The sequence below is a fragment of the Myxine glutinosa genome, chromosome 12, assembly GCF_964187855.1.
Source record: "Myxine glutinosa chromosome 12, kmMyxGlut1.1, whole genome shotgun sequence".
Classification (NCBI taxonomy): Eukaryota; Metazoa; Chordata; class Myxini; order Myxiniformes; family Myxinidae; genus Myxine; species Myxine glutinosa.
In genome coordinates this window covers 14,739,955-14,884,133 of record NC_136272.1, presented here as the reverse complement: position 1 = coordinate 14,884,133, position 144,179 = coordinate 14,739,955, and the positions used below count along the sequence as shown (strand labels likewise).

Below are 144,179 nucleotides of genomic sequence, written 5' to 3'. Positions count from 1 at the left end.
AAGGGTGATTCTAAAGGGTGATTCTAAAGGGTGATGCTCAAGGGTAATTATAAAGGGTGATGCTGAAGGGTAATTCTAAAGGGTAATTCTAAAGGGTAATTCTAAAGGGTGATGCTGAAGGGTAATTCTAAAGGGTAATTCGAAAGGGTAATTCTAAAGGGTAATTCTAAAGGGTGATGCGAAAGGGTGATTCTAAAGGGTGATTCTAAAGGGTAATTCTAAAGGGTGATGCTGAAGGGTAATTGTAAAGGGTGATGCTAAAGGGTAATTCTAAAGGGTGATGCTAAAGGGTAATTCTAAAGGGTGATGAGTAGTGTATATATGTTGCTTCTGGGACACTCTCATTTTCCCATTGACTTACATGTTAATTTTTCCCCTCCCTCATTGCCCCTAAACACCTCTATTTCTCTCACCCTGTTCTTTACGAACCTTCTAACCTTTTGACATGTTATCCTTATTCATTAGACCACTTAAACAATGGTCCTTCTGTGTGAACCTGTGATCCTTCTGACCTTATGGACCTTTTAACCTTTTACTCTTAATATCATCTGGTGAATCATCTTTGACCCACTCAAACATCGATCCTACAAATATTTGTTTATGCGTGGGAAATAATTTAATTCTCTTGCCACTCTCTTCACCATCTAATATATTAACAAAAAATATGTTTGAGTTTGGTTCTTTATTAAGATATTTTAACTGAGCTAAGATAAAATGGTAAACCTCCCTCAATGTTCTTGTTTGAGTGCCTCTAGTGCCACACACTTTTTGGTAGGCTCTGTCCACCTTTTGTTAAGCTCCGTCCACTTTTTGGTAAGCCCCGCCCACTTTTTGCGAAGCCCCGCCCCCTTTTGTGAAGCCCCGTCCACTTTTTGCTAAGCCCCGCCCCCTTTTGCTAAGCCCCACCCACTTTATAAACTCTTTAGCATTGTATCATTTCCAGGTAATACATTACATCATTTTCAGGGAATTCCCATCACATCATTTCCAGTTAAGACACGCCCAGGGAATTTCCACAGGAAATGACACATCCAGTCCTTATAAAAGGCACCGACCACACAGGCTTTTTCAAACACGCTTTCTGCTTCACTTGAGAATGGACTACTATGCCGAAATGGAATGGGATAACTTTGCTATTCCTTGGAGTCCTACTACCTGTGTAGAACTCAACCTTCAGATTGATGAACTGGACTCGAACCACTTATCAATGGAGGTAAGTTTGTTTATTTATTTATTTATTTAATTAATTATTAATTTAATTATTTATTTTAATTTTTTTTTTTTTTAGATGAGACTCGTGTAAGAGTTAACAAAGTTTATTTTAATATTCATAGAGCTTGATTTATACAAATAAAAATATTGTATTAAATTAATACATTGTTATTTTCTTTCACAGGAAATTGTATCTGAGATACGAAATGAAAATTCTGCTTTTAACACAACTTGGGATGAAGTTATTTTTTTGTTTGAAGACATTTTGAACAACCAAGACCCCCAGAACGAGTTCTACCTTGATGACCCAGCCAAGGAGTTATACCTTGGAGATCCACAAAATCCTGAAAAAGAGTTTTACCATGATGATACTTGTTGTGAGTTATCAAAACAAAACCCACTGAACAAGTTCTACCTTGATGAGCCAGAATACAAGTCATACATTGGAGACCCACAAATTTCTGAAAATTGGGAAAGGGGAGTTCTCCCTGATGGTCCGCAGTTATACTATATGAGACACATCATAGAAACCCTAAAAAATTGTGAAATGGGAATTCTCCCTGATGGTCCGCAGTTATACTATGTGAGACACATCATAGAAACCCTAAAAAATTGGGCAAGGAGAGTTCTCCCTGATGGTCCGCAGTTATACTATGTGAGACACATCATAGAAACCCTAAAGAATTGGGCAAGGAGAGTTCTCCCTGATGGTCCGCAGTTATACTATGTGAGACACATCATAGAAACCCTAAAAAATTGGGAAAGGGAAGTTTTCCCTGATGGTCCGCAGTTATACTATGTGAGACTTATCACGGAAACCCCCAATATTTCTGAAAATTGTGGTTCTACCTTGGGGACTTGGAAAGATGGTTATATTTTTGGAGACTCGGAATGGGGGTTTTGTTTTGATGACTCGGATTGTGATACCTATCTTGGAGGCTCAACAGGAATGTGGTTATACCTTGGGAACTTGGAAAGTTGGTTTTATTTTGGAGACTCTACCTGTGGGGTTCCTCTTGGAGACTCTTTGGATTCTAAAGCAATGAACAATGTTCTTTATTTAATGACGCTTGATTTAAGCAATATCAAGAAAGTTCGAGGAAGAAAATGCTGGAAAATTCTTTCTTCCCATTTCTACTTCTTCAAACTTGAAAGCCTTGAAAGACAGAATTGGAGGAAGAGGAAAAAAAAGAAAAAGAAATACGTATTTTAAAAAAGAAGAAAAGAAAGATTATGTTAGGGTTTGGGTGGGATTTTGAATGTGAGGGTTAGGGATGGGGTTGGGTTAGGGTTGGGATTTTGAATGTGAGGGTTAGGGTTGGGGTTGGGTTAGGGATGGGGTTGGGTTAGGGATGGGGTTGGGTTAGGGATGGGTTGGGTTAGGGATGGGGTTGGGTTAGGGATGGGTTTGGGTTAGGGATGGGGTTGGGTTAGGGTTGGGATTTTGAATGTGAGGGTTAGGGTTGGGGTTGGGTTAGGGATGGGATTGGGTTGGGATTTTGAATGTGAGGGTTAGGGATGGGTTGGGTTAGGGATGGGGTTGGGTTAGGGATGGGGTTGGGTTAGGGTTGGGATTTTGAATGTGAGGGTTAGGGTTGGGGTTGGGTTAGGGATGGGGTTGGGTTAGGGATGGGGTTGGGTTAGGGATGGGGTTGGGTTAGGGATGGGTTGGGTTAGGGATGGGGTTGGGTTAGGGATGGGTTTGGGTTAGGGATGGGGTTGGGTTAGGGTTGGGGTTGGGTTAGGGTTTGTATATTTTATGACTCACTCACACATATACACACACACACAAAAGTTAAGCCCCAACTAAAAAGTTGTGGGATTCTGTGTTTGGGGTTCACAGATTTAAAAACGTATCCCCATTATACACACACAAAAGTTAAGCCCCAACTGGAAAGTTGAGGGATTCTGTGTTTGGGGTTCACAGATTTAAAAACGTATCCCCATTATACACACACAAAAGTTAAGCCCCAACTAAAAAGTTGTGGGATTCTGTGTTTGGGGTTCACAGATTTAAAAACGTATCCCCATTACATTTTATTTATTTATTTATTATTTTCAAGGGTATTATCTGCTTACTTGTGTTTTTTGTAATTCTTGCGAGTAAAATGAACCCAAGATTTCTCCTCCATTTAAATCATATAATTTGTAGGTCCAAGGGACTGTATCCATTACATCAATGATTTTAAATAATTCACGAGTCCATTTTTGTGTATAACCTTTCTCAAAATGACTTTTCCATTTGTATATTCTTACAATATCACCAACTTTAAACTTGGGCTTTCTCAAATTAATCTCCTTTTCATATTCTAATTTTGTAAATGTTTCCAATGGTTTTGATTTTGTTGATGAATGAACTGTATTATTGTAATTATCTACAATATCCTGAATTAAATACACCCATTTTTGAGAACCGAGTTGTGTGAATTTTTTATATAATTTCTCTTTTAAAGTACGATTAAAACGCTCAATAACAACTGCCTTTCCTTCATTAAAGGTGCTGTATAATTTAATACCCTTCCCCTTAAGAAATTTCATGAATATTTTGTTATAGAACTCTGTTCCCTCATCAGTCCATAACTTTTTTGGTTTCCTTTTATCCCTATAGTGGGGCGGCTTAGCCCAAATATTCAAAAGAATTGTGCATTTTGTGATACAAGCACCAAATTTGGCACAAATGTACATTAATATGTTGCGAACATTTTCAGATATTGGGCCACTTGAAATTCCGTAATTTTTTTTTTCAAATTTTTTCTAATTTCGTAATTTCAAATTTTTCGGGTGACACCGTCACAATTTCGGTCTTCGAGGCCGGCCGATAGGCAAAGTGTGATCGGAAGGGACGAGGTTCTCCTGACCACGTGGCCCTCGATCTGCGAAGCGAGAGGCGTTCCATTAGTGGACGCGCCCCTCACGCCCGACTTTTGGGCGGCCCCGGCAGGCCGTTTGTTTTGACGTTCCGTGACAGGCCCCGCACCCCCACCTCCGGGCCGACCGGAAGCTTGTGCTGAGTACATCATACCTGAACAACTCAGTGAGGCAGAACACAGCAGTGCACACCAGGGTGACCCCTTCAGTGCATAAACCAATTAACCTGTCCACTGCAGGGCATATAGAAATGAAGTTATTTTCTGCATATAATAATAATATAAGTTCAGTTCTATATAACAATTTCTGTTATCACCACTACCACTACAACTACCACTACTACAAGCTTTGTCTGGAATTTTGTGGACTAACAGACAAACAGACATACAGACAAGCTGGGATCAAAACATTACCTCCTTCCACCATTGAGTGTAGAGGTAAACATCATGGAAATTATATCATGCCCTAGATTTAATTCATGCTTACCCGTGTATTTGCTTCACTGGTTCACAAGGTCTTTTGCATACATGTAATTCAGACTCTCGTCTTCATTGCTGACCACACAATGTTCGCAACATATTAATGTACATTTGTGCCAAATTTGGTGCTTGTATCACAAAATGCACAATTCTTTTGAATATTTGGGCTAAGCCGCCCCACTATATCGGCCGGCCTCGAAGACCGAAATTGTGACGGTGTCACCCGAAAAATTTGAAATTACGAAATTTGAAAAAATTTGAAAAAAAAAATTACGGAATTTCAAGTGGCCCAATATCTGAAAATGTTCGCAACATATTAATGTACATTTGTGCCAAATTTGGTGCTTGTATCACAAAATGCACAACAGGTTTGCTATGCTGCTACACTACTATCAAATATTAGCTTAAAGGCTAACATTAAAGTATCACCCCTTTTATTTTTTAAAGGGACAACCCAGGCAAATCTACTCCTCAAATCAATAACGGTTAAAGCATACCTGTATCCCCTGTCATTATTCAATTCAATTAAATCAGCGGACCATATGTGGTCGGTGTATTTAGAATAAACCTTCCTTCTTTTAAACTTTGTGATTATAGGTTTGTGTAATTCTTCAGCCAAAAGCTCCTCAGTCTTGATGACATCATTAGAGCCTAATAGTTTTTTGAGGAATAACCAAGACCAAGTTTCAATTTAGCATTTATCAAATTTCTCACAATAAACCTATCAACTTTCTCTCTCAACGTTGGATTTTGTATCAAAGACAAATTATACAACATTTCGCTGTCGGCTTTATGTTTTTCAGTCAACGTAGTGGTTTTCCCATAAGCAATATCATGCTTCATACACACTTCGTCAACCATATTTGTAGGTTTAGACCAAGGTTTAGGATTGTCAGCCTCATCTAATCTTTTATCCAAGTTTGTTCCGGGACCACAGAAAGAATACCCTGGAAGGTGTAATTCCCCTGGAATTCCAGTTGTTGTAAATTTACTTCCTGACAAAAACTTTTGTATGTCTCCTCCTCTTTTAGGAGAGATGAATTGGCACTTTTTAGAGCCACACACTTGACATATTCCTTTTTGATAAACTCTATTATTTTTAGCTTTAACATAAGAGATATTTTTAGATTTAGTTTTCTTTTTACATTTGAGACAATAACTCATATTTATTTATCAGAAAAATTCCGACAGAGTATCAAAACCTTTTTGGTTTTCAACATATACATTTCAATCTTTATTTTTAAAACATAAAGAATCCTAAGGAATGCCTTCACTCTCTCCTCCATTTATTTACAAATAAAAACTAACTAAAGTCAATGACACCAACATCATCAATCACATAATCTTTTCCTTCTTCTTCTTCTTCTTCACCACTTTCTCGTTTAAATCTCCTCCCTGAAATTGAAGACATTGACGTTGTTATTTTTGAAACCATTATCTTCACAAGAGTTGTTAATTCTTTAATTTCCTCTTCGGTGCGTTGAGATTGATTTATTTGCTGTAATACACTCAATCTTTTACGAATCTCACTGATTTCCATCTTTTTATATTTTTCCTCCCTCTCTCTTTGCTCCCTTTCCTCCCTCTCCTCCTTCTCCTTTTTCTCCCTCTCCTCCTCCTTTTTCTCCCTTTCCTCCTTCTCGTTTTTCTCTCTTTCATCCTTCTCTTCTTTAACTCCTTCCTCATTTATCTTAGCAATTTTTGATATCAATATTTTCACAGCATTCATTCTTTCTTTATTTTCCTCTTCGGTGAGTTGAGATTGATCTTCTTGCTGTAATACATCCACTCTTTTTTGAATCGCTCTGATTTCCATCTCCCTCTCCTCCCTCTCTCTTTGTTCCCTCTCCTCCTTCTCTCTTTTCTCTCTTTTCTCCTTCTCTTCTTCAACTCCTTCCTCATCCCTTGCTATCCTTGAGTTTAAACCCCAAAGAATATTATACATATACTCATCTGGATTTTGAGATATTCTTGTATCTATAATTATTTTTCTCAGAATAGGATACCAACAAGATTTGTTGACGATTTCTAAAAGAGTTTTATATTTCATAACTTTGAGAAGTTCATTTTTATTTAATACTTTAAACAAGTCTCTATTTGTGGGTTTAACAATATCAGTATAAGGCCAGTTTTTTATGACAAAATTCCCATGTATATGCTCCAAATCATAAGGTATGTAATACCGAGCACCCTTTTCTTGTAGGTATCCTTGAATACAAAAATTATAATTCTCTTGTAGTCTTCTTCCTGCCATTTATGTATCAGAAATATATGTGAGATTAATATTATGACAGGTAATACCACCCCATCTTCCCACTACCAAATCGGTTTGTATTCCTCGGCTTTCTATCCTTATCTCATGACCTTCCTTCTTTGTCATGCTAACCATCGCTATACTATCATATATTTTTCCTTTTCTTAAAACCATGTATTTGTTGTTTATTAATTGTACTTCCACATAAATCCATATCCTCACCAAGTGGATAATATTCTTCTTTACGAGACTGATTCAAATCATGTAGGTCTTCTATGTTTATTGAAAAAGACCAATTATACCCTAAATCAGGCATATCGTACCCCCATTTATTAATTCGCATATTAACTATATGTCCTTCTTTATAAAATTCAATTGTAAGCAGGTAGTTAAATTCAATGAGGAAAGGTGTATGGGCAGTATAACCAGGTGTTGTGGTTGTAAATTTTACTTGTTTAACAAAACGTGCTGTTTTCTTTAAAAATATATATTGTGATAAATCACTAAATCTAATTAAGTCATTTGCATCTGTAGGGTTTGGATAATTGATTAATTTATAAGTACAGTGAACCCTCGTTTATCGCAGGGGTTACGTTCCAGAACCCCCCGCGATAAACGAAAATCCGCGAAGTAGCGACCATTTTTTTTTTTTTTTTAAATATATATTTTAAAGCATTATGAACTCCCCACACTCTTATTAACCTTTCCCATACTCTTATAAACACTTCCTATACTCTTAAACACTTTTTACACTCTTAAACATACGTAATTTTAACAACATATAAAATTCTAATGGGTACTCACCATTGAAGATACTGTAGCTACCCATGGGTTCCCCAAGCAAGACCAGCATCAGAATCTCCTTGCTCCAGCCGGTGACGTCACCGGCGGGGATTCCCGGCGCGAGAGTGGCTGGTCACGTGACCGCTAAAGCGTGCCGCGCTTTGCGGGTATAATCAGCTACACCTGTTGATCACGTGACCACCGATTCACCGAAGCACGCCACGCTTGAGAGGCGTGGCTTTCGGTTTCTGGTTGTGCTTTATAATGCAGCCCGATAAATGGGCTTTTCAGTGTTCCCGAGTTGGTTTTGAGAATAAATATCTTCTCGGACGAGTTTGTGTCTTGCCCGTCATTTCGTCCGTATCAAGCAAGAGCCCCGGCTCTTCAATACTACAACTTGCGTGATGAAGATGATGATGAATTAGCTGTGCAGTACTGATGACGATGAAGGTGATGACGATGATGAATGTACTGGCGTTTTCCATACGCACGACTCTTTGTCTACCCTTCTACTGTACACTATGTACAGTATTTTATTTCTTGTAATATGTTTTAAATACTGTATTTTTCTTATTTCTTTACGTTTTTTTATTTTTTAGGCTAGAAAATGCTTATTTTACCACAAAAATATTTAAAATAATAGTATATAAAAATACATTTATACCGCAAAATCCCGCGATATAGCGAAAAATCCGCGATATAATTTTACATATACTAGCGAGAAAAAACCGCGATGTACCGAATCCGCGAAAAGTGAACCGCGATATAGCGAGGGATGACTGTATTCTTCATATTAATATTTTTACTTACACTATATTTTTGTCGTTCAGCCTGTGCCTTTGTATAATATTTTGATAAATCAATATCCTGAGAGGATTTTCCAAAGATAGAACCATCTTTTCCAACATAAGTCATTTATATTAGATTAAAAATGATATCATAAAAATTTTCATTATTGTTGAGTTGAAATAATACATATAAACATAATTGACCACAACATTTAGAATTAATTTCTTGAACTTGAAATGTTTGATAAACACCATTCTGTAAGAATTGTATTACTTCAACAGGTGGTGGCATACCATAACTATCAAAATAATATTTATCCTGACTATTATGAATACAAACCCAATGAGAACCATTCTGTGTGTCTAAATTCATAATAATATTGTTACAGACGCGGTGGTGGATGTTAGTTTACCGAGCGGTTTGGTATGACCACGTCTGCACAGTTTACCCGATTATGCTCGAACGTTGACTAGTCGCGCTACGCTAGATCAATGAAGGAAAAGGACACAACTGCTGGATTCAAATGACACGACACCAAGGGTTCAGTTCTCAAGACCTCCGGAGGAGGTTATATTATGGCGGAAGGTTAGACTACAGAAATGAGAGGGACAGCATAGAAAGACAAGCACTTAGACACACTCTTATATTAACCCCAACAGACGACAGATAAACGGGACAAAAGGCTGACTCACACGGGGATTGATGGCAAGGAAAGGCAGGCAGTCGATGGCTCCAGGTGCACCTGGGCTCAGGGCAGAATCGACCCGGTTCGGTCCGGTCCAAAGATGCGGGGAGGTATCGTCGCGCTGGGGGTGGCGGTGGCTTCCTCTGCTCTCCGTAGTTCAGGCGCGTCTCACGTCACGTCCGGTGAGTCGCTTCGTATATCCGGCGGGGAGTGACACGCCCTCGGCTCGTTAGCTCCGCCCCAGATGGAATCGGTCCGCCCTTCTTATTGGGTGCGGGGGGGGGGGGGGGGGGTTACCAGGCTCCGCCCTTGACGAGGAGCTGACAGCCAGCCCCTTCGTGGTAACCCCGTCGGAGCGCATGGTCATGGCGGCTAACCGAGCCGGTGTGAGGACGCACACTTCCCGCGCCGTCGCCGCGCCGCCCCCCTCTGCTGTTGTAGTTGTTGTTGTTGTAGCTTCTTCATGGGGAAGAGATGCGGGGAGGTATGGGAAGGTCCTAAACTCACTACTGGTGCCATATAATCACATTCTGGTGCAACGAAGAGTCAGAATTAATGGAAACGAGTCCTTAACTGACATAGACTAAGAATAACTAGCAAGATGTCCGAAAGTTGTCTACGTGAGATGCGGTGGACCTGGGCACGACATTTAATGGGGGAAAAAGGGGAAGGTCGGTTCTACAGAGTGTTGTTTACAGACAATGGGACTAGGGAATGGGGGATTGGGGATAGTTGGGGAGTATTGGGGAAATAGGGGAATATTTACAAGCGGATATGGAGGCCGAATTCCATATTCGCAACATTGCACCCTTCTCTACCCTCGGGGCGTCCCGACCCGATAAATTTTTACCTATTTTAGTGTGGCACGCAGATGTAGTTCCCTCTACTATTAACTCTACCCTGAGTGCGACAGTTTTACAGATATTCACAAATGAGTAAATATGTCCCCCTGCGACGTTGCACCCTTCTCCTCACAGAAACACACCCACAGGATAACCGAATCCGGAAAGAATTCGCAAACTAAACATACAGCCGGTAGGGAGCATTATTTACACGACTACGCTGATATTTACACTGCGATCCAGGACCTGTTTCTGGAGGAACACATGCAGATGTTATGCATAGAGAGAGCACGCATGCCAGCATCGATACACCAACCCACGAGTGCTCTGTGGCCTACGGCCTTTAATAATGTGCAGAGCACCCCTTCCAAGCATCAAAAGCACCACCCCATCACACAGTGAGCACCATCCGGTGCACCAATAAAGTGTTTATAAATCACCGGTGGTGTCGCAGCCGGCCGATGTTCTGCCGCTGGTCTTGCCTTCGTGTGGTGCACTTGGCCTTCTTACTTCTTTCAAAAATAAAGAAAGGCGCCAACCGCGTCCATTTCTTTATTGTGGCCTTCAGGGGGCCAACTGTTAGTGGTTCACCTTGTATGGCATCGGTGCCACGTTGACCCATAGGTCCATCCACGGGTGGTGCTTGGCCGCAAAAGAACTGCGGTCCATTGTGGGTGGCCACAAACATTGCGGTCCATATGGTGTATCGATCCAAGCAGCAAGCAGCGAAAGTGCAGGCCCACAACTGCGTAGCCAGCACCTCTCTCTCCTCTCTCTCTACCCCAAAGCCAGATCCTCGGAGGTGGGAGACAAAAGAAGCAGACAAGTGAGTAAGGTGGTAAGGGCACAAAAGTGCACGCAATGTAAGGTAATGCACACTGGGGGCACATGGGAACCAGGTGAGACAGGTACGTTCCTACCGTACGCCCCCCCCCCCCACCAGGTAACCTACATGGCCCCTCCCTTACCCCTTACTGTATCCACAAAACACAACACTACCCATAAACATCTATTTTACAAATCAACAAACATCCCTACTGTCTTCCCCGTTCCTCCCATATACCAAATTCGTCTTCTCTCCCTCCTAACCAATCAAATTTGCCATTTTCAACTCAACATCATAATTTGCCATCTCCAACTCAACATCATAATTTGCCATTACCAATTCATCATCAGTCCCTCCTAGGGAGGGAGAGATGGAATCACCCCAATGTCTCATCCACGTCGTGATGCGTCTCACAAATCCAACAGCAGTCCTTATTTCCTGCACCAAAACAAAGAAAACACAGGTGTGGAGTCATCATCATCACCTCAGGTAAGGGGCTGCGTATGGTGCGACAGGTTCATCAATCCTAACTATTTCCTAAATGACTTTAACAACTTTACACTACCCGGGGTCTTTCTCCTGCCAACCCATTGGCCCTCTTACACTATGGGTTCTAAAAACCAATTCCCATTGGCCAAACTGTGGTGCTTTTCAATTTGGGGTCTCACTCCCCCGATTCATCTCCCGGTGCCCTCACACAATTTCTGGGCTGTGGCGTGTACCTCTCCCAGTGGGTCTACCCACCTGCACACCTCCACCACTGCAGTTGCCTCCGAGCTTACCTGCTCCTTACCCTAACCTAACTACCTGGGGAAGGCCCTCTGGCACTCTCCCCACTCGGTGCCCTCTCTGGCACTGGGCTACCCGATCCACACCCGGGATCCTCAGGCACCCACTCACAACTCTACCGGCTCCCAGAGCCCACCTGCGGCCTCACCTGGCCGACATCCTCACAGTGGTGGAGTGCCCAACCAACTACACACACTAACAGGCTACACGCCCAGCCATTTCCACAACACTAATGCACCCATTCACAACACCATTCTGCAACCGCACCACAAATGCCAATATCCAACCACAATTTACCTATACCCTCTACCTAACACTTACACTACCCACCCCGGGTACTCGTGAAAGGGGTCCACTCTTCCCCCATCCACACCTTCGCACCATGCACACCACTCCGTACCACTTACTCCAACTCTCTCCACACACCTGTACCTGCACACCTGTGCTCTCACACCTGGTGCCACCTGCACCCTTCTCTCCCCAAGCGCATTCGCGCTGATCCACAACACTCACTACTCATACACTGCTCCACACACCTGTCCAGTTGCACACCTGTGCAATCACACCTGTTCAATGCTCACACACACGGCATCATCTCAGCTAACTACTCCCTTCTGAAACTTGCGCTTCCCAGTCGTCCCTTTAAACTATTGCGCTCCCACGTCATTATTATCCACACTAAACTACCTGCGTCCCCACTACAGGTATCAGTCACTAACTAAACTTAACGTTACCTAATGTCATCTTCGCTAGATCCCTATCCATATCCTAACCCACCCGGGCTAGTTTTCACTGCCATACACCCCATAAACTACTGCTCCTTTGCCCCCACCATGGGAAGGGTGGCAGGGATGCCACCCTTACCCACCGGGCCTATCGCTCCTCAATTCCCCAGTCCTCTGGCACTAATAAGCCCCCCTTATTCAGAGGTACTGGGTCCCGCCTCGGCATCTAAAGCCGAGGCAATCCACGGGGGCGCCTGCTCGCCGGTGTAAGGTCTTATCCGGTCGGCGTGGACGATCCGAGGGAGGGCTCGTGGCCCCATTTTGATCTTAATGACCACGTCACAGATTTGCGACAGGACGACTCCTGGGCCTTGCCAGGGGGAGGTGAGTTTTGGGCACCTTCCCTTCCGCCTCCGGGGATTAAAGAACCAAATCTTCATCCCCGGAGCGTATTGACTCCCCTGGCTCCGGTCGTCGTACCTGCGCTTCATCTTTTCCCCCGCCAGATGGAGTTGGCGGCGGGCGAAGGCATGGACTAGCTCCATGCCTTCCTCTAGGTGACGTGCGTACCCCTCCCTCGGCGGGTTAACCACTGTGTCTGGCACGGGACCGCATAGCAAGTCGGCGGGAGCACGTAACTCCCGCCCATACATAAGCAACGCTGGACTGCATGCGGTGGCCCCGTGCTGGCTGGTTCGGTAGGCCATAAGCAGATAAGGGAGATGTTCGTCCCAGTCATCCTGACGGGTGGCGGTGAACAGTGCCAGTTGTTGTATCAATGTTCTGTTGAACCGTTCCACCATCCCGTCAGATTGTGGCCGCAAGGGCGTGGTTCTTGTTTTCCGAATTGACAGGAGACTGCACACATCTTTTAGCAATTTGCTCTCAAAATTTCGTCCCTGGTCGGTGTGCAACTCCTGTGGAATCCCATGCCGGCACACAAATCCTTCCACGAAGGCCTGCGCTACCACCCCTGCTTCTTGGTTGGGGAGGGCGTAGGCCTCCGGCCACTTGGTGAAATAGTCCATTACAACGAGGATATACTTATTACCTTGGCGGGTGCGGGGCAGCGGTCCTAGAATATCCATAGCCACCCGCTCAAGGGGGGCCCCCCACCTGATGTAATTGAAGGGGGGCCCTCATCCTCCGTGCTGGTCCCTTTTTGGCAGAACAGGCGTCGCATCTCCGACACCAGTCCTGTATGTCGCGCCCCATATTCACCCAATAGAACCTCCGGCGGACCCGAGATATTGTCTTTGTCCTGCCCAAATGGCCGCCGGAGCGGGTACCATGCACCTGTTGCAATATGACGTTCTTGAATTTGTCAGGGACTATCACCAGCCAGGAAGTTCTATCAGAGGGAACCTCCACCCACTTGCGATACAAGATGTTGCCTTTCAATTCCAGGGTCTGCCACTGAGCCCAATATGCCTTTGTTTGTGCTCCGAGGGGGGTGACCTCTTCCCCCTTTGGTCTGTGCCCCAATTTGACCCAATTGAACACTGGCCCCAGGACAGGATCCTCCTGCTGGGCCGTGCTCCATGCCAAAGTTCCGAATTCCTCATCTGCGGTTAGTGGCAAAATTGGCCCTCTCACCTGGGTTGCCCGGACAACGAGGGTCGGGTCCGAATCGCCCAATTGTTCCCTCTCCTCGTGTCTCGCACAAAATTTGCAGTTTTCCCCCAGACAAGGACGCCGAGAGAGTGCGTCCGCATTACCATGGGCCTTCCCGGCCCTATGGGCCACATCAAAATCGTACTGCTGCAACTTTTCCAACCACCTTGCAATTTGGCCCTCCGGTTCCTTGAACCGAAGGAGCCATTGCAAGGAGGAATGGTCAGTTCTAACCAAAAATTTCCGCCCGTACAAGTACGGGTGGAAATGGTTCATGGCAGCCAGCATAGCCAATAACTCTTTGCGAGTGACGCAATAATTTCTCTCGGGCCTACTTAAGGCCCGACTATAATAACCAATCACTCTCTCCACGCCCTCCTGTGTCTGAGACAAAACTGCGCCCAATCCTTCCTGGCTCGCATCCGTGTCCAGGGTAAATGCCCCGTCGCTAGTGGGGTAAGCTAGAAGGGGTGCGGATGTTAGACACCCCTTCAATTTTTGGAAGGCCTCGTGGCACTCCCGTGTCCAATTAAATCGCATCCCCTTCTCCGTAAGCCGGTGGAGGGGACGGGCCAACTCCGCAAATTTCGCCACAAAGCGCCGGTAGTAGGAGCAGAGTCCCAAAAATCCCCGCACCTCTTTGATGGTACGTGGTGCGGGCCACTCCTCTACCACTTTAATTTTGTCTGGGTCCGTTTTTACCCCCTCGCGGCCGATCACGTGACCTAGATAGGCCACCTCTCTTGCAAACAAAGTGCACTTACTCGGGTTCAGCTTCAACCCTGCCTGTCTGAGGCACCCGAACACCTGGTCCAAATTAGCTACTGCCTGGGGGAACGTTTGGGCATGTACCAGGACGTCATCCAGGTACACCAGGCATGATTGCCATGGCATGCCGCCCAGTACATGCTCCATCAATCTTTCAAAGGTGGCGGGGGCGTTACACAAACCAAACGGCATCACAGTAAACTGATACAGTCCCTTACCTGTGGAAAATGCCGTTTTCTCCTTCCCTGCCCTATCCATCTCCACCTGCCAATACCCACTCTTGAGGTCCAAAGTTGTGAACCAATTTGAGCCCGCAACGGCATCGAGGGTGTCATCAATCCTTGGCAGGGGATATGAGTCCTTGAGTGTCACGTTGTTTAGCTGGCGATAGTCCACGCAGAACCGCGTGGTCCCATCCTTCTTTTTGACCAGCACAACAGGTGACATCCAAGGACTTCCCGAGGGCTCGATCACGCCTGCGTCGAGCATTTTTTCAACCTGCTCGTCAGCTTCCGCCCTCTTGCTCCAAGGGAGCCGTCGGGCGGCCTGACGAATAGGCCGGGCCTCACCGGTGTGGATCTGATGTTTCACCAGGCCCGTACGTCCAATATCCTCGGTGGACAGGGAGAAGAGGTCCAAATGGGACCCAACCAGTTTGTGTAAGGCCTCCCTCTGGGTACCTCCCAACTCTACGCTACTACGATTTACCATCTCGCAAATGGGATCGGGCCAATTCCTACTTGTTATTGAAGGCTCCCCCCGGGGTCGGCTCGGCTGGACGTTCTCGCCCCTCACTGTCGCGACTTCCTCAACTGGGGTGCAGCCAGCTACCCTCGTGCCCCTTACTATAGTGCGTGGTTCTGTACTTATATTTATTACTCGGACGGCCACTACCGGTCCGTCCGCTTTTACAAGGGTGCGGCCCACGATTAAACCCGGTATGGACTGCGCTGCCACCGGTTCGACCAGGCCGCAGGACTCCTGCCACGTTGGGCGAGCTGCCCACCGGGCCGGCACTATCGCCTCGGCCCTTGGGGGGATGGTCACGGCCTCGGAAGCCTCCAGCTCCGCTCTCTCGGCCGTGCTCACTCCCCCTAACGGCAGCTCTTCTACTCCCACCTGCAGGATCCCCCGGCACAAATCGATTTTACAGCCGCTGGCAGTCAACAGGTCCAACCCTATTAAACATGGGTCGCACACCTCCGCCACCCAAACATCTATCTCCCTCCTTACCGACCCTAACTTGAGGGTCACAGAACCACGCCCTATGATCGGGGCCGTTACCCCGGTAGCAAGCTGCAAACTATAATTTTGCAGGCGCTGGATCTTATCCCAGCCACCTGCGCTCGAATCAAGGACCACAGGGCTGATGATCGTGGCGCTAGCTCCTGTGTCCACTACGGCGTCTACCCCCACGCCGGCAATTTTGCATCGAATTGTCAGGCTACCGGTTCCAATTTGGCCACAATAAATGACCTGTCGCGTCAATGAGGGCTCTCCTCCATCCTCTTCTGCCGAACACCGCCCTACGTGCCCGACACCTTCTAGTTTCCCGGGGTCTGGCGGGGGGGGTGTCTGGGGTCGGCTAACCCGCTCCCCCCTGGGCGGAGTTGAGGACCTCAACCGCCGGGGATCATCCCGGTGCGCGGCTCGACAGTGCCGCGCCAGGTGACCCAGACGGTTGCAGGTATAGCACCTCACCTGATAAGGTGCTTGCCTCCGGAATTCCAAATTTCCCCCCCTGTAGGTCCGAATTGGATTACCCGCTCGTGGTCCACCGCGGGCCACCTCCGGGGCCGCCTGCCATGGTCCAGGTCCCGCCAGGCGCTGGTCCACCAGCCTCCGGACCATGCCCGCCAGGTCAGGACCCACGTCGTGGGCGGGCCCCCTAAGGGGTCCGCCCTCCATGGGGGGTCCCACCTGGCGGACCGCCATTGCGAGACGCTCGCCCCCCCGGGCCAGGGGCCTCGCTGCTTCCCAACGGGCCGCAGCGTCAGCCGCCTGGCTCAGAGTCTGCGGGCGCCACATGGCGAGCTGTTGCCGGAGCTCAATGTCCGGGAGGGCCTGGATAAAATGGTCCAGCGCCAGGCTTTCCCGGGAATCCGCTGCCATGCTAGCATGTGCGATCCCCACTGCGCGGCGAATGTCGTGGGCAAGTTCCCCGATGGCTTCCTGGGGCTTGCGCTTTCGCAGCGCGAGCTGAGCTTTAACAAGCTCGCTCTGCTGTTCTATGCCGAATCGATTAATTAGGGCGTCGCGGAGGGCTGGCAGGGTGAGAGCACCCGCTGGTAATGCCGTCAGTACCTCCGCCGCCGCGCCGCGCAATGCGGCCACCAGGTGTACTCCACCTTCGTCCTCACCCCAACCGTTGCCCTTACACACACAGTCGAACTGCGCCAGGTATGCGCGTAGATCACTCTTGCCGTCATACGGCGCGAGTGGGACCTTGTGGGACCACCTCGCATGCGAGTCGTTGCCCGCCTGCCGGACCCCGTGCGTCGCCCCTTGCGGGGTCAGCGCGGGGCCGAACCGGCCGGGCCCCCACAGTACATTACCCCCAAGGGGCTCTCGTGCCTCCCCGGTCCCTCCAACAACTACCCCTGTTGGTGTCGATGCATGGGTCACCCCTCCGCAACCCGCTACCCATTCTATACCACCACAACCTTGCTCACCCACACCTCGCACCTCTCGTTCCATACCCTCCGGACCAGCCATACACCTCACTCTTGGCCTCTCACGAACATCCGGGTCTATCTCGACCCCCAAGCTTATTAAATCACCTGGTGCATCATACGCACGACCATATTGGTCACCACTTACACCGGGTCCTCTTTCTCTTCGCTTCTCCTCCATCACCTGCGAATCCCTCATCCGGTTAATGAGCACATCATCACGATCCGAACACAGACTTTGGACCAATTCTTTTACTTCCTCCTTTATCTCTTTCTTATCCTCTCTCCGTCGCTTCTTAATTTCGCTCACCCCTTCTTCCACTTCTTCTAATTTCTGCTTCACCTCCTTCATCTCTTCGTGCGCCCCTTTAAGTTCTTCCTCTAACTCCACTTTATTTTTTTCTATGTGCTCCCGCACCTCCCGCTCTTTAACCTCCATCACCTCTACCACCTTGTCCATTTTCCTCGTCAGGTCCTCATGTACCATCTGACACTCTTTTTTAATTACCCCTACGTCCTTTTTCATCTCCTTCTGTGTCGATTTTAAACCCTCTATTACCGCTGTGTTCTTCTTTACCTGGTCCCCCAACTCCTTTTGTCCCACTGTCAGTTGTTCTACTCCCAGCGTCAACTCCTCTATACCACCTTGCAATTTTACAGTCCCCTTTCTCACCTCCTTCTCCATGCGCTCCTTACAGTGCCTCACCTCCTCGCGCACTCCTCCGACCTCCTCACTCACTCCTCTTCTGATCTCCTCTCCCATCACTTGCATCTCCTGCCCAGATGCCACCCTCATCTGCTCCATTTCCTCCCTTTGAGCATCCAGTTTGGTTTCTACCCCCATTCTGACCCCCTCTATCTGCTGCCCCATTTGTTTAACTTCCCTTTCCGCTTGGTCCCTCATGTCCCTCAATTTGCCTTCCATGGTGTTTTCTAACCCCTCTAACCCTTTTTGCATCCCTTCCATTTGATTCTCTTGAGCGGCCATTCTGTTTTCTACCCCCATTAACCCCTCCTGTATTTCCCCTAATCTATTGTCTAATTTCCCAAATTTCTCGTCTAATCCCTTAAAATTATTGTCTAATCCCCTAAAATTATTGTCTAATCCCTCACCAGTACCCCTCGCTTCGTCCCTCATTACCCCCATTTGGCCCTCTAATCGCTCACCCTGAGCATCCATCCGGTTCCCCATTACCCCCATTTGGTTTCCCATTATCCCCATTTGGTTTCCCATTCGCTCACTCTGAGCCCTCATTTCCTCCCTCATTTCCTCGCTATTCTGGGCCATAAGGGCCTTCATTTGTATAAAAAAAAGGTTCAAATCCACCAGGGGCGCTGCCACGGTCGCGGGCGTGGACGCCGTGGCCATCTGCGAGGCGCCATTTTGCGCGCCCGCTACTTCGTGCGTGACGGCGCTACTTTGCGAACCTGCTACCCTCACTGCTTCGCTCGCCTCGCGTCCCTCAATTTGGTCCTGGACCGACCCTGCCTCACTCTCCACTACCGGACCCCAGCTGTCTTGGTCTGCCATAGCGCGACTTTCAAAATTCGGGTTTTTATTTTCGTATAACAAAATCAAATTTCGCCGTTATAATTTCGCGCGGGAAACGCGCTCCGAATCGATTCTACTACAAATTTGGGCCTAATAAATTTAGTCCCCGGGTTCGAATTCCACTCCTCGACACCAATTGTTACAGACGCGGTGGTGGATGTTAGTTTACCGAGCGGTTTGGTATGACCACGTCTGCACAGTTTACCCGATTATGCTCGAACGTTGACTAGTCGCGCTACGCTAGATCAATGAAGGAAAAGGACACAACTGCTGGATTCAAATGACACGACACCAAGGGTTCAGTTCTCAAGACCTCCGGAGGAGGTTATATTATGGCGGAAGGTTAGACTACAGAAATGAGAGGGACAGCATAGAAAGACAAGCACTTAGACACACTCTTATATTAACCCCAACAGACGACAGATAAACGGGACAAAAGGCTGACTCACACGGGGATTGATGGCAAGGAAAGGCAGGCAGTCGATGGCTCCAGGTGCACCTGGGCTCAGGGCAGAATCGACCCGGTTCGGTCCAGTCCAAAGATGCGGGGAGGTATCGTCGCGCTGGGGGTGGCGGTGGCTCGTCACGTCCGGTGAGTCGCTTCGTATATCCGGCGGGGAGTGACACGCCCTCGGCTCGTTAGCTCCGCCCCAGATGGAATCGGTCCGCCCTTCTTATTGGGTGCGGGGGGGGGGGGGGGGTTACCAGGCTCCGCCCTTGACGAGGAGCTGACAGCCAGCCCCTTCGTGGTAACCCCGTCGGAGCGCATGGTCATGGCGGCTAACCGAGCCGGTGTGAGGACGCACACTCCCCGCGCCGTCGCCGCGCCGCCCCCCTCTGCTGTTGTAGTTGTTGTTGTTGTAGCTTCTTCATGGGGAAGAGATGCGGGGAGGTATGGGAAGGTCCTAAACTCACTACTGGTGCCATATAATCACATTCTGGTGCAACGAAGAGTCAGAATTAATGGAAACGAGTCCTTAACTGACATAGACTAAGAATAACTAGCAAGATGTCCGAAAGTTGTCTACGTGAGATGCGGTGGACCTGGGCACGACATTTAATGGGGGAAAAAGGGGAAGGTCGGTTCTACAGAGTGTTGTTTACAGACAATGGGACTAGGGAATGGGGGATTGGGGATAGTTGGGGAGTATTGGGGAAATAGGGGAATATTTACAAGCGGATATGGAGGCCAAATTCCATATTCGCAACAATATTCTTTGTATTCTTATTTATATGTATTAATTCATCTCTCATACAAATAACCACATTATCAATTTTTAGTGTTTTACAATACTTAGTAAGTTCTATATTTGACGTTGTATTCTTTCCAAATTGTTTAAACCATTTATCCATTTATTTATGAGAAAGATACAATCCATTACCCCGTTTAGTTAGTTTAACACCCGCTTGAGCGATAGAGGAAAGCATATCTCTAACCAACAATCTAGCTTTATCAGGTAGACTTTCAAGTTTTTGAGCAAAATCTACAATTACACCACTTCCACTAATTTGTTTCTCCAACTCCTTGTTATGTCTTTCCAATTCTTTTTGAGCTTTTAGTTGTGCCTTCCTTTCGTTAGCAGTTTTTACCGCTGCTGAAATACCACCAGTCAATGCTCCCGCCGCACTTAAACCAGCAAATAAAGGAATTAGAAACGGGGGAAATCCTCCTCTTGACTCGTCTATTGAATATTTCTTTAACATAGGTTTCGTCATTTTAATTTTAAGAGATCCAACATCATTTAGTGTTTTTACTTGTGTGTGTGTGTGAGTAAAACATCAATTCTTACAGCTCCTTTTCTTTGAATTGTATTAACATTAATAAATACAAGGCTTTTGATTTTGAATACAAGATGTTAATTTATTAAGATTGATTTGATTAACATATACCCCAACCATTTATTTATGAGAAAAAACCTATGTGATATTAATCATAACACCATTATCTGTATTAATCTGTAATTCTGTTTCCTCCAAAAGCAAACAATATGTATTAACCTCTTCACTCTCCCCTCTTTCAATGTATAGAGAAGTATCCACTCGATTAGACTTTATAGTTTCCTTTTGAGAACTCAGGTCAATTGCGTAGATTGTATAAAGTTTTTGAAACGCAACCATATCCAAAATAGGATCATTATTACCGTTGCTTTCACACACCTTTTGGTAAGACTTGTAGGCTTCCGCATAATCATTTTTTTCCCAATCAATTTCCAATCTATCTCGCGGATAAAATGTGCCATCAAGAGAAACCCGAAGTTGTTTCACCTTAGCATTATCACTCAGCGCATTATTCTTATTAGTACCGTCCTCTCCATCTGGTTTTTTAAAAATGAGCCAGAGGTATCGTGGCTTTCCTTGAAGAACACCCAAATTCCAAGTGTAGGTAGTGTGTTCCAGTTTAACGTGTTGACATCTTCTTTTAAGGTATGATACATTTAGCGGTTTCTTTGAGTTAAGTCTTCTATTTAACATCTCTTCCGTTTTAAGATTAGGAGTATATTCACTGATATAGCAACACAAATCATTAATAACAAATTTTTTTTTTTCTCCAAAAGCATTTTCGACCCCAAAAAGCAATCTATTTACATTATCATTCCTTTGTAGTTGAAATCTAATTTTAAGCCCATACAAAACTTTATCATAATCACAAAATCCAAATATACCTTTCAGAGGTACTGCTACGGTAAAACTATTCTCACCTTTTGCGTCATCATTATACATTGACTTCCTTTGACTATAACCAGGGTCTGCGTTTGTACCCGTTGACATATCAGGAATAAAACCTTCAACAGCTCCCTTACCCATTCTATCACTAAACGAATATAGTGTAAATTTCATCATTTCAGATGTAGCAGAGATATAATCAACCGCTTCAACCTCTTGTGTTCCAATATACAGGCGGACACTGTCAAACATTTTCCAGAAGAAATCATTTACGAGTGTAGCATTAGTATTATTCGCAGCCTTAGTGAATTTAAATTTACACAGCAAGAAACTATCAGCTATATTCAAGTAAGTTTGTTGATTATTTATTTCAAAACTTTTTGTTCCGTTTGAATTCCAGTCTGTTCCTGTTATAGCATTTACCTTAAAATAGTCTTCCTTTTTAGTGGAGTTTGAAATGATAATCGTATCATCCAAATCATAGATACTATCAATCGCTTCCATACTTGTATTTATAGAGCATTAAAATTGTTGAAACCCTGACCCAAGTATTTTAATGATTTTTTGTCGTTCTTGTGAAGATAGTTGAGTTTTACCTTTTTTTATTTCTTTGATTGCTTGTAATTTATGAGACTCCTTTTGAGCATCTTTTATACTCTTTATAGCACCCGCAACTGAACCCACGGCAGAAGCAGTTGAACCAATTAGGTCTTTATGTTTAAGGATGGTTGAACCAATACCCATTAGAGTATCAATTATCCCATCTCCTTTATTTCGAAATTGATGACCTACACCTCGTTGTCTCTTAGGTTTATAGTATCCTCTACCCACATACCTTGTATAGTATGGTGAAAGGTACATGCCCTCCCCTGTAATTATTTTATATTTTCCCAACTCGTGTTTTCTCACAATAACCATTATTTATTTATTGAAAAACTTCACGTAGGTGAATTCTGATGGATATAATTTCATCATTAAAGGATATCATACGATTATCTTGGTCGGTTATCCTAAAATTTACTCTGTATATGGTTTTTCCTGGAGGTAAATAGACAAGATTTTTGGGTTCCATATTAAATTTATAACCAATCGGGGTTGAGTATGCACTGAATGAAAATATTGTATTTGTTCTTATTCCATCGTTATAAGCACCATCAATCAAATCACAATGAATTAATACTGAATTTATACCGGAGGATATTTGGATAACATTATCACTGTAAAACGTCCCGTTATTTTCAATCTTTTTTGAAGAGAAACCCAATAGCTCTCTAAACGAATTTTCAATCGTGAAATCAACTTTATAATTATTTTTAAGTTTAATAGTTGATTTTGAAGTGTGTTTTTGAATATCTATTACAATATTTTTTGGTTCATCACCTTTTTCTTTCATAAGGCGAGAGACTTCTGAAGATATTTGAGAAATCTCGTAAGCTCCAGGTGAAACGGTTATAGTTTTATATCCACTTCCTGGATTATAACTAAACTTGTTGTTTTTCTCTGTGATATTAAACAAGGTATTATAAGTTTCCATCGACAATAAAGATGCCTCATATGAGGTAAGGGGGTCAAGTTGTAGTGGGTAAGGGAATGAAGCTGTGTAATCGCTCGTTGTGAAATTAAAACTAAGAATTGTGCTTCTCATCTTATTTAATATCTAATAAAATATCTTTGTATTGACATTTATTAATTATTTTCATATTCATCAACTGATCTAAAATGGCTGAGGATTCATTAAAACAATTGTTGTTTCCAGCCTTCTTACTACCTAACAACAATAATAGCCTATTAACTAATTGTGATGGGTCATTTGGAAGAAAACTAACACCCGAACCAAGCTTACTTAAAGCATCAATAATATGTTTCTCCTTCTCATTCTTCTTACTTTTACCAGCAACAGAAACTCCATAATCAAGTGCATTTAGCAACTCAATATATACCCTATCTTCCTCTCTTTCCATATCAAGTGGTTCCTCAAAATATTTTGAACCGCTGAATCTGGGGTTTGTTAGAAGAAACATTAATCTTGGAGTTAATTTAACATTTGGTTGAGTAGAACTCAAGAACATCAATTCATCATTAAATATCAATACCTTTTCTTTCACAAGATGGAACACTGCTGGTTCTTCTGTTGGAATGAGACCTGCTCTGGTTTTTGAATCTGCCAAATATTCATTGTTTTGAAGAGCTTCCACTACATAATTAGGTGGTTGATTTACCTCCTCAAGTTTCTGAAATAATTCTTCATCATTATATTCTAATTTTCCAAGTTCTTGTTTTGTTATCTGACTAAAATCTTTGAGCATTTGAAGTTTTTTCGGAGTAAATTCTACAGTGGGAACTGTAGGGTGTTGAGTTTTTTAAAGCGGTTTAAAAAATTTCTCTTGTTTTCTTTCAAAGGCTTCTTCACCAGTTAGTTTCTGTCTCCGTTTCTTCTTTATCTCTTCCTGTTGCTTTACAACTTTTGAAACCAACTCTTGATGTTCTTTAAACTTTCTTACTCTTTCTTCGGTATTCATTTTCTGTATTTATTTATTGAAAAATATCATTTAATGAATTGTAAAGGTCAATGGGAAAATTTTCCTTTTCTTTGTCATTATAGTAAATGTGTTGAAATAAATCCTTTTCTTTAAATATTTCATCAAATTCTTTATTGGTATTAATACGAGTTGTTATTTCTTCTTCACTAATACTTGTATCTCTGCTTTTCATACGTTTGCGTTGAGTCTCCTCATCGATATCAAAACCGAATGATAAAATCTTAACTCCATCACCACACAATTGTTTAATAATTTGTCTCATTCCTTCAGGATTAGTTTCTAAAATCCCAAGACCATTAGATTTTACTTTATTTAACTCACTCTTACAATGTGAATATTTTGTAGAACCAAGAGAGACCTCCTCAAATATTTGACCTTCGTTCCTCAATCGCATATGTTCCTCCATTGAAATGTAGTAATAATCTTTCCCTTCTACTTCTCCTGGTCGCTTTGCTCTGGTTGTAGTACTCACAAAACGAATCATAGGGTGTTTTAAAAAAAAACTTACAATCTTTTCATTTTTACTATTCAAGAGTTTAGATTTATGAAAGTTCTTTCCTGAAGCAGATTTACCCACAAGATTAATAATAATAGTTATCATTTATATATGTAATTATGTTTAAAATAAAAATACATCCTTTAATATCTCATCTTGTTTCACAACAATATATTTCTATTTTTCAATCGTGTGTTTCATATAATTTTCAAATTCTTTTTTACTACATAACGTAGAGCAATTATCTCTCCAAAAATTATTTACATCTATTGAATTTAACTTAAATAAAATAAAAGTATTGGCATTGTTTCTTATTGAGCGTCGAGGGAGTTGAAAATATGATTGACTAAGATATATACAATTACAAGAAGAATGTCTCCCTCTTGTATAGTAGCTATCCATTACTGTTTGGTTTCTCTCATTAACACAATCATCAAAGATGACGAGGTTCTTTTTTGATTTATCTAAATCTTGAGGTGAAGGTATATCATCCGTATTATCACTGAGAATACAAGTTATGGGTTTTGGTTTCGATTTTGATTTCTGTGTATCACAAAATAATTGTATTATATCTTCAATATTATAATCATTTAGTTTGTTTTGAAGTTTAAATAAACCGATAATGTCTTCCTTTTTAAGACCTGCATTAAAACCCTGTGAGAGTAGTTGATACTCGGGTTGAAAACTAGACTTCGTAAAAATTATTAAATTATCATAATCTAAAAAATTAGGACCAAGGAGCATCTTTAAAAGTAAACAGGTTTTTCCACATCCGCTTGAACCAACTATTAGACATCTCAATGAATTTGGAATGTTTTTATGGTTATTAAATTTTATCTTATTTTCCCAAACGGGTAAAAAATCATTCATTTATATATTTGGAAAACAAGTCATCTAACTTTTTTTGAGCTATTTTAGAAACTCTATATTTTATCCTGAGTTCGGGTTTAATTTCAAAATAATTCATTATTTTATTTATATAGTATCTTGTATTAACATTTCCATTAAAATTATTTTGAATAATAAATATCATTAAACCCTTATACATTTCCTCAATACAAATAGTCTCTTCCCTTGAAAGAAATGGTGTATTATCATCACAATACATTCATCTCTCTTATTAATCTTGTAAAGTAATTCATTTTTGGTTCTAATTTAAAAGAGTTATATATATATTTTTATATCTTTTATTATCATTAATTAAAATTAAATCACAGAAAATACATTGTTTATATGAACCCTCATTATTAAGCCCTATTCTATCACAAGCCGGACAATTCTCTAATTTATCATATGGAGAGTCTGGAAATTCTAAATATCCTTCAGAACTTATCATATTTATATGGTAAATTTTTACTTAAACTAAACGCAAGTTTATTCATTAATAAATACAATGTTTCAAAGCACAAAAGACAAATTTCAATCAATCTCTACTTCGGTGAAAGATATAGAAAAATATGTCAAAGATGTTAAATTGAACAAAGATAAATATGGGAATTTTTGGGTAAAACCAGTTATGGAAAATAACATGAGCCCCTCTATTTCATTTAAAGGAAGAGCTCTAACTATACCTGGAAAGACATCCATTAAAGTAAATCTAACAAAAGTTTCTCCTCTACTCCTGGCAATTTATTCAAAGCTTGAAAAAGTGATTGACCACGATACTTTGAAAAAGAACGATAAGACCATCAACAATACTCGTGGAGAAATTTGTATTTACTTTAATAATCCAAAGGGTGTAGATCTAAGTAAAATGAATGATGTTAATATTTCTGGTGAAATGTCATTTCGTTCTATGATAGTTAGAGATTATTTAAAGATAACTTTTGATATTAAAAATGTAGAGATTGAATCCGTTAATGAAAGAAAGTATATTGGTATAGATGGAAAGGTTTTTTCTGCTAATTAAATATGAGTCATTACAGCAGTGAAGATTTTACTATTTCATTGAACTCGGACGATAGTGATGATAGTATTTCATTGAACTCGGACGATGGTGATGATAGTATTTCATTGAACACAGATGATAGTTATGATACTAATAGTTTGTGCTCAAATGATAGTTATGAGAGTAGCTTTATTGATGACTCTGAGTATGATTCTGAGTATTCATGTGATAGTTATGACTTCGATGATTCTGAGTGAAAAAGTGTTTTATTTTAAGCACAGCGATATATATAAAACGGAGCTGTAAAGCTCAAAAGTGTTTTATTTTAAGCACAGTGATATATATAAAACACCACGTTTTCTCACGCTATAAATATGGTTTATTGTGATACTTGCGAGAAGTAAGTAAAATATTATAAACAACATATTCTCACCGCAAAACATACATACAACATTCTTAACAAACTTTCCCCTCTTCCACCTAAAACAAAACATTGTAAGGTCTGTAAAACAACCATCCTCAAGAAGGGGTTTAAAGCCCATCTTAAAACTAACAAACACTTGTCAAAATTGTTTACTATTAAAAACTCTGATGGTGCATTCAAAGGCCATATTAAAATAAGAGTCTTTAACTTCAAACCTCCTGAACCAGAGTCTATAGTTGATGCTGTAGAAATAGTTAAACCTGCTGTTCAAACGTTGATTGAAAAAACACTAAAAGAAATGAAACCACTTAAATTTTATATGGGAGTAAAATTAGAAATGACAAAGGACGAAGGAGTTATAGATACACCATACATGAGAACTGAGCCACACTTTATATCTTCATATCAAGATTTTAAAACATCAGGAGTCTATGATGAACTTATTAAACAAGAGCAAGATGTCGATAATTCAATCGTAGGAAGTGGATTCAATATAGGAAAAATTATTTACATAGACATTCATATTCTTAAATCAGATCCTCTAAAAGCTTCTTCTTACATTGATTTACCCAGTGTTATCAAAAATAGAAAAGCAGTTATCAATATCAAAAATAAAGACAATAAATGTTTTCTCTGGTCTATTCTAGCACACTTACATCCTCCACATTTTCATGATGAAAGAGTATCTCATTATAAAAAATATGAGAATACATTAAATACGAAAGATCTAAAGTTTCCGATGACTTTAAATGATATTCCTAAATTTGAAAAGTTGAATAATTTATCAGTTAATGTTTATGGTCTAACAGAAACAAACAACATTCAGGTTTTAAAGCTTTCTGACAATTGTAAACAAACTCATATTAATCTTCTATATTTTAATTCAGACGAAAATTCACATTATACATACATCAAAGATATCACAAAATTAATAAAACCACAAGTATGTAAAAGAACAAATAAAATATATATTTGTATGCGTTGTCTTAACTTCTTCCAGACACAAGAAAGATTAGATAAACATTCAAATTATTGTGGTGAACATAAATCAACGGTAATCAACATGCCTAAAAAAGACTCAAAGATCACATTCAAAGATGAAAAGAAAACAATAAAACATCCATTTGTTATATATGCTGATTTTGAAAGTATTTTAGAAAAAATTGATACTGCTTCTCCAGATCCAAAAGAATCATACACAAATAAATATCAAAAACATACTCCTTGTGGTTTTTGTTATTATATCAAATCTTCCGTTGGTGATAAATATAACAAGTTAGAGATGTATAGAGGCTCAAATACCCCAGAGGAGTTTGTGAAACGACTAGAAAAAGACTGTGTTCGATTAACCAAGATAATGAGAGAAACCAATAAACCAATGTCCTTAACAAGTAAAGAAAAAAGGGAATTTATAAAAAACAATGTCTGTCATATTTGTGAGGAGAAAATTGGTAAAGGTCTAAAGGTTAGAGACCATTGTCATCTCACTGGTAAATATAGAGGTCCGGCTCATCAAAGTTGTAATATTAATTATCAACTCCCCTCTTTCATTCCTGTCTTTCTTCATAACAACGCTCATTATGATACACATCTATTTATCAAGGAACTCTCAAAGACTTCTGGAAGTATCTCAGCAATTCCAAACACGGATCAGAAATACATTTCATTCACAAAAACAATTCACACATCTCCTATTACTCATATCAGATTTCTTGATACATTTAAATTCATGGCAAGTCCATTGGCTAACTTGGTTCAAAATCTAAAAGAGTTTCCATGTCTTTCAGAGTCTTTTTTAGATAAAGATTTTCTAACACAAAAGGGAATTTACCCCTATGACTATATGGACTCATTTGAGAGATTCAATGAAACACAACTTCCTTTAAAAGAAAATTTCTATAACAAATTAAATAATAGTCATATATCTGATAAAGATTATGTACACGCACAAAATGTTTGGAAAAAATATAACATTAAGAATCTTGGTGAGTATCACGATTTGTACCTCAAAACTGATGTGCTTTTGTTGGCTCATGTGTTTGAGGCTTTCAGAACAATCTGTCATTCTGGATATGGATTGGATCCTGCTCACTATTACACTGCTCCTGGATTGGCTTGGAGCGCGATGTTAAAAATGACAAAACAAGCTTTGGATTTGATAACCGATGTTGATATGCTTTTGATGATTGAAAAGGCAAAGAGAGGAGGAATTTCACAAGTCTGTTCAAAGAGATATGCTAAAGCAAATAACAAGTACATTCCAAATTATGATCCATCGGTAGAGAGCTCCTACTTGATGTATTATGATGCGAACAACCTGTATGGCTGGGCAATGTCTCAGGCTCTTCCTTATGGAAAACTTAGATGGGTAAAGGAAAAAGATTACAAAAAGGTTTTACAAGATGTATGTATCTCTACACAAAAAGAATTGAATGATTCAAAGGTTGGTTATTATTTTGAGGTCGATTTGAAATATCCAGAGGAACTTCATAACCTACACAAAGATCTCCCATTTGCTTGTGAAAAGGAAAGTCCAAAGAAGGAGTGGTTAAGTGATTATCAACAATCATTTAATATAGGTGAATCAACTGAAAAATTACTTACTACATTATATAACAAGAAAAATTATGTTCTACACCAAAGAAATTTGCGACAATATTTATCAAAAGGTCTAAGAGTAGAGAAGATCCATAGGGTTCTAAAGTTCAATCAAAGTCATTGGTTGAAGGGGTACATTGATTTTAATACACAAAGAAGAACAGAGTCAAAAACAGATTTTGAGAAAGACTTTTATAAATTGATGAATAATGCGGTCTTTGGTAAGACCATGGAAAATGTGAGAAAAAGACAAAATATCAGACTATCAACATCTTGGAAACAAGCATCAAAATTAATTAATTGACCGAGTTTTACTAGAGCTGAGGTCTTTACTGAGAACTTTTGTGCGATCCATTTGATTAAAGAGAGTATTGAAATGAACAAACCTATTTATATTGGAACATCAATTCTTGATTTATCAAAGTCATTAATGTATGATTATTTTTATAATAACTTGAGGAAGAAATATCAAAATGATGTTCATCTACTTTATATGGATACAGATAGTTTTATTTTGCAAATTAATACTGATGATGTTTATTCAGACATGAAAAAGGACATTAATATCTATGACACTAGTAATTACAGTCCAGAGAGTGAGTTGTTCTCTTCTAAAAATAAAAAGGTGATTGGAAAGTTTAAGGATGAATTAGGAGGAAATGTCATGAGTGAATTTGTGGGATTGAGGTCTAAGGCTTATGCTTATAAATACATTGTGAATAACGTTGAAAAAACTTATAAGAAGTTAAAAGGCATAAAGAAAAATGTCATTAAAGAAACAATAAACTTTAAGGATTATTATAACTGTTTAACAACAAAGAAAGAAGAGTTTAGAAAGATTAATGGAATAAGAAGTTATAAACATAAATTATATTCAGAAGAGGTGAATAAGAAAGCATTGGGGGCTTTTGATGATAAGAGGTTTATTTTAGAAAATGGAATTGATAGTCTCCCTTATGGTTATATAAGTATATAAGTGATAAGTTAAAAAGGGGGGTTAGGGATTTTAACGGGCTACCGCCGCCTTTTTACAATTATATAAATGATAGAACCAAGTACCAACCAGACTAAAGAGTGGAGGTGTAATCAACCTTGGTATATAAATGGTAAACATAACGAATGTGAAAAATATCAAATAGGTATAATTGAAAAGACAACTGGTAAAAAAATTTACAAAACAAATAAGAGAATTAATTTAAATACCGGTGAATTGGGTAAAAAAGATGGAAATATTTTTGAGTGGACGGAAAACTTTGATGGTTGCCAGGAAAATATATACTTTAATTTAAAAATGGTATGTGGCACTGGAGGCGCTCAAACAAGAACATTGAGGGAGGTTTACCATTTTATCTTAGCTCAGTTAAAATATCTTAATAAAGAACCAAACTCAAACATCTTTTTTGTTAATATATTAGATGGTGAAGAGAGTGGCAAGAGAATTAAATTATTTCCCACGCATAAACAAATATTTGTAGGATCGATGTTTGAGTGGGTCAAAGATGATTCACCAGATGATATTAAGAGTAAAAGGTTAAAAGGTCCATAAGGTCAGAAGGATCACAGGTTCACACAGAAGGACCATTGTTAAAGTGGTCTAATGAATAAGGATAACATGTCAAAAGGTTAGAAGGTTCGTAAAGAACAGGGTGAGAGAAATAGAGGTGTTTAGGGGCAATGAGGGAGGGGAAAAATTAACATGTAAGTCAATGGGAAAATGAGAGTGTCCCAGAAGCAACATATATACACTACTGTGATGCTAATGGGTAATTCTAAAGGGTTATTCTAAAGGGTGATGCTAAAGGGTAATTCTCAAGGGTGATTCTAAAGGGTAATTCTAAAAGGTGATGCTAAAGGGTAATTCTCAAGGGTGATGCTAAAGGGTAATTCTAAAGGGTGATGCTAAAGGGTAATTCTAAAGGGTAATTATAAAGGGTGATGCTAAAGGGTAATTCTAAAGGGTAATTCTAAAAGGTGATGCTAAAGGGTAATTCTAAAGGGTGATTCTAAAGGGTGATGCTGAAGGGTAATTCTAAAGGGTAATTCCAAAGGGTAAAGGGCTGCCTTTGACACCATCGATCACACTATCCTCCTCACCCGACTTGAATCCACCTTTAACGTTACCGGCACTGCCCTCTCTTGGATTAAATCATACCTCTCTGACAGATGCCAGTTCATCTCCATCAATAACTGCAAATCCCCCACTGCTCCCCTCCCCCAAGGTGTCCCCCAAGGTTCAGTTCTTGGCCCCCTCCTCTTCATCCTTTACCTGTCCCCGCTCGGTCACTTAATCCGCCGTCATGGTCTCCAATTCCACTGCTTCGCCGATGACATCCAGCTTTTCATCTCCACCAAGTCCGTCTCCACCGACACCCACTCTATCCTGACAAACTGCATCACTGAAATAAAATCCTGGCTTCAAATCAACTTCCTCAAGCTTAACTGTGATAAATCTGAAATAATCATCATTGGCCCAAAAACGCTCACAAAATCCACCCATAACTTTGCCCTCAACATCGACGGTATCCCAGTATCCACCTCCCCTCACATCCGGAATCTTGGCGTCATCTTTGACCAAACCCTTTCCTTCGACAAATACACTAAACAGATCACAAAGTCAGCCTTCTTTCACCTGAAAAACATTGCCCGTCTCCGCTCATCCCTCTCCTCCACGGCTGCAGAAACCCTCATCCACGCCTTCATCACCTCCCGTCTGGACTACTGCAATAGCCTCCTCTATGGTTCACCCTCAAAAATCACCAATAAACTCCAATACATTCAGAACTCCGCTGCCCGTCTACTCACCCATTCCCGGACACGTGACCACATCACCCCCGTCCTTTACAAGCTTCACTGGCTCCCCATCCCCCAGAGAATCCAGTACAAAATTCTCCTCTTGACATACAAAGCCCTCCATAACCTGGCCCCATCCTACCTGGCTGACCTCCTCTCCAGACACACTCCCACCCGCAACCTCCGCTCTGCTGGTACCAACCTCCTGACCCCCTCCATCCGGACCAAATTCAGATCCTGGGGGGACAGGGCCTTCTCCATCGCTGCTCCCCCCCTCTGGAACTCACTACCTCACACCATCAGAGACTCCTCCTCACTCACCACATTCAAAACATCACTAAAGACCCACCTGTTCAACACTGCATTCAACATTCAACCCACAGCATTTAACCCCTGACTATCTCTTCTCCTTCTCCCTCCTTTTGCTTTGTTCTCCGGGGAGATTTCCGGAGGAGATTAGTGTTCGTTTGGAACGAAATGCAACACCTGTTTGTAAGTAAATCGAAGTCCCCCCGTAATAATTAGTGTTATATATCCACTATGTTATGGTGAACAAGATTGTAAAAGGTTGAGATTACATGATTGTAGATGTACTGACACACGAGACAGAGGATATTTTCGTAAAGGAATATTTTATTTCTTTAATGGTGCTGACTTTAATGTACCAAAAAGCACCGCCTGATACATGTACCAAAGAGGGTGGTCTTGACCTGAGGAATGTGTTTCCTTCCCTTGTTTCAAGACCACTACTACTTTAGTCTTACCTTTACCACAGTTTGATGGTGACTGTTTTTGTGAAGTTCTCATTAAAATTCCAAAGTTTCGATTTTGCGTCTCCACAGCAAAATTATTCCAGTTGGAGTAACCCTGAGTGAATTTGTGTGTCCGAGTTTACCGGGCAACATTTATATAGTACTCAGTATATTTTTGTAATCTCTATCGTACAATATAAGAGAGACGTTTGTCTGTCTGTCTGTCGCCATTTTTCTCAGAGATGGTCAATCAGATCTTCTTTAAACTTTCAAAGGCCCATCAATGGGAGTCGGGGAGTGTTGGGGGGTAAACGTTTTTGAAAATTTTGAAAAAAAATTAAAATTATATACTTTTTTGTTTAAAATCACTCTAAAGTGCCCAAGCCTTTGTAATTATGTGAAAGGTAATATTCAATTTTATTTTTTATTTTTTTTGTATACTGAATCGAGGCTCGTGAAAGAGCTAACATTTATTCCTCAAACAAATCAACCAGACAAACAAAACACACAAAAAGAGGGAGCGGAAGACAAGATGGGGAGAGGAGGGGAAGCACACAAACACAACACTTGAGAGTAGGGAGAAGCGCGGGAGGGAGAGGGCCCGGAGGGAGGAGGCGCGGGAAGGGGGGGGGGGGGGGGGGAGAGGTACAAAACACAAGGAGACCAAGGACTTCCAGGATAGAAGTTGGTATTTCAAAAAAGTGTAGGCTTTGGGGTGAAATTAGCGGGGGTAGAAAAGATCAAGGTTTTGGATGGGGGAAGATAAGAGATGGTGGTGAACAGCTGTTTTAAAGACCTGGAGGGTGGAGTGGGATTGAAGAGAGTGAGGGAGTTTGTTCCAGAGGCGGGAGAAAAGAGGAATGAAGGAGTGAAGGTGAGGAGAGAGTCTTGATTTTGGCAGTTTAACCATAAGAGGGTTGCAGGCAGATCTTGTGCGACCTGTAGGAATATTTGGGGGACAGAGCCCAGAGAGAGCTTGGGGGCGGGGGGGGGGGGGCAAGGCCAGAGAGGAGTCGGTAGAAGACGGAAAGACCACCAACCTGCCTGCGGTGAGTGAGTGAAAGGCCCTTGGAGTTGGCTTCATCGCGGGAGATTCCAATGATCCCAAACCCCATTATTTAGAGAGTGTAGGGAGATGTTTTCCCCCCCACACCCCCACAAAAAAATGAAGAAAAAAACAAATTTAATTTCTTCAATATGCAAACAGGATTAGAACACATGGGGCAACGACGACCCCTAATCGTGTTATATAAAACCCTCCATCTATGCATACGTAATATATGAACGAACATCGACGAAAATAAACAAATAACTATGCCACGTAAACATCCCAATCGGTACGGTACTAAAACCCAGAAAAAGCAACAGAAAAGGTGTGAAAGACGGCATGAGGGGGCGGGTTTGGGTGTGTCCCGTTCGTATAAAGTGGGTAGAGTAGCTGTACCTAGATTACGGCTGTCTTCACCACCTCACTCTCCTCACCTGTGCTGGTTCCGGGGTTTCACACAGCTCTTCAGCCTCGGTGGCCGGAATCATGGCGAATCTCGCGACGGGAGCGGCGTTGTATGCGCTTGTTTTGTTACTTACCTGCGCTGGAATCGACGGCAAGGAAGGTGAGAAGCACCTGCGGCCCGAACCTTCGTGAGTTGGTCGACAGCGCAAACCAACCGCGTCTCAAAAGAGGGGTCTTGAGAGGTCGTGACTCGATAAGCCACCTTATGTGGAATGATATCTTTGGGATCACATTATTCATTAGTACTTTACAAATGGCGAAAGAAGAAATGAATGAATCGACAATGACGTCATCAGAGTATGGTTATTCCTTTACTTGCCTTTTCCAGGTATTTCCATTTACTAAGTTTCTTGTAGAGCATTCAAGCAAGCACTCCATTGGAAACCGTTGGTAAGGAACGGCTGGCTTGGGAAGCGCTATCAAGCTGCTTGGTAACTGAACACATCCATGATGCGAAAGAACTTCCACCAACATCAGAGTACTTGTAGTTTTGGTAGGAATTTGTAATTTGTTCATGGTGCCGGTGTTAACTCGCCTACTCGTCGTGAAGGACACAAGATCCCACGGTGTCCTTCGCGAAGAGTATGCGAGCTGCGTCAAGCACCTTGAACTAGAGGGGGCGTTGCATCAGTAGCACAAATGGGCGTGGCGTCAGCGGCACAACCACGCCCTCAGGCAGCCTCGTGCTGTATACGAAAGAAGTAACAGCTGTTGTATTATCGGGAAATGTCCTTGAGCTCGAGTGTAGTTTCCTATTGAGGGAACGAAATGGGTAATGACGTCAACTTGGTGTCCAAAGTTAACCTGCGAATTGGAAAATGTAGGCTATTCCTTATTATCTTAGATAATAGGCTATTCTTATCATCCATGGGAATTGGTCGCACCAAGTGCAGCATTTTCAATAATCCAAACGACCTTTGAATTGTTTCTCCTTTTCTTCAGTCCTTATTATTGGGGATCACTATTATATTTACCTTGGGGTGTGGGAGGGGTTAAAATTATAAATGAAGACGAGGGGGGCAGGGAAAAAGTTGAGGTGTGTGTGTGTGTGTGTGTGTGTGTGTGTGTGTGTGTGTGTGTGTGTGTGTGTGTGTGTGTGTGTGTGTGTGTGTGTGTGTGTGTGTGTGTGTGTGTGTGTGTGTGTGTGTGTGTGTGTGTGTGTGTGTGTGTGTGTGTGTGTTTATGATTATGATTATGGAAGTCGTGGCGAGCACGAGAATGCGGATTCTGATTGATGCCGCTTGGTCCAGATTCTTTCTCCCCAAGCGGGCCTGGTGGATGCACTCACGTCTCACGTCCTCGAATTTTGTGATGCCTTTGTTGACGATCCTTCTCCACAACGAGCGATCTGTGGCCTGGTGTTGCCACTCGGCCGGGTCAATATCACAGCTTTTTAGTGCAGCATTTAGATTTTAGACGATCCTTGTAGCGCTTTCTAGGTTTCCCAATGCCACGTTTGACCACAGCCAGTTCCCTATAAAATAACTGTTTCGGGATTCTTAAATCGCTCATTCTTAAGAGGTGACCAGCACATTGCAGTTGTCGTTTTTTGATGATACTCTCCACCGATACACAGCCAGATTTACTGAGCACCTCTAGGTTGGAAACTCTTTTCTTCCACGTTATGTGCAGGATTTTCTGCAGACATCGTTGATGTAGGGCTTCTAGCTGGCAAATGTGGCGACTAAAGGTTGTCCAACACTCAGCACCATACAGCAATGTACTCAGAAGCACAACTCTATAGACTGATATTTTAGTATTCATTTTAATATCGTGACTGCACCAGACTCGGTGGTAAAGACGGCCAAAGGATGTACTAGCCGTTTGCTATCCGACTGGAGACTTCCCGATCCAGTTGACCATCATCACACCAAACACTCCAGAGATAGGTGTAAGCATCAGTGTTCTTCAGTTGTTGACCGTCCATAAAGATACACGGCTCAACACGCTCCAAACTAGGTGGGGGCTGATACGTAACCTCAGTCTTTGTGATGTTAACAGTGAGTCTGAAGTGTTTCACTGCAGTAGAAAAACTGTCCATGAGTGACTGAAGCTGCTCCTCGCTGTGGACAAATATCCCACAGTCATCGATGAACTGGAGGTCGCGGATTAGTTGTTGATGAACTTTGGTTTTTTGCACGAAGCCTCGAAATATTGAAAATACCGCAATCTGTTCTAAACTTAATGTAAATTCCATCGCCGCAATTATGCAAGGCCTCATTTGGCATCTACGCAAAGAACAAAATGAACAGAATTGGGGCAATTACACAGCCCTGCTTCATGCCAGTCGTTATGGGGAAGCGTTTGGAGAACTGTCCATCTGCACACACACACCTATGCATGCCATCGTGTAGCTGCTTCAGTACATCAACAAATTTGTCTGGGTGTAGAGATATACTGTTGTGGCCAAAAATATTGGCACCCTTGCACTTTTTTCAAATAACTCACAATTTTCTCGAAAAATAAGTTGAAATTGACAAAGGTATTTTGTCTCCACAATTCTTTATTTCACTGTTAATATTACAGAACCTTTGTTTTTGTTTCAGAACTTAATATATCCTTTTAAATCAGAAAATAAAAATAAATGGCATTGACAAAATTATTGACACCCTCGCCTTAATATTTGGTAGCACAGCCTTTGGACAAAATAACTGCAGTCAAGCGCTTCCTATAGTCATGAATGAGCTTCCTACACCTCTCTACTGGCAGTTTGTCCCACCATTCTTGTGCAAACTGCTCCAGTTCTCCCAGATTTGAAGGGTGCCTTCTCCCAACTGCTGTTTTCAGATCTCCCCACAGGTGTTAACTGGGATTTAGATCTGGACTCATTGCTGTCCACTTCAGAACAGTCCAGTATTTTGTCTTGAACCATTCCTTGGTGCTTCTTGAAGTGTGTTGGGGTCATTGTCCTGCTGCAAGACCTATGACCTTTGACGGAGACCCAGCTTTCTAACAATGGGTTGAACATTGCGCTCCAAAGTGCCTTGGTATTCTCCTGATTTCATGATGCCATGCACACATTCAAGGTACCCAGTGCCAGAGGCAGTACAGCAACATCACTGAACCTCCTCCATGTTTGTCTGTAGGGAAGGTGTTCTTTTCTTTGAAGGCTTCATTTTGTTTTCTGTAAACATAGAGTTGATGTGCTTTACCAAAAAGCTCTAATTTGGTCTTATCTGTCCACATGACATTCTCCCAGAAGGATTTTGGCTTGTTCAAGTGTGTTTTGGCAAACTCCAGTCAGGCTTTCGTACGTCTCTCTCAGCAGTGGGGTCCTCCTGGGTCTCCTACCATAGAACTCCCTCCTTTCATCGAGTTGGCGATGGATGGTGTGAGTTGAAACTGTCGTACCTTGTGTCTGGTCAGCTTGAATCTGTTTGGCAATTGATCGAGGTACTTTCTCACCATTCGAACAATCCTTCGCTGCAATCTTCGATCAAGTTTACTCTTGCGGCCATGTACAGGGAGGTTGACTACAGTGCCATGGGCCTTAAACTTCCTGATAGCATTGTGTACGGTGGACACAGGAACATCAAGGTCTCTGGAGATGGACTCTCCGGCCATAAAAACCCACGTCGTTAACCAACAACTACCGGCATAAATGGCGACAGGATCCAAACATTACGATCGGAAACTTGGCCCCGCCTCTAGAGAGAGCAGAACCATGAGACCACGCCCCGAGTTTCAGGATTGATCAGGGTGATGTCATCGAAAGACTTTGAGAATGGGGGAGGAAGAATCGCTCTCTCTCTCTCTCTCTCTCTCTCTCGTGCTGGCATCCTGGCGGGTGGACGCTTTTCTCTCTGGCTCTCGGCTGGCTCGTTTTCGCTTTTTGGGGAGGACGGTTCGGAACTCAGAGAACCTTTGCAACGTTGGAGGGGGTGTTGTTTATGGTGGTGCTCTTCGGAGCCTGAGCAGGTCACGATCAGACCGAAGGAGGTTCTCCTGTCTGCTTGCCTCACGCCGGCGGCTGGCTATGGGTGCGACTCTGCGCCATCTTGTGCGCTTCCCGGGGGGTGACTCTGGTTCGACGACCACAGAGTTCCTCAAAGTCCTCATTGTGCACAAAAGCTGAGTACCAGCTGACTTAAAACATTATTTTTTTCTTTAATCATTCCCCTGTCTGTTTTTGAGTCTGCATGTAGAGGTACCTCAATTGGGATATTAGATTTAACTCACCTTTCATTTTCATTCCGTGCTTAATTTTTTATCAAACCATTATTATTGTTGCATTTCATTTGACGTGTCTTGTTTGCATGGTGTTGGGTTTCGGATAAAACCCCGTGGCTTTCGTCCATGCAGGTTTGCACTTTGGTCCTGTCCCGCGCGCGCCAAAAAGTACCGCCAATTTACGGCTTGCTCGCCTCAGAGTAAAAACTGTTACGGCCTTCCGTCATCCGGTGGTGTTAATCACTGGTGACAGGACAATATATATATATATATATATATATATATATATATATATATATATATATATATATATATATATATATATATATACACACACACACTAGTATAAAAGCCTGTCAGAGTTTTATTTATCAGACATCCTACGGACGTAAATGAACACTCGTTTTACATAAAGTGCAGTGAATCTCACCTCTTGCCCTATATACTGTACAGGGTGTCCCAACACCTTAGCCCACCCCCCCCCCCCTGCCCAGCCCAACGTAGGAGAGGTAGGGAGAAACCACGAATAGGGGGAAAAAAGCTTTATTATTCGACATCTCATGTGCACAGTTTCAAAGCTTTGCTTCAATATTTGGTGTGCCCACCGCCCGCCGACCGAACTGCCTCCAAACGCGCGGGGTAGGATTCCAAGAGAGACACAAACAAGTCACGATCGAACTCCATTTTTCGAGGACGTTAGTCAAAGCAGTGAGAAGCTCTTCCCTGGTGTTCTGGAAGCGTTGTTCAACTCTGTCCTTGAGTATCGCCCCCAAATGTTCACAGGCGTTGAGGTCAGGCGATGCTCCCGGCCACTCATCGTTTCCGAAAAAATCGACCTCGTTCGCCTTCAGAAAATTCTGGGTCGCCAGTGCGCTCATGCACGGGGCTCGGTCGTGCAGAAACGTGGTCTCCTTGATGCTGAGGACATTTTCTGGGTTCCGTAAGAACGGAATAACATGGCGGGTCAGCACAACGTCTCGCAGGTATTTGCCGTCCCATGATTGTCCTTGCTCTTTGATAACCCACATCAGCCTTTTCGCTGTGAACATCAAGAAGACGCCAACGCACCGTGCTGTCTTCGATTTCTCTCGAATCTTGAGTTCTTGTGGAATGTCATCATTGTGAAGAGCCCAAATTCTGTCGTTCTGGAAGTTGGGACGTCCAGCCTCATAAATGAAAAATTCATCAGAAGGGGCCAGGAAAAGAAAATCATCAGAGGTCCACTCGCTCAAAAACTCACAAAACCACATTCGATCCTCGACGTTCTTCTCCGTCAGCTTCGGTGCTGGAATTTGGTGAAAAGCCTTTGCGCCAATGGACTGAAGGAACCTGTGGATACTTGATAAGCTCTTCTTCTTCCCTCGAACCTGTTCAATCTCCTTTTGGAGCCCTCGAATGCTTTTCTTCTCCTTGGCAAGCGACTCAATGATGATATCCCTGCTTTCCTGAGACAAACATTGTGCTGTCTGTTCGGGCCGGCTGTCCATCTCGCAATCGAAGGTTCAGGTACTTGGCATCACGGTTCCAATTGCGTTTGATGAAGTCCTCAGACCTGTTCAGGTACTTGGCAACCCAGGATCGGGATATGGTTCCCGGCGTCTGATCCCTGGCGACTCGGAACGCGATAGCCATGATGCGGCATATCCACCTTTTCTCCTCGGAATCACCCGACCACGACATCACTTCACAAAATCTGCAACAGCACAAGAAAGGCTCATTAGATCATTATGAAATTTGGTATTTGAGATGTCAAATGAATGATCCTTCCCGCTATATGCCTGCCATTGTACAGTGGCAACCCAGTAGAGCTGGGCAGGGGGGGGGGGGGGGGGGCAAGGTGTTGGGACACCCTGTACATTTATATATATTGTTTTTCAAAGTGATTCTGTACACCACCCTTGAGGTTCGGTTTTCAAGTCACCATCTACAATTTGAATATAAGAGATGCAATTGCTCTTCTTTTGGGACTTCCGAGTCATCGGGGTCTTATGGGTTGAAAACGGAGAATAGAAATGGTCTTTTGGCCATAGTGAAAACAGTCGTGTTAAAAGATTGGCCTATAAAACTCTACTCAAACTGTCCTTATGAAGGGGGATAGACATCATACATCTGTACAAGCACATACTGTTTTATATGGTAGATAAACATGAAAATCAATATTTCTTGCAAATACAGCATTTTCACATAGTTAATCCTGAGTTTATTGGCATACACCACCTGTTACACAAGATACTCAGAGATAATCAAGCCATGAAGATTGCAGCTGCCATTTTCTGTGGCTGGTCTGAGGGTCTGTTTAGCATTGAATGGAAATGTTGTCGTGATGTTTCTTTGGGAAGGTAATTTCATGCAGGAAACCGAGAAACATAAAACTTGGTATCCAGGACATTGGTGCTTCTAACTTCCTCATGGGGAGCAAGCAGGAGTGGTTAATGTGTGCAAAAAATTGATGAAGGGATTCTGGATATCGCAAGTGAAGTGCTACCTGAGTTTCAGACTATGGGACACATCGATTGCTTTATTCCCCCCTCTCCCCCCCCCCCCCCCACTTCCTCCTCCTTCAGGACTATGAGAGCACCTCACTCAAAAGGAGATGAGCAGGTTGACGAAACCCAATAGAACATCTATTGGTTGACAGAAATTGCATGTACTTAGGTAAACCACAAATGAGATGCGGCTGTTTGCACAGATGTAGTTATCTAGTTTCAACAAGTCATAATCGATGATCATCTGCTTCGTTTTGCTGATGTTGAGGGAGAGGCTGTTGTCCTGGCACCACTCTGCTAGGGCTCTTACCTCCTTCCTGTAGGCTGTCTCGTCAACATATGTGATCAGGCTTACAACGGTGGTGTCATCAGCAAACTTAATGATAGAGTTGGAGCTGTGCGTGGCCACGCAGTCATGGGTGTACAGGGAGTACAGGACAGGGCTCAGGACATCCCTGGGGAGGTCCCGTGTTCACGACCAGTGTAGAGATGTTACCTATACACAACACCTAGGGTCTACCCATCAGGAAGTCCAGGATCCAATTGCAGAGGGAGGTATTGAGCCCTAGGTCCTTGAGCTTGGTGGGAACAATGGTATTGAATGCTGAGCTATAGTCAATGAACAGCATCCTCGCATAGGTGTTCCTCTTATCCAGGTGTGATAAGGTGGTGAGCAGAGTAACGGAGATGGCGTCGTCTGTGGATCTGTTGGGGTGGTAGGAAAATTGGAGTGGGTCCAGTGTCTGGTAGAGTAAAGTTCATGTGGGGTTTTGAGCAGCCTCTCAAAGCACTTCGTGACGATAGACGTGAGTGCTATGGGCAATAATCATTTTGGCAGGTTACCTTTGATTTTTTTTTTTGGGGCAATGAAATGATTGAGGTCAACTTTAAGCAGGTAGGGATTATGACCTTTGACAGGGAGTGGTTAAATATGTCTGTAAATACGGCGGCCAGCTGGTCAGCACATGCTCTGAGGACACGCCTGGGGATGCTGTCTGGGCCGGATGCTTTGTGCGTGTTTAGTCTTAAACGTTTTACTCACATCAGTCACAGAGATTGAAATCACATTGTCATCTTGAACTGCAGGCACCCTTGTAGTGGATAAGGTGTCATTGGTCTCAAACCGTGCGTAGAAGGTGTTGAGCTTGTCTGGGAGAGAGGCATTGCTGGACGTGGCAAAGCTGCGTTTCCCTCTGTAGTCCGAAATCGATTGTAATCCTTTCTACATGCGTCGTGAGTCTGAGCCATGGTAGTGCGATTCCACTTTGTTCCTGTATTGGCTTTTTGCTACCTTGATGGATTTCCTGAGATCGTACCTTGATTTCTTATGCTCAACCAAATCCCCGGAGTTGTATGCGATGCACCGTGCTTTTAGCACAGATACCGCTATTTACCCATGGTTTCTGGTTGGGAATTGTACGTACAGTAATCCTGGGAATGCTGTCATCTATGCACTTTCTGATGAAACCTGTGACTGAGTCTGTGTATGTATTGATGTTATTGTCCGAGGCATCGCAGAACATATCCCAGTCAGTGGAATCAAAGCAGTCTTGTAGCATAGAATCCGATTGGTCAGACCAGCGTTGGTTCTCGTCACCGGGTTGGATGGTACTCGTCACCGGCTTTTCCCGTTTCAGTTCCAGCTTATAGGTGGGTAGTAACAGTAGGGAGGCATGATCTGATTTGCCGAAGGGAGGGCGGGGGTGGGCCTTGTATCCTTCCCGGAAGGGTGTGTAAACATGGCCCAACGTGCTATTGCCTCTTTTTGCGAACGAGATGTGTTGGTGGAGTTTCGGCATGACTTTCTTTAAGTTGCCTTTGTTGAAGTCGCCAGCCATGATGAATACAGCCTCTGGATGGAGAGTTTCGTGCCTGCTAATAGCCCCATACATCTCGTTTATTGCACAAGTGGTATCGGCCTGTGGTGGGATGCACACCGCTGTAATGGCCACATACGTAAACTCTCTCTGGAGGTAGAATGTTTGGCATTTGATCATCAAGTATTCGAGATCGCGTGTGCAAGACGATATAAGTGTCTCCGTGCCAGAGCCAGGGCACCAGGTGCTGTTGACCATGAAGCACGACCCTCCGCCTCTGCTCTTTCCCGAACCCTTTGTTCTATCCAGTCGGTGGGTGGAAAAGCCATTTTGACGGAAGGCCGAGTCTGGTATCGGTGGGTCGAGCCAGGTCTCCGTGAAAATCAGGACGTTGCAGTTCTTAAGGTCCCATTGGAAAATAAGCCTCCCTTTGAGCTCGTCCAGCTTATTGTACATTTGCCAGAAGAATGCTCAGGAAGCGGGGGGGGGGGGGGGTAAGGGGGGGCGATTTCCACGTCGACTCAGCCTCACCAATGCACCCGCTCATCTGCCTTTTTTCCGTTTGCGGTGCTTTACGATTCCAGGTATGAGGAGAGGTAAAGTAAGTGGTGGGTGGGTGCTGGTAACGGTAGATTCCAGGTTCGGAAAATCTGCGGTGAATGTTGTTCTAATGTCCAAAAGTGTTTGGCGGTCATAGCGGATAGTCGACGAAACTGTATGTGCCAGAGGAGTTAAAAATAACACTAAAAAACTCAGTAAAGTGCAAAGTTGAGAAGCTCACAACACAGCGACCATCCTCGGCACCATTGTTGTACAGAATTTACCCCACCCATCCAGTGCATACGCATTCTACCTCTTTTTCCTTCACCATTCCCAGCATGGTTGACTTCTCCAGACTTTCATTTTATGCATGCATGGTGTGTCCAAAGTATGACAGTTTCTGCTTTATCAGCAGTGCTTCTAATGTACAACATGGTTGTCTAATTGACTCACGAACTGATTTGTTTGTTCTTGCAATCCATGGAATTTTAACATTCGTCTCCGAAATAAAAAAAAAAAAAATTCTGAACTGTCAATCTCCTTCCTTCTTTTCTTTTTAACTGTTCACAACTCACATCTGTGATAGATCGAGACCGAGCGTGGTGAAGTAATAACCACGGGAAGAGCATGCACACAAATGACCACAAGCCAGTTACATTTGGCTGCCAGCGGAGGTGTCATGAGTACAATCTACCGGAAGAGGAAGTACCATAAGTCAGGAGTACAATAAACTTAACAAAAGCATAGAATTATATGAGTGAATCATATTATTATTTTTTGTTTTGGTATACAAGATCGAGGCTCGTGTAAGAACTAACATTAATCACAAAAAGTCAAACTGACACATAAAACATAAGATAAAGGGGCGGGAGACAAGATGGGGGAGAGAGAGGGAAGCACACAAGTACAACAGCAGTAATATGGCAGATATGTGCAGGAATTGTGCCTTTGATGATACAAGCATGGCATTTGGCACACAGAGTATGTCCGAAGAAAGATATTTGGCTATAGGGCCATCGCAGATTTGTCGTTTTTAAAAAAAATGGCCGCCATTGTTGTCACAGGACAAATCTGTGATGGCCCTATAGCCAAATATCTTCCTTAGGGCATACTCTTACTGTGTGCCAACTCTCGTGCTTGTATCATCAAAGGCACAATTCTCCCAAATATTTCACCTATCTGCCATACTACAGAGAACGGGGACATCGGGAGATCTTTGGGGGGGAGGAGGCACAGGAAGGGGGGGGGAGGAGGCGTGGGAAGGGGGGGGGTGGGAGAGGTATAAAACACATGGACACAGCTAGGACTTCCAGGAAATAAGACTGTATTTCAGAAAAATGGATCTGAGGTGAATTAATAGGGGTAGAAAAGATCAAGGTATTGGATGGGGGAAGATAAGAGATGGTGGCGAACAGCTGTTTTAAAGACCTGGGGGATGATTGGGATTGAAGAGAGTGAGGGAGTTTGTTCCAGAGGCGGGAGAAAAGAGGAATGAAAGAGTGAAGGTGAATAGAGTCTTGATTTTGGCAGTTTCACCAGAAGAGGGTTATAGGCAGATCTTGTGCGACCTGTAGGAGTATTTGGGGGACAGAGCATAGACAGGGCTGGGGGAGCTAGGCCGGAGAGGAGTCAGAAGAAGACAGAAAGACCACCAACCTGGTGAGTAAAAGGCCCTCGAATCAGCTTCATCGTGGGAGATTCCAATGATTCTGAAAGCTTTGGTTTCAACAGCGTGAAGCCGAGCTAGGTGTGAGGCAGGAGCACCAGGCCAGAGGGGAGAGCAGTACTCTATTGAGCTGTGGATGAAAACCTTGTATGTGGTGAGGAGCTTAGGTGTGCCAAGGAAGGACTTCGCACGATGGAGAATGCCCAGTCGGTGACTGTCTTTGGCAGCCAACTTGGAAATGTGTTTTTCCCAGGAAAGATCATGGTAGATCGTGAGACCCAAGAGATTAAATTCTTGACTGAAGATTCGCTCATCTGTTGTTAGTTGTGCCATGGGTTACCTCCAACAAAAATATACTAGAGGTTCCAGGGAACCTGAACTCAACTGGTCTCTAGCAATATGGTTAGAATATGCATAATAGAACCACAAACTATATACAGACTTGGCATTTAATATGGAATATTTTTTTTGTGGGGGTGAACTTACTTTTCAAGATGACTTAGAACCAAAAGTTCATTGGAATTATGTTGAAATTATTCTAGATTTTGTTCATGTGACCTTTAAAAGAAACAAAACCACATTTGACATTTCAAAGCAAATAAATTGATCCTTGAAAGTGATGTAAACTGATATCGAACTCAATTCACAGACAGTACTGTGTTAAACTTCTGTACGTTTTCCAGAAGTATCTCTTTATTTTGCACATTAGCCAAAAAAAATTTCAACAAAAACAAAAGCTAAATGATGACTGGGATTATGGACAGTAAAATTACAGTTCAGTACTTCGTGTAACCCCCACGAGCATTCAGGAGAGCACGTACACGTCGAGGCATGCTGTTCACGAGATTTGCCAAGGTTTGGACAGGAATCGCTTGCCATGCAGTGACAATAGTCTGCTGCATTCACGCACAGAGGTAGGCTGCTGGTCCAAGTAGTCGATTTGACGCGTTAATTCTGCCCACAAGTTCTCTATCGGATTCATATCCAGGGACATGGCAGGCCACTCCATATGCATGACACCACGGTCAGCAAGAAAGTGTTGGATCATGCGAGCACGATGAGGCCGTGCATTGTCATCTTGGAAGACAAAGTTTCCTCGAAAGGCTGCACGAGCAAATGGAAGCAATGTTTCTTCCAGAATGACCCTGTACTTGAACTGGTTCAGGTTTCCATTCAGAACAACCAGGTCAGTTTTGCCCCCTGCATGAAAAGCAGCCCAAACGGTCACCCCACCACCTCCAGCTTGGACTCTTGGCACTATACAATCTTCGTTGTGGGCTTCATGCACTTGTCTGCGCACTCGGACGCGGCTATCTTGACGATAGACCAGAAATCTAGACTCGTCACTGAAGGTCACGTGATTCCAGTGTCCTGGCTGCCATTGACGGTGCTCTCTGGCCCACTGCAATCGGCGCTGGCTGTGTTGTTTGGTCAGGCATGGCTTTGTCAGGGGACGCCTGGCACGATAGCCTGCTTGAACCAGTCGTTGGTTGACTAGCCTTCTGGATACAGGCACATTTGTCAGTTGCTGCCACTCAGCCCTTAGCCGATTAGCTGACTTGGTACGGCCATTGCAGACTAACCGGTGCAGCTGGCGATCATCTCTCCTTGTGGTTCTGCGTGGACGTCCTGGCCTCGGTATTGGAGTAGGGACACCCCTCTGAGCATTTCGTTTCAGGATCTTTGACACCTGACCTTGAGTGATGCCATACTGCCGAGCAATAGCACGCTGTTTCATGCCGTAATTTCGTAAAGCCACCACTCCATGACAAACAGCATTGTCGAGTTGACGGACCATCTCCAGAGGAAGCGGCAATAACTTTTGGAGACGTGCAGCAGTTGTTTTCCACTAATACAGAACGCAACAACCCTTATATACCCGATTGTGAAGCCAATCGTCAAATGTAACTGTCCTTACATTTTGTCATGCCACCTCAGATATAATCCTGTTATTGACTTCTTGCTGCGAAAGACAATCAGTGACATGGTTCTTTCAACAAAGACATCACCAAAGGGTAAAAGAAACTCACCAGATTGATATACTGAGTTCAGAAAGTAAACTCAAGTCAAGAAAAAAAAAAAATTCCATATTAAATGCCAGGTCTGTAGTTTATATGTGCTAAAGAGGTACAGTAACGTTGAAGGTATCTCATGTTTAAACAGGAAACTAGAAAAAATTGAGTTTTAAGTGAGGTATGAAAAGTAAAACTACAATTACTTTTCTCAGATTTCAGACTTTAATTTATTTAGAAAGACTTGGTCAAACAATATACATGTATGGTATTGAATCAAGATATGTTGAATATTTCAATAGATGTGTTCAACAGGGTTTAAGTATTCATTCATCAAATACACACACACACACACACACACACACACACACACACACACACACACACACACACACACACAAGGCACAAGTTTCATCAAATTTGATCAGTATTTGTGACTTTTAGAGCTTGGACGTCGTCCAAACTGATGTTTATGGGTCAAGTCATGTCATAGGTCACGACGAGGTCATTTTTCGGACATCGTCAAAACCCGTAACATATGTGTTGAGGTTTGTTACATACTGTCTACACACCAAGTTTCAGCCTTCTAGCTACATTAGGAAGTACCAGATTGACAAAAAAAGATTTTTCAATATGGCCGCCCTGCTGCGCCCATTTTTGGGCATGCAACACCCAAATGCAATCCCAAACTAGTTTGTCTTAAAGATGCTGAATAACAAGTTTCATCAAATTTCATAAATATTTGTGACTTTTAGAGCGTAGACGTCGAATTGTTTACAGATGACAGACAGACAGACGACAGACGGACGACGGACACTGGGTGTCGACAAAAACTCAGCTGGACATAGTCCAGTTGAGTTAATAAATCAAAATGTCAAAATACATTTGTTACAAACAGTTTGAATGCTTACCCTACCTAATTCATGATGCTGTATTTGACATTTATACCTACTAAGTTTATCTTGAAATAGCTGTTTCAAATCGGGTACATTTTTGTGACTCACTCTGTATAAAGGTGTAGTTCGAATGGCAGGACTCATTCGTCAATTGGCCTTTTCCTACGTAGCCACTGCCCAAACGTTCTTGTTATGAGTTTTAGAAACCACGCCTTTGAGAAAATTTAATGTAATGGAAATTGATACAAAAGTTGACCCCGTCAACCTCAAATCTACCTGCAAGGTGTCGGTATGTTTCCAGATACACTTGGTCTCCCAACATCATTGCACACTGTTCTTCAACATCTCACATTTATGAAAAGAATGCAATCCTTCAGGGCAAAGCATCAAGTTGGGCGTCTTTCAAAGCAGCCTTCAAAGTCAAAGCAGACTTTGTCTTTCTTTAGCAAGCAGACTTCAAAGATACAAAAGTAGCTTCCACAATAAGCCATTGGGTTGGTGGCATAAGCAAATAACAAAATTCCAACAACATTGTCTGCAGTGCTACTCATCCCTTGTTCAGTCACTACTGGACTAGACGGATTTCTGAGAAATGTGAATGTTAGGTGCATTTTAAGGTAAAAGTTGGGAACCTCACTTTTTAACATAATTAGGGTATGCTGAATTCGATTAACCCGGTTCCCAAGCCGAATTTTGAGTTTTTTGACCTTCTAATTACCATAAACAAAATGGCCGCCAAATTGCCATTTTTGGACAATTTATTTGAACAAGCATTTATATATCATGTATATACATGCAGCTCTTTTACTTTAACTTTACAACTTTTACCCCAAAGTGCACCTAGAAGCTTATACATGACCTTTTTCCATAAATCCATCTAGTCTATATTATGGTTGGCGACATATTGAAAGAGACATTCAAACTGATATTGAAATTGGACATTATAAACTGGGAAATAGTTTTAATAAGACAATGTTTCATACAAATATTTATTCTAAAATTAAGTACGCATGGCCATGAAGCACAAACAGTCAGGAATGTCACACATGTTGTTTTGCCAAACTACATCAAATTCATACAAGAGGTCTGATCATCACTCTGTTGCTGACAGGCACACATTGATGTGCACCTCAACTCTGAATAGCGACATTTGAAGCGTGGAGTCTTGCATTGCTTCTGGCATGCACAACAAATCATCTCGAGGCAACTTTCTGGGATTGGACTCGGTGATATCAGAATAGGCTCTAGTCCTGAATCACCACGTTTCCATCCCATTTACACAGGTGCAGGAGGGTCAGGTATGGCACAATGAGCATTTCTCCATACCATGGCTTGATAGTGTACTCGCATCAAATGGAAATGAAGAGCATCACTTGTCGGTGACATTGCTTCTGGTTTACCAGTTTTGGAGAACAACATATGTCGTGCTGAATCAACAGAGGTTGTTCTGTGCACATTATATATTCTGCAGACGAACGCTTCTGCAGATTTGATTGTCTCCTCTGTGAGTTCACCAATGCCCACGTTTTTCAGCAGTTTATTCAAAACTCAAAAAACCCCTCAAAATTCGGCTTGGGAACCGGGTTAATCTAATTCAGCATACCCTAATTATGTTAAAAAGTGAGGTTCCCAACCTTTACCCAAAAATGCACCTAGAAGCTTATACTTGGCCTTTTCCCATAAATCCGTCTCGTCTATCCGTTCAATTGGAACGCAGCCGTTCGCTGAGTGGTTCTGGAGCTGGAAACTACTGTTGTACAGTGATTTGATCAAGAACCATGACCAATTTATTGCAGTATTCCACAACAATGTATAATTGTGTCGCTACTCCTAATAAAGGGAGCAGGCATGTACGTATTGTGTCTGTCTTTCTAACAATTGCAATCACACACTGTTCCTTAATTTCTGGGTCAATCCTGTTGGAATTTGCATTCGATCGAGGTACGGTAGGTACCTAGGTCCAAAACACTCAGACCTGTTTTATGCTTTTCCTTTTTATTTACTCCCCATTCCGATTTAGTGGGGTTAAAGATGAAAGACCCAAAATCATACATTTTTGCCTTGCTAGTTCCTTGTATACGAGTCCAGATTAAATTTGGGAGGAAGTGCTTTCAAATAGGCCCTATTGGGTGGTGAACAGGAAGCTTAGAAACATCCCAAATTCATTGTCAGGATTATACAGCGGGCAAAGGTTAAATTGGTTGCAAAATTAAGGATTTTTTTGGCATGCAAAGCCTTTCTTCTTTTTTAACAATTAGGCTCAGACATTGCCGCAGTTCATACAGAAAAAAAGCAGCCGGATGTTTGTCTGGTGTGATCCTTTCAATTTCATGGGTCAAAATTGAGGCTTTTGGCCTGCCAAGGCTTTGTATTTAAACTAATTCAAACAAGTCATTGGCACAAAAGTACCATGCTACAGTGCCTTCAGACCAAAGTAGGTGAATATTGGTGTTTTAATTTTTTTTTTTAATTTTTTTTTTTTTTGGGGTCAAAGTAGATTGGGTGTGGGGGAGGCTTGAGGGGAGGGAGCAGATATTGCATCCACTTGCAAATGTCTGATTTCTAGTAGTAATTATTTACACGTCAAAAGTAGTATTAAATGACTGATCACATTGCATACCTGTACTTTTATGTTGACTGCACATTCATTGTATAAACGCAGAATGTCAAATGCCTTCAGGAGCTCTGAAGCTCTTGCGCGAGCCTCGACTTGGTATACAAAAAAACCCCCAAAAAAACAAAAGCTCACCTGTGACGAGTTTACCTCTTGGCACTGGCATGGAGATTTTGCCTTGCGAGACCTTTTCTGTTCTTGTTTTTCTTGTTTGTTCAGATTCCGTCAGCACTCATCAGTTCTTTTAAGCATAAAACCTGGCATAAACGTGATTACAAACTGACATTGTTAGCACAGAATACAAGTCTCTGTTAAGATTAAGTAACCTTTTCGATAAACCGGTTGTTCACAACTCTGCTTCTTTCGATTATATGTGTTAAAGACCAATAGTCATTATGGGTACAACATCCAGCTTGAATTGTCGAGCAATCATTTTATTTTGCTGTTTATAAAGTTATTTCCAGGATTTTAAGTTGTGGTGGGGGAGCCTGGTGTGGAGATGACGCAGGGGAGTTTGTCACCGTAGTCCCACACACTGTACAAAATTTGAGGATTCCAAGGGCAGAGAGAAGACCGACATTAGGTTTGGGATGTCAATGATAATTACAGGCACAAAGAAAGACGGTGCTATAATCTATATGGACACATTGGTGGATGGGGCGTGAGTTTGCGAGTGATCCAGGTATGGAGAGAAGGGGACATTGTGAAGCAGAATGGGAGAAAGCATGTGGGAAGATTGACCATTTTAAAATTGCCATTTAAAAAGGTTTTAGATTGAGTGAGAGTGGAGGAAGAAGAATGGAGAAGATGAATGAAAGTTTGGGACTGAACAAATTAGAATCTGATTTAATTATTATAGTTTGAGGTCGTTTTCTAAAAGGGAAAAGTTTTGAGGCAGCAAAAAAGGGATGGGTTTAACTTGGGCAAGGAGGGAGGCAGGGCCTATCAAACACGTGGTCAACATAAAGCGAGACAGACAAATAAACCAAAAGGTAAATAAAGATATTTTTATGATACAAACTTATTGAAAGGTAGAAAAAGGAATTATTTAAAGCGAGGGTGGTGAATAATGGGACAGAGGGGCTGGAGATGTGGCGGGTGAGGATGTGAAGCAGTTGAAAGGTACTCTTCGATGTCGACCGATATGCCTCCGCCCACAACATTACATGATTATACATACTTGTACCAAGTTTAACTTGGATCCCTTCAACCGTTCTTAAGTTATCTCAGAAATGAAATAATTTTTACTTAACATGACCTCTGACCTTTGACCTCTTCACCCCAAAACCACAGTTCATGTTTACATCATGATACATACATGTACCAAGTTTGATTTAAATCCCTTCAGCTGTACTAACTTATCACATTTTTACCTGACATCACCTCTGACCTTTGACCTCTTGATGCCATACTCCAATCAGTTTATCTTTGCATCATGTATACTTATACAAAAGTTTGTCAAAATTCCCATCACTGGTACACAAGTTGGCCCGGTAACATAATTTTTTCCTATTGACCGCAAAATCTAATCGGTTCATCTTTTCATCATTATACATACCTGTACCAAGTTTGGCTTAGATCCCTTCAGCCGTTCACAAGTTATCTCGGTGATGAAATAATTTTTACTTAACATGACCTCTGATCTTTGACATCTTGACCCCAAAATCACGTCAATGTATCTCTGCATAATATATAATTATTTCAAGTTTGGTGAAAATCCCATGACTAGTTCGCAAGTTAGCTCAGTAACAGAATTTTTTACCTGATGGGACGTCTGACATTTGACCTTTGATCTCTTGACCCCAAAATCTAATCAGTTAATCTTTACATCATTATACATACCTGTATCAAATTTGAATTGGATCCCTTCAGCTGTTCTCGAGGTATAAATCTATTACAGACTTTGACCTTTGACCCCAAAATCAAATCAGTTAATCTTTGCATCATAATACATACTTGTACCAACTTTGGTCAGATCCCATCACTGGTTCACAAGTTATCGCAGTAACAGGATTTTTATCTAACATAACCTCTGACCTTTCACCTCGTGACCCCAACATCTAATCAGTTCATCTTTATGTCATTTTCCGTACCTGCACCATGTTTGACTAAGATCCCTTCAGCTGTTCTCAAGTTTTTGCGGCAGTAAAAACCTAACACGGGTGGATGGACAGCCGGACGGACAACCCGAAAATATAACGCCTCTGGCGACTTCTTCGGTGGAGGCATAGGAAGAAAAAGCAAGGCCCAAAACAACCCGAGCCTGAGCCGCATGATCAAAATTAATGGAATGAGCAGGAAAGATTTCGCAGGAATTAGCATCAATATAAAGAACGATCGACACAAACTCAGAAAATCGGGCAGCACAGATTAATCCCCAAAGATTACTTGGCTTTCTTTTTCATTTCTTTCCTTTTTGTACTATTGTGGTATTTTTACCACAGGAGGTTTTTTTAATTCTTTTTTTTTTTTTTGGGATACAACATCGAGGCTCGTGCAAGAGCTAACATCAATCACAGAAGAAAAAAAAACGGACAAACAAAACATACAATAAAGGGAGTGGGAGACAAGATGGGGGAGAGAGAGGGAAGCACACAAGTACAACAGCAGAGAACATGGACATCGGGAGATCTGTGGGAGGGAGAGGGAAGCACACAAGTACAACAGCAGAGAACATGGACAACGGGAGATCTGTGGGAGGGAGAGGGAAGCACACAAGTACAACAGCAGAGAACATGGACATCGGGAGATCTGTGGGAGGGAGAGGGAAGCACACAAGTACAACACCAGAGAACATGGACATCGGGAGATCTGTGGGAGGGAGAGGGAAGCACACAAGTACAACAGCAGAGAACATGGACAACGGGAGATCTGTGGGAGGGAGAGGGAAGCACACAAGTACAACAGCAGAGAACATGGACAACGGGAGATCTGTGGGAGGGAGAGGGAAGCACACAAGTACAACAGCAGAGAACATGGACATCGGGAGATCTGTGGGAGGGAGAGGGAAGCACACAAGTACAACACCAGAGAACATGGACATCGGGAGATCTGTGGGAGGGAGAGGGAAGCACACAAGTACAACAGCAGAGAACATGGACAACGGGAGATCTGTGGGAGGGAGAGGGAAGCACACAAGTACAACAGCAGAGAACATGGACAACGGGAGATCTGTGGGAGGGAGAGGGAAGCACACAAGTACAACAGCAGAGAACATGGACATCGGGAGATCTGTGGGAGGGAGAGGGAAGCACACAAGTACAACAGCAGAGAACATGGACAACGGGAGATCTGTGGGAGGGAGAGGGAAGCACACAAGTACAACAGCAGAGAACATGGACATCGGGAGATCTGTGGGAGGGAGAGGGAAGCACACAAGTACAACACCAGAGAACATGGACATCGGGAGATCTGTGGGAGGGAGAGGGAAGCACACAAGTACAACAGCAGAGAACATGGACAACGGGAGATCTGTGGGAGGGAGAGGGAAGCACACAAGTACAACAGCAGAGAACATGGACAACGGGAGATCTGTGGGAGGGAGAGGGAAGCACACAAGTACAACAGCAGAGAACATGGACATCGGGAGATCTGTGGGAGGGAGAGGGAAGCACACAAGTACAACAGCAGAGAACATGGACAACGGGAGATCTGTGGGAGGGAGAGGGAAGCACACAAGTACAACAGCAGAGAACATGGACAACGGGAGATCTGTGGGAGGGAGAGGGAAGCACACAAGTACAACAGCAGAGAACATGGACAACGGGAGATCTGTGGGAGGGAGAGGGAAGCACACAAGTACAACAGCAGAGAACAGGGACAACGGGAGATCTGTGGGAGGGAGAGGGAAGCACACAAGTACAACAGCAGAGAACATGGACATCGGGAGATCTGTGGGAGGGAGAGGGAAGCACACAAGTACAACAGCAGAGAACATGGACATCGGGAGATCTGTGGGAGGGAGAGGGCTTGGGGGGGGGGAGGAGGCATGGGAAGGGGGAAAAGGGGTGGGAATCTATATCAGATCTGCTATCGAGAGCAGAGTTTTCTTGCATGTTGTACAGGTAAATAATAAAACACTGAATATGTAGAGCTTGTGTACCACCCTCAAATATACCACGGTACATGAGAAGCAACTCCAATATAAACACCTGTCTCGCATCCAAATCTTAATTCACTTTGTTAATGTTATTTGTTTGCATGTGTGTTCTAATGTACATATCATGTTGCACTTGCTCGATTGCATTATAATGCCTCTTGATGCACTTGTTTTTCAGAATGTACAGATATTTCAATAACGTCTTGTGACGCCTGCTTGCAGAGTGTTTCTGTGAGTAATTATTCCCTTTGTAATTGCTTCACTTATCATGTGATGATGCATATTGTCACGAATGAAATGAATCTTTCTTTGGTCTCCCTCAACCATATAGAGGCTGCCAAGGCAGTTTCATTGGCTAGAGCACAATCCTGGCCTGGTAGACGCTGACGCAGGAAGTCAAGGCTGGAATTTGGTCATCATGCCGGCGATAACTCGTCTATACTTTGCAAAGGACACCATGGGATCCACTAATGCCAGCAGACAGGATGCCCAGTTTAACGTCAATCCGAGGGACGATGAAACACTGGGATGATAGTTTATAACTTGTCAAAGATTGGAACCCAGGCTAGACAGCTTAGACGAGTGTTTTCCTCTGTATTGGCTATCCTGCCTTCATTGGACAAATGTAGATAAATCATTGCGGTACAGATTGCCACAAATGACCACTTTTGACACAGGTTAGTTAAAATTGATGCAATTTATCATCAATTTTGAAATTTGAATTAAAAAAAGTTTTATCTGTTTTTCTTTTTAAATAAAAAATTAAAATAAAATTAAAATTAATATAAAATTTTTTAAAATCTTCAAAAATATAAATATTAAAATAAAAAATATTTAAAATTGAAAATTGATGCAAGGTTAGTTAAAATATACTGTACTATACATTACAGGGTTGGCTCATATAGAGGAGCTGCATGGAAATACACACACACACACACATTAGGCAAATGCATGAAACGACACTGATCTTCACTTCAGACAAAGCCAATAACTTTGGGGGAAGTGGCATTACTACCACATCACTCTGGGTACCTGCAGTGACGCCATCTTTATGACTTAACGTTTCTTTCTGCACTCAGCAGGGCAATTGAGCAAGAATACCCTCCTCCTCATAGTTCACAACTCTCCTTTAATTGCTGAATGTCAAGCAAGGAAACGGCACATACCATTTTTGGTCTTTAGTATGACTTGTAACAGGACGCGAACTGCCAACCTCCCAGATACAAAGTGTACGCTTTAACTATTTCACCACCCAGTAAACAAAACCACCTTTAGAGGCCATTTTTCCCCGCAAAGCGGGGGTTGGCCTTTTTCGGGAACCGTGGTTGTTGTTGTTTTTCGGTCCCCTTTTTGAAGCAATGTTTTACGGCCGGATGCCCTTCCTGCCGCCAACCCTTTTTGTCGCCTTTTACGACAAGCAGGGAATTACCAGTGAACTGGTACTCAATTTGCCGACCTCGGAAGCATGACAGGCTGAGTCAACCCCCCTGGTGTTAATTCAGCGATTGACCGGGATTCGAACCCAGGATCCTAGGATCCTAAGCCGGCACCCTAGCCGCTAGCCCAACACCAGGGTTTATTTCACCACCCAGTCTGGCATTGAAATTATTTTATTATCTATACCTATAAAAGGCAAAAAAATGTCTGTCTCTCTCTCACTATCTTTAACTATTTTATCGATAAAATAAGTGTTATCCTTGTTAACTAACTTGTTAATTAATAACTTGTTAATTTATTTAACTATTTTATCTGTCTCTTACTATAATTTAGGAGCTATCCTTGAAGCGATGGTTGTCTGCCAGCGCTGATTCTGGAAAAATTGCCTTGCATTCAATTAGAATAGTGAGCAGGGTCATGAAGATTGTATCCCAGACTTTTTTAGATTTAAACATTGGGTGGAATGGGGTAAATGAAGAAGTAGATTTTCGTTTAACCTTCCCTGAACTCTCAGTCTCTGCCCAGGAACAACATGATGTGTTTTCCTCTAACGGCGAAGAATCCCGTGTGTTCCACATCATGGGGAAAAGGGCAATGTACAGAATTTGTCTAGAGGTGTGCTTACCGGGCTGTGCAGCACCCTTAAGGAACAAGTGGCAAGAGTCTTTACCTGCAAGAGCTTTTCTCACTCCAAATTGGGATGAAATGTACAGGTGTCCTACTGTCGGATGTACAGGAGACCTAAATTGGAGACTGGTCCATCACGCCCTGGCCACACAGGTGTTAATTCAGAAGTTTAACCCTGCTGTGTCTAATTTATGTCCTTTTTGTGGTAGTGTAGAGTATTTGTGTCATGCGTTTATTGAGTGCAAGAGATTGTCATCTCTGTTTCTGTATCTGAGCCGAATCTTTTGTAAATTCAAAGTTGTTTTTTCTGTTACAATCTTTGTTTATGGACTTGCATGTAATACTAGGAAAATCTCTGTGATTTTGCTTTTGATTTTTTGCTTGGAATTGCTAAGTTTGCAATTTATAAAACCAGAAAAGCCAGATTAGGTAGTCGTAGTGGAACAAATGAAAATGCACTTTTTTGTTTCATCGGGATGGTGTCAGCACGTATAAAGCTCGAACATGCTTATCATGTAAACATGGGGAACCTTCTTGTGTTTGAAGAGTTATGGGGCATGGGGGGTGTTTTGTGCAAATGCATTGGAAATGAGGTTGTGATTTCTATGTAAAGTGGAGTTGGAATACTTGTGGTTTTATACTTTTATAATAAAAAAGGGACACAAAAGTCAAAAAGGTCTCTCTCTCTCTCTCTCTCTCTCTCTCTCTCTCTCTCTCTCTCTCTCTCTCTCTCTCTCTCTCTGTATGTGTTCTATGCGCAGCCTCATCCTTTTAAGTTTGAAACTCGGGGTACAAATACACCTTTGTGTTGGGGGTAACATAGGCTATGTGGCCATGTCCTCACGCAGGTGTGTGGGCGGACGGTGTGAGGGGGCATAAACTCTCGATGTAATTGAAGACCATATAATTATAACCAGGCTAAGTCACATTTTATTTTATTTTCCCCCGTTTTTCACGTTTTTCACGTTTTTCAAAATATTTTTCACGTTCTTCTCGAAATGACTAAAATGTGACTTAGCCTGGTTATAATTCTATGGTCTTCAATTGTGTACCGTGTAGCACCACCAGGTGGTAGTGGCAGAGGGTATTACAATTCCCTTTTTTTTTTACCTGGGCAGCGCTGAGGTTAAAGAACTCTTCACACGGGTAAATATATTTTGGCAAAAAGTATTCAGGATAGTACCTTGAACTTTTGTTTGCTTTCCCACATTGGTATGATTTCGGTATTCTTTGTAGTGGAATAAGAAAAATAAAACAATGCCAGTCTGACAGAGCTCATGTTATATGATGCCCATACATAAGCTAAATAGTCCACCAACTCGGCCTGCAGAGGTTGAAATGCATATACCGTTGGACTCGGTCTCTTACGAAGATATGCAAATAACACTGAGGCCTGTTGGGTTTAAGGTTCATGGAAGAACTTGTACATGCACTACAAGGATTAATAGATGATGGATCAATCAACTTGATAAATCTACCTGGTACGTGAGTTTTAAACCTGGGATCCAATTTTGTGAACTATGTGATGATGCTGATTGTTTTACATTTGTTATTCGTCTAAATTATTATCTTAAGATTAGTAATCGCAGCATAAGGTGTAAGAGGTTGTTTCTATTTTTTTTGTTGTTGTTGTTGCTCAGTGTCTGTGGTGTGCGAGCACAACGACGTGCATGGACTATCCGAAAGCACACGTTATTCCACGCAGCAACGAGTGTGCTCTAGCAAATGCAAACTGGGGTGTTTGTGGAGGTGAGTTAGCCATAAAATTGATAGTCCTTTGTGGAGCTTTACCATTTTATGTTTATACAAGCACTATTCTTGATATTGTTTGGCGAGGGGGATGTAAACATGAAGTTTTAAACAAATGTATGTGGTAATTTGTGATCCCGCCATGAAAAACAATCTTTTGCACATCAATATACTGATTGGTTCATTAACTTTTGATTAAAGAACTAATGATTTTATGTATACAATATTTTTTGAGAGCATGTTTTAACATTGATAGAGTAGTTCTCAGTATTGCAGGTCATATATATATATATATATATATATATATATATATATATATATATATATATAGATATATATATATATATTATATATATATATATATATATATATATATATATATATATATATTATATATATATATATATATATAAGTTCAAACACACCTGGTCACAAGTGTGCCTCCATGACCACTGACCGGGTCCTCAGTTGAGGTCCTCAGCATCATCCCGTTTCGGCCCTTCAACCTCGATACGGTCAGCTAAGGTGGGCCAGCAGGGGCACATACACATCCACATGCAGCAACGACACCTGGATGCGTACATACCCCCACCCCCAGCCAGTGCGAATGCAGACCACAACAACAACACCTCCACATCCAGAATCCACAGCACCAAACAAACATGGTGTAACACTCAAATACCCACCTTTATACCCTTCACCACTCACCAACAAAACACACCAGATCATTCATACACACATCCACACACAACAACCAACCAACCACCTACCCTTACAACCTACACCACTCAACATACAAAAACACACACACTCATGCAAACATGCATAACTATTCATGCAAAACCACACCCACTCATGACACACACACACACACACACACACACACACACACACACACACACACACACACACACACACACACACACACACACACACACACACACCTCCATTTCTATTCCGTAGCCTCAACCTACACCGTTCAACGTGCCTCCATAAACTTCTTCCATATCCAAAATGAGCCTTTCAAGGCAACCTGGGCCACCTTGTCACACATCCTCCTTCTTTCTGTCCCACACACTCCCAGCCAAGCAAGAAATGCAGAAAAGGAATTTCCAATATACCCTCGACGCCCCACCTCAAATGGCTGACACGAAACTCGCCAACGCTTCTCCCGGCACTCTGCCTCCAGCTCACTATACTTTCCTCTCTTCCTCTCGTGCACCTCCTCCATGTTCTCTTCCCAAGGTACAGACAATTCCCCGAAGATGACCTGTCTTGTTGCACCTGACCAAATGACAATGTCAGGCCGCAACCTTGTCACACAGATCTCCTCTGGGAATACCAATTGTGGCTTTAGGTCTGCCACCACCTGCCAATCACAAGCATCTGACAGCCCTCTTGCTTTCCACCTCCTCCTCTTTCCACCTCTTACCACTTGGCCCTCCTTGACAAACCACACCTCTCCCCCATCAGTCTCCTTCTCCACTCTTCTCTCTCTCGACCTCAGCACCTCTTGTTGCACCATCTGCACCACCACCGTCAGCACCTGATCATGTCGCCACCTTTATTGTCCTGCTGCCAATGCTACTGAACATGCACTCAGTGCATGCTGCACCGTTCCCACGCCTCCACACAAATAACATCTCTCCTCCCGCAACAACCCCCACAATCTCAAGTTTACTGGTGACGGAAGCACATCATACGTTTCCCGCAACAGGAAATTCAACAATATTGGCTCCATCCTCCAAATCTCTTGCCACTTCAACATCCTCACCCACACACCTTCCCACTTAGTCCAAGCACCTTGCTGTGCCTGACCGACTGCTTTCACACATCTCCCCTCCTCTTCCTTTCTTCTCACCTCCCTCTCAACCATCTTCCTCCTCTCTTTCACACATGCCTTTCCCCATCGCTCATGCTTCATCCACCCCAAGCCATGCTTCCCGTGCTGTACCATCCCCATGACCTCCTCCTGTTGCAACTGCTCCTCCATCTCGTCCACCTCTGCTCTTGCATTCCACTTCCGACTTCCCTTCTTCTCTGGGAGAGCATTCTTTACCACTGCATCACTTGAATCCTGCAACATCATGAACTCCCGCACCCTCACCACCTTAAACTCCTCGGTTAATGATGTCAAGGGAAACTGGAGTTTTCCACCCTGACCATTAAAGGCAATGTTCGTCAAACAGCGTGGCACTCCCAACCACCTCCTCACAAACCCGCTCACCACAACCTCCATCCTCTCTACATGCCCAATCGCAATATCATACATAACAATGGCCACAATACTCGTGGCATCAATCCAAACTTCAAACACCATACCTTCAACTTACCTGGCAAACCACATCCATCGATCCTCTTCAAACTTCTCAAAAACTTGTTTCTGACCTCCTCCACTTTTCCCACATCATTCAACTCCACTGTATACCATCTTCCCAAACTCTTCACAGGGACCTCCACCAATGATGGAACCACCTCCCCTCCCAGCTCAAACCTGTGCATGTTATCCACCACTCCTCGTCTCACTACCACACTCCTCGACTTTCTTTCTTTAAATCCCATTCTTGCCCACCGCATCAATCTTTCCAGTCGTCCCAGGACATCTACTGCTGCATCAGCAGACTGTTGGACAACTGTCAGGTCATCCATGAAAGCAAACATCGCTGGCAACCTCTGACCAAGGGCTAGCTCCACTTCTTTCCCATGTCCACTCACCGCACGTATCAACAACTCCATAACCAGCACAAACAAAATAGGGGAGATGGTACATCCCATCGGGATCCCCACTTCCAACTTCTGCCACTCATAGGACTGTGTTACATAGGACTGTGTCGCAAACCGCATCCAAAACTGATCATAATATGCCATCAAAAAATCCCTAAATCTCCGTGGCACCCAAAATAAATCCATGGCATACCTGATCAAGGCATGCGGCACTGACCCATATACAACAACACAACATGCATTTTAAGGCCATTTTCCCTGCTAGAGTGGGGCCTTGCGGTCCCCATGACAATCTTCTCCATTTTGCCCTATTTTCTGCATCTCTCCTTGTTAACCCCCTTGCCCGCATTTCTTCTTCCACCATCTTTAGCCAAGTCTTTCTCGGTCTTCCCGTCCTCTACTTCCTTCTACATTAATTTCCATCACTCTTCTCAACCAGTCACTTTCATCCTTCCTCAACACATGACCAAACCATCTCAACCTGTTCCTCTTCACAGCATCAATCACAGGCAATATTCCCATCATCTTTCGCAATTCATCATTTGTCTTCCTCTCTCTCAACGATACTCCGCACATCCATCGAACCATTTGCATTTCCACCCTTTCCAGCCTTCGTTGCTGCTCTACGTTCATTACCCATGTCTCGCTCCCATAAATCATAACACTTCTCACACATGCAGCATACACCTTTCCCTTCAGCTTCAGCGACACTCTCCTCCTCATCAGCACGCCACTCAGTTCCCGAAACTTCTTCCATGCACATCTCACTCGAGCAACCGTTACCGAGTCTGATCCACCTTCTCCATTCAGCATGTCTCCGAGGTAGCAAAATGTTTTCACACCTTCCAGCTTCACGCCGTCTCCAAGATCCAACTCAACATTTCCTCCATCTGAAGCTCCCTCTGTGCACACCTTACATTTGAATGTAGCTGCCACACTGGTAAATGACCCTCTCAGACCACTACATTTTTGATGAACCCACTCAGCGCACATTGTACATTGAATGGAGTTCACTCCGACACCCTTCCTGCACACAGCACACGGCCACTTCCTAGTTCTTTCCACCTCACCACATGCTTTACCACTTGCCATCACCTTCGTCCTTCCGATATTCACCTTCAGACCTTTTGTCTCCATACATTCCTTCCACTTGTTCATCTTTTCCTTCAGTCCATCCATACTTTCCGCAATCAACACCAGATCATCTGCATACAACAACTCCCATGGTAAACCCTCCTTTACGTTCTGAGCCAGCACCTCCATCACAGCTACAAATAGTTGTGGACTTAGTACCGACCCCTGATGCACTCCCACCTTCACCTCAAACTCACCACTGTTCCTATCCTTCGTCCTTACAGCTGTGCGCGCTCTTTTGTACATTGCCATCACTACTCTGATCAACCATTCCTCCACTCCTAACTTCCTCAATGCCCATGTCAATACTTTGCGTGGAACCATATCGAATGCTTTCTCCAGATCAACAAACCCCAAAAACAACTTCTTCCTCTTCTCCATGTACTTCTCCTGCAACTGCCTCACAATGAAAAGTGCATCTGTCGTTCCTCTTCCTGGCATAAATCCAAACTGCATTTCGTCGATCTTCACTTTCTTCCTTATCCTCCTCTCCAACACCCTTTCCAATACCTTCATTCCATGCTCCAACAACCTTATCGCTCGGTACGAGCCACACTCCAGAGGGTCACCTTTCCCCTTGTATATAGGGACGAGGGTACTCAGTTCCCAGTCCACTGGAATGCGGCCTTCTTTCACCACCAGATTACAGATCTCTGTCATTCTCTTCACACCCCAACTTCCTGCTGCCTTCAACATATCTCCCACAACTCCCGTCGGCCCTCCCGCTTTTCCACTCTTCATTGCTTTTATCGCTTCCTCAACTTCCTTCTCAGTTATCGTCTCTGCCGGTCCTAAAACTGGGTTACTCTCTATGTTGCCATCCCATTCATTCTCTGTATTCAACAGCATTTCCATATATCTTTTCCATCTTCCTTTAATTCCATCTGGGTCGACAACAATTTGTCCCACTTCATCCTTCAAGCAACTCACCTCCATCACATCACACCTCTCTTTCGCTATGTGCTTTGCAATCCTGAATACTGCTTTCTGACCCTCTTCCGAATCCAAGCGTTCTCCGAACATTTTCCTTCATGCCTCCTGCGCCTTTGCTACCTCTTTCTTTGCAGCCTTCCTGGCTGCCTTATAACTTTCATGCTCTGCTGTTTCTGCTCCCGTACCCTTCGCCTTCTGCCACTCCTTGAACTTCTTCCTCTTCTCGTCAATCCTCTTTCCAACTTCATCATCCCACCACCATGTTTCCGAGTGCCTCGGTGGTCCTTTTGTCCATCCACATACCTCACCAACGGCTCCCAACAGACTAGCTTTCATTGACATCCAACCACTTTCAAGCTCAACCACATCATCCTTTACCCTACTCAGCCTCCCTTACTGTCACCTCTTTCAACCTCCACACCTTCATTCATGGTTGGTACTTCACCCGCCGAGCTATCCTCACACCTTTCACCCTTATGTCGCAGACAACCAAGTGGTGCTGTGAAACAGCCTCCTCCCCCGGGATCACCTTTGTGTCCCGGAGGTGCCCCCTATCTCGCCTACGCACCATCAGGTAGTCAACGGTTGTCGTCGACCCACCTGACATGTATGTAACAAGCTTATTATCCTCTTTCTGGAACTGAGTATTACAAATCAACAAATCAGCTCCATCAGCAAACTCCAAAATCCTTTCACCTACTCCTTTTCTCACACCATTTCCGTAACCCCCATGAACTCCCTCAAAACCATCCATACTCCTTCCCACATGTCCATTCAGGTCTCCTCCCACCACAACAACCTCCTCATCTTTCACGTTTTCCATCAGCTTCTCTATCGCACACCAGAACTTGTCCTTCTCTTCATTGCTTCGACCAACCTGCGGAGCATATCCCGAGATGACGTTCACCAAGAGCTTTCCAATCATCATTTTCACCATCATCAACCTATCACTCACTCTAGTCACCCTCACCACACTGTCTACAAACTCCTCAGAAAACAGGACACCAACACCATTCACGCCCTCCGGGCACCCTTGCCACACAAACTTGTATTTCTGTCCCTGCCTACCCTTCACCATTCTCACACCACTTCCCTTCCATCTCGTCTCTTGCACACAACATATGTCCACTCTTCTTCTGACCAATACTTCCACCACTTCTCCTGATCTCCCTGTCATTGTCCCCACATTTCATGTCCCAAACCTCAGAAACCGATCTCCACTTGGGGCTGTACCCTGCCCATATGTAGTTGTAATTGTCATGGTTCTCTTTTTGAGGCAATGTTTTTATGGCCGGATGCCCTTCCTGACGCCAACCCTCTTAGTCGTCTCTTACGACACGCAGGGATACGGTGTACCTATTCTGACCAGGGTACACACTGGGAAACGTTTAAAACATGGAAATTCGGGGAGGGGGGGGGGGCGGCGTCAGCATCACGGCTGCGGTTTAAACATATTCCAACAATATCCAAACAGAACCATGAAAACCATGAAAAACAATCTGGGAAAAGTCTCCAAGCGAGAACGTGGATTTGAGAAAGAAGGAGCAGAGGCGGAAGAAAAACGAGATACAGGGGGTGGGGCACAAGTCGAGATGAGGAGGAGAGCGAACAAACGTGTCCGGGAGGAGAGAGAATCAATATAGAATTCTTTGTCTAGGGAGGTGAGGTGAGGGGGAGAAAATAAAATAAAAGAAACAAGCAATACAGCGAAGGAAAGAACCCAAATCGACAAAACACCGACGGGGGGGGGGGGGGGGGGGGGGGAAGCCCCAAGTTACCAGGCCGCGCACGAGGTACGACCCAGAAAACGATTAACTACACACAAGTTTGTACGAATGACAAACCAATACCAACCAGAAACACACAATAACACATACACAGCAAAATAACCAGTGGAAATTTGACAAAGACAAGAATGGGAAAACACTTAAACTTCGATGCCGTGGAGAGCTCGAAGTACGCTTCGCTCGAAGTACGCCCTCTCTCATCGACCCATATGCATTCTCCAAATCCAGCCATACCACCGCCACATCCTTCCTTTGCCTCTTTGTCTCCTGTAACACTTGCCAGACCATTGCCGAGTGTTCAATGCATCCTGGTGATCCTGGTATTCCTGCCTTCTGCACAGAACCATCCACAAAACCATTCCCTCTGATGAAGCCTGAGAGCCGTGCCGCAAAGACACTCATCAATATCTTCCCATCTACATCGAGCAATGATATTGGTCTAAACTGCTCCAGTGTCCTCCTGCTTTGGAATATAAACTCCTTCCGCCCGAGTCCATTGACTGGGCACCACTCCTTGCCTCCATACCACCTTCAGAGCCTTCCACAGATACTGCCTGATGCCTTCACAACTCTTAAACACCTTGTATGGCACTCCACTTGGTCCTGGAGCCGATGACGCCCGTGCCTTCTCAAAACTGCCTCAATCTCAGACATCTTTGGCTCTGACAAATCAAATGGAACACCTGGCTCTGTCGGTCTCAACAATCCTTCGATGTCCTCTACCACTTCGTTCCTCCTTGTGTCTGCATACGTGACACGCAGGTGACCTTCCAACTCTTCCTTTGGTACCTTCAGTACACCACCTCGAGACGGCTCCAACAGATCCTTCATAAATTGAAAAGGCTTCTCAAAGAACCTCTTTCTCTTCCTCTGCCCCTCCTTTCTTCACCTCCTCATCCTTTCCACTCTCTTCAACTTCACCAATCTCATCCTCACCTGTTTCATCAACACCAAGCCCATTCCTCTCCCCTTCCACTGCCCTCTTCCATCTTCCATTCAAACTCCTCAACTCCATTCTCAACTCATGGATCTCCCTCTGCCTCCTGCTCATTATATATATAATATTGTCATGTGATTTCCCCAGGTGAACACCACAGGGAACACAAATGGCCAATAGCGAGCTTTTAACTCCGAAGGCGATGATCAAATGCGGATTTTACTATACAGTCACGTGAAAAAGTAAGTACACCCCATGTAAAGTTTTGACTTTTTCAACATATTTCAACATACAGCTATTTGATCTTCATTTCAACAATATTGATAGATAAAGGTGATATAATATAACAAATATCATGAAACATTTACATTTTGTAGTCCATTGTATAATTTAAATAAACATAAATGCAAATTTCGCATGTGGAAAAAGTAAGTACACCCTTACATTTATCACTACTTCAAATACCTAAAATTTGAATCAGGTGCACCAGCTCAGGTACAAATGATTAGAACATCGTTAGAGAGGATCTTGGAGGAAACCATCTTATTTAAACCTCAGACATTTAGTTTGGTTTGCTCTTTGTTGTTGAAGTGTGTGGCGTCACCATGCCTAGATCAAAAGAGCTCTCTGAGGCCTTCAGAAAGAAGGTTATAGACGCCTACGAGTCTGGGAAGGGATTTAAAAAGATCTCCAAACAATTTGAAATCAATCTTTCGACTGTCCGGAAGATCATCTACAAGTGGAGAAGATTCGAAACAACTGCCAACTTGTTCAGGCCAGGCCACCCCAGCAAGTTCAGCCTGAGAGCAGACCGCAAGATGCTGAAAGCAGTCTCTAAGAACCCCAGAATGTCATCTCGGGACGTACAGGTATCTCTTGCCACTGTTGTCAAAGTGCACGAGTCTACCATTAGAAAGAGGCTGCACAAATTTGATCTACATGGGAGGTGTGCCAGGAGGAAACCTTTGCTGTCCAGAAAGAACATCAGGGCAAGACTAAAGTTTGCCAATGAACACGAGGCAAAGACCAGCACTTCTGGTACAATGTGCTCTGGACAGATGAATCAAAGGTAGAGCTATTTGGCCACAGTACCAGAAGACATGTTTGGCGAAAACCAAAGACAGCATTAGACCACAAGAACCTGATACCAACTGTAAAGCATGGTGGTGGAAATATTATGGTTTGGGGCAGCTTTGCTGCATCAGGGCCTGGGCAGCTCACCATCATAGAATCCACTATGAATTCTTCATTGTACCAGAGGGTGCTTCAGGATAATGTGAGGCCATCTGTCGGAAAGGTGAAGCTCAACCAAAGGTGGACCTTGCAACATGACAATGACCCTAAACATACCAGTAAATCCACCAAGGAATGGCTGAAAAGAAAGAAATGGAGGGTTCTGGAATGCCCAAGTCAAAGCCCGGATCTAAATCCCATCCAGATGTTGTGGGTGGATTTGAAACGAGCTGTGCATGTAAGAAACCCCTCAAACATCGCACAGCTGAAAGAATTCTGCATGGAGGAGTGGGCAAAAATTTGTCCCAGTCGATGTCAGAGACTGGTAGACAGTTATAAGAAACGCCTACTTAAGGTTGTTTCTGCCAAAGGGGGCAATACCACCTATTAGAGCCAAGAGTGTACTTACTTTTTCCACATGCGAAATTTGCATTTATGTTTATTTAAATTATACAATGGACTACAAAATGTAAATGTTTCATGATATTTGTTATATTATATCACCTTTATCTATCAATATTGTTGAAATGACGATCAAATAGCTGTATGTTGAAAAAGTCAAAACTTTACATGGGGTGTACTTACTTTTTCACGTGACTGTATATTACAAATAAATGATATTGCCAATATTACAAATAAATTTCTACAAAATAATTGTTTGTATTATGATTAGTATAAATCATAACACAGCAACTCACGTATAGTCATTATCCTCAGTTAAAACAAGCCCGTGCCTCCGTAGCGACGTATAGTGAGGCGAGTGTAACAAGCCGATCAACGCTAGTTTGAAATAAAATAGAATTTGACACGACTGTCTGGATATGCCTCCACCCACGTTGGAGGCCTACCCACTGTTACGTTTGATCTCAATTAAAGGTCGCGAGAGAAAAAATATCAGGTGCTTCTAACTTGTTATGATTTTCAAAGGGCACATGACCTTTGACTTGTTGAACCCAAAATTGAATCGGTTAATCTTTGCATCACAGTCCATACTCGTGCCAAGTTTGGTTTAAATCCCTTGTGATCCACAAGTTATTGCGCCAACAAAAATCTGCTACACGCACACATCCTGAAAAAGTAATGCCTTTGGCTGCTAAGAAAAATCCTTGTGAAGATCAAACGACATTTCAAACTAAGGGAATAGAACCACCTTTAGAGGCCATTTTCCCCCGTTGAGCAGGGGTTGGCCTTTTTCGGGCACCGTGGTCCCCTTTTTGAAGCAATGTTTTATGGCCGGATGCCCTTCCTGCCGCCAACCCTGTTAGTCGCCTCATGCAACACACAGGGAATTACCAGTGAACTGGTACTAAATTTGCCGACCTCGGAAGGATGACGTGCTGAGTCAATCACCCTGGCGTTAATTCAGCGATCGACCGGGATTCGAACCCAGGATCCCAGGATCCCAAGCTGGCACCCTAACACCAGGGTTAGGGATGCATTGCTCCCAAAGAACTGCCTTTAGAGGCCATTTTTCCCTGCGGAGCAGGGGTTGGCCTTTTTTGGGCACCATGGTCCCCTTTTTGAAGCAATGTTTTATGGCCGGATGCCCTTCCTGCCACCAACCCTGTTGGTCGCCTCTTGCGACACAGTGAATTACCAGTGAACTGGTACTCAATTTGCCGACCGGAGGGGGCTGAGTCAACCCCCCTGGCGTTAATTCAGCGATCGACCGGGATTCGAAACCAGGATCGTAGGTTCCCAAGCTGGCACCCTAACCGCTAAGCCAACACCAGGCTTTCAAAACTAAGGGAATGTTCGTAATTATTTGATAGAGTAAGTAAAATGTTAATTTTCAACTCATTTATTTATTTGAAACCCTAACCCTCTGCCCTCCAATGACCACTACATTTGCAACCTCTGGGGTACTGGTCGTGATCAACTGATTTCCCTGCAGTATAAAAGCATTTTGATGAACCGTATGCACATTTTACAAAAGATGCACTTCTATTCTGCACCATTCAAAACAAAACAACTTTTGAATAATACTGCTTTAAAAGGCTTTGGCATGGTAAGTTAAACGAGTCTCCATCTTGCCAATTATTATTAATATTACTTTGTTTAATAGTTTTCTTATTTTGTTGATTGTTTTGCCAGTTAGCTTTCAGGTACTCATCATAATAATGGCAGTGCTAGCTGGAGTTCTCCTTATACTCCTCATTCTCTGCTGCTGCTGTTGCTGCCGTCGCTGCTGTCGCAAAAAAGTCAGGTAAGATTAACTTTGATGCTTGTGAAGAAGAAAAAAATTCTGCAATTCAATTGTAGTCAAATAATTTAAAAGATATGGGTAATCGACCCAGACTTATCTGATGCTCAGCATTTAAAAGGATAGCACATCGGACAAACAACGCTGGGAAAGCAATTTCAAACCACACTTGCTATTGCACTGCTTCGGGAGCACCAATACTCTGTATCGAGTATGGTACCGGCAAGGTAACTGCAGCCTAGAACCTTTCACTGATTTTGTGCTGGAGTTTCTTGGCACATCTAACTACTCTGTTCGAGCTTTTATAGGAGATTTGTACTGCCTAAGTTCATCTGTAAATATTTTTGTGTCATCTTTGAAATGTAATTGAACACCATTTTTATAGATGGTTTTGTGGCGGACACAAAAGCCCACTGGCGTGGTGACATCATTCCGCGCACCAAGTGGGCGGTGGCCACGCCCGAGGGGTAGGCGTGGCCTCATGAGATACACCGGGCGCGCAGCCCGGAGCGCGCCAGTGTTACAGTGAGCTCCTGAAATAAAGACGCTTATAAGTTACCGCTTGTCCGCTTCCTCCTTGCTCGCAAGCAGCGCGCGTAACGCCGCGCTTTACTGGTGACCCCCTCGACGTTGGATCTGCCGGAGCGATCCTTCCACACGCGACGCCATTGCCATGGCCAACTTCATCAAACTTCCCGAATTTTGGGAGGCTCAGGCCGAAGTCTGGTTCGTCCAGGCCGAAGCCCAATTTCAGCTTCGGCGCCTCACCGGCGATGACACGCGCTATTGCCACGTCGTCGCCTCCCTTGGGCCCAGCACGGCCGCTCGAGTTGTGTCCATCCTTCGCCACCCACCGGACGGCCACAAGTACGAGGCACTCAAGCGGCTACTCCTAGCCACGTTCGGCCTCACGGACGATGCACGGGCCGACCGCCTCCTGGATCTCCCCGAGCTCGGTGACACGCGCCCGTCGGTCCGAATGGACCATATGCTGTCACTGTTGGGCGACGAAGCCCCCGGTTCTCTATTCCGGGCGCTTTTCCGTCGCCAACTTCCAGCGCAGGTTCGCCTCGCGTTGGCCGGGACCGGGCTAACGGAACCCCGAGCATTGGCAGCCGAGGCGGACAAGTACTTCGCCGCTTCGGACACGCGGGCGAGAGTCGGCGTGGCCGTCACGGCCCTCGTGGCTGATGCTGCTAATGCTGCTGATGCTGCTGATCCACAGCATCAGCTTATACAGCATACGCAGCATGCTGATACGCACCTCGTGACCGCCGCCACGCCCCGCCCACCGCCGCGGCGAAAACCGCCACCGCGGGGAAACCCGCCAACTCCACCGGCCTGGCGGAGCCAGCCACGCTCCTCCAGCTCCACCACCTGGTGCTGGTTCCACGCCAAGTTCGGCCACGAAGCTCGGCAGTGTTTTCCGCCATGCTCCTTCAACAGGTCGGGAAACGCCCGGGCCGGCGCTCAATAGTGGCGATGAGCGCCGGCCGTTCCAGCAGCCTGCTGTTCATAACGGACACCTTCTCCGGGCGCCGTTACCTGTGCGACACGGGAGCGCAGGTGAGTGTCGTTCCCGCCGGCACGTCAGACAAGCACGCCGCGGGTGGGGGCCCCGCGCTGCTTGCCGCGAACGGGACGCCCATCCGTACGTACGGAAAACGCTGCCTCTCTCTGCGGTTCGGAGGGCAGGTTTTCCGATGGACGTTCGTCACCGCCGACGTGCCCATGGCACTGCTTGGCGCAGACTTCCTGTGCGCTAATGGGCTCCTGGTCGACGTCAAGCGCAGACGTCTTGTCCAGGCCGAGACGTTCAGCTCGCTCGCTTGTGGGTTGCCCAGCTCGCAGAGCAGCTCAACGAGCGGCTTGCCAAGCGGCTTGCCGAACGGTTCGGTTCCGGCCACGTTGGTCTGTACGCTTCCGGCAGCGGACGCATTCACCCGCCTCCTCGCCGGCTTCCTGGCCCTCACGCGGCCCACCTTCTCGGCGGGGGCCGTCAAGCACGGGGTGGCCCATCACATCCCCACCGTCGGGCCACCGGTCTACGCCCGGGCACGCCGCCTCGAGCCGACGAAGCTGGCGGTGGCAAAAGCGGCGTTCGCTACCCTGGAGCGACTCGGCATCGTTCGGCGCTCAGAGAGCGCTTGGGCGTCGCCGCTGCACATCGTGCCGAAGCCCGGCGGGGGATGGCGACCGTGCGGGGACTATCGCCGTCTCAATGACGCCACGACTCCCGACCGCTACACCGTCCCCCACATTCAGGACTTTTCCGCCCGTTTGGCGGGCATGTCCTTCTTCTCGAAGGTGGACCTCATACGCGGCTACCATCAGGTCCCCGTCAGGCCGGAGGACGTCCCGAAGACGGCGGTCATCACGCTATTCGGACTCTTCGAGTTCCTGCGCATGCCCTTCGGTCTGAAGAATGCGGCTCAGGCGTTCCAGCGACTGATGGACAGCGTCCTGCGCGACTTGGATTTTGCCTACGTCTACCTGGACGATATCCTCGTCGCCAGCGCGTCCCGCGAAGAGCACCTACGCCACCTCCGCACGCTCTTCGAACGCCTGGGCCAGCATGGCCTGATTGTGAACCCCGCAAAGTGCCGGTTCGGCGCCGCCGTAATCGATTTTCTGGGGCACTGTGTCACCAGGCACGGAGCCGTCCCCCTGCCGGCCAAGGTGGAGGCGGTGAAGGGGTTTCCGCGCCCCCGCACGATCAGAGGGCTGCAGGAGTTCCTGGGCATGGTGAACTTTTACCATCGGTTCCTGCCCCGTATCGCCCAGCTCCTGCGCCCCCTGCACGAAGCTCTCCGAGGTAAGCCGGGCAAAGGCGACGTTACCTGGACCGAGCAGATGGACACGGCGTTCACGGGCGCGAAGCTCGCCTTGGCTAACGCCACCATGCTCGCGCACCCGGCGCCCGATGCACCGATCGCCCTCACCACCGATGCCTCGGACTACGCGGTGGGCGCGGTGCACGAGCAATGGGTGCGTGGAGCTTGGCAACCGCTGGCGTTCTTTAGCCGGCAGCTTCGCCCGCCCGAACGCCGTTACAGTACCTTCGACCGCGAGTTGCTCGGGCTTCACTTGGCGGTCAGGCACTTCCGCCATCTGCTCGAGGGCCGTGCGTTCACTGCCTTCGTCGACCACAAGCCGCTGATCTTCGCGATGGGCAAGGTCACCGAGCCGTGGTCGGCCCGGCAGCAGCGTCACCTCTCGGCCGTGTCCGAGTACACGACGGACATCCAGCACGTCGCGGGGAAGGACAACCCGGTGGCGGATTGCCTTTCCCGGGCCGTCGCCCACGCAGTCCACCTCGGCATCGACTATGCCCGGATGGCAGCGGACCAGGCCGCTGACCCCGACGTCCAGGCCTTGCGGACCGCCGTCACGGGCCTCCGCGTCACCGAGGTGCCGTTCGACGGCGCGGGCGCGGCCCTCTTGTGCGACGTCTCCCTCGGGCGTCCTCGCCCCATCGTGCCCGCGGGCTGGCAGCGCCAGGTGTTTGACGCCATCCACGGCCTGTCCCACCCGGGCGCGAGGGCCTCCCAAAGGCTGATCGCCGACAAGTTCGTCTGGCATGGCCTCCGGAAGGCCGTCCGCGGCTGGGCCAGGACGTGCCTCGCGTGCCAGCGCGCCAAGGTGCACCGGCACACCCAGGCCCCGTTGGCCCCGTTCACGGTGCTGGAACGCCGGTTTGACCACGTCCACGTGGACCTGGTGGGACCTCTGCCCCCCTCGCGGGGTTTCACCTACGTCCTCACCATGGTGGACTGCACCACCCGGTGGCCGGAGGCCGTGCCCTTGGCGTTGACAACGGCGGCCGATGTCGCGCAGGCTTTCATCGCCACCTGGGTCGCCTGGTTCGGCGCCCCCTCAGACATCTCGTCCGACCGCGGCCCCCAGTTCACCTCGGAGCTCTGGGGGGCGGTCGCGCAGGGGCTCGGGGTCCGGCTGCACCGAACCACGGCCTACCACCCCCAGGCTAACGGCCTGTGTGAGCGATTTCACCGCTCATTGAAGGCCGCGCTCCGGGCCACCCTCCGCGACGGTGGCTGGGTCGACAGGCTCCCCTGGGTCCTGCTGGGCCTCCGGACGGCGCCCAAGGAGGACCTGCGTGCATCCGCGGCGGAGTTGGTCTTCGGGCAACCGCTGCGGGTGCCGGGCGAGTTCCTCCCCGACTCCACGGTCCGCGGCACAGCAGCGCTCCGCTCTGCAAGAGACCGCCCAGAGGTTCGCCCCGGTGCCAACGGCATGCCATGGGCACCCACCGACGCATGTCGCCCCGGAGCTTCGCACGGCGGAGTACGTCTTCATCCGCCACGATGCCCACCGGACACCACTGCGGCCCCCGTACGACGGGCCTTTCCGCGTGCTGGAGACCGGGGCGAAGCACTTCACCCTGGACATCGGCGGTACTCCTGACCGCGTTTCGGTGGACCGCCTCAAGCCGGCCCACCTCGACGTGGACCATCCACCGCCAGTGGCCCGACCCCCACGTCGGGGCCACCCCCCTGCGGGCGGACCCCCGGCACCGCCCAGCCACGCCGCCCCCTGGTCCTGCACCCATCCCAGGGGCATCCCACCTGGCATCCCTGCACCCCAGACGCCGCCGATCGCCAGGGGGCGCTTCGGCCGGGTCATTCGTCTGCCCCGCAAACTGGCCCTCCAGGTGCGCGGGAATTCTGGGGGGGCGCGTGTGGCGGACACAAAAGCCCACTGGCGTGGTGACATCATTCCGCGCACCAAGTGGGCGGTGGCCACGCCCGATGGGTAGGCGTGGCCTCATGAGATACACCGGGCGCGCAGCCCGGAGCGCGCCAGTGTTAGTGAGCTCCTGAAATAAAGACGCTTATAAGTTACCGCTTGTCCGCTTCCTCCTTGCTCGCAAGCAGCGCGCGTAACGCCGCGCTTTAGTTTAGTATTTTCAGGTTCAGTATGATTTATACAATAGGTGTTGTCGTACTACATTAAAAATAATAAATACTCGATTCGAGAAAGAAATGACCATTGTATATTATTTATTTATACATTTTGTTGGTACCAAAAACAATTGGTTCATTTAATCTATTTATTATTTGTCTTGATGCTCTCTAACTTTCTCATTGTATTGCAGTGTTGATCTACAGACGGCCAATAAGAAAAACGAGGAGAAGCTGAAGATGAAGGATACAAAGTAAAGATTATTGTCCTCTATCCCCCCCACCCCAATTTATTTATCTTATTTGTTTTGTTCACATGGAAAAGCAAGAGCATCTTTCTTAATATGTTGTTCAAAATGATGTATCTATAAGCTTTTTTTGGCTTTCACTTTGCAATGTTCTATGCTGCTATAGTTTGATTTACTTCAAGCCTGTAGCTTGGCAATAAAATGATCTTTTGGGAGGGGGGACCGGAGGGGTTGTTTAAGTTTATAACTTAAATAACAATTATTTTGTTACTTTCATTTTTAATTTTTTTCGACTGTTATTGTTTTACTAACATAGTATATACCCACCCTCTGGGTAGGTAGCGTTTGCGCATTACTTGCTGAAAAAAGTACAGTCTTCTTTTTGCAAGAAGACTATAGAAGTTTGTGTGGTGTGCATCTTAAAGGTTCTAGATAGTCTAAAGAGTCCATTTAAATTGTAGTAAGAGTCTAATCTCTAAAGGATATAGAGGTCTAAGGGGTCAAAGCAGTGTAACATGTCTATAGGGTGTTATGGTTCTAATAGAGGCTATAGGATCTACATGGCCTACTCTTTACCCGAGTGTCCCAAACTAATCAAGATGGTAGTAGCTCTGCCAGGTGAGCAGTGGTTGAGAAGTGAGGTTCGGCTAGGTAGTTTGAAGGTGGGATCAATGGGGGGGGCGGGGGGTGGGGGGGGGGGGGTTGAGGTTGTGGAGATGCAGAGGAGGAGGTTGGAAGTGTTGTTGTATAGTCCCGGACAGTTCTCTCGAACAAGACCCCTGCACAGACAGCCAATCGATTTTACAGGAGTGACCCAGAGATCCCCCACATCCAGGATAGTGTACCGCAGCCTTCACAAAGTCAGAGACAGAGAGAGGGGGGAGGGGTAAAGAGGGAGAGAGAAAAAGAGAAAAAAGGGAAAGGGCCGGTCCATGGGGACCAATCGGCACTCTGGCCGTGACGAATCCGGGCAGCAGGGAAGAATGGGGAATATTTGGCCCCCGACTTGCGTTGGGGGAAGGGAGGGGGGGGGGGGGTTCAACCACCGCAAAGAGGCGTCCCCGATAGTTTAGGTTGGCAGTGTTGTGTGAGCAGGAGACCAGATGGAAAGGAGACTGGGTTAGGAGGTTGGAGGAAGGATACAAGCTGTTGCACGTGGGTGGGGATGGAAGGAGTAATGGCGTAGGAATAATAGTATTGGAAGAGATCAGCAAGCAGGTGGTCAAAGTGGAAAGGTAGGAGGGATGGATAGTTATGGCTTGGGTGGTGATGCAGAGGAAAGTGGTGCATGTTATGTTGGTATATGGGCCACAAACTGGAAGGTCTAGGATGGAGAAGCAGGAATTCAGGGACGCACTGGAGAGGATGATGGGAATGGTTGAGATGGAGATGATGGAAGAGGATACAGAAGATCAAGGATAGAGGGAGGCAGCTGGGTGCAGTGTTGCTGCACCTGTATTTTTTTTTTTTTTGTATACAAGATCGAGGCTCGTGAAAGAGCTAACATTAATCACACAAAAAGACAAACCGACACACAAAACACAAAAAACAAGGGGAGCGGCAGACAAGATGGGGAGAGAGGGGGAAGGACACAAAAGAGAGGGGGAAGAGGGGGAAGGACACAAACACAACATTTGAGAGCAGGGACATCGGGAGGACTTGGGGGGGAGGTGGGAGAGGATTAAAACATATGAACACTGCAAGGACTCTGGGGTGAATTACCGGGGGTAGAAAAGATCAAGGTTTTCGATGGGGGAAGATAAGAGATGGTGGTGAACAGCTGTTTTAAAGACCTGGAGGGAGGAGTGGGATTGAAGGGAGTGGGGGAGTTTGTTCCAGAGGCGGGAGAAAAGGGGAATGAAAGAGTGAAGGTGAGCAGAGAGCCTAGACTTTGGCAGTTTAACCATAAGAGGGTTGCAGGCAGATCTTGTGCGACCTGAAGGAATATTGGGGGGACAGAGCACAGAGAGAGCTGGGGGAGCAAGGCCGGAGAGGAGTCGGTAGAAGACAGGACTTCTGTATTGACAGAAGAAAGCAGCAAGGAGAGCTGTGGATAAGGTGAGGAATGATATGGAAGATGAGGTGTACAACAAGTTGGAAGAGGATGGTGGGAGGAAGATCTATAAATTGGCTCATGACAGGGGTGGGGATAGCGATGACATAAAGGGTGAGGGAGGAGGGTGCGGTGAATAAGGATGGTGGTGGGAGGCTAGTGACAGAGGGGTGCAGTATTGAAGGTGTGCGATGGATATTTCAAAGAGCTGTCGAACTGGGAAGGCAGCATGAGCGAGCTGGAGCTACCAAGTTATGGGTATGATGATGTGGTACGCCAGGCGTATGATGAGGTGTGTACAGAGATGATAATTGCAGTGAGAGAAGTCTGAGTTAGGTGGACAAAGAGGTTGTTGAATGTAGGTTCAAGATGGGTCAATTCCGGAGGAGTGGAGGACAGGGTTAATTGTGCCGATATGGAGGGGAAGGGGGATGTTCACAATCCAGGGAAGTACAGGGGCATTACACTCCTTAGTCATGTGATGAAGGTGCTGGAGAGGGTTCTTGATGGGAGGATAAGGAAGAGTGTGGAGAAGGAGATCAGAGAAGAGCAGCAGGGATTTAGAAAGGGTAGGGGAACGACAGATGGGATGTTCCCACTGAGCCAGGTGGTGGAGAAGAGGTTGGAGGTGCAAGGTGAAATGACATTGGAATTTGTGGACCTGGAGAAGGGCTATGACACTGTCCTGAGAGAGATGGTGACACTGAGATGGATGGATGTGCCAGAGGCAGAAGTTAGGTTGGTGGAAAAGAGGTACAAAGGATCGAAGGGAAGAGTTTTGGGTGGTCCTGGGATGTCAGAGGAGTTCAATATGAACATCGGTTTGAGGCAGGGAAGCGTTCTCAGCCCACTCCTGTTTATCATGGTGATGGAGCTGGTAATCAGGAAGGTAAATATGAAAGATATTCTGGGGAGGATATTGTATGCGGGCAATCTGGTTGTTGTGGTGGAGAGCGGATGGGAGATGCAGGAAGTACTGGGGAAGTAGAAAGAAGCATCTGAGAAACATGGGCTGAAAATGAGCATGGAGAAGAAGAGGTGATGTGGGTTGGGCAGCAGAGAAAATAAATAAATATCAGCTTAGAGGGGAAGGAGATCAGACAAGGAAATAGGTTTGAGTATCTGGGTGTAACAGTGACCGGGATGGTAAGTCAGAGGCAGAGGTGCGGAGGAGGATCCAAGTGGGTGTGAATGCATGGAAGAGAGTGGAGGGTGTAATGGAAAACAGAAAAATTCAAGGAGATTGAAAGGAAAGGTTCTGATGGCGTGTGTAACGCCTGTCTACCTTTACGTTCTAGAGACTGGCACTGACAGAGAGACAACACCACAGGCTGCAGGTTTGCGAGTGCAACTGGGTCAGGATTGCGGGAGTGAAGAGGGTGGATAGAAGGAGGATGGATGAGCTGAGGGTGGGGATTGGTGTGCATATGACCATGATGGGGAGATTGGTGAAATGCCGGCTGAGATGGGCTAGACATTTGGTGCGGATGGGGGAAGAGAGAATGGCAAAGAGAGCAGATAGGTTGAGGGAACAAGGTAGGAGGAAAGAGGTAGACCATGGCTGAGATGGAAGGATTGTGTGAAGAGGGATATCAGTAAGGTGGGGGTGGTAGAAACGTGGAGAGCGTTGGCTGAGGACAGAGGGGAGTGGGGGAGTATTGTGGTCAAGGCAGGGCAGGAGCTTGGTGCCATCATACCTCACCCCTTATGAAGGTAAGAGGACGAGAACAACAACAGGTCTTAACGGTCCTGGAGTTCTAAAAGGTCTAGCTGCCAAAGGTTTTCTAAGAGTTCTTGGGGTTCTATGGGATTTTAGGAAGTCTAAAGGGTGTAAGGGCTCTAAATAATATGTGTCTTATGGCATCTTAAAGGTTATTCAAAGGTATAATGGGTCTCGGCAGTCTAAAGGTTTAAAAGGTACGTTCCAATAGTATGTAATTGATATACTTAGTCATGGTGCAGCTGACATTCAAACAGTACATAATTAAGAGACATACAGTGCATTCAGAAAGTATTCGGACCCCTTCACTTTTTTCACATTTTGTTATGTTGCAGCCTTATACTGAAATTGTTTAAATTCATTTTTTCCCTCATCAAAAGACGGAAGCCAAACAGTTCAATCTTGGTTTCATCAGACCACAGAATCTTGTTTCTCACAGTCTGAGAGTCCTTTGGGTGCTTTTTTGCAAACTCCAAGCGGGCTTTCATGTGTCTTTCACTGAGGAGAGGCTTCCGTCTGACCACTCTGCCATAAAGCCCAAATCGGTGGAGTGTTGCAGTGATGGTTGTCCTTCTGGAAGTTTCTCCCATCTCCACACAGGATCTCTGGAGCTCAGCCAGAGTGACCATCGGGTTCTTGGTCACCTCTCTTACCAAGCCCTTCTCCCCCGATTGCTCAGTTTGGCCGGGCGACCAGCTCTAGGAAGAGTCCTGGTTGTTCCAAACTTCTTCCATTTAATTTAATAATTATGGAGGCCACTGTGGTCTTGGGAACCTTCAATGCAGCAGAGATTTTTTTTGTCGGCTTCCCCAGATCTGTGCCTCGACACAATCCTGTCTCTGAGCTCTGCAGGCAGTTCCTTCGACCTCATGGCTTGGTTTTTGCTCTGATATGCATTGTCAGCTGTGAGACCTTATTTAGACAGGTGTGTGCCTTTCCAAATCATGTCCAATCAATTGAATTTACCACAGGTGGACTCCAATAAATGTGTAGAAACATCTCAAAGATGATCAAGAGAAATGGGAGGCACCTGAGCTAAATTTCAAGTGTCATAGCAAAGGGTATGAATACTTATGTCAATGTGATATTTCAGTTTTTTCTTTTTAATAAATTTGCAAAACTTTCTAAAATCCTGTTTTCTCTGTCATTATGGGGTATTGAGTGTAGATTGATGAGGGAAAACATGAATTTAAACTATTTCAGCATAAGGCTGCAACATAACAAAATGTGAAAAAAGTGAAGGGGTCCGAATACTTTCTGAATGCACTGTATAGTTACGTGGGTCGACTGAGGCTTCACTCTTCGCCATAACCGTGTTTTTCCAGTGAACACAGTAACATGCAAGTAAGAGGTTGGTTCAGGTAGGGTTTATGGGGCAATATAGATTCTGGGTAAGGATGAGGAAACTAATTTGTATGGAAACATATACACCCAAATTCCTCAACAAGAACATGAGTGTATGCTTCTCATACGTAACCTTCATCTAAACGAAGGATGAATACAGAAGTAAAAAGTGGGGAGGGGCATAAAGAACATCGATGTGATGGGGAGATGGGAATGGGGCATACGGGATTGTAGAGGGGGGCGGGTAGAGTGGGTTGGCTCAAATCGTATGGGAATGCCCTTTATTTTTATGTAATACAAGCGATGGTCATACAGCTTACCAAGAATACTGTATATGCATGATGGCCAAGCCAGCAACAAATCCTCAAAAAATACCTCAATAAATCACCAATTTTACAATTGCAGGGTATTCTTGGAAAATCTGTGGAATACTGGTGATTTTGATAAATACATTTATAAACGTTAAAATCTCACTTTTGAGATAGATCTGTGTATTCCAATTATTTATGTCTATTTGTTTGAACATTTTATGTAGAACATTTTATGTTTATTGTAGAGCAGCAACGAAGGCTGGAAAGGGTGGAAATGCGAATGGTTCGATGGATGTGCGGAGTATCGTTGAGAGAGAGGAAGACAAATGATGAATTGCGAAAGATGATGGGAATAGAGCCTGTGATTGATGCTGTGAAGAGGAACAGGTTGAGATGGTTTGGTCATGTATTGAGGAAGGATGAAAGTGACTGGTTGAGAAGAGTGATGGAAGTTAATGTAGAAGGAAGTAGAGGACGGGGAAGACCGAGAAAGACTTGGCTAAAGATGGTGGAAGAAGAAATGCGGGCAAGGGGGTTAACAAGGAGAGATGCAGAAAATAGGGCAAAATGGAGAAGATTGTCATGGGGACCGCAAGGCTAACCCCCGCTCTAGCAGGGAACATGGCCTTAAAATGCATGTTGTTGTTGTTGTTGTTGTTGTTGTTGTTGTTGTTGTTGTTTGAACATTTTGGCTCAATCTCATGTATTACTGATGTTTCTTTTGTTTTCTGTCACAGGAGAAATGAGCGTTCAGCCATGCGTGAGGAAACAAGGAAGAAGTATGGTAAGCTGCATGAAAGTAATGTGATGCTTACATTTGAGCATTGCAAACATTTCTATTTTTATTTTAATGACAAAAGTAAAAAATAAAACGATTTCTCAGCGAATTTAAAGTGTGGGTAACCATAATGCTTTTTGATGCATCCCGTCTTTGGGGAAGACGTAAAGACTGATGCATAAAGACCAACCTATGGCATCCATTGCAAGAAGTGAGACTTTATGCCACTACAATTGCAATCTTTTTCCTTTGCCTTTTTGTGTACAGCCTTTCGTTTATTTATTGTACATGGTATAAGTCTCCTGGAGGAGCTTCAGCACAAACGTGCTGACAAATGTATGAGACAATACAGTACTGGACTTGATTTCAGGCAAACAGCCGCGGAGCACTGGGGAAGTGATGTAACAAACCCGGGTACTGGAAACACCATCTTTATGATGTCGCTTTTCTCTCCACACTTAACGGGAAAATTGAGAAGTTTTCTCCCTATGGATGCCAACCTACAAGGTTTATCCATGCTCTATCCTTTTTAAATGCTGAGTGGCAAGCACGGAAGTGGTATGTACGATTTTAAAATCTTTGGTATGACTCGGCCAGGGTCAGAATCAAGCTGCCGATCTTCCCAGACTCGAAGCAGATGCTCAACCGAAATGCCAGTCTGGTAATAAACCGAAACTAGAACTGTGAGCAGTGATTACAGGCTTCCAGGCAAAATGGCCACCATACCACGTGACTGACGTCATCATTTTCAATAAATTTTCCTCATGGGTAGTCGGTCATATCTATAAATTTTGGGTTGGATCGGTTAAGCGGTTCTGGAGATATAAAATTTCATTTTTTTCCTTAAATGCAAGATGGCCACCATACCATGTGACTGATGTCATAGTTCACAAAAAAATCCTCATGTCTAGTTAGTCATACGTATGAAGTTTCAGATTGATCTGTTGAATGGTTCTGGAGATATGGATTTTCAAATATTTTTTCCTTAAATCCAAGATGGCTGCCATACCACTACAAAGTGACTGATGTCATAGTTTACAAATATTTTTCCCACCAGTATATGATCAAATGCATGACATTTCGCATTGCTCCGTTAAACGGTACTCCGGAAAAGGTTATTAAATTTTCACATCAGTATGTAAACACAACTTTCAAGTTTCATATCGATCGGAGAAGTAGGTTTTTAAAGTTTTATGTTTAAATCCAATAGGGCGCAAAACCACGTGACAGATGTTTTTTTCCCGCAAACTTTTATCCCCATGGCTAGGTGACAATATTTGTAAAATTTCGCATTGATCCGTCCAGCGGTTCTGGAGATGTTTAAAGCTTATGATGTAATAAGCAATGGCAGTCAATAATATAAATAAAAATAACCACCTTTAGAGGCCATTTTTCCCCGCAAAGTGGGGGTTGGCCTTTTTCGGGAACCGTGGTTGTTGTTGTTTTTCGGTCCCCTTTTTGAAGCAATGTTTTACGGCCGGATGCCCTTCCTGACGCCAACCCTTTTTTGCCGCCTTTAACGACAAACAGGGAATTACCAGTGAACTGGTACTCAATTAGCCGACCTCGGAAGGATGACAGGCTGAGTCAACCCCCCTGGCGTTAATTCAGCGATTGACCGGGATTCGAACCCAGGATCCTTGGATCCTAAGCCGGCACCCTATCCGCTAGCCCAACACCAGGGATTGCAGTCAATGCAAGTCAAAATTGCAAAAACAAAATTCATGACGCAAAATTCAGTTGAACTGGTATCTATAATGAGTTAAAGTTTTGTAGAGCTAGCTATAACAGTTTTCTTGGAATAGTCTTCACAAAATGTGTGAGAATAATAATAATAATAATCCTTACAAGAACAATAAGCTTCCAGTGTGAACCTCACGGGAAGCCGAATAAACATTGTGATACGTTTTATGAATTGTTCGGGTTGGTGCATATTTTATTAACAAAAACTATGCTATGCTCTCCGCAGGCCTTGGAAATGACAACCCATATGAAAAATTTAACTGATGGCAAAATCCACTGGACTGTCAATTCCAAGATTCACAATTGAATTGTATAAAGGTTTTACGGCTTCTTTTGAAATCCTTGACTTTCTGAATTCTGTTATGACCATTTAGTCATGCACTTTGGGTATTGTATTGCTTCCACTGTAATGTTGAAAATTCTTCGGACAGAATGAAACATCCTGTCATAGTGTCATTAAAAGTGTATGGTGCGTATCATTGATGCCCCTTCTGTAGTTTAAATTTAACTTTTCTTTCCTCTTCATTTGATATAGACGCCATTAATTTTTGTTTAAAGAGCAAATAGGGTTTTGGAAGGAATCTAAAATAATATATTGGTCAACACTGCACAAGGGTGTTTAATAGCAGTAATTGGTGGGGGAAAAGCCTTTCTGAAGAGGATTGCTCCCGATTGTATTTTCTGTAATATTTGGGGAAATGTTTCTGAAGTTAAACATAAGCAGGGAGTCTTGCATTAATATAAAATCTTGTGAATGCAGAGAAACTTTCATTGGTGTAGACGAGCGAAAAGTTCGGTGAATTGTGCAACGTATGGGAAAGGAAGCTATGATTTGCTGCGTTTCACATTCCCAACTCGACCGCAATTCCACTAAATCTGAGGCCATTTACAAATGCTTTTGATGTGATGCTGAAACGATTTGCATTGTACTCTGTTTACCTTTTATGTCGAAGGTCTAACTCAGCTGCTCTAACATATTGTGTGTGTGCAATAAAGTTTACTGTTTTGCACTCTTGAAAAGGAATCCCACACAACGCATCTGCTTTACACATACTGTACACCGATTAATATAACATCGAATTTTATTTAACAAGTGTGAAAACGCTTTTAAAATATACACCACTTGCTCCTATAAATCGCAAGTAAATTGACGCGTTTTCAGTGAAGTTAACCAACTCACTATTCCTCGGGGTTGAACTGTGATAGGTTTGGGGCATATAGTGAAGTGAAACGTTGGAGTTCTTCCATCATTTGGGTGAGCACCTCATCCCGTTCCTCCATGCTGACACTTTTCCCACCCACCGTTGGGAAAATGCAAGTGGAGGGCACCGGTAGCAATGAAATACCTGAAGGAATGGTGGAGGTAGGGGGGGGGGGGGGGGCAGGAACGGAGAGAAAAGTCAAATGAAGTGTTACTGTACTTGATTTGTTTTGTTTAAGAAGCTTCATTGATAAAGTTGCAAAAAATAAATATGATATGTAAGTGGAATATGTACAAAAGGATGTTTTTTGGATTGGTCCCTTTGGTCTCCATAATGTGCAATCAGCAATTGCAAAATATTGTCATGTTGATGGGGTCATGAACGTGTTCACATCACGCAAAACAATGCTTCACGAATTACTAAATTAAATGAAACCACGTTGGAGTGGAAACTCGGCTTCTTCCCACCCGTCTCTTAAAACGAGTTTGCTAATCAATTCATATTTCTCCCAGGGATTTCCCAAACTCCGAAAATTCGTGTGGGAATGTGGCGACATATCTCTTGAGAAATAAAAGGTTTATTAGACACATAAAACAACACAAATGAAGAATCCCTGGATGAATGGTAGACTAGAACTAATGAGATACGTTGGCCTAATGGTTAGGGCGGCGGGCTTGGGATCCTAAGGTCCTGAGTTTGAATCCCGTTCACCTCTATTGAATTAATACCAGGTGGGGTTGACTCAGCCTGTCATCCTTCTGAGGTCGGCGAAATGAGTACCAGGGTACTGGGTCCTCTCTCAAGGAGGTTGGTGGCAGGATTTGCACTCCGGCTGCTGTAAAAACGCCTCATTCCGTAGCACACAGTGGTGTGTGTCGGGATGGTGCTGAGGAATCTTCCAAGGACGCAGCGACGTGCTGATCCAGGGTACACTCCCATTAAATAAAAATGAAAAAAAAACTAATGGGAGAAATTAATAAATACACGCTTGCTCAGTAATTTGAGACTATACACTCAAGACAAATGGAAGCCTATGGTGCCACACACCCTCATCCACTTGTGCACAAAGAAGCGAAAACAGGCCAAGGCATTGAAGGATGAGGGTGAGAAAGAGAAACAAAAAAAAACAAAAAAACCGAAGCATGGGGAAAGACTGCACAAGTCAGTCCTTGAGCTACCACGAGGCAAACTCGCTGCACACCGAAACACCGACCCCAAAGAGAATGCACACCTTCCCGACTCCAACCAACTCTATTCATCTGAATACTGAAAATGATTTGCCTTCCAAAGAGAGGGAGAAAAGAGTTTGTGCATACGTGTGCAGCCTTCTATCTCCTCTCCCGTGACCATTCCCCGCTCATGCGGTGGCGAGTTGCCGCTGATGTTGCGATGCGGTGTTAACATTGAGCTTCCCGATCGAATGACTCAACACCTTGCAGCCCGCCAATAGGGTCTCACCCTCGGGGGTCACTGTGACTCCTTGTACTCAGAGTGCTGAGCCACAAGGGTGGTGGGGATATTGGTAAACTATGTCGCTTCTCACACATATGCCTCCCCTATGTCAACCATGCCATCTTTCTTGGCATTCATAGAAACAAGAAAATGTCAAGCTAATGGGTCCCTGGTTACACAAAATGTTATAACCTACATGAACACATCAACAATGCTAACTTAACATACAGGTAAATTGTACCCCCTCCAATGTAATTATATGCATTAGATAGCTAGAATGTAACATTCAAATGGAGTTTACAAACGTGTTTTTCTGATTAATTAATCTATCCATATATATTATATACATTAATGGGAAAAAAGTTTCTGTGCACCATAAAAAAAAAAAATCCCACGATGACTTTTGTGACCGTGAAGAGTTGGCGAGCTTTTGCTGGCACCATGAATAAATGACAAATTCCTGCCGTAACTACTGCTGGGAAGGCAATGGCAAATCACCCAGTATAACACTTGGCAATAAACTGCTTCAGCAGTATCAACACTTTAGCAGAGTATGGCACATCAGAATCATAGATCTTTAAAAATTATCATTAATATAACCAGTAATGAAAACTTGAAATACACTTGGCAGGATCGCTGGCAGGTTTGTCACAATTAATGGCATATTAGAAGGAGGAAGATTATACTTTGCTATAAAATTCCTTTAAATACCGTCACGTCTGAGGCTCACTAATATGATGTGCCTCAGCACCGGGATCCTTTGTCCCAGGAAACGGCAGATCGGTTTCTAACCTCCTGCGTTCATTTATTCGTTAATCTTTACTGTTTGCCAAGGTTGCCCAGATACACAGAAGGCGTGTGCAGGATGGAATACGTTTTCTTAACTTTTAAAGAGTTTATGTACAACGAGCAAATACAACGCATCGCTTCGCTGACAGAATTATTAAGGGAGGGGAGGAGGGATGAGGAGGGAAGAGGTGGGAGAGAGAGAGAGGAAGGCAGGGGGAGGGGAGAATGGTCCCATCTGCCGGCATTAGTCCAGGATTGAATGAAATGGGGTAGATTAAAACAGCATGTTCAAATGGGTTATACTAAACACCACCCAGAGACGTCCATGGGGGGGTGGAGGGGGAAAGGGGTTGGGGGGACATAAATTTGAGGTGAGGAGGAAGGAAGGGCATTTTCTTTCAATTGTTGAAAAAGCCACACCAGTGTTCGTGCCTTTATTTAATTTTCCACACGTTTCCCACGCACATTTAAAATGCGATCTCTAGAATCTCTTAACCTGAGCCAAATTTGCACATTCTTTGACACCCCTTCCTCTCCTTGACCTCCGAAGAGTTGTATGGTGGTGGAGGGGGTTTGGGAAGAGGTTAGCGTGAGGAGCGGTTGGGGAGGGGAAGGGAAGGCAGCACCATAGAATAATAATTTGGCGAACTTAACAGACACAAAAGACCAAAATAATGTCTGAATTACATTTTCTACATATCAATTATAAATGTGTAACTGTCTCCAGCAGTCCTGCTCAAACAGGATAGCAATACCACCCGTCGCTTTCAAACAGAACGTACCATTTTAAGAGATTATAACATGGGCGTCCCTTGAGGCATGCAACTCTAACTGCAAAGGTTACATTCTAAACTTTTCGGATTTTAAACTTCATCACCTTAACATCGTCTTGAATGTAAATTTGTAATTGTATTTTCAAAAATGACAAAAAAGACTTACACCACTGTCTACTATATCGCATGGCTTGCAAACATCGGTTGACAAGGAAAGGCTGGCATGACAAGCTATTTGCGATGTACAGTGCCTTCAGAAAGTATTCACACTCCTTGACTTTTTCACATTTTATGTTACAGCCTGAATTTAAAATGGATTAAATTGAGATTTTTTTTTTTGTCACTGATCTACTGTCACTGTTAGTGTTACCATGTCACTGTTAAAATGGAATTTTCTTATTAGAAATTTTTACAATTTAGGAGTTGCGGAAGGCGAGAAGACGAGGCCATTTCGTAGGGTTCGAAGCTCGTTTATTCGTACAGAAATCTCCAGCACACTCTCGCGCGAACGGAAGTCGTACCGCTTTTATAAAGCCAAAACCCTTTTCGGAGGGCGTGGCTCCGACAACCGCGCGTGCGTCACGTCCAACAAACCAAAAGCCCCACAGGCCCGTGCACGTGGATTATGACCAAACATAAGGTAACCGTCACATGCGAATAAGTTAACCGCGACATGCGAATAAGGTAACCGCTACAACAATATAATTAAATATTAAATGCAGAAATATCTAATTAACATAAGTATTCAACCCCCTTAATCAATACTTCGTAGAAGCGCCTTTGGCAGCGATTACAGCTTCGAGTCTTCTTGGGTATGGCTATATCAGCTTTGCACATCTGGATTTTGGGAGTTTCCCCCATTCTTCCCTGAGATTTGGCGGACCGGAGTGGGAGGGGGGGGGGGGGGGGTGCCTAAGAAAGATGACCGGTGGCGGTGACACACACACACACACACACACACACACACACACACACACACACACACACACACACACACACACACACACACACACACACACGGATACTTTGAGATCCGGTAGATCTCCCTTACATCTCCTGACGCCCATCCACGTGTGGGGATAGCAGGCAAAAACAACTTGCATGCATATGCACACACGCACACACATGAAGGTGGATATATCAAGACCTGGGGGTACTCCATCCCATCTTCTGAAATATGTATTTGGAGATAACAACCAGTGACACATGCACACGCACACACACTGATAGATACACGCTGACATACACAGGACGCAGTTGGGAACAAGCCATGCGGATCAAAAGACAAATCACACGTGTTTAAATCAAATCAAAAGCCACGTGTTTAAATCTTGTGATGCACTTGATGTACTTTGTCATACACGTACACATGTATAAACCCAATGTAATCCAAAGCTACTTGGCTGTACCATGTCTTGCTGAGATTGCAATCTCGTACAAAAGGATAGCAATCAATGCATCTTCTGGTAGTGTTGAGTTCCGCAGGCTCAGCTTGGCATGTGCACATGACAGAGAAATTCTGCACCCACCCACAGGACAATTCGGTTTCACGTTTGTGTGTGGCAACGTCCGTGCTTGAATATTTAAAAGACAACAATCAATCATGTAATTTTCTGCCTTGTGTTAATTATATCAGCGATCACAAACTTTCCATTCAATGTCTTGTGTTAATTGTGAATCCGAACATGGAAGAGAAAAATCAAGTTTGCGGATGTGTCCATCTATCTACGTCGACGCTCTATCTACATCGAGTAATGTGTCCACAGTGCTGTGATGCCAGCTTCAATTTCAAATTTGTGTTGCTTGGTCTTTGGTTTGTAATGATGTTTGCGAATGGTGTATAATGTTAGCTAATGTAGTTTTCCTACAAGTAATATAATGTACAGTGTGAACATTCCTCCATGAGGTTTGGATAATGAAACACTTATTGAGTAAAAAATTGATTTGAAGTAAAAATAAATAAAACTATTGATTTATGGGAGCGAGACATGGGTAATGAACGTAGAGCATTAACGAAGGCTGGAAAGGGTGGAAATGCGAATGGTTTGGTGGATGTGCGGAGTGTCGTTGAGAGAGAGGAAGACAAATGATGAATTGCGAAAGATGATGGGAATAGAGCCTGTGATTGATGCTGTGAAGAGGAACAGGTTGAGATGGTTTGGTCACGTGTTGAGGAAGGATGACAAGATGAAGATGAAGACAAGGGGAGATGCAGAAAATAGGGCAAAATGGAGAAGATCGTCATGGGGACCGCAAGGCTAACCCCCGCTCTGGCAGGGAAAATGGCCTTAAAATGCCTGTTGTTGTTGTTTGTTGTATTGAGTAAAAAAAAAAAACCCAGTGATTTGTGTCATGGTCGGATAACTTGCCTTATGATTGTGGGACCATCAGATTCAAATCTTGCGAAGATTTGTTCTATACACTAGTGTTACTTTGCACTTGATTTTCAATTAACTCTTGCAGACAGTTTGAAAATGTAATTGCAAAATTGTACCCCTGAGATCATTCATATCAAAACAATCTATTCTGTATTAATATTGATGTTCTGTATTAAGGACCTTGAGCTGATGTTCAAGTATTCGTTGTAAAGTGCTTCAAACGTTTGCTTTTTTGCACTTGTGAGCCAAATATGTTTGATTTGTAAGCTTTGTGATTATAAACTTCTTACAGAGTCCTGACAGCACTGGCAGGAAAGAGGTTTCCATGTCGAGTAGAGCGCAGACGCCGACTGGCAACATAATAAGCACGAATGAGGGTCTCGGCAGTAGGAGAGAGTGTACATGGTAATGTACTAACCACCTGAAAAAACTTCAGGAAGGGGCAAAGGTAGGCAACACAGCACAATTAACTTTACACAAGCACAGCATAAAGGAAGACAAAATGTCACAAACTTTAACTGACGTCTGTTCTGTTTTGCTAGCACAGGACTGTTGCTTCTTGGTTCGGGGCAAAAACTTATTTTATTGGAACTTAGTTGAACGACCATGAACCTGCGCAAATGTTAGAGTCCACGCTCAGTTGAGTCTAAAAACTTCGTTGTTTTCCATGTTCACAACATACCTAATCGGTACATTTAAAAAAATACAATTTTGGCATCTAACATTTTTAATTTTGGGGAGCTTTTCAAATTTGCAAAATTTTATTTAAACCCTTGCTGGATTTTCTCATTTCTTATTTCAGTAACCATTGTTAATAGTCAAATTCTAAAATGTGTGCGTATATTAATATATTATGTATATATATATATATATACACACTACATGACCAAAAGTATGCGGACACCCCTTCAAATTAGTGAATTGGGCTGTTTCAGCCACACCTATTGCTGACAGGTATATATAATCAAGCACACAGCCATGCAATCTCCATAGACAAACATTGGCAGTTGAGTGGGCCATACTAAAGAGCTCAGTGACTTTCAACGTGGCACCGTCATAATTTGCCACCTTTACAACAAGTCAGTTCGTCAAATTTCTGCTCAGGTAGAGCTGCCCCAGTCAGCTGTAAGTGCTGTTATTGTGAAGTGGAAACGTCTAGGAGCAACAACAGCTCAGCCGCGAAGTGGTAGGCCACACAAGCTCACAGAACGGGACTGCCCAGTGCTGAAGCGCGTAAAAATCGTCTGTCCTCGGTTGCAACACTCACTACCGAGTTCCAAACTGCCTCTGGAAGCAACGTCAGCACAGCAACTGTTCATCGGGAGCTTCATGAAATGGGTTTCCATGGCTCAGCAGCCGTACACAAGCCTAAGATCACCATGCGCAATGCCAAGCGTCGGCTGGAGTGGTGTAAAGCTCGTCGCCATTGGACTCTGGAGCAGTGGAAACGCGTTCTCTGGAGTGATAAATCACGCTTCACCATCTGGCAGTCCGACGGAGGAATATGGGTTTGGCGGATGCCAGGAGAACGCTACCTGCCCGAATGCATAGTGCCAACTGTAAAGTTTGGTGGAGGAGGAATAATGGTCTGGGGCTGTTTTTCATGGTTCGGGCTCGACCCCTTAGTTCCAGTGAAGGGAAATATTAATGCTACAGCATACAATGACATTCTAGACGATTGTGTGCTTTGAACTTTGTGGCAACAGTTTTGGGAAGGCCCTTTCCTGTTTCAGCATGACATTGCCCCCATGCACAAAGCGAGGTCCATACAGAAATGGTTTGTTGAGATCGGTGTGGAAGAACTTGACTGGCCTGCACATAGCCCTGGCTCGACCCCATTGAACACCTTTGGGATGAATTGGAATGCCGACTGCGAGCCAGGCCTAATCGCCCAACATTAGTGCCCGACCTCACTTATGCTCTTTTGGCTGAATGGAAGCAAATCCCCGCAGCAATGTTCCAACATCTAGTGGAAAGCCTTCCCAGAAGAGTGGAGGCTGTTATAGCAGCAAGGGGGGGGGGGGGGGGGGGGGGGAGGGACCAAATCCATATTAATGCCCATGATTTTGGAATGAGATTTGTGATGTTCGGTGTCCACATACTTTTGGTCATGTAGTGTATGTAATTACTAAAAGGAGAAGCATCTATCACCCTTCATTTTAAAGTGTTCTTACTGTCATAGAATAATAAAAATGGTAATGTTGGAAAGCTAATAATGGCTTTACTTGGAACAAAAAGCCTGTCTTTCGAGGAGGAAAGAGAAAGAAGTGGGACTTGGAGATTTAATGTAGCGGTACCAACAGTACGACAGCAGGAAGCCTTTGGAATGAAGTGTGATGGACATGGAAGGAGCACACAAAATTATATGTAGTAATAATTCTCGAAGCAAGAAAAAAGTATATTCTAGTACACGGAAGGAGGACACAAACGGCAACAACCAAAGCCATGACGACGATGGCGGCTGCAGCAGCAACCAACAACAACTATGTGTTATAAAATATTGGCTGTTAAAGTTTGTTTCTGTTTTTAAAAAAAGGCACGACTGGTACATAACATTTGAAGAGATGAAAAACTGCTAGTTAGTGAATTTTTTTTGTGTAATTGCTCTAATTTTGTCATGGCTAGGGACAATATTTTAGATATGTGGAGATCCAGCTTTGCAAACATACAGCAGATATAACTAGAGTTCATAGGTCACGATACCCTGCACAGTTACTTCAATTTTAATAAAATGACTATAACCGTTTATTTTTGGCAAAATATAAAGTAGCTTGAAAAGAGTGATGAGAAAGTATTGCAAAGGAAGAGATCAAGTTATTCAAAGAAGGTTACCTGTTGAAAGTCTTGAGTAGTGAGCTGTCCAGTAATGGTATACAGTTTCTCCCTGAGGTGCACAGCCTTCCCAAGCACATGTTGCATGAACACCCTTTCTGTGCTGTCATTCTCTACTCTCTCCCTATCCCTGTCAGATTGCATCACCAATCCAAAGGCTTCAATTAGAGATGGTGGCAAAGTGCCAGGTTCCTACAAAGAAACCACAGCAGGAAAAGGTAGCGGAATATTTTAAAACGTTAAGAAATAAGAATACAGATATTACCTGTTGTGAAATTTCACATTCCTGAACGTGTATTCACGTATTTCACATTTTCACACTCCTTATGTGCTGTACGTTCTTTGTTACAGATATTTTATCACCTACTTTATCCATATAATCTACTGGCAAGGTACCCCATGCCGGGTGGAAGGCCAAAATCTGAAAAAAAAAGTTTTGAGAAATATATAAAACCTCCCACCCATCTCAGGACACCTGATGGGACCCAAAAAGGTTCCACAGAAAGCAGGCCCCAAAACTGAGAGAGTAGTTCAAGGATGGACACATAGATAGACACTCCTGCTTTATTTTATAGATACAATAAGATACAGTGTGCCCATCTGTTTTGCATTTCATCCCAAACCACTGGTCGTACAAAGTAAAAAAAAAATGGTATCATATTTATTCATCACCCAGGACCAGTGTGGGGTCAAACTTCTTTTTTTTTTTTGACAAAAAAAAGTTTCATTATTAACATCGATAAACACCCACACGAAGCAGACATAGACTATGCTTCGCATCGAGTTGTCGTGAGATGCTGCTGATTGGCTGTGAGCCGAGGTGCACTGTGATTGGTTCCTGACAAGTGATGTCATCCACCCGAACTGTACCTATTTTCCTGCCGAGTTGCCGAGATCGTTACCTTGACATTTAAGGCTTTTATTTTCTCATCATACTAACATTTGGCAATTCTCTCTGTTTGAACTTTATATAATTAATTGAAAACTGCTGGGCAATCTCCCTCAAATTTTGCATACGTGGTCGGGATACCCAAGCCTATCATGCAACCAGGGTGTGTTCAGTTACCAAGGAGCTAGCTAGTACTTGCCAGGCCAGCTGTTCCTTTTCAATGGTTTGGAATGGAGTGCTTGCTTGAGTGCTTAAGCCAGTTGGCGAGTGCTCTACAAGAAACTTCAAACTTGGTAAGTGAACACGCCCCAGTTGTTTCCATCCTACCAGTTTCCAGTAAGGCTTTCTTATTCTTTGACCATCAACAAGAAACAAGGTCAATCCTTAGAGCACATAGCGTTGTATTTCACACTGCACATTTGAGGTCACGGTCAACTTTATGTTGCGTTATCGTATACAATGTCTCTGAGGGGGAATGAAGGCCTGATTACAGATAGAAGACAAATAAACGTCCCTCAGAAGTATTAAGAAAAAATAAGACTAGTCCTGAAGCTCACCTGGATCAGACTGCTGATGCAACACCCCCTGTAGGTTAGGGCAGGAAATTTGAGTGTTTTAGGCCTGATTTCATCATCATCGTTTTACAGCCAATTCCATGCTTGCATGTGTAAAGCGTGATTAACCTAATGGCTGCTTCGCCGAAAGGCATATTTGAGGCATGTGTTTTTTTGTGGCTGGATGCCCTTCCTGATGCCACCACAGAATCAGCTGTGTACCTAGCCTTTGTCTAAAGAGACATACCGTGCAAGGCAACGGGGATTCGCAATCGGAGTTTCCTTCTCCTAGGTGGATTGCCTACCAAGGCTAAAGAGCTCCACCTACCCTGGTTGGATTGGTGAGTGTCACAAGAAGTCCTCACAATGGAGTGCCATGCAGACTACACCTCTAGGGTACCAACCTACTCCGAGAAACTCCAGGCATTTAGCCAGTGCCCTCAAAAGCACTGTTACCATGGTGTACCACCAGGAGGTAGTCTGAAAGTCTTGGCAATGGTAGAGGCTATGTACCAGAATGAAGGGCTTACACACTCGGCCTTCTTTTGGCTCGCAGAGCTATCCAGCGGCTGTAGCTAAAAGCAACGAGTGGTAAACCACATCGCACCTTACTACAGCACTAGACGTGTACACCTGCCCTGTGAAAAACAAACAAACACAAAGCGTGTGTTTGGTTCAGGTGATAATGACTGAAGTGTTTCCAGACTGACTCATTGACTGACTTACCAACGGACACCGCTTGATCCATAAACTCCCCGGACTAAAGTCCAGGTGAGCTAAAAAGGGTCTTTTTGGATGCATTTGAAGCAGATATTTTTTGCATTTCCCACCACCACAATTTCATTTGATGTTGAGTTTCTCAAGTTTTGGATTTATTTTCTCCACTGTGCCCTCCGCTCCGCCAATCTTAATGCCAACCCAAAACTCTCTATTAGTAGTCATATCGCTCTATCATGCAATTGAATACCTCAACTCCTAAAATAACAAAATAATATTACTTATATGGCTAAATGTACACTTAATTTATAGCTTGCTTTATAATGCATCCCTGTAGCCTGGGTCACAGACGGAGTGGCCTTACCCCAAGTCCAATTGGATCGTCCTTTTTAGAAATGGTTTTACGTGCCACGGTACTTGGATTATCAATGCCCCAGATGGCACATTGAACGGGTATGCTGATCTCCTGGGATATATCTTCTCCAAACTTCCTTGGGATGCCAAGTACAATGGTTCTGCTTTCCAGCACTGAAGCACAAAGGAGGTTGTTGAGAATAAGATGTTTCTTTCCGAGCTTTGTACAGCTTATCCGGAATTTTTATTTGAAACCGGATATAACTACAATAATGAATGGTGCAATAATAATTACTAATAATGTCAATAACTATAATAGTTTCCAATGAATAATAGCACTATCATTAATTAGTTGGTAGACATATTAAGAAGTAAGTTAAGAGTGTGGGCCAGAAGACTATCAAGTGGTGGAAGTGTAAAGATAATGTCACTTTAAAGTACGAGGAGAAAGTGAAGGGAAAGTATTTGGTGAGGAAACTGAAGGCTTGGAGGAGGAGTGGAAGAAGTATAGATGGAGCGTTTAGGGTTATTACAGAAAATGTCTGGAAGAACATCAGGAAAGGGTACAATGGCAAGGAATATAAAGCGGGTGTCGTAGATGGATGAAGTAGCAAATGCAGTTAGTGAAAAGAAGAATGTTTGGAAGACGATAGAGAAGATCAAGTAGAGAGAGAAGGACAACTGGGTACAGGATCACCGCAATTGTATGGGCAGTCGAAGAAAGCAGCAAAGAGCTGAGAACGAGGAAAGGAATGATATGGAAACAGATGTGTACAGCAAGTTACAAGAGGAATGGTAGGAAGAAGATTATCTACAAATTGACCCAAGACAGCGACGAGGACGGCAAGTATGTAAAGGGGGGGACGGTGATTAAGGATTGAGATGGGAGTTGGTGTAGGAAAGGTAGACAGCAATGAAGGTCTGGGAAGGATATTTCAGGAGCTATTGAACTACTGAGGAAGCAACAATGAGCTGGAGCTATGTAGAGGAGAATGTGGAAGTAGTGGATATTATGGAGAAGGAGGTGCAGACATGGTTAAAGATGAAGAAAGGGAGGGTGTCGGGCATTGATGAAATATGTTTGGAGATGCCAATTGCAGTAGAATCACACTTCTAAGTCATGTCATGAAGATACTGGAGAGGATTCTGGATGAGAGGATAAGGAAATGGGGGGGAGCAGGAGATGGGCGATGAACAATAGTGGTCTCGAAAGGGTGGAGGGACGATGGACCAGATCTGTAGGAACTTAGTGAGGCAGCTGAGGGCTTTGAGGAGGAGTGAAAGAAGTACAGATGGGTGTTTAGGGGTTATGGCAGAAAATGTGTGTGGAAGAACATCAGGAAAGAGTACAATGGCAAGGAATAGAAAATAAGCCTGTTTACGCCTCTTTACACTGAGACAGTTGGTGGAGAAGAGGACGGAGTGCAATGTGAAATGGTATTTGGGTTTGTGGACCTCAAGAAGACTTACAACAATGTCCTGGGAGAGATGGTGATGGCAATGCTGGATGGATGGGAGTACTGGAAGCAAAAGTTAGGTTGGTAGAAGGTATACATGAGGGAATGAAGGGAAGAGTTTCACTTGGTAATGGTTTGTCAGAAGAGTTCAGTGTGAACATTCGGATTGAGGCAAGGAAGTTCATGCAGTCCATTACTCTTTATGGGGATGGAACTAGTGAGCAAGAAGGTCAGAAAGGGAGGCCTTTTGAGAAAGATAATATATGCAGATTGTCTAGTTATTTTTGCGTAGAGCAAGCAAGAAATGCAGGAGTGGAAAAATGTGCTCGAGAAACATGGATTGAGGATGAGCCTGGAAAAGAGAGATAATGTTGGTCAGACAGCAGCGAAAATAACTGAATGTCAGCTTAGAGAGGAAGATCTGTTAGGGAAGCAGATTTTAGTATTTAGGAGGAACGGTGACCGAGGATGGAAATTTGGAGAGAGAGGTGCAGAGGAGGATGGAAAATGGAGGGACTCATTGTGGTAAGGAAAGTATCAAGGAAATTGAAAGGGAAATTTCTGGAGTCTTGTGTAACGCCGGCCTACATTTACGGTCTGGATATGGTAGCACTGACAGAGAAACACCAACAGAGGCTGCAGGTCTACGAAAACAACTGGGTCAGGAGGATAAAGGGAGTGAAGATTGCGGATAGAAGGATTGATGAACTGAGGGAAGAGATCGATATGAGGATGAGATTGATAAAAAGCCAGCTGAGGTGGACTGGGCACCTGGTGTAGATGGAAGAAGAAAATGGCAGAGACAATAGATGGGTTGAGGGAGCAAGGTAAGATATGAATAAGAGATACGATACACATCCACTGAGATTGGAACATTGTGTGAGGAAGGATGTTAGTAAGATGGAGGTGGAAGGGAGAACGGCGGAGGTAACAAACAATAAATTTTGGTTGGGATAGAAACATAGAAGGCAGTGGAGGTGTATTCTATAAAAGGTGGCACAGCAGTATCTTTTCTACCATTAGGCCTCACCCCCTATAAAGAGAAATGAGAAAGAAGAATAAGTCATTATAATGTTACAGGAGGCATTAATATTTTAAGTTACTAATATTTAAGGCAGGTGATGTCAAGGGACACGAGATACGACTGATTGTAAAAATATAAAATACAAGAAACAAATGTTTTGCATATGGAAAAATTACATGCCAGCCCAACTATTAGCTGAATTCCAACCTGGGGTCACAAGTCAGCCCAACTATAAACTATCCTGGGCCCGGTCGTGAGAAACCCGGATAAATTAACCACCGGATGAGAGCTATCCTGTGGTTAAGATTCTTATCGGAAGGCTAACTATCTGATGGATAAAGCACGGTTGGATAGCTATCCACAGGCTAAGGTGTGAATAAACTTTGGATTGGTAGATGGCAATGTCCCACAATGAATTGCACTGTCTCGTCCACTTGCAAAGCTATCATGGCGGCTGAGGTCAAGCATAATAGAAAGAGGAAGGCAAACTTTAGGCCAACCGAATGAGATATATGCTGTGGCTGGCGAAAGAAAGGCATGTAAAGGTCGGCTCAAACCTGCCGTGTCATCATGAGCGTACCTGCCTCATCATGCTCGTACCTGCCATGTCATCATACTCATACCTGCCATGTCATCATGCTAGAACCTGCTGTATCATCATGCTCAAACCTGCCGTGCCATCATGCTTGTACCTGCCGTGCCATCATGCTCGTACCTGCCGTGTCATCATGCTCAAACCTGCCATGCCATCATACTTGTACCTGCCGTGTCATCATGCTCAAACCTGCCGTGCCATCACGCTTGTACTTGCCGTGTCATCATGCTCGTATCTGCCGTGCCATCATGCTCGTACCTGCCGTGCCATCATGCTCGTACCTGCCGTGCCATCATGCTCGTACCTGCCGTGCCATCATGCTCGTACCTGCCGTGTCATCATGCTCGTACCTGCCGTGTCATCATGCTCGTACCTGCCGTGTCATCATGCTCGTACCTGCCGTGTCATCATGCTCGTACCTGCCGTGTCATCATACTCGTACCTGCCGTGTCACCATACTCGCACCTGCCGTGTCACCATGCTCGTACCTGCCGTGCCATCATGCTCGTACCTGCCGTGTCATCATGCTCGTACCTGCCGTGTCATCATGCTCGTACCTGCCGTGCCATCATGCTCGTGCCTGCCGTGCCATCATGCTCGTACCTGCCGTGCCATCATGCTCGTACCTGCCGTGCCATCATGCTCATACCTGCCGTGTCATCATGCTCATACCTGCCGTGCCATCATGCTCGTGCCTGCAGTGCCATCATGCTCGTACCTGCCGTGCCATCACGCTCGTACCTGCCGTGCCATCACGCTCGTACCTGCCGTGTCATCATGCTCGTACCTGCCATGTCATCATGCTCGTACCTGCCGTGTCATCACGCTCGTACCTGCCGTGCCATCATGCGCGTGCCTGCCGTGTCATCACGCTCGTACCTGCCGTGCCATCATGCTCGTACCTGCCGTGTCATCATGCTCGTACCTGCCGTGCCATCATGCTCGTGCCTGCAGTGCCATCATGCTCGTACTTGCCGTGCCATCACGCTCGTACCTGCCGTGCCATCACGCTCGTACCTGCCGCGCCATCACGCTCGTACCTGCCGTGCCATCACGCTCGTACCTGCCGCGCCATCACGCTCGTACCTGCCGTGTCATCATGCTCGTACCTGCTGCATCATCATATAGCGTGTGCCGATATTGCATTGTATTGCCATGATCAGTAATGAATTTCGTTGTTTTCAACGCCCACACGATCATTTACTGGTGTGATGACGTCGTGGCGCATGTGGATTGATTATTAGATCGCAATTAATGATAAATAGTGTTCAAATATTTATATTGTTACGTGTTCCTCCCCGACCTCCTAGTCTTGGTATACCTCCGAACCCCGAGAGGAGCCACGGCAGAAAAAAAAAAATGTTATTCCGTGTCAAACTCAATAATGAAACCACACCAATGGTTATCAACAAACAAATAATATATTAAAAAGCACACAGGAAGAACAATACAACATTGGTAGCAATCAACCATACAATCAATATCTTAAGATGGTACCATCTTCTCAAGTAACCTAACTCAAACTCACTGCGCTCCCAGTGAACGGAACAGAACCCTCCTCAATGTCTCTATAACTCAGAGGGGATCCCGGCGAAGAGGCGATGAGGCGATGAGGTGAGTAAGGAGGTGTAGGCAAGGCGTGGACCGTCACGTGGTCCAAACCAACAGCACACTGGCGGTGGAAAGAGAAATCCCAAAGACGCGATCCAGACGTGTACATTCACCGTTCAATCCGCGAACTGCAGTGTAATCTTCACACGCCGCTTTAGTGCACACCCATCCCCGGCAGACCACCGGAGGGTGAGGCCAGCTGACGCGGCAAAAACCTTGTTCAGTGAACGACGCGCGAGGGTCAAAATGGCGGACGGCTCTTACTCGAGCCGTAGCCTCTAGGCGAGGATTCTCCGGAACCTCAACGCCGATACCTGAATACGCAGGTTTTTCAATACTCCTGCGATAACACCAATCGTACGAAATTCCTTTCACTGACTCAAAGTTCACTCGCGACCTTCGCTCGACCACGCTCGGTAAGGAGCTTCAAGACATGTCCTTTCACTGTCTCCTCAAGCTTCTTCCTCCTCTCTATCGTCGTCTTCCGGCTTCGATCCTGTTTCCTGTCTCGTTTTTTCCATGAGCGCTTTTAACCTTTTAACCACAATAACCATTTCCCTTAAACAACAATAACCATAATCGCAGTTTCCTTCAAACCCCAATAATAATAATAATACATAACCAGAAATGCTCCACGTGGATGGAAACCACAACCACGGAAGTGCTGAATCCGTAACAATATCCAAATAAAACATAGGTAGACCAACAAGGCGATTACCTCATACAGGTACTTCCTTTACCATGAATGCTCTGTGAAATCAGGCGCAAGTCAATAATTGTTTTATCAGTTCCCGGCCGCCAGAAAGTCGGATTCTTTATCCCCAACATAAGAGGTATACTGTGTTTAAGTTTCTTATCCAAAGGATAACTAATCGAAGGATAAATCCTTGGTTGTTCAAAAGCTGGATAAGGGTGGGATAGTTATCCGCAGGATAAGGGCTGGAGAAGGCATGGTTACAGTTCTGATTGACGTATGGTATCCCACAATGCATTGCATCATCTTGGCCGCTTGAAAAACAATCATGGCGGATGAAGTCAGTCATGCTAGAAAGATAAGGCAAATTTTACTCCAATCAAACGGGATATGCTGTGTTGGGCGGCAGAAGATCATATAAAGGTCGTTAGAAGTAAATTTTCCAGCACCCTAACGAATGATGTGACAATTACAGCCCAATGTGCAATGACAATCGTACCTGCCGTATGAGACAATCAATGGCGTCGGAGACAACTATCGCTCGACGGAGGAAGTGAAGGAGAAATGATTCACGCATTGTGTAATGTAACCCGAAAGACTACGATCGATTGTCGTACATTTATTAACTCTCAGGATACAGGCCCGTTTCATGTCCACGCCATCTGCACTCTGACGTAACTCCCGGAAACGGAGGGAGACTCGTTTAACACAGGGAACATTTGCACGTCCATTGTCCATACATGACACACTGCTTCAACATGCTTGCACATCCATACATGAAACATTGGATCAACACGTTTACACGTCCATTGTCCACACATGACACATTGGATCAACACGTTTGCACGTCCATTGTCCATACATGACACACTGGATCAACACATTTACATGTCCATTGTCCATACATGACACACTGCTTCAACATGCTTGCACATCCATACATGAAACATTGGATCAACACGTTTACACGTCCATACATGACACATTGGATCAACACGTTTGCACGTCCATTGTCCACACATGACACATTGGATCAACACGTTTGCACGTCCATTGTCCATACATGACACATTGGATCAACACATTTACACGTCCATTTTCCATACATGACAAACTGGATCAACACATTTACACGTCCATTGTCCATACATGACACACTGGATCAACACATTTACACGTCCATTGTCCATACATGACACACTGCTTCAACATGCTTGCACATCCATACATGAAACATTGGATCAACACGTTTACACATCCATACATGACACATTGGATCAACACGTTTGCACGTCCATTGCCCATACATGACACACTGGATCAACACATTTACACGTCCATTGTCCATACATGACACACTGGATCAACACATTTACACGTCCATTGTCCATACATGACACACTGGATCAACACATTTACACGTCCATTGTCCATACATGACACACTGGATCAACACGTTTGCACATCCATTGTCCATACATGACACACTGTATCAACACATTTGCAAGTCCATTGTCCATACATGACACATTGGATCAACACATTTGCACGTCCATTGTCCATACACGACACACTGGATCAACACATTTACACGTCCATTGTCCATACATGACACACTGGATCAACACGTTTGCACATCCATTGTCCATACATGACACTGTATCAACACATTTGCACGTCCATTGTCCACACATGACACATTGGATCAAGACGTTTACACGTCCATAAATGACACATTGGATCAACACGTTTGCAGAATTTCCTTTCAACTTTCCGTTTGTCCGACAGATGTCAAACATCGCCGGATCGTCTGCCATTTCAAATTGCACAAACCTACGTACGCATCACTAACTACAGATAAGGTGGGCGTCTGGGCGGAGGTTATGTTTTCACCCATGTCTGTTTTTCTGTTAGCAGGATGTCTAAAAAAGCTGTGGACAGATTCGGACAAAACTTGGTGGACAGGTTGGTTTTGTGACTAGGCCAAATCGATTCGATTTTGATGATGATTTTGAAAATTTAATTATTTTATTATTTGATGAAGATCCAAATCCGGACACAAACATTCGAGTTGAAAACTGGTGCTTCTACTCTGGAATGTTTTAATAAGTTCAAAAGAAAAGTTGGGATGGTGAGAACTCCAATTATCTCTGTGTAAATGTGCATGGCATAGCTCTACTCCCGGATCTGGATCCAGACCTGAACCAAAATGGAATCGGCTTGTTATTGTCACCAACCCAACGCATCCACCTAGTTTTGTCATAACTCATCCACAACTTTTTGAAATATCGTGGTATACTGTACACGTGTACATAGTTTTTGACCCCATCTTTCAATGGTGAAATTCTCGTATCCAGATTCGGATCTTCACCAAAATCTAATCAATTCGTCCTTGTCACACACCCAACCTATCCACCAACTTTCATCCTGATCCATCCACAAGTTTTTGAGACATCCTTCTCACAGTCAGTGGTGGAGGTAACAAACTATAAATGATACTTGAAAGCATGATTCATTAACTTTTTACTCAATACAGTTCAAAATTTTAGTCTTCAACACAACCAACATCTTTCGTAATACCACATTCAATTCGATTTCCCAACTTGTTGAAAACATTCTCCAGTTGCTGTTGAGTAATTTAATTGCATTTGTGATCGTGGCCGTAAGTTCATTCAAAGAATTTGGTTTTGTTGGGTAGACAACAGTTTTACATAGCCCCGTAAAATGTTGTCAAATAAGGACAGGTCAGGGGAACGAGGTGGCCAAGCAATTGGTCCACATCTACTGATCCACTTGTCTCTGAAGACATAATTGATGAACCGTCACACTCCACATCCGATGCACAGTGGCAGAGAGCCTCATCATGCTAGTACAAGGCGATGTGTGAAATATAGTCGTGTCAGCCCTGTAGTGAACACCTCAGGGTGACGGAAAGCCGAACGTTATTAACTCCGAGGCGTATACCCAAACTTGGAGGGATTCTTTTTGGTGCGCGCGGGGAGGAACCAAATGAAGCCTTACTTGAACGAGAAGCACACAGGGTTTTATCCGAAACCCACAGAACACAGAAACATGACACCGTTGAAAATGCAATGCAAATCGATTTATTGAAAGTAATGCAAAGAATGAAATAACCATTGTGGTAAAACTAATATTCTTAACTGAGGTACCTCCACTCAGACTCGTATACAAACAAGGGGAAAACGAAAGTAAAAATAAATAATGTTTCTGCCTGCTGGCACTTAGTTCTGGTCTCAATAAGGGGCTTGGTGTTTGTTGCCTCCAAACCACCTCGCAGGAAGCGTACAAACTGGCGCTGAGTTGCGCTCCTTGACGTCCCAACGTGAGGTACACTTCTCACGTCCGGTCCTCCTGCGAGTCCCTCTGCCATCCCGGGGAAGCACAATGCGGACCCAGTCCACTACCAATGCTGATTCTCTTCCTCACGATGCCGACTGCCCCACACCACTCTTACTTAGTCTTTTTCCATAAGCGCACATGAGCCAAAACCACCCGAGCCAACTGCGACCCAAGACAAAAGAGAGAGAGAGCGCGAAGCGACCGTCTCCTTTCCAAACCCAGCACGAGAGAGAGCGAGAGGGGGGTGCACCCTCCTTTCTTTCTCACTGACGTCACACTCCACCAATCCCGACGTTCCATCGAATCATCCCATCTCCACAACCAATCATCCCCTTCGGGGCGTGGCCTCACAGCTTGCTTGACGCCCAATGACGAAGCTCGGGCGTGTCCTGCCAGTTACGATCCTTCGAGGCGGAACCTAGCCGTCCTTCGGGAAGGTTCAGCTGGGCGGGGTTGAGTTGCCGGTCGTAATGCTGGTTGGTCATAATGTAGGCTGGGTGGGGTACTGTCAGCGATTATGGTTGTTGTAGTAATTGTTGTTGTAATGGTGGCCCTTTTTCGATGAAATAAAACCGTAAGGAAAATCACAGGAGGCAGTTACATACTGGGAAGTACCCTTAAGCCCTATTTAAATAACACAAAACCACCCTCCGTATGGTGACATGCAACACTCTGAAGCTCAACGTTGACCCTGCCCATGTACATCGAAATGGGCTTTTCTACATGTCACACGGTCCATGCTAATCTATACATTCCTATCTCCATTATGGCAATTTGTCATCTACCCCCACAAACGTATCAATATCATCGTAATAATTTTGGAACCAAAATGGGATAATTGTGGTTGTTGACTTTACCACCACAACTGATGTCCACATCCATTGACGTAGAAGGTGTTTCATCAGATAATGTCAACTCGGCAAGAAACCCAAGGGAATTGTGGAATTAACATCAGCAATAACAAAAACATTAATTAAAAACATTAGCATTACCAAAACTTGATGATTATGCTTTCATGTACCATTCATAGATTTCCTATCATGTGTACATCGAAAGTTAGAACAGTTCAAACATGCACAAGGACTTTATGGACACCGTATTTATGGATACAGAATGCCAAGGGCATTTTAGTAGGGTCAATATACGAAAAAAACTCACCTAACCCCCAAAAATTGATACAAAAGGTTTTTCAATGGATTCTGGTACCATTGGGCATGCTAAATAACATACTAAAAATCTAGTAACGTCTGACTTCCGGAAAGGGGTCATTTTCAAGATGGCGTCCAAGATGGCTGCCGGAGCTTAAAATGGCCATATCTCAATTATTATTCAACCTAGAAAGGTGGTTTTGGTGTCTAACCCTAGGTTTTAGGGCCCAAGGAATCCAATTGAATCAATAAAATTACCATCAGTTAATTATTTATTGACAAGTCCAAGATGGCATCCCAAGGTGACATTCTGATCGACTAAAATGGCTCTGTCGAATAGTAGTCAACCTAGAGAGATATTTTCAGTGTGTATACCTATGGTGTTGGTGTTGGTGTTGGGCTAGCGTGCCAGAATCCTGGTGTTGGGCTAGCGGCTAGGGTGCCGGCTTAGGATCCAAGGATCCTGGGTTCGAATCCCGGTTAATCGCTGAATTAACGCCAGGGGGGATGACTCAGCCTGTCATCCTTCCGAGGTCGGCAAATTGAGTACCAGTTCACTGGTAATTCCCTGCTTGTCGTTAAAGGCGGCAAAAAGGGTTGGCGTCAGGAAGGGCATCCGGCCGTAAAACATTGCTTCAAAAAGGGGACCGAAAAACAACAACAACCAGTTCCCGAAAAAGGCCAACCCCCGCTTGCGGGGAAAAATGGCCTCTAAAGGTGGTTATTTATACCTATGTTTAAGGCACCCAGGAAATCATCAAAATTACTTAAATAAGCACGAAGTAATCAGGTAATCCAGTAAGCCAGGTTTACCAGCCCATTAGGCATTTGTTGTCTTATACAGTTAGTCGCTATTCATCGTCATCCTCCGACTCCTCTGGAAGAAACTTATGTGGATTGTCACATTCTTCAAGTTGGCACGGTCCACAGGCAGTAGTTCATGGTAGTCCATATCGTCTACAAGAGCAGCGGAGTGTCTTGCAGGCAGTGGAGCAGTTACAATGAATGACCTTCAAGAGACTGTCTGGAGCAGCGTTCATTCTTGACATAAGTGGGATAAACTGATTATCCTGCAGGCTCCACCCCCATTTCATGGCATCCATACCCTCTTCTTTTCCCATCCACACCATGATCTGGTAGTACGCTCTACGACAGTGAAGTTTGGTAGCAGATTCAGTTGGGGGCAGACGTTCGGGTGTTACAAAAGACGAAGCAGAGACAACCTTCATGCTGAAGGTGTTATATCGCATTGTTGCAAGGGAATCTTTGCACTTGCCACCAAAGAGGATAGCCATTACTCGGCATCCAAGGTCATCGATCACCTCTGTGGTCTGGTTTGGGATGGTGAATGTGTTGGCACAAGACCGAAGGACAGGGTCTCCTTTTACAAGCTTCTGGAAAGCAGTCTTTTTGCCAACACCAAAAATCCGAGAAGTCGTGTCACAACCAGTCATGGCATGGATGAATATCAACTGAGAACACATGTCATGTCCGAGGATTTCTTTTAGACGGTTGATGTCATACAGTCTTCCCCAATCTTCCTCCCCAATATAAAATAGTCTGTCCCTTGCCATAACCTCTCAAGCTTTGTACAAACCTTTGTCTGTAATGATCACTGAATACTGTGGACTGGAGTCACAGGTGGCAGTGGTGTAGACACATTACACTCTTATCTCCAATCTGAAACACACACTTGGTTCATTAGCTGGTGAGTCGGAGGATGACGATGAATAGCGACTAACTGTATAAGACAACAAATGCCTAATGGGCTGGTAAACCTGGCTTATTGGATTACCTGATTACTTTGTGCTTATTTAAGTAATTTTGATGATTTCCTGGGTGCCTTAAACATAGGTATACACACTGAAAATATCTCTCTAGGTTGACTACTATACGACAGAGCCATTTTAGTGGATCAGTATGTCACCTTGGGATGCCATCTTGGACTTGTCAATAAATAATTAACTGATGGTAATTTTATTGATTCAATTGGATTCCTTGGGCCCTAAAACCTAGGGTTAGACACCAAAACCACCTTTCTAGGTTGAATAATAATTGAGATATGGCCATTTTAAGCTCCCGGCGGCCATCTTGGACGCCATCTTGAAAATGACCCCTTTCCGGAAGTCAGATGTTACTAGATTTTTAGTATGTTATTTAGCATGCCCAATGGTACCAGAATCCATTGAAAAACCTTTTGTATCAATTTTTGTGGGGTTCAACCATATATTGACCCCTCTATTTGAAAGGTTCATGGCCTGGACATAAAAGAACAAAGTTTTAATCTTTGTTCAATACTAACTTTGCAACATAAAAATGTTAGTTTGCTGGAAAATTCAATTATAATGCAGGTGTATGTGTAGAAGAGGTGGAACAAGAGGTGTAGAAGAAGAATTGTTTTCTTGATTGACTTTGACTTTTTCACGCCAGGAAATGTTCATATACCCCTTGTATGTTGAACGATAAAGATAGGATGATACTGAACATGTGCAATAGCTTTGTGGGTCACTGGTTTTTCATTTTTAGGTTATTTCTCTGAAATAACCTCAGAGTGAGTCCCGGTGTCCGGCCGTACATACGTACATCCGTTAACATTTGACTAAAGCATCTCACAAACTACCCAACCGATATGCACCAAATTTGGTACAATGCATAAGGACAGACACACGGTCTCATGGGGTTGTGCTCCCCATCTGGATGCACCCCCTATAAAGGGGATGAAAGGTGGGGGTTTCCCAAAATCTTTTCAGAAACTGCCAGACAGATCCAGATCAAACTTGCCACGAGGCAACAGGACCATGCCCTAACCTTAAATTGTGCTCCTCATGGTCACATCTTCCCCTAAAAAGGTGGCCATGGGCCCCCTCCCCGAGTACATCATTTTCACTAGAACATCTTCTCCACAACTACCTAAGTGAAACGGACCCAATTTGGTACAATGTATCAGGACAGTAAGATCTCATGGGCAATGACCCATGAGTAAGATCTCATGGGGTTGCGCTCCCCATTCGGATCCACCCATTTAAGGGAGGTTGAAGGGGGGTTTGCCCCAAATATTGGTATTTCATACAAAAATCTACTTCTCAGAAATCGACAACCAGATCTAGACCAAACTGGCCATGCAGCATCGTGACCATGCCCTTAACTTAAATTGTGCTCCCCATGGCCATATCTCCCCTGGAAAGGGGGCCACAGGTTCTCCCCTCATCCCTCATATTCACTAAAACATGTTTTCCTCACAAGCTACATGACCGATATGGACGAAATTTGGTACGATACATCAGAACATTAAGGTCTCATGGGGTTTTTGAGTTCAGGTAATATATTTTAAAATCTTCTCAGAAACTAGGGGTAAATAGCCGACAGTCCTCCAAAGGGCTATTTGATAGTTTATACGTCTGCAATAATATTTTAATGTTGCATTCCAAATAACCCCCATACTTTTACATCTAGCTTGACATTATGTATCTGAATGAGGTGCACATGCACACACGCGCTAACATATGCATGTACACAGGTCAGGTCAGGTATAGGAGCATGCGTCAGAGCGAGAGCACATCGCCACGTCCACTTTCCGTTAGTACTCCAGGGGCCTCCATCTGGCCATCCTCCGAGCCAAAGCTCGGCCCATCCCCATCTCCTCGAGATATCGCTCAACCTGCAATAACCACGTGGCGCGTGGTCGTCCTATTGGCCTCCTCCACTCACGAGGCTCCTTCACTTAGGGAATCTGGTGATCAGGATCCGCATCCAGAAAGCGAGTCACATGTCCATACAGCCACAGCTGATGCTCACAGATGATACAGGTAACAAATCTCATGCGAGTCTCTCAGCAAACGTTCTTTGGACACATAGTCAGACAAGCGATAGCCAAGGATTTTCCAAAGAGACCTGGTCCCGAAGGAGTTAAGTCTTTGTCTCAGATCCTTGATCAGAGTCCACATCTCCCATCTGTAGAGCAAGGCACCAATTACTTAAATACTCAGACTTTCATCCTCCTGCATAGGTACCAACATCACCCCATCCCAATCATCACATGGTCCAGTGAATCAAAGACTCTCCAGGTTCTACCCAGACCTCTATTGACTTCTAGCTCACAACATACGGAGACATGAATGTCACAGCCAAGTTAAGTGAATCCCTCTGTGACTTCAACATCCTCACCACAGACAAGATAGCAGCATCCAAGATGTCACTGAAAGCCTGGATCTTAGTCTCAACTCAAGAGACCTTTAATCTCAGTGGCTCCAACTTCTCATTCGGCACATTGAGGGCCTCAGTAAGGATGTCCAGAGTCTCCGCAAAGATGATTGCATCATTTGCGAAATCAATATCAAAGATCTTGACATTCCAAAACAATGCACCGCAGCTAGATTTCTCCGACATCCTCCCTAGAATCCAGTCCATACAAATGTTGAATAGGTTTGTGGCCAGTACACACCCTGTCAAATTCCAGTGGCAACTGGAAATAAGTCAGAGATGGAACTACCACACCCCACAATACTTTCAGTATCAGAGTAAAGTTCACGTGAGATTGATCAGCTTTGATAGAGCTGAACCCACGGAGATCTAGGATCGTCCAGAGGGCATCCAAATTCACTGAGTTGAACGCTCAGCCACCTACTATGATCTCACCACTATCCGGTCTCCGAACCTCAGAAAGTGCTGTAGTACGGATGTTTCGACGCTGAAGCTCAGATGACAGCAAAGACAGGTGATCATCCCCTCTTCGAGTGAGTACATTCAGGTACATACCCTAAAGGACTAAAGGACTGACGACACCTCAGCACCACCCCGACACACACCACCACATCCTGGCCCAGCTGTGTTCCCCCTATCATCACATATACGGAAATACACGGAAAAAAAAACAAAAACAAAACACACACACACACACACACACACACACACACACACACACACAAACACACACACACGATTGAATCCTCTCTTTCTCCTTCTATAAATTCCAACAATTATAATCATTTATTTAACATTAATGACTGTTATAACAGCATAACTTTAAAGGATTCTGTTAATTATGGTAATTACACCATAATCTTTACCATAATTACACCATAATCATAATCACATAATAATAATCATAATCATATCATAATCATAATATATCATAATCATAATCATAATCAAATTACACAATCATAATCATAATTACACCATAATTTCACCATAATTACACCATAATCTGCATCTTTGCAAGCCTTAAAATATTTTTGTTTTTTGTAGATGTGAGAACATCACTATTTTGTAAGCAAGTGACGGATTAATTAATCGGAATGCCTCAATCATCAGTTAGGATCATTTTGTCATGAAGTTTTTTTTTTTAAACTCTTTCAACTCTCCAAAAGGTGAGTCCATAACCTCATGAGCATGGTCAAAATGAAGAAGCTCTCTAAATTAGCTCTGAGATTATTTTATTGTTTTGCTATTGTAGTACCTGCAGTTGTACTAACTTGTGTTTGTACTAATATTTTTCTGCTTTAGTAACTCCGAAGGCTGGAAAGGGTGGAAATGCGAATGGTTCGGTGGATGTGCGGAGTATCGTTGAGAGAGAGGAAGACAAATGATGAATTGCGAAAGATGATGGGAATAGAGCCTGTGATTGATGCTGTGAAGAGGAACAGGTTGAGATGGTTTGGTCATGTGTTGAGGAAGGATGAAAGTGACTGGTTGAGAAGAGTGATGGAAATGAATGTAGAAGGAAGTAGAGGGCGGGGAAGACCGAGAAAGACTTGGCTAAAGATGGTGGAAGAAGAAATGTGGGCAAGGGGGTTAACAAGGGGAGATGCAGAAAATAGGGCAAAATGGAGAAGTTTTTCGGAAGATCCACAAGGCTAACCTCTGCTCTTGCAGGGAAAATGGCCTTAAAATGCATGTTGTTGTACTTACTCCCTTGGAGGGCCAATATCTTATCCTTTTTGAACAGACTCATGTCTCCCAGGAAGCATATGCCTCCCCGTGCCAGCACGACAGAGCCTGCTTGGATGCTGGCTGTCCCAGTACCATGGCTGTCTTGAGAAACTACAGCGAACATCTCATTGCATGCTTGATGCCGGATACATCTGCAGGAAAGTCCTGCTGCATACACCATCAACCTGCAAGCACCAACGGGTATTCAATAACATCGTTTCTTCCTGTAACTATGGCTAGTGTAGGGAAAATCGTCAAATATTCTTTATCACCTTTATCAGTGTCAAAAGCTTTCCAATAAATGTTAGGTCTTTAAAAATAACCACACAGTCACGTGAAAAAGTAAGTACACCCCATGTAAAGTTTTGACTTTTTCAACATATTTCAACATACAGCTATTTGATCTTCATCTATCTATAATTCCAGTAATCTCTGTCTGTCTGTCTGTACGTTTGTCTGTGACCGCTGTTTCTCGACAACCACGGGTCCGATATACTTTTAACTTGCCAGGTATATTGCTGGGGACCCGAGGATGTGCCTTTTCAAGGTTTCATATTAATCGGACAATTACTTACCGAGCTATGTCCAAAAAACGATTCAACCAATCAGAGAGCAGCGAACGATCGCGTGTGCCGAACGTGGCGGACACACTCTGCCTCGGATGGCACATTTGACAGCGTATTCATTTATTTCACGTTGGAAAACTATGTTGCCGTTAAACTATGTTTTAATAAAGTTTTAAAACTAATAAAAACGAATTTGCGATTCATTCGCTTTCCTGCGCGTTTGTGCACGCGATGGCGATTGCTTTACCAAACTCCGGAAGCCGTTCGCTTTGGACCAAACCATTTCATGTAAATAGAGGGGGGGGATTGTCACCGTACTCGCAAGCCGTTCGCTTTGGACCAAACCATTTCATGTAAATAGAGGGGGGGGATATAATTTTAGATATAGATATAGTACGGGCAATGCCCTAGTTTTAACAATATTGATAGATAAAGGTGATATAATATAACAAATATCATGAAACATTTACATTTTGTAGTCCATTGTATAATTTAAATAAACATAAATGCAAATTTTGCATGTGGAAAAAGTAAGTACACCCCATGAAGTGTTTTTCTAATCTTTTTAACATATGTGGATATATCAATATTTGATCTTCATTTAAACAGTATCTACAGATAAAGGTGATCTAATTGAACAAAAAACAATGAAAAATTGACTTTGCAATAATTTATTCAACAAAAAATTGTTGCACAGGATGCACAATTGCATGCACAGCTCGTTTCAAATCCCCCCGCAACATCTCGATGGGATTTAGATCCGGGCTTTGACTTGGCCATTCCAGAACCTTCCATTTCTTTCTTTTCAGCCATTCCTTGGTGGATTTACTGGTATGTTTAGGGTCATTGTCATGTTGAGCCTCAACCTTTGGTTGAGCTTCAACTTTCCGACAGATGGCCTCACATTATCCTCAAGCACCCTCTGGTACAATGAAGAATTCATAGTGGATTCTATGATGGTGAGCTGCCCAGGCCCTGATGCAGCAAAGCTGCCCCAAACCATAATATTTCCACCACCATGCTTTACAGTTGGTATCAGGTTCTTGTGGTCAAATGCTGTCTTTGGTTTTCGCCAAACATGTCTTCTGGTACTGTGGCCAAATAGCTCTACCTTTGACTCATCTGTCCAGAGCACATTGTTCCAGAAGTGCTGGTCTTTGCGTCGGTGTTCATTGGCAATCTTTAGTCTTGCCCTGATGTTCTTTCTGGACAGCAAAGGTTTCCTCCTGGCACACCTCCCATATAGATCAAATTTGTGCAGCCTCTTTCTAGTGGTAGACTCGTGCACTTTGACATCAACAGTGGTAAGAGCTACCTGTAGGTCCCGTGATGACATTCTGGGGTTCTTAGAGACTTCTTTCAGCATCTTGCGGTCTGCTCTCGGGCTGAACTTGCTGGGGCGGCCTGGCCTGAACAAGTTCGCAGTTGTTTGGAATCTTCTCCACTTGTAGATGATCTTCCGGACAGTCGAATGATTGATTTCAAATTGTTTGGAGATCTTTTTAAATCCCTTCCCAGACTCGTAGGCATCTATAACCTTCTTTCTGAAGGCCTCAGAGAGCTCTTTTGATCTAGGCATGGTGACGCCGCACACTTCAACAACAAAGAGCAAACCAAACTAAATGTCTGAGGTTTAAATAAGACAGGTTCCTCCAAGGTCCTCTCTAACGATGTTCTAATCATTTGCACCTGAGCTGGTGCACCTGATTCTAATTTTAGGTATTTGAAGTCATGATAAATGTAGGGGTGTACCTACTTTTTCCACATGCGAAATTTGCATTTATGTTTATTTAAATTATACAATGGACTCCAAAATGTAAATGTTTCATGATATTTGTTATATTATATTTTAGGAGTCGCGGAAGGCGAGAGAACGAGGCCATTCGTAGGGTTCGAAGATGGTTTATTGTAACAGCAAGATCCAGCACACTAAACTCGAACGGAAGTCAGCATGCTTATATAAAGCCAAAAGCCCTCTTCGGAGGGCGTGGCTCCGGCAACCGCGCGTGCGTCACGTCCGCACAACCACAAGTCCAACAGACCCGTGCACGTGTATTATGCCCAAATAAGGTAATCACATAAGGTAACCGCCACAATATCACCTTTATCTATCAATATTGTTGAAATGAAGATCAAATAGCTGTATGTTGAAATATGTTGAAAAAGTCAAATCTTTACATGGGATGTACTTACTTTTTCACGTGACTGTATCTCTCCATCCAAAGCTGAAGGAAGTATTGTGAGTTTAACTCGTAATCGTAGAACATCTGGCTGCAAGTTTCTCACCTGTCCAGTATTAGTGTGTCTCTCCCTATAATCAGCAAGTCCACAAAGTCTGCAGTTTGTTGTTCATGACCCGTTCCAGCAAGGCTGAGCAGTAAGGCTAGCTTGATTGTGCACATTGTTCTTGGTGGTACAATCTCTCCCGCAAAAGCTTGTGCAAGACAGCCAGTGAAGGCCCATGGGGAACCCCTGGTCTGTGCGTGAAGTTTCTGCATGCTTGCAGGAACAGCCCCACCACCTGAGTTCAGATTAGAGAATTGGAGAAGGGGCATCCACATATTAAATATGCAAAAGAGGGAGGGAAAGTGCTATTTTTTTTTTTCACACAATCTGTAGATTGGGCTGGCAGTCCCTGGCACGTTCGCAATTGAGCTTGCACAGGTGCATCTGAGTTGTCTCAACTGGGTTCGATTTTTCCAACCTGATTATCAACTGTCAGTCTGTCACCATTGTGTTTTGCAGTCAAGGCAAAGTCAAGTCAAAAAAACAAAAAAAAAAAACACCCTTTGACTTTTTTCACATTTTGTTGTGTTATAGCTTGAATTTAAAATGGTTCAAATTGAGATTTTTTTTAACACTGATCTATACATGATACCCCATAATGTCAAAGTATATATATTTTTATTTTTTTATTTTTTTATAAATCTTGCTTGCTGTTATTTAATATTTTAGAAATAATTTATACTTCTCCCATCCCCTACCCCTTCCCACGCCTCCTCCCCCCAAGCCCTCTCCCTCCCACACATCTCCCGATGTCCCTGCTCCCTCCCACACATCTCCCGATGTCCCTGCTCTCAAAGGTGTTTGTGTGCTTCCCCTTCTCTCCCCATCTTGTCTACCGCTCCCTCTTTTTATATATTTTGTTTGTCCGTTTGATTTTTTTTTTGTGTGTTAAATGTTAGCTCTTTCACAAGCCTCGATTCTGTATACAAAAAAAGAAAAAAGAAAAGAAAAGAAAAAGGCATTATATAAAGGAGTGTGTTATCAATTAAACTTGGGGCCTGTCCATCAGCAAGGGTTGCTGCTGGTGAATGTTAAAGGTCATATTAGGGCTGGCAGGATGGGCCTCTGAGCCGTCTAGCCTGGTTTAGAATGTCCGCCCAGCTATAAACTGTCATATTGGTGTTTTACAGGCAGGTGATTCATCAATGCGTATGACGCACTAAACTGGGCGTCCCGTCTATCGACATTAGTTGGTGGACCTTAAAGATACCACGGTGTCCTTTGTGAAGAGTAGGCGAGTTATCGCTGGCACCATGTACAAATTCCCAAATTCCTGCTCCAATCTACAGGGGGCACAGCTGTGCCTTTCCAATGAAAGACTAGAACGGATGTTTTTATGCCTCCGTTGACGAACTCTCCAGAGGCATGATGTTTTCAGGTTGTCCGTCCGTCCGTCCGTCCGTCCGTCATAGGTTTTTGTTCCCGCGATAACTTGAGAACAGCTGAAGGGATCTTAGTCAAACTTGGTGCAGGTTTGTTTAATGAGTTAAAGATGAACTGATTCGATGTTGGGGTCACGAGGTCAAAGACCAAAGGTCAGAGGTCATGTTAGGTAAAAATCCTGTTTCCACGATAACTTGTGAACCAGTGATGGGATACTGACCAAATTTGGTACAAATATGTATAATGATGTAAAGATTAACCTGTTAGACTTTGGGGTCAAGAGGTCAAAGGTCAAAGTCTGTAACAGGACTATAATTTGAGAGTGGCTAAAGTGATATAATTCAAACTTGGTACAAATATGTATAATGATGTAAAGATTAACCTATTAGACTTTGGGGTCAAGAGGTCAAAGGTCAAAGTCTGTAACAGGACTATAATTTGAGAGTGGCTAAAGTGATATAATTCAAACTTGGTACAAATATGTATAATGATGTAAAGATTAGATTTTGGGGTCAAGAGGTCAAAGGTCAAAGGTTGTAACAGGACTATAACTTGAGAGTGGCTAAAGGGATCTAATTCAAACTTGGTACAGATATGTATAATGATGTAAAGATTAACCTATTAGATTTTGGGGTCAAGAGGTCAAAGGTCAAAGTCTGTAACAGGACTATAACTTGAGAGTGGCGAAAGGGATCTAATTCAAACTTGGTACAGATATGTATAATGATGTAAAGATTAACCTATTAGATTTTGGGGTCAAGAGGTCAAAGGTCAAAGTCTGTAACAGGACTATAATTTGAGAGTGGCTAAAGTGATATAATTCAAACTTGGTACAAATATGTATAATGATGTAAAGATTCGATTTTGGGGTCAAGAGGTCAAAGGTCAAAGTCTGTAACAGGACTATAACTTGAGAGTGGCGAAAGGGATCTAATTCAAACTTGGTACAGATATGTATAATGATGTAAAGATTAACCTATTGGATTTTGGGGTCAAGAGGTCAAAGGTCAAAGTCTGTAACAGGACTATAACTTGAGAGTGGCTAAAGGGATCTAATTCAAACTTGGTACAAATATGTATAATGATGTAAAGATTAGATTTTGGGGTCAAAGGTCAAAGTCTGTAACAGCACTATAACTTGAGAGTGGCTAAAGGGATCTAATTCAAACTTGGTACAGATATAAATAATGATGTAAAGATTAACTGATTAGATTTTGGGGTCCTGAGGTCAAAGGCCAAAGGTCATATCAGGTAAAAATGTGATAACTTGTGAACAGATGAAGGGATTTAAATTAAAACTTGGTACAGTTATGTCTAATGATGTAAACATGAACCGATTAAATTTTGGGGTCAAGAGGTCAAAGGTCATTGCAGGTAAAAATGTGATAACTTGAGAACAGCTGAATGGATTTAAATCAAACTTGGTACAAGTATTATAATGATGTAATAATGTGGGCGGAGGCATATCGGTCGACGTCGTGACGTCGAAGAGTGTCGTTCTAGTTTCCATCTGAAGTGATGTTTTAAGGAACAGAGCGAAGTGATGTTTTAAGTTACGGATCTAAAAACCAAAAGGTGTCACAACTCGTCCTGATTGTAATTGTATGTTTAGGCAGAACAGATATAACAATGTCTTTTGTCACGGGATTAGGAAAATCTGCTGATGGGATTGAAACCTAGCAAGCCAGTATAAAACCTCTCGAGTAACAAAACTCATTGAGCCTTAGACCCGAGTGCTACTCGATCAGTGGAAAGAGCTGCAGCAGGATTGAATCCAGAGGTTTATCTTACTATCCGGCGCACCCTAGTGGTGCATGTACACAAAGCCAATGATGGGTTATGAAAGCAAAAGTCTGGAACTGATCATGAGGGACACTGAAAACTATTGCCCATTGTTCTTTTGAGTGGTGGTCCATGGCACAAGTATGTTTTAAAGATTTCTCCCTTACTGACTCACACTTGCTCTCCTATGTACAAAATGAGTAATGACCTTGTGATTTGAATGGGATGATGTTGCTTGCTTCAACACAGAAGGATGAATCTTGCCCTAATCCAACAGTCGCCGGTACACCCACCACTGTGTATGTTCCGCCCAACTGCACCCCGTTCACCAGCTCGTCTAGAAATACATTTTGCACAGTTATTACATCCATTACTCCATGAAAGTTGCAAACCTGAAATTGAAAAGTAAAAATATACCACTGTTTCAGTCACTTCCTGCTTTCTCTCTCATCTGGTATTAAGTAATACAATGGAAAAGTAGTCTTGCAAAATTAGAATCCGTCTGTCACGGCAGAATAATAATGAATAATAACGAGGAAAAATACAGTCACTTTCATTTGCCAGCTTATTATGAAAGTCTTGAGCATTCACCAAGTTAACAAGTAAGAGATATGCTGAATGATAGTTAACACCATAATTGTCAATATATATAGATACCGTGTACCGTGGTTGTTTATACCGTGTACCCCTCCCCCATCCTCACCCAGCCCTCCCCCACCCACAGATCTCCCGACGTCCCTGTTCTCTACTGTTGTTGTGCTTGTGTGCTTCCCTCTCTCTCCCCATCTTGTCTCCCCGCTCCCTTCACTGTATGTTTTATGTGTCTGTGCATGTTTTCATGTTCAATGTGTTATCTCTTACATGAGCCTCAATTTTGTATACAAAATATAAAACATTTTTAAAAAGTCAGAGGTCCCTTTCGGTAAAAATTCTGTTACCACGCTAACTTGTGAACCAGTCATGGGATTTTGATCAAAATTTGTACAAGTCATCTGAACATCATAATTGTTCATCCTATTAACTTGAAAATGAAACAGCAATTTCTTAATGCACCACTGAATTGGGAAAGCAAGTATTTTTGAGGTCCAAAGGTCAAAGGTCAACTCAAGGTCAAACTTCTAAAATCATCAATTTCTACCGATTCATCGAAGCTATTATTAATATCGTCAATTTTAATCATAATAAAATGGACAATTTGATGTCTCCATGGCAACTTTTTTTTGGGGAGGGTGGAGGTGGATTTTGCAAGTATCGTGCTCTGCATGACGTCTTTCTTGTTTTGTCTTTGTTCATCCACTCCAGAGTTTATTTTTCATTTCCTTACTTTCCATTTCTCTAGTTTACGAACTAGTTGAGCCTCTCATACATTTACAAAGGGTACGAGGTCGGATGGGCTGGCAGTATGGCCTAAACGTAAGCACACTCGCCTCTAAGCTGTCCAGCCTGGGTTTGAATCCGGATCCAGCTATAAACTCTCATCCCGGTGTTTCACAGACAGGGTGACTCTTCGTGCGGTGTGTGCCGTCCATTGGAATGACATTAAACCGTGCGTCCCGTCAACTGGCATTAGTTGGTGGACGTTAAAGATCCCACGGTGTCCTTCAGGAAGAGTAGGCGGGCTGTTGCCAGCAGCATGAACAAATTACAAATTTCTGCCCCAACTTCCTGAGCCGAAGTGGTGACCCGCCCAGAAATGTAACCCTAGCCAATGAAACTGCCTCAGCAAACCTATGTGTCTGACGGCGTGAAGAGGATCATCCATCTATCCACTATGTAGGATAGAGATATAATGTCCGGGTGGGAATGCACATCTCCATGGCTAACCACTTGTGTCATGGATTACAAAAATGGGAGAAATACAAAAATGGGAGAAACATCACTAGGAGAACCAAGGCTCCACTCTCAGACTTTCCTCTTACCCCTTAGAAACACCGTCAGGGATTGATGCCTGACTGGGATGGAGCTTGTACATGTCCCAGAAAGTGCTTTCAAAGCAGACGGGTCAGTTGCTTCCATAATTTGCTTATCTGTAAAGAACACGCACATGTCGTTATTATTCTGGAAACAACATTTTTTATATGGTTTTGTTTTGTATCGAGTATAATGTGTGATTTTAATGTTTGTGTGCACAAATTAAGTTTAATATGACCATTCCTTATTGTTCATTTTGAAAGATATGTCAAAAACCCCAAAAATTGATGATGAAACCACATTATATATTTTAAGCTTTTAACCTGTTTATCGGAGCATTTCTTAGGACATAAAGGGAATGCATCAATTACATTAATATATTAATTGATGACTATGCTCATTTATTTACAATTTAGTTCTATGAATGGGAATGGAAAGTGTGGAAAAGAAGCACAGGTAGATCAGATCAATGGGGTAGGCACACCACTCTCTCTTTGGGTCATTGAGCTCGGTTGGTTTTTACCACTTTGTTCTTCTTTGAGGGCTACAATTATTCCTCCGTTATTGTGGTGTTGGCCATCGGAAGTTTGGACCAATTCGTTCACGAACCGGCTGGCCAGGCATGACGTTTGACTAAGGTTAGGGCAGGGATTTGGAATTTGGCCATGGTGCCGGCAATCCAATAAATTGCTAATTCTCATGAGATTAACTTAAGCAGGTTGGTGGTCTTTCCGTCTTCTACCGACTCCTCTCCGGCCTTGCCCCCCTAGCTCTCTCTGGGTTCTGTCCCGCAAATATTCCTACAGGTCGCACAAGATCTGCCTGCAACCCTCTTATGGTCAAACTGCCAAAATCAAGACTCTCTGCTCACCTTCACTCCTTCATTCCTCTTTTCTCCCGCCTCTGGAACAAACTCCCTCACTCTCTTCAATCCCACTCCACCCTCCAGGTCTTTAAAACAGCTGTTCACCACCATCTCTAATCTTCCCCCATCCAAAACCTTGATCTTTTCTACCCCCACTAATTTCACCCCAAATCCACTTTTTTGAAATACCAACTTCTGCCGGGAAGTCCTTGGTGTCCTTGTGTTTTATACTTTTCCCACCCCCCCCCCTTCCCACGCCTCCTCCCCCCAAGCCCTCTCCCTCCCACACATCTCCCTGCTCTCAAATGTTATGTTTGTGTGCTTCCCCTTCTCTCCCCATCTTGTCTTCCGCTCCCTCTTTTTGTATGTTTTGTTTGTCTGGTTGATTTGTTTGTGAAATAAATGTTAGCTCTTCCACGAGCCTCGATTCAGTATACAAAAAAAACCAAAAAAAAAAACTCCTGTGGAACGTGTTGGGGTCCCAGCGGATGTTGTAAGGTAGGTAGGTTTCAAAAATTCCCTTCCCATGCCCCCTTGCCCTGCAAACCCTCTCCCTCCCACAGATCTCCCGCTGTCTTTCTTCTCTGCTGTTGTACTTGTGTGCTTCCCTCTCTCTCCCCATCTTGTCTCCCGCTCCCTTTATTGTATGTTTTTTATGTGTCCGTTTGTTTTTTTTTGATTGATGTTAGCTCTTACATGAGCCTTGGTCTTGTATACAACTATAAAATAACCACCTTTAGAGACCATTTTTCCCCGCAAAGCGGGGGTTGGCCTTTTTCGGGAGCCGTGGTTGTTGTTGTTTTTCGGTCCCCTTTTTGAAGCAATGTTTTACGGCCGGATGCCCTTCCTGACGCCAACCCTTTTTGCCGCCTTTAACGACAAACAGGGAATTACCAGTGAACTGGTACTCAATTAGCCGACCTCGGAAGGATGACAGGCTGAGTCAACCCCCCTGGTGTTAATTCAGCGATTGACCGGGATTCGAACCCAGGATCCTTGGTTATCCTAAGCCGGCACCCTAGCCGCTAGCCCAACACCTGTTGTATACAACTACAAAGTCAACTATGTATACAACTATGTATGTTGTATACAACTACAACTATGTATACAACTACAACAAAAAAAAAGTTTCCAGAAAGATCACACTACTCTCTCTTTGAGTCATTATTGATTTTGAAATCCAATGAAATCAATGACTACCTCCTTCAGTTGGATTTCAACCCACATTCTCCAAATAAAAGAATGCCACAGTGATTGCCTCACTGTTAAGCCTTCACGTGAAATTTGTTGTTTCATCAAATCCTCATATGGACATCTTACTATAATTCACCAAATGTCTGTCTGTCTGTTCCCAGGTACCGCAAAAACGGCTGAACCGATCGCAACGAAATTTTGGGTGGGTAATCCTGGGACCACGTGGAGTAAAATAGGCTATATTGCTTTTCCAATTTTTAAAATATCAATTTCTGATATTTTGCCTTTTCATTTGGGCCTCCCAATTGAAGCCCCACCCGTAGTGCAGGTACCGTTGCTAGTAGTATACAATGCCTGCTTTAACTCTCATTATGTAACTCCACTTTATGCAACACTTCACAAAATAACCCGTTGGTATATGGTACAATACTTTAAAAGAAATCAAACCTCCTAAGGTGCGGTACTTCATGTCTTCCTTCAGGGTGGAGGCACACAGAGAACAGCTAAAATCACTGCGCACGACTGTGGTTTCGCTCGCTCCTGGTACGTGCACTCTAAGGTGGTAGTTACCTGAAAATATGTGATATTACAGTAGCAAGTTGATCTCGTAATCCAAAACAAGGAATTAGCAGTACTTGTACCTCACCAATGCAGTTAAAGAAATGTAATAACACACGGTACATGCACATGATGCCCAAGTATTCACATATGTAATTTCAGTGTTCGTAACGCACTTTTAACTAAAACGGCACTCGGTAGACCACATACCTCTCCGTGCCAGGCTGAACAGTTAAAGTTTTGTGGCCAACTGAGGCTGGATCTGGATCTGGATCTGAACTAAAATCAAATCTGCTTGTTCTTCCCGAACCAACTCATCCACCTAATTTTGTCACAACGCATCCATAACTTTTTGAAACATCGTGCTATACAGTACTGTATATCGTTTTTGGCCCCATTGTCAAAATATTCTCGTATCTGGATCCGTATTCGTATCTTCACAAAAATTGAATCAATTTATTCCCCATCACACAACCAACCTGCACATCAGGTTTCGTCCGAATCTGTCCACAACGTTTTGAGATATCCTGCTATATATTGTTTCAGCACTATCTCTCAATGGTGAAGAATAATTTAAAAAATTCTAGTATCCGGATCCGGATGTTCAGCCAAATCTAATAATTTGGTCATTGCCACAAACCCAACCTCTCTATTAAATATCGTGCGAAATCCGTCCATAACATTTTGAACAAACAGATAGGGGTGAAAACATAACCTCCGTCAACATTCGGTGGCGGACATAAGGAAATGAAAGATGATGCAGGCTCTGCCATATTCATACTGGAAGCCATGTGGAATATCTTTGATGGACATGACCAGAGGCTGGAGAATATATTGTTACAGACACGGGTTCTGGGTCTACTACGAAAAGGGGGCGGGGAAGGAGTGGGGTTGTGCCCTGGAAAAGAGCATTGGGCGGCAACTTTAATTACTTGTATTAGTGAATGGAGCTACCGGACTGTCAATGAGGAGCTCATGGCCAATTAGCGCCCACTTGTTCTGGTGTTTAATGAGGATCTGGAGAGGGAAAGTGTAACCAACCACCGCCATTGATCTTCACGCTATCCTTTCCGTGTTCCGAGGGTGGCTGTGGGCGTCTGTTATGTCGTCGGCGAAGTGGTATTGCAGGTGAGCTGTGTTTGATTGATGGCGTTGTGGTTATCCGTCTTGTGGTGGTTTCAGTCGTGGAGCAATGGAGAACGTGTATAATGACTTAGGCAATGTGAACGAGAGTGAAAATAAAGCAAAGTGGAAACAAAAAGTTTTCGAATAAATTGTCAGTGTTGTGTTTATTCTATCTTGATTAAACAATACTGTTACGTTTATGGGGGGTCGGCAATGGAATACCTTAGGCCAGGTAGGATTGCATAGGTAGTGTGCTCCGACTGTCGTGAAGAAGAGGAAACCTGTAACTTAAGTCAGCTCCGTGTGTCCGGTAAGAGCGTATCTTCGTCTCCATGGCAAGGGGTGGGGCTATGTTAATTAGGGAGGGTTTAAGGTTAATTAATCCCCTGTATGTAAATGACCTCTGTGATTTTTCCCTTGTTCCTTATGACACCACACTACACACGCTAGCAGCCAAGCGATCGGTGCGTAATTATAAAATTAAATAAACTGACCGAATTCAGACATTGGAACAATGCCACTGACGCTGCCAGCCGAGTCATCACAGGGCACAGGAGGGGCATGAGGCCCCGCCCTGAGGAGTGATGATTGGTCGGTACCATGGATTGATGAGATGGACTCTTTGATTGGAGCACGCGTGGACGTCATCGGATGACGTACGAGACCGGGGAACAAAAAGGCTGAGGACCGCCATTTTCTCTCTTCTTACGCTGGGTCCTTTTTGCGTGCGGTAGCAGTTCGGGCTCGCTCTTGGTGGTGGTATTCGTGTGCTCGCCCTGTTCCTGGCTGCGTGGAGGAGTGGACGCATCCTTCCGTTGGTGCTGGCTTAGTGACGGATGTGTGCACCTGAGAGACCTCGGTGCTGTGTGGAGCGTGGGACGAGGACGGAACGAGTGCCTGCTCGCTTCACGTTCGGCGTTGGCGGGTGAACGGACTTCGCGCCAAGGGCGTGTTTTCCCGCGCGGGGACTCAGGGACCCGTTCGATGACCGACGGGGTTCAAGGGCCGCTCAAAGCTGAGTACTAAGCAGACAAACCACACCCATTTTATTAATTTCATTTATTTCTCCCCATGTGTTGTATACGAGTCCGTGTTGGGGCGCCCCGATTAGGAATTAGCTTTTACCGTGCATTTCTTGTTCCCTGGCATTATTTTTTTTATTAAATCCCTTATTTGTTGAACTTTTATTCCTTGTCCTGTCCTGTTTATTTGTTAGTGGTTCGGGAACCCCATGCCACGTCCGGCCATCCAGGTAAGTTCATCACTCTCCATTCCCTCGCGTGCAAAGAAGATCCACCATAGGTTGACTGAATGCCTCGGAGGTAAGCTCGATCAGTCATTCGTCCGAGGCCGGTCTTTATCGGCACGGACGTGACAATACCTAATGTGTCTGGCAGTTGAGTTCTGGAGCATGATTCAAATGGCGATTTGGTGCGATATGGAAATGAGGTATGGAAAACTCTTCGTAGAGCTGGCCGTCTGACCAAACTGAGCAACCGGGCAAGGGCCTTGGTCAGGGAGGTGACCAAGGACCCAAAGACCACTCTGACATTACTAAAGAGTTCCCTGGCTGAGATGGGAGAACCTGCCAAAGGACAGCAGTCTCTGCAGCACTTCACAAATCCAGGCTTTATGAGAGAGTGGCCAGACGTAAGCCACTCTTGAGAAAAATGCACATGAAAACACACCTGGAGTTTGCAAAAAGGCACATAAAAGACTGAGAGCATGACACAAAATATTCTGTAGTCTGATGAGATGAAAATTGAACTCTTTGGCCTGAAAGCAAAACGCTACGTCTGGCGGAAAGCACGCACAGCTCATCACCCATGTAACATCATCCCTACCATGAAGCATGGTGGTGGCAGCATCATGCTATGGGAATGCTTTTCAGCAGTAGGGACTGGGAGACTTGTAAGGATAGAGGGAATAATGAATGGAGCTAAATTCAGGCAAATTTTTGAGGAGAATCTGCTTCAGAGTGTAAAAGACCTGAGACTGTGGCGAAAATGTACGTTCCAATAGGACAATGAACCCAAGCATAGAGCCAAAGCAACACTGGAATGGCTTCAGAACAAGAGCGTGAAAGTCCTTTAGTGGCCCAGCCAAAGCCCAGACTTGAATCCCATTGAGAATCTGTGGAAAGACTTGAAGATCCCTGTTCACTGACATTCCCCATCCAACTTTACAGAACTTGAGCAAATCTGCAAGTAAGAATGGGGAAAAACTCCCCAAATCCAGATGAACAAAGCTGATACAGACATCCCCAAGAAGACTTGATGCTGTAATCGCTGCCAAAGGAACTTCGATGAAGCACAGACTGAGGGGGTCGAATACTTATGTAAATTAGATATTCCTATATTTAATTTTAAATTATTTGTAAAAATTTCTAAAAAAAAAATTCCACTTTGACATTATGGGGTATTATGTGTAGATCAGTGACAAAAAATCTCAATTTAATCCATTTTAAATTCAGGCTGTAACAGAACAAAATGTGAAAAAGTCAAGGGGTGTGAATACTTTCTGAAGGCACTGTATAGAGTATACAAATATGTGTTTATAATGCTGGGCGATAACCGCACTTTAGATTTGCTATCACGATAACGACAATGGAAATTATCGCGATAACTGCTGCGCATATGCAGCAGGTAAATCGCACCTGAAACCCAGATATTGACGGTGAATTGGCTGCTTTTGGCGTTTAGTGTGTTTAGTTTCTCTCAAAAGATATACCCTCATTAAATGCTGCGCTATAAAATAAAGCAGGTGATACAATGTGCAATGCATATTTTCCAAGATGTAATGTCAATGGTATATCGTTAAGCAAAAAACATCAAAACATGCAAGCAACTACAGAAAGAGCCAAAAGTGTTTCCGGTTTCGAAATTGGCGATCCATTTGAGTTCACTTCGTCTGTGCACGAAGTTAAGCACTCAAGGTCACATCATGTCAAAGATGGAGAAGATGAGCGTCCTCGGTGTGCGGAGTTTTGGCACCGAGGACAAGGGCAACCAGGTCATCTCGTTCTTCTTTTCTTTTCACCATTTTGGTGGACCGAACGATGTCGTGTGTTTCATTTATTTATTTGTTTATCCCATTTTTTTTCATGACATGGGATTGCTTGGCATATATTATTCACAAAGTTCCACATAAATGGCGTTATATTACATGTTCTCCACAAATGTCCCAATTAGCAAGTCCAACTAGCTTGGTGTGTTCCGAAAGCTTCTTTTTTTTTTTTACTTAATTTTTTTATGTTGAAGGCTCCGGTCACTGACTATATACAATCGTGGCCAAAAATATTGGCACCGTTGCACTTTTTTTCAAATAACTCACAATTTTCTCGAAAAATAAGTTGAAATTGACAAAAGTATTTGGTCTCCATAATTCTTTATTTCACTGTTAATATTACAGAACCTTTGTTTTTGATTCAGAACTTAATATATCCTTTTAAATCAGAAAATAAAACGAAATGGCATTGACAAAATTATTCACACCTGAGACTTAATAGTTGGTAGCACAGCCTTTGGACAAAATAGCTGCAGTCAAGTGCTTCCTATAGCCATGAATAAACTTCCTACACATTTCTACTGGCAGTTTGGCCCACTCCTCTTGTGCAAACAGCTCCAGTTCTCCCAGATTTGAAAGGTGCCTTCTCCCAACTGCTGTTTTCAGATCTCCCACAGGTGTTCAAGGGGATCTAGATCTGGACTCATTGCTGGCCACTTCAAACAGTCCATTGTTTGGCTTGAACCATTCCTGGGTGCTTTTGGAAGTGTTTGGGGTCATTGTCCTGCTGCAAGACCCATCATGACCTTCGACGGAGACCCAGCATTCTGACACTGGGTTGAACATTGCGCTACAAAATGCCTTGGTAATCTCCTGATTTCATGATGTCATGCACACATTCAAGGCACCTAGTGCCAGAAGCAGCACAGCAACTCCAAAACATCACTGAATCTCCTCCATGTTTGACTGTAGGGAAGGTGTTTTTTTATTTGAAGGCTTCAATTTGTTTTCTGTAAACAGAGATGATGTGCTTTACCAAAAAGCTCTAATTTGGTCTCATCTGTCCACAGGACATTCTCCCAGAAGGATTTTGTCTCGTCATTATAGAAAAATCTTTGTAGAAAACACACCTTGTCCAGTTTTTTTATTTCGCAAACTCCAGTCGGGCTTTCTTATGTCTCTCTCTCTCAACAGTGGAGTCCTCCTGAGTCTCCTACCATAGAACCCCCTTTCATCAAGTTGGCGATGGATGGTCCGAGTTGAAACTGTCGTACCTTGTGTCTGAAGGTCAGCTTGGATCTGTTTGGCAGTTGATTGCGGTGCTTTCTCCACCATTCAAACAATCCTTCACTGCAATCTTCGATCAAGTTTTCTCTTGCGGCCACGCCCAGGGAGGTCGGCTACAGTATCATGGGCCTTAAACTTCTTGATAACATTGTGTACAGTGGACACAGGAACATCAAGGTCTCTGAAGATGGAGTTGTAGCCTTGAGATTGTCCATGCTTGGCTACAATCTTATGTCTGACCTCCAAAGACAATTCTCTGGTTTCTTTCTTTTCGCCATGCTCATTGCGGTACACACAGTGACACAAAACAGCAGAATGACTCCTTTTCTCTATTCAAACTGGTCGAATGAGTGATTTTTATATTGCAGGCACCTGCAACTCACCACAGGTGAGTTCAATTCCAAAGTAATTGACCTGCTTGAAGTAAAATTATTTCTAACAACTTCTAAAAGGTGCGAATGATATTGTTCCGGCCATTTTAGGATTTCTTTGTGGAATAAGCCAAGATTTAGTATTTTTTTCAGCTTTTTTTGTTTTGTTCCACTGAAAAACCAAAGAAATACATATGTGGATACCAAAATATTTTTTAATTTCAACAATTTTCTGGAAGAAATGGTGCATTATTTGAAAAAATTGCAAGGGTGCCAATATTTTTGGCATGACTGTAGTGCTCATCGCGGTCAGGCGTTAAATAAAAGAGCTGCATTGATAGAAAAGTGAAGAAAGAGAGAATAGTCTAAGAGTTTTTAAGGAAGTAAAAAATCTGATTTTTGAAAAGGGGAACATCGTACGTGTTTGGAAATACATGGGAAGGTAAAGAGTTCCAGAGTTTGGCAGTGGAGGGGAACAAAAACATCATAACGGCCCACCCTTGAGTTGCCAATGTCCACACAATACTCATGCAATGATGTGGCTTGTCGAGTATTCCATGGTGTCGTTAATGGCAGAGGTCCAGAAGCAACAAGTTATTGGGAGCAGAAACTGAAGTAACATCTGTAGAAAAGGGAAAGAGAGCCAACTTTGTGGCGTAATTCAAATGGGTCGAGTTTTGACGTCAGATTGCGAGAGTTGATAAGTCGGATTGCTTTGGATTCAATTCTGTCCAGTAAGTATGTGGAGCCCAGATGTGAGAGCAGTACCCGATACAAGGACGAATCAATCCTTTATATAGTTGAAGAAACTGTTGAGAGGAGTAGAATCTCCGACATCTGAACAGGACTCTTAATTTCTTTAAGGCAGACTTAGCTATTTGTGTAATGTGTGGATTTCAAGATAAATTTGATGTTATGGTAATACCTAGTAGAATTATTGAATCACATGGTGTAATTGTGGAGCTTTCAAAGGCAATTGGAGAGTTGAGAGTGGTTTTACAAAGAGAAATGGCAAGAAATTGAGTTTTAACCTGATTACATTTGCCCCACTGGGAAATCTTGTCCAAATCCGAATTTAAAGAGATGGCTGTGATGAAACGAGATATAGATGGAGTGAGGGAAGATGGGGGCAGATGGGAAAAACATGGAGGAATGATATGTGGATTATCAGAATGGAATTTCTTATTTTTCATATTTCATTCTAATTCCTGGTGGCGTCTGGTCAAACCTGTTTCTGGTGTTTGTTCCCCCTCCATCCCCTCCCTTACCTCAAACGGCTACACAGCTGACTCCGCACGTGAAAAAGCTGAATGCCTCAACTCTGTGTTTGCCTCTAAATCTTGTGTCCCAAACCCATCCCTCTCTGTACCCACCATACCCAGTCGTACCCAGCTGCTCCTGGACTCCGTGTCCTTTCCTCCTGACAAGGTGGAAAAGTTTCTGTCAACCCTCGACTCTGATTCTGCAACTGGACCCGACGGCATCAGCCCACGGGTCCTAAAATCCTGCTCTGCCGCTCTATCTCACCCTCTCTCTGTTCTCTTCACCCTCTCTTTTGCTCAAGGTCAACTGCCATCTGCTTGGAAATCAGCCAACATCACCGCTTTGCACAAAAAAGGTGCAAAAACAGATCCTAGCAACTACAGACCAATCAGCCTTCTCCCAATTATCAGCAAAGTCATGGAATCCATCATTGCTTCGGATATGAAATCTTTCCTCTTCTCCAATGGCTTGATCTCTGAGCATCAGTTTGGTTTCAGACCAGGTCACTCTACTCTGGACATGCTGCTTCTGCTGTCTCAACAATGGATGGAGGTCCTCAATGCCAAACAGGAAATTAGAGCCGTCTCCCTCGACTTATCACGTGCCTTCGATACGGTCTGGCACCCCGCTCTGCTCACCAAACTCTCCTCCTTTGGTATCCATGGAAATCTCCATGCATGGCTGGCTGACGTCCTCTCTAGTCGTCGTCAACGTGTGGCCCTGAATGGGGTTCTCTCATCTCCTCTTCCTGTTCAGGCTGGAGTTCCCCAAGGCAGTGTTCTGGGCCCTGTGCTTTTTCTGGTCTTCATCAATGATCTCTCTGACTCTCTTGAAAATCCTCTCTATCTCTTTGCTGATGACTCCACTCTCTGCCGCTCCATTCCTCTTCCCTCAGATCGGCAGTCTGCAGCCTCCTCACTCTCTGAAGACTTGGCCAAAATCACAGACTGGTCAAACAAGTGCAACATGTCTTTCAATCCTGACAAATCTCACACTCTTACTATGTCTCTCCGAAAAGATCGACTGGACAACCCTCCCATCTACTTTCTCAACAATCCTCTCCAAGAAGTTCTGTCGCTCAAGCTTTCGGGTCTCACTATCTGCCATGATCTTTCTTGGGAAAACCACATTTACAAACTGGCCTCCAAGGCCAGTCGCCGACTGGGCATCCTCCGTCGTGCGAAGTCCTTCCTCGGCACACCTGAGCTCCTCACCACATACAAGGCTTTCATCCGCAGCTCAATGGAATACTGTTCTCCCCTATGGGCCTGTGCTCCTGCCTCACACCTAGCTCGGCTTCACGCTGTTGAAACCAAAGCTTTCAGAATTATTGGAATCTCCCGCGATGAAGCTATCTCTGAGGGCCTTTCACTCACTCACCGCAGGCAGGTATGTGGTCTTTCTGTCTTCTACCGACTCCTCTCCGGCCGTGCACCCCCAGCTCTCTCTGTGCTCTGTCCCCCAAATATTCCTACAGGTCGCACAAGATCTGCCAGCAACCCTCTGATGGTTAAACTGCCGAAATCTCGGCTCTCTGCTCACCTTCACTCTTTCATTCCTCTTTTCTCCCGCCTCTGGAACAAACTCCCTCACTCCCTTCAATCCCACTCCTCCCTCCAGGTCTTTAAAACAGCTGTTCACCACCATCTCTTATCTTCCCCCATCCAAAACCTTGATCTTTTCTACCCCCGCTAATTCACCCCAGATCCACCTTGTTTGAAATTCCAACTTCTTTCCTGGAAGTCCTGGCCGTGTCCTTATGTTTTATACCTCTCCCACCCCACCCCCCCTTCCCATGCCCCCCCCCCCAAAGCCCTCGCCCTCTCTCAGATCTCTCGATGTCTCCATGTCTCTCGGTCCCTGCTCTCAAATGTTGTGTTTGTGTCCTTCCCCCTCTCTCCCCATCTTGTCTACCGCTCCCGATGTTATATGTTTTTGTGTCGGTTTGTCTTTCTGTGTGATTAATGTTCGCTCTTTCACGAGCCTCGATCTTGTATACAGAAAAAAAAAAGAAAAAAAATGGATTAAATGATACATCTTGTGTAAATGTGTACATTAATTACCGGTCATAGCAGGGCAGTCCTTGTTCGAACACAAGTAGAGGGCGCTCTGAGTGTACTTGATCACAGCAGTCAAGCAAAGAACCAACACCTCAACACCAAGGTATCGCAGTGGGAGTCGTGTGCGTGGAAATTTGTTTGTCTGGAACGTGTACCCAGGCAAAGAGGGCACATTGCTCAAATGTAGAGCCAAAATCAGCTGGGGGGAGGGGTGGGGGTGGGAAGGACAGGAGAGAATTGGCCTTCGGCTGCAGTGAATGAATGAATGAATGATCGTTTTAAGGCCATTTTCCCCGCTAGAGCAGGGGTTAGCCTTGCGGGCCCCATGACAATCATGGTTCCCTGTTTGAGGCAATGTTTTTTTTATGGCCGGATGCTCTTCCTGACGCCAACCCTTGGTCACGGTCTTACGATGCGCAGGGATACGGTGTACCTATTCTAAATCGGGGTACACACCGTGATCATTCATCCCAGCAAGCTGGTACTCAATTTGCCGACCTCGGAAGGATGACAGGCTGAGTCAACCCCCCTGGCATTAATTCAGCGATCGACCGGGATTCGAACCCAGGATCCTAAGCCGGCACCCTAACCGCTAAGCAAACACCAGGCTTCAGTACTGCACAAAACTTGTTTTAAAATGAAGGTACCGCCAACTAGTATAGGAGGTTGGCCAGACTAACGTCCTGAAGCTTTGACCATGGAGTGGTCTTGATCTGAAACTGTGCAGGTATCTTGAGGTGGTGGGGTTGGAGGGATTGTGGAGGAAGGCATGCCTAGACACGTGATTGCAGTTGCAGGTGGTGAGACCTAACGTCCTTTACACCATGGGAGGATAGATACTTGACACCTGGTGTATGATTCCTGCACAGCCCCAGATTCAGACCACTTGATGGATGAAATCTTAGACTTGGTGACCCTGAATTTTCCAATGGGTCATCTATTTATTATGTAATCACCAGAGGGAGGGGCTAAATTGCAAAAAATAAAATTTCGAAAATGAAGAGAAGGGAGGATGATAGTTGAGAGGAAGGAGTGGGAAGATAAGATAAATACATTTTGTAGGAGGGGGAGAAGTACAGGGAGAGAAGGGTAGGAGAGGGTGTAAAAAAACAAATTCGACATTATTTGCATAGGTAATAAAAAGATGCCCCCCAATTGTTAGATATTATTAGCTCACTCGCAAAAGTATCTGGCATTGCCTGGCAACGCCGGGTCCCTCCTCCACTCTTCCCCTCCCTCTTTCCACTCTTATCCCTCCCTCCTCAACCCTTTCCCTCCTTCCTCCCACTTCCATCCTTTCCCTCCTTCCTCCCACCTCCATCGTTCCCCTCACTCCTCCCACAAAAGTACCCGGCGTTGCCCAGGATCTAACGTACATCTACTGGACGACCACACTTAAGCGCATATTTAGAGGCAAACATTTTATTTATCAAGCTGCAAACTATTGAACAGATATATCAAGTATTGGTCAGGTCGTAAAATAAAGTGAGGTGCCCGTGTATGCCATCATGTACTGAGCTTGTGCCAAGTTTGAACAAAATCCGAGCATGCATGTCCAACATATTGTTGGAAACACGTTTAAGTAACAAAATGGCCGCCAGTCAGCCATCTTGGATGTGATCTCGAAACAAAATGATGTGCATGTAGCGGCTACCGCTGGGTATACACAATCGCCTTGCACCTACCGAGGACGCGGAGCGATCACCATGCCGGGCTCGCCCAGGACGCCCGGACATACCCGCTCTCGACTTGCCAGGCCTCGTCCGGGACGCCCGGGCGCGCCCGGGCATGCCCGCTCTCGACTTGCCAGGCCTCGTCCAGGACGCCCGGGCACGCCCCCTCTCGCCTTTCCCAGGCAAACGCTCCGGGATAATGTGTATATATATTGCTGCCCGATAAACGGGCTTTTCAGAGTACCCGAGTTGCTTTGACACAATAAAGAAACTCGGACGAATTCCAGCTTTTTGTCGCGTCCATTCTTTCGATTTACGTTGGAGCATAGCTCCTACATGCATATGTATACCGTCATGTATTGCCGTTGTGCAAAATATGAACAAAATTGGTCCATACATCTCCTAGATATGGTTGTGGACGAACGGACAGATGGACGAGACCAAATCCATAAGCCCCCGTTTCGGACTAAGTCCAACGAAGGCTAATAAACCAGTGTCACAATGCAATCTCTTCACTTCCATGGTGACAGACTTAGAGATACTTACATTATTTGCTAACAGGTATCCCCACCCAGGTCATACTATCCTCTTCAACTGAAGTATCAAAGAAGCCCAGCTACACCTTGAATTTCGTTTCTGTTTATTTTATTTTTTTCGGCCATCTCATCTCGATTCTCGAAGAGATTAACTTATAAATGGGTGGTGATGCCCGGATGTCTGTTAACTTTTTCATATTTTTGCTGCTCCTCCCTTATCACCCAACTGATTGTTCTGAGACTTGACACATGAATACACGACAATAGACTGCACAATCGCTCAGGCTTTGATTTTTCGATTTTGAATCATGGGGGCTCCCAGGGAGGGTAACGGTAGGGGTTTGGGGGGGGGGGGTGGTTTCCCCAAACTTAGGATCCTTAGTCGTCTCTTATTTTCCAATTGATTGCTCTGAGACCAGACACAGCCCTTCTACTCGATGGCCTGCACAAGCGCTCAGGCTTAGATTTTCTGATTTCTGATCATGGGGGCTCCCAGGGGAGGGGTTACCCCAAAAACTTCAGATCCCTACTTGTCCCTTATTTACCAACCATTTGCTCTGAAACCCAATACTTCACTTCTACTCGATGGTCCGCATGATAGCTCAGTCTTACATTTTTCAATTTCATATCAAAGGGCCTCCCAGAGGCTCAGGGGGGTTAACCCAAAATCAGCAGAGATCTGAAATACAACCTCAAGAGATGACCATCAGCCCACTCGGGGCTATTTATTTGTGATTAGATGAGCATCCCAAAAGGGGTGTTTAAGTTAACCCAAGTAACCAGTTTTAATCCATGCACTCCCTTGGATAGCAAAGGTACCCAGCGTTGCCGGGCAATGCAGGGTAGCTTCACTAACAGGAATAATAGGAAGGGGGTGGAGAGGGAGGAGGTGGGGAGACAGGAGGGGTGGAGTGGGGAGGAGAAAAATGGGAGAGGGGAGAAGGGAGGGGGATAGGGAGTGGAGAGGGAAAAGGAGGGGAAGGAGAGGAGGAGAGAGTGCGGAGCAGGAGGAGGGGTGAGTGGGCATCAGGAAGAGGTGAGTGGGGAGCAGGAGGGATGGAAAAGGCAGCAGGAGGAGGTAAGCGAGGAGCAGGAGGAGAGTGACAGGGGAGCAGGAGGAGGGGTGAGTGGGGAGCAAGAGGAGGGGTGAGCGAGGAGCAGAAGGAGGGTGAGAGAGGAGCAGGATGAGGGGTGAGCAGAGATCAGGAGGAGAGGAGTGCAGGGAGCAGGGGGAGAGGTGTGTGGGGAGCAGGAGGAGAGGTAAGCGGGGAGGAGGGGTAAAAGGGAAGCAGTAGCAGGGCTGAGTGGGGAGCAGGAGGAGGGAGCAGTGGTGTTCCATTAACATTAAGCTTGAAGAGCGCAGGCATAAAAGGTGTCAAATGAAGGAGCCTTTATGTAATCTACCATATAAAACACAAAGTGTGTGTGTGTGTGTGTGTGTGTGTGTGTGTGTGTGTGTGTGTGTGTGTGTGTGTGTGTTTAGTAGAAAGTTAGCGGGGGTAGAAAAGATCAAGGTTTTGGATTGGGGAAGATACGAGATGGTGGTGAACAGCTGTTTTAAAGACCTGGAGGGAGGAGTGGGATTGAAGGAGGAGGGAGGAGCTGTGGATATGGGTGGATATTTGGAAAGACAAGGGTGTCCAGAGAAGAAGAATGTAAGTCTTGTGTTTGTAGCTCTTATGGTTTTTGATTTATTAACGTTTTAAAATATGGCAATAGGCCTCGCACCTCGGCTTGGTCTTGGCTGGATGTTAGTCCACTCAGTTTTTGGCGATTCAAGTTGTCTAAATTAAGGTTTTCGTTAATGTTATGAATATTATTGCATGCCTAAGGTTATAAGCTTTCAGATGATGTTAGAATGGGCAATGCATGGCTTATAAATCGGGAATTATGTCTTTGTATTTTATGGAATTGTGTCGGAATTCCCTTGGGGAAAACGCGTTTTTTGCTTTGAGCAGCCTCATAGGTTTATTAGTCCCCTACCGGTGTACACCGGAGGGGACTATAGGTTTGCACGCCGTCCCTCCGTCCGTCAGTCTGTCAGTCCGTCAGTCTGTCAGTCCGTTACGCAAAGAACAGCTTTCCGGACTTTTTTTCTAAACTCTTAAAGCTAATGATTTCAAACTTGGTACATGGTTTCCTCATGATAAGTTACAGATCGAGTTCGAACTTCACGACGTTTCGATCATTTTTGACAAAGTTTGGGCACTTTGAACTTTGGTAATTCTGATAATTCTGATGATCCTTAACTCGGTGCCATTTTAAGTTTTAATTTCCTTTAAAAAACATTTTCTCTGCAATAATAGGACCGATTGAGATCAAATTTTCACCATAGGGTGGACTCGGTCTGTAGAATATTTTAATGGTCATTATGACGTCACAGGTTACGTGGTTCGGCCGCCATATTGTTTTTCGGGAAAACACAAAAACCCCTTTTTCTCTGCAACCGCTAAACAGATTGAGGCCAAACTTTGCAGGCAGAATCGCATACCCATGACAAACAAAAAAGTCAGCGAGCATGACATCATGCATCACATGGTTTCAGAGTTATGACGTTTTTAAGCATGACCTTTAAAACCGAGCTCCTCCCTCATTTTTGATCCAATCGAGGGGAAACTTCACAGATCTGTTCAGCATGTCAGTCTACTAAAATGTCCTTTTGGAATTTGCGATAGGGCACGTGGTTTGGCAGATATCGTTAATTAAACGAAAATATTTTTAAAAATGGATATCTCTTGAATCGCTAGTACCTCAGACCGTGAGTTGGTAATTATATAATTCACACAGTGCAATATGTGCAGGCCGCTCCATGGAGCGACCTTGCGGGCTTATCAACGAGGCGAGGTGTGACACACATGTATCTCAGCATACCTCAGATCAAGTTTGAAAACCAGCATCAACCATGCATAAATTTGCATATTCGATCATTTTTCACAAAGTTATGGCACTTTGAACTTTGGTAGGGGACATGTATTGCAGCGCAATACTCAGAATGCTTGTTTTAACTGGGATTTGATTGCTGTTTTCAGTTTTGGTAATCACTGGTGTTCTTGAGCAGTCGACTACAACGAATTTTGTAAAAATCCGATAAATTCTGACTAACTTATGGAATTTAAGGATTTAACATGGGCAATGATAACCATTTCCTTTCATGCTTCGAGTGGTCTCACAGGTTTACTTTTACTCGGATTCGATTTCTGTTTCAGGAGCAAGTTAAGGTCGATAAAGGCCCTGGTAAAACAAATTCAGTGAAACTCCGATCAATTTTGAACAACTTACGGCTTGCAAGGACAACGTGGGGATTGATCTTGATGGGTCAAATGATCTTCTCAAATATTCTTCAGGACCGCGCAGGTTTATTCTAACAACGATTCGATCTCTGTTTTCGATTTTGGAGGTCGCTGGAGTGGTTGAACACTCGACTACAACACATTTGGTGGAAATCTGATCAATTTTGACCAACCTACAAACTTTAAGGTTTTACCCAGGGAAATGATGACCATTATGCTAAATACAACCCTCTTCCCTCCCCCCTTCTCTCCCCATTCCCTCCCCCCTTCTCTCCCCATTCCCTCCCACTCCCCAGCCCTCCCCTTCTCCCTCCTCCTCTTTCCTTCCCTCTCACCTCCCCCCCCCTTCCCTCTCACCTTCCTTCTCCTCTATCCACCCCTCCTCCCCTTACCCTCTATCCACCCCTCCTTCCCTCACCCTCTCCACCCTTCCTCCCCTTACCCTCTCCACCCCTCCTCCCCTTACCCTCTCCACCCCTCCTCCCCTTACCCTCTACACTTCCCTCTGCATTCTTCCCCCTCCGCATTCTTCCCCCTCCCCGTTCTTCCACCTCCCCTTTCCTCCGACTCCAACCCTTTCCTACCCTCTCTCTCCCCTTCCCTTCCCTCCTCTCTCTCACCCCCAACCCCCCCCCCCCCCCTCTTCATATTCGCGGCACAAAGCGACTCTGTGTTGCCTGGCAATGCCAGGTACTTTTGCGAGGCCATAATACTACATGGATTTTCCACTCTCTTTTAAGAATCACAGAACTGCCTTGCAGAGTCGGGAATACTTCTGGTTCAAATGGGTGAAAATGTTCGGCAGATCCGACACGCCAATCCCCACTTCTTTAAAACTTTCAAATAGACTCAATCCGGATCAGTCATATAGAGGGAATTTTAAAGATAGATGGTCTAAATCTTCGGGTTTTCTACAAGCAACACAGGTCCCAGTAGAGTGATGCCCTATCCTATGGAGGTATGCTTTAAGATGACAGAGCAGAAGCAGGGATGACAGCCTTTCTTAAGGAAATAAATATGCATAGTTATAAGAATCGCTGATTTAGTCCTCGAGATCCGATCCTCACAGCCGAACACAGATTTTGTTTATATGCATTGATTACTCCGTGAGATTAGACCGTGTTTCCAAGGCAAAGCACATTTGAATAGGCCGAAACAAAATAGCGGCTAACACCCCTGCAAGGTGATGTTGAGCTGACCAAGGATAAAGCCTTTCATAAAGGTAAGCCGTTATTTCCTTTCAAAAGGGGTGTTTATATTTATCCAAGCACCCAGTTTTCATTCATGCACGCCTTTGGAAAGTTTGGGGCCGCTCGGTTTCATGTTTCTAGAGTTACTAGTACACCCGCTCACTACGGGAGCGGCAGGAAGGGTCATTCCTCTTTGGGGTATATAGATTACAGTCGATCTATGGTCGGGTCTCAAGAACATTGGGTGTGTGTTTATTTACTAAGTTTCTTGTGGAGAGATCGTCAAGTGGTTTAAGCATTTGAGCAAGCACTCCATTCAAAGCCGTTAAGGAACAGCTGGCTTGGCAAGCGCAAGCTAGCTGCTTGGCAAATGAGCACACCCCGGTCTTCTTCCCTTTCAGTTTTGTGTTAAACAGCAGGAGCGAGTTTCAAAAGTTCGCCACAAAAAACGCCACGTCAGTGGCTGGAAGGGTCATGTTATTAACCAAACTCTTGTTTGTTTGTTTTTTTTTTTTTTTTTTTTTTTTTTTTTTTTTTTTTTTTTTGTTTTGTTTTGTTTTGTATACAAGATCGAGGCTCGTGAAAGAGCGAACATTAATCACACAGAAAGACAAACCGACACATAAAACATATAACATAGGGAGCGGTAGACAAGATGGGGAGAGAGGGGGAAGGACACAAACACAACATTTGAGAGCAGGGACCGAGAGACATGGAGACATCGAGAGATCTGAGAGAGGGCGAGGGCTTTGGGGGGGGGGGGCGTGGGAAGGGGGCAGTGGGAGAGGTATAAAACATATGGACACTGCCAGGACTTCCAGGAAAGAAGTTGGAATTTCAAACAAGGTGGATCTGGGGTGAATTAGCGGGGGTAGAAAAGATCAAGGTTTTGGATGGGGGAAGATAAGAGATGGTGGTGAACAGCTGTTTTAAAGACCTGGAGGGAGGAGTGGGATTGAAGGGAGTGAGGGAGTTTGTTCCAGAGGCGGGAGAAAAGAGGAATGAAAGAGTGAAGGTGAGCGGAGAGCCGAGATTTCGGCAGTTTAACCATCAGAGGGTTGCTGGCAGATCTTGTGCGACCTGTAGGAATATTTGGGGGACAGAGCACAGAGAGAGCTGGGGGTGCAAGGCCGGAGAGGAGTCGGTAGAAGACAGAAAGACCACCTACCTGCCTGCGGTGAGTGAGTGAAAGGCCCTCAGAGATAGCTTCATCGCGGGAGATTCCAATAATTCTGAAAGCTTTGGTTTCAACAGCGTGAAGCCGAGCTAGGTGTGAGGCAGGAGCACCGGCCCATAGGGGAGAACAGTATTCCATTGAGCTGCGGATGAAAGCCTTGTATGTGGTGAGGAGCTCAGGTGTGCCGAGGAAGGACTTCGCACGACGGAGGATGCCCAGTCGGCGACTGGCTTTGGAGGCCAGCTTGGAAATGTGGTTTTCCCAAGAAAGATCATGGCAGATAGTGAGACCCAAAATCTTGAGCGACAGAACTTCTTGGAGAGGATTGTTGAGAAAGTAGATGGGAGGGTTGTCCAGTCGATCTTTTCGGAGAGACATAGTAAGAGTGTGAGATTTGTCAGGATTGAAAGACATGTTCCACTTGTTTGACCAGTCTGTGATTTTGTCCAGGTCTTCAGAGAGTGAGGAGGCAGCAGATTGCCGATCTGAGGGAAGAGGAATGGAGCGGCAGAGAGTGGAGTCATCAGCAAAGAGATAGAGAGGATTTTCGAGAGAGTCAGAGAGATCATTGATGAAGACCAGAAAAAGCACGGGGCCCAGAACACTGCCTTGGGGAACTCCAGCCTGAACAGGAAGAGGAGATGAGAGAAACCCATTCAGGGCCACACGTTGACGACGACTAGAGAGGAAGTCCGCCAGCCATGCGTGGAGATTTCCATGGATACCAAAGGAGGAGAGTTTGGTGAGCAGAGCGGGGTGCCAGACCGTGTCGAAGGCACGTGATATGTCGAGGGAGACAGCTCTAATTTCCTGTTTGGCATTGAGGACCTCCATCCATTGTTGAGACAGCAGAAGCAGCATGTCCAGAGTAGAGTGACCTGGTCTGAAACCAAATTGATGATCAGAGATCAAGCCATTGGAGAAGAGGAAAGATTTCATATCAGAAGCAATGATGGATTCCATGACTTTGCTGATAATTGGGAGAAGGCTGATTGGTCTGTAGTTGCTAGGATCTGTTTTTGCACCTTTTTTGTGCAAAGCGGTGATGTTGGCTGATTTCCAAGCAGATGGCAGTTGACCTTGAGCAAAAGAGAGGGTGAAGAGAACAGAGAGAGGGTGAGATAGAGCAGCAGAGCAGGATTTTAGGACCCGTGGGCTGATGCCGTCGGGTCCAGTTGCAGAATCAGAGTCGAGGGTTGACAGAAACTTTTCCACCTTGTCAGGAGGAAAGGACACGGAGTCCAGGAGCAGCAGGGTACGACTGGGTATGGTGGGTACAGAGAGGGATGGGTTTGGGACACAAGATTTAGAGGCAAACACAGAGTTGAGGCATTCAGCTTTTTCACGTGCGGAGTCAGCTGTGTAGCCGTTTGAGGTAAGGGAGGGGATGGAGGGGGAACAAACACCAGAAACGGATTTGACCAGACGCCACCAGGATTTGGAAGAGGGAGACAGATAAGAGAGTTCGGTCTTGAGAACGGAGAGATATTGTTTCCTGGCTCTCCTGAGGGTGGACACACACTTGTTTCGGGCTTTGTGAAAGGAAATGAGATTTCCTTCCGTTGGATTTGCTTTCCAGGAGACGAAGGCAAGTTGTTTCTGGGCAACAGCCTCACCACAAGATTCCGTGTACCATGGACGGGAGGAAGGGTATGACAACTGAAGACGAGATGGGATAAATCTGTGCATGAGAGAGAGCAATTTACTTTGGAAGAATTCCCAGGATGAGTTGATGTCAGAGGTGGTAGAGATGGGAGACCAGTCCAGATGATTGATGGCTGCTTGAAGACCGTGCCAGTTGGCCTGAGTGAAATGCCAGACTCGTCGACGCTGAGCAGGCTCCCTGAGGATGGTCAGAGAGATGTCCACTTTAACAAGGACATGATCAGATGATCCGATCGGAGCAGAAGAAGAGCAGCAGACATTTTCAGGGAAGTTAGTCATAACCAAGTCCAGAAGAGAAGATGTTCCGTTGACTGAGATCCGGGTCGGGAAATTGACAGATTGTGTCAGTCCCAGTGAGTCGCAGAAGTCCTTTGCTGAGGAGCCATGGCTGGTGAGAGAGGTACCCACACCCAGCCAACTGGCATGATGACAGTTGAAATCACCACATATGAGGAAGAGAGAGTTGGGATGAGTAGATAGAAGTTGGTCCATATCATCAGACAGCGAGATGTAGATGGAGTCATCACTGTTTGGTGGACGGTACAACACACATATGAACAAGAGGTGGGAGCGAAGGGGAAGCCGTAGCCAGAGGTATTCCTGGGGGTGAGGTGGAGAGAGTGCAGTGCAGGGCGAGTGAGGAAGAGAGTTTTTGATAAAGATAGCAACCCCGCCTCCAGGACGAGGCTCAGGTCTATCATACCGGAGGAGGGAGTAGCCCGGGAGAGATACTATGGAATCAGAGACATCATAAAGGAGGAAAGTTTCTGTTAAGCAGATCACATCTGGTTTGACAGAAGCAACCTGTATGGAGAGATCAGTTAAGTTTGAACGAAGGCCCCGGATGTTTGAGGTCCATACCGTTAATGAAGAGGAAGGGGGAGCATCAGATACAGAACAGGGGGGAGGAGGGGTAGGGTAAGATGTGGAAGAGGTGGAAGAGGTAGGGAGAGCTGTTGAAGGTGTGTCAGAGATTTCAGAATAGCTTGGAGAAAGGGAAGGATGGGGCGGACAAAAGGTTTGATGGTGATTGGGTGAGCCACAATGAGGTGTTATTTGAGGAGGGGGAAGAGCGAGGCAGAAGGTTGGGGGAGATGGAGGTGAGAGTTTGAAGGGGGAAGAAGCGGGGAGGACGCTTTGAGGAGGGGGAGTGAGCGGGGGGAAATTGAGAAGCAATGAGGGTGGGGAGATTTGAAGGGGAGGGGTGAGGGGGGAGTTTGGGAGGGAAGGGACAAGGGGAGGGATTTGAAAGGGATGGGATATGGGGGAGATTTGGAGGGGAGGGGTGAGGCAGGAGTCTAGGAGGGGAGGGGCGAGGGGGCGTCTTGGCGGGGAGGGGTGAGGGGGTAGTTTAGGAGGGAGGGGGCAAGGGGGGAGATTTGAAAGGGATGGGTGATGGGGAAGATTTGGAGGGGAGGGGTGATGGGGAAGATTTGGAGGGGAGGGGTTATGGGGAAGATTTGGAGGGGAGGGGTGAGATTGGATTTTTGAAAGTGTACGATTTATGGGAAACGAACATTTATTGCAAAATGAGTTTCTTGTGACCTTCGAGTTAAAAATACGTTTAAGGACGCTGGATGGAGGATGGAGTGCAGGAGAGTTTAGGGAATGTAGAAAAAAGGCACTATAGGAGATGGATATTTTTTTTGGGATGAATTGATTTGGTGAGCAAGTCGAAAGCAGCCTTTTAAAGAAGAAGAAGAAAAAGGTGTTATAAAATATGACGGAATACATAACTTGAGGGGAAAGTGTAAACATTGAAGGTTAATGAGTGAAAACTATCTGGGGAAATGGGGGAGAAACACGTGGTCGAAGAACGAACGAACGAATACGAATGAATAAACGAATGAGAACAGAGAAGGAAATGTTTTTTTTTTTTTTTTTTTTTTTTTTTTTTGAGTTGAGATTTACACAAGGAAGTAGGCTATGGGTGAAAAGCCTGGGAATACAGAGAACGAAAGTTATTGGATCACAAACGACGGACCACTGAGAGAAAAACAAAGCCTCAAGGTTGTACAGTGCACACTGTACAAGGCCTTGCTCGCGACACGGCAAACAGACGATCAATTTATGCAAGATAAACACCGAGAAACACCCAAAGTTGCACACAATAACTTCACACACCGAAAGATAAATACAGTTTCGACAAAATACAATTGTGAACAGACTTAACTTCGAAAAACGTGGAGACCGTGTGGAGCTTCGAAAATCCCTGCCGCCGTCTCCAAGATCTCGCGAGATCTGCCATTGTGGGGTATATAGAGTACAGTAGATCTTCGCTCAGTTTTGTAAGTAAAACTTACCTCACGGGTGTCGGGAATCCTCCAAATTTCTTTATTTAGTGTTATAAACAGCATTAGCGACTGTTTAAAAAGCTAATCACATGTGTTTGTGGTTTACAATAAATGTTGACTCGACGTTTGTTCAAGGAGAATTCTTCAAGGAGAATCGTTCTTCTTCAAGGAGTTCTTCTTCAAGGAGTTCGTTCAAGGAGAATTCACTCTTTCATTCCTCTTTTCTCCCGCCTCTGGAACAAACTCCCTCACTCCCTTCAATCCCACTCCTCCCTCCAGGTCTTTAAAACAGCTGTTCACCACCATCTCTTATCTTCCCCCATCCAAAACCTTGATCTTTTCTACCCCCGCTAATTCACCCCAGATCCACCTTGTTTGAAATTCCAACTTCTTTCCTGGAAGTCCTGGCAGTGTCCATATGTTTTATACCTCTCCCACCACCCCCTTCCCATGCCCCCCCCCCCAAAGCCCTCGCCCTCTCTCAGATCTCTCGATGTCTCCATGTCTCTCGATCCCTGCTCTCAAATGTTGTGTTTGTGTCCTTCCCCCTCTCTCCCCATCTTGTCTACCGCTCCCGATGTTATATGTTTTATGTGTCGGTTTGTCTTTCTGTGTGATTAATGTTCGCTCTTTCACGAGCCTCGATCTTGTATACAAAAAAAAAAAAAAAAAAAAAAAAGGAGGAAAAACCCCTTGGGGAGGGGGGATATTATTGGTATTAATATTGTTTTGTAATAACATTAATATTATGCTATTATTGTTAGTTTTATTATTAGAAGCGACCTTGGAAAAACGCTACGATAAAGCTAACTTAACATGGATATACATCTCAACACGCAACCCCATTGACGGCAATGGCGAGGAAAACCCGCTCGGCAGAGAAAACCCCCTTGGGGGGGGGGGGGGGGGGCAAATGAATGCGCTACAACCATCATTATGTAACTCTTAGTCATCCTGTCAAGTTTGGTTGAGATTGTATAAGTAATGACGGAATGTATCGCAATCAAAAAAATCATCAGATGCCAAATTGCGTATTTTAGTATGATGATATGGAGGAGACACACACACAACTGACTATCTGAATGACACACATTGCCTATTATTATTATAGATTATCATCACATATAAGTTGTACCTGATTTTCACTTTTAATACTCTCCATCAAAGAGAGGCCTTTTATCGCAATGAAACACACCTGCAGAACAAGAAAAAGCACCAAGCCAAAAGATAGAGCACTTTCAAAACACTTATTACTCTTACAAGCAGTTCAAAACGTTGCAATTATCTTTCGTCTGCATGCTCCTAATGATTGATTTGCTGTGTTTTTGATTTGCAACCATTAAGTGGAGAGTATATAAGGGTCAGTATATAAGGGTGTTCCACAAATCTCTGGTACCAATAACCTACCTGCAATGGTCAAAAAGGTTTTGTCTCTCCATCATGCAATTTGTCCCGTATTCTTAGTGTTGCGGCTTATTTCAGTCATAATGCCAATTACGATGACACAGCTGCCCTGTACATACACAATGTGGCCTTATAATGCCCGAGAAGCCATTTCTGACATTTAAATGCTTAAAACCTCAGCTGCAAGGAGCTTCACCACTTGGCGCCCCAAAAGGGTGCTGCTCCTTCACCCCACAAGGGGGCCCATGGTGACCACATTGACCCCTGCCTGAGTGTCCTTTTTTCATGAGAGCTGATCACCTTGCCCTAGTACACAGTTTAGTTATAGTAAATAGTAGTGCTTGAGTAAAATGTGCCTTAAGCATTCATATAGACACTAACAGCATGAGCTAGCTGCCTGGCCTGTTCAGGCTGATCAAGGAGAAGGTTTCCAAGCTCTGCATCATGCTCCACCACACGAGATGGGTCCAGCAGTAGCCGAAAGCGAAATGCAGCTCCCAGTGGACGTGCATCTACAAAAGGGCAATAATTATACAGTACATCAATTTCGTAAATACAGCACACCATCATCTATCTATAATTCCAGTAATCTCTGTGTGTATGTATGTATGTATGTATGTATGTATGTATGTATGTATGTATGTCTGTGACCGCTGTTTCTCGACAACCACGGGTCCGATATACTTTAAACTTGCCAGGTATATTGCCGGGGACCCGAGGATGTGCCTTTTCAAGGTTTCATATTAATCGGACAAGTAGTTACCGAGCTATGTCCAAAAAACGATTCAACCAATCAGAGAGCAGCGAGCTATCACGTGTGCCGAACG

General features: G+C 44.3%; 3 protein-coding genes across 3 annotated transcripts; 1 reads left to right on the top strand and 2 right to left on the bottom strand.

The window, feature by feature from the left end:
• The first annotated feature begins 34,404 nt into the window (after window positions 1-34,404).
• On the top strand, window positions 34,405-83,726 carry LOC137438198 (pituitary tumor-transforming gene 1 protein-interacting protein-like). Its single transcript, XM_068133234.2, has 7 exons — window positions 34,405-34,623; window positions 55,002-55,054; window positions 58,528-58,636; window positions 69,479-69,590; window positions 74,704-74,763; window positions 80,923-80,969; window positions 82,933-83,726. The coding sequence occupies exons 1-7, from the start codon at window positions 34,545-34,547 to the stop codon at window positions 82,968-82,970; spliced, it is 498 nt and encodes a 165-aa protein (XP_067989335.1). The 5' UTR covers window positions 34,405-34,544; the 3' UTR covers window positions 82,971-83,726.
• Window positions 39,214-44,577, bottom strand: LOC137437410 (uncharacterized). Its single transcript, XM_068131721.2, has 2 exons — window positions 44,112-44,577; window positions 39,214-40,386 (listed from the first exon to the last, which is right to left on the bottom strand). The coding sequence occupies exon 2, from the start codon at window positions 40,178-40,180 to the stop codon at window positions 39,266-39,268; it is 915 nt and encodes a 304-aa protein (XP_067987822.2). The 5' UTR covers window positions 40,181-40,386; window positions 44,112-44,577; the 3' UTR covers window positions 39,214-39,265.
• Window positions 83,727-83,870: 144 nt separating the features above from the next.
• MCMDC2 (minichromosome maintenance domain containing 2) lies at window positions 83,871-131,444 on the bottom strand. The gene is made up of 12 exons (XM_078766360.1): window positions 131,439-131,444; window positions 130,127-130,322; window positions 120,901-121,023; window positions 118,403-118,510; window positions 116,692-116,820; window positions 113,319-113,553; window positions 110,446-110,651; window positions 94,657-94,820; window positions 92,133-92,324; window positions 89,591-89,730; window positions 88,332-88,441; window positions 83,871-84,052 (listed from the first exon to the last, which is right to left on the bottom strand). Exons 1-12 carry the CDS (start codon window positions 131,442-131,444, stop codon window positions 83,886-83,888), a joined length of 1,776 nt encoding a protein of 591 aa, XP_078622486.1. The 3' UTR covers window positions 83,871-83,885.
• Between the last annotated feature and the right edge of the window lie 12,735 nt (window positions 131,445-144,179).

Bases quoted from the DNA above. Each gene is read 5' to 3' on its own strand.
- LOC137438198 (XM_068133234.2), top strand. From the start codon at position 34,545: ATGGCGAATCTCGCGACGGGAGCGGCGTTGTATGCGCTTGTTTTGTTA. The intron at 55,055-58,527 runs GTGAGTAATTAT...GTTGTTGCTCAG, and splicing joins CCTGCTTGCAGAGTGTTTCT to TGTCTGTGGTGTGCGAGCAC. The intron at 74,764-80,922 runs GTAAAGATTATT...TTTCTGTCACAG, and splicing joins CTGAAGATGAAGGATACAAA to GAGAAATGAGCGTTCAGCCA.
- LOC137437410 (XM_068131721.2), bottom strand. From the start codon at position 40,180: ATGGACAGCCGGCCCGAACAGACAGCACAATGTTTGTCTCAGGAAAGC.
- MCMDC2 (XM_078766360.1), bottom strand. The intron at 116,821-118,402 runs GTAAGAGGAAAG...ATGTATTTCTAG, and splicing joins CCTGACGGTGTTTCTAAGGG to ACGAGCTGGTGAACGGGGTG. The intron at 110,652-113,318 runs GTGAGAAACTTG...TGGTGCTTGCAG, and splicing joins GACACACTAATACTGGACAG to GTTGATGGTGTATGCAGCAG.